The sequence below is a fragment of the Oreochromis aureus genome, linkage group 2 (genome assembly GCF_013358895.1).
Source record: "Oreochromis aureus strain Israel breed Guangdong linkage group 2, ZZ_aureus, whole genome shotgun sequence".
Classification (NCBI taxonomy): Eukaryota; Metazoa; Chordata; class Actinopteri; order Cichliformes; family Cichlidae; genus Oreochromis; species Oreochromis aureus.
In genome coordinates this window covers 24,353,371-24,497,549 of record NC_052943.1, presented here as the reverse complement: position 1 = coordinate 24,497,549, position 144,179 = coordinate 24,353,371, and the positions used below count along the sequence as shown (strand labels likewise).

Here is a 144,179-nt window from a genome sequence, read left to right as displayed (position 1 = left end):
CCTTGTATTTTAGCCAAGCTTTGGATATCTAAAAGCAATTACGCTGCGCAGCGAAGACAAAGAGAATGTATGGTGATGGTCAACATTTACAGCATTAACGCTGCCCCCACATCTCATCATTATCCCAGAACAATCTAAGGCTCAATAAAATGCAAATTAAAATCTCTGCAGTTCTCTCTTTGGAAGATTTATACATTAAAGTGCAGCAATAAAAGGAATCTGCTGAGGTTTAAGGTCATGTTGAAAGAGTGTAGAGTAATGGAATATAGAATGAGCAGGATCGCTGATTAAATTAGCTGGGCACTATACTGTGTGGTATCAGGTGTTTTAATCAGCTTAGAGGGCTATGTGTGACTGTGATTTACACAGTTCACATATGTATGATTTACTGCTGTACCGAGCTCATCTTTACTCATTAGAGAGAGATTTTCGTTCCTTTCTGCACATTTCTCTAAAAGAAACAAGGGAAGTGCTGACTGCTTTTGGAAAGCAATCATTTTCCAGAGAGCTCGTTTAACAAGCATAAAAATAGGAAATTGTTTTTATAATATCACTAATCTCCTCTAGTGAGCCAACTTTTTAAAAACGTATCTTTGATCCACCTTCAAAACCTTTTGCAACTGCGCACCTCTCTCCCCCCTACCCTGGCCTTTGAGGAGCAATGCTTTCTTACTCTCGCATTTAATCCAATTCATTACTGTGGGCCCCCCTTGGTACACTCAGCTGTCAGGGGAGACAAAAGCCCCCTGCCAAATATGGATGCGTTTTTGTTCCCTTGGATTTGTGCTGCCCTCCCCTGGGGATATTGCACCCCCATTTCCACACTGCACACATACAAAGATACACTCACAGCCCCCTCCACCATCACCCCTCTTTCAGGACGGGTGAAAAAATACCTGCGGCTGTTCATTGTGTCACCTTTTCCATGGATGGAAATGGCATTCAGGAAGGATGGAACTGAGCACAGTCACAGTGGAGAGCATATTCTTCTGGGGGTCATGTTAATTGAATGTAGAAAAAAATCCACTATGCTCAGTTGAGAGTAGAGATCTACAGGGAAGATATTAACTATTGGTCAATGATTATTGGATGCAGTTGAGTATGGAGGCTGTCTATTATGCTGGCAGAATGTTTTTTAATTTTTCATATTTAATTTTGTAAATGTCTGATTTTGTGTGTGAGACTTGCACAGCTTCATACACAGACATTTTGAAATAATGCTAATAATAAGTATTACTTTAAAATGTTTGGATATTCAAAGCCAATCCCATTTACTGAAAAATATATTTATTTATACTGTTCCGTATTTGCTTTACCCAGTACCTTTTGAAAGAAGAATAACTGCATTGTATTATGTTAACTAGCATACATTCACGTCACCTGTTTTCATTGTTTTATGCTGTTTAAACATGAACAAAAACGTTCATTTACGGGTGCATACTTTTATTTTTCCTTGTAGCACTTCAGATGCATTAATGTTCAAGAAATATGTATGTGTAATACTGCAGCCTACATAGCCCTGCCACCTCTTTTCACTCTGTGGAAAGCCCCTTTGCAATGAATGTTTAGCTGCCCCAGTCAATATAAGGCTAAAACACATACTGTAACAGAGTCTATATAGGCATAGCCCTCTAAGAGCTGTCAGCTAGGAACAAAACCCTGAAGTTCAACTGTATAGGTTGAACCAAAATTGGACTAACAATGTAATCACAATGAGGAGGTACTCCTGCAGATGTAACTATGCTACACAATGAACAATGTTTATGTGTGATCCTACCATTTCTGTAATTTGGTGCATTGTGACCATGTATCTTTGATGTGCATCAGCAGTAAAGACTAAAAAATGGCAATTTACCGATTGCATAATAGTACAAAAGGCAGCAAGAAAAGACAGTAGGCTGACATTTAAAGCTGTTTTACAGAATTAGATTTAGCAGAAGAAACATTTTAAAAATGGTGGACCTCAAACTGCTGCTCATCCTTTGTTTGAGTGTCTTAACTGCTAGACTTGTTGTTTTACATTTTGAGAAGGAGAAACAAACAATAAGCTTTACTGTTGGTAAGTTTTATTACATATATTAATATGTAAGATATTCAAAATAAGATATATACAAAATCTAATTAAAAAAACCCTGCATATCTTATATACTCTATATCAGGACTCTACATCTATCTGTAATTACAAATTATTTGTTTAAATATTCACATCATTACATAGAATACTACTGTGAGTGTCAATTACTTACAGAGTACTGAATGAGCAAACAAGTTGGGGATTTTGAACAGAGCTCATGAAGCTGTCTCTGATGGAGTTGTTTGTTAGAGAGCTTGTGTTTACCTTTTAGGTTTTGATTAATCTCTTTCTCTGTTACAAAAGAGGCAGCATCTGAGACGACGGTTTTTAATTTTCGTACACCGTGAGAGTTATGTTGTGCATCGAAATGGAGTACTTTAGTACTTTGTGATTTGATGTTGCCTAGTGAAGTTTTTTGCATGCAGATAAACAAATACCTTTTCAAAAATGCAACACAAAAGCAGCACCTGGATCCCTTTCTAGTTTTCTTAATGAAACTCCCTCTAAAAGCAACACATCATTTGTCCACAAGAGTCTCTTCAACAATTTGCTGTCAGTCATGGCCCTTGAGTTAGTTCTCTGCTGCTGCTCTGCTACCAATTACCTAGCATGAGTGATAGGCGGTAGTGTGGAGGGCTTGGGCATACACCAGGGTCACTAAGGCTAGGTCTCAATTAACACACTACATATGGGATCTGCCATGGCCCTTATCTCGTATTTATAGCATAACACAGAGACAAACAGAGAGCACTGTCAAGAAGCAAGACCCACAGGGTCAGCTGGTGTTGCTGCTTTATATTTGCAGCTGCTGCCCGGGGATGAAAAAGAAAAAGGAAACTTGACAGAAAAGTTTAAATTGAAAATGAAGCTTTTACAGCATGCACCTGCAGTTCAGTTTCTTTCTGTGTACAGCAGCCGCACAAACAGGTGACTTTCTTGACACAGAAAATATGTTCTTTCAATATCCTTGTGCTTGTGTTTTCAACTTCATCTTTCATCTAATAAAGAACTTCAGCTATATCAGATTATCCTTTTTTCTATACTATACCTAGTTACATAATATACAGAGTTAAATGTATGTAACTCTACGTAGCATGCAGCATTTTGATTTACTTATAGTAAACAACAGATGTGTAGGCTGATATTAAACTAAATATGGCAATGTCTCCCCCTGAATAATCTTCCTCCTGCACACGAGCTTCAACGTAATGAACTTCAACATATTAAAAATTGCAATCCGTGTGCTAATGGCCATGGCATTTTTGTCTCGCTTCATTATGGAGATTTAATGCAGACAGCAGAGCTTTCAAATCACTTTTCATGACAACCAAAATGCAATCAAAGCTTGCATTAAGACCTTCATTAGGTGAGTCTTAAGACATTGTGGGATACAATTTGCATCTTAAATATAAGCAGTAACAGCTAAAAACACACAGCATGCATGCAGATTTGGTATAATTATAATAGATTCTGTCTCACGGAATGTCCACATATTTTAATGGTCGCTGGATTTGACAAGAAGAGCTACATATCTACATAGCAATGCGAACAGTATGAAAAACAAGGTCAAGCCCTATATTTCACTATGCAGTGATGCACTGATCCTAAATACATTGTGAATAATAAACAGAGTGCTTTACAATGAGTGTTTGATAGGAATCACACAGCTCAAGCACATTTTCACAATTTCCTTTCAAGAATTACCAAAGAACAACACATGACAGCTTCATGTGCTGAATGGCCAGTGCGCATTAGCACATAATGTCAAAAAGCAGTGACATTTACAGAAAGGAAAACAGAGACAATGACTCTCTTTTATATGCTAACAGTCTCCTGCAGCTTGCTGCACTCTTCCTAGACATTTTCACCTCTCTGCAGTCCTTAGCTGAAGGATCATAAAAATATTGCTTCTATAGTCATCATCTAAATATTTAACTATTACCTGACAATGATGAGTGGTGGAATTTTTTAGAATCATTCTTTCGTAAAGGTAACAATAAAACATTATGAAAACACCTCACTACACATAAAATCAAAAGTAAAAGTTCTTGTTCTGCAGAAAGATATTCACAATTGGTGTTTTATGGATTAATATTACTGTTGCTGATGTTTAAGGTTGAGCTCATTTACTTTATATTCTGGTTAATCTACAATAATACATCATGTTCTATAAAATATGTTTGTAGTGTGGCTGTCCTGTGGATATATGTTATCTCTAAAAGCTGTTAACCAGCCCAGAAGCACAAGCCTACAGCCTCTTTTAAAAATGTATATTAAAAACACATATAAATATGAAAGTGGCATATTAGGAGAACAGCTGGTTACATTGCCTACCACGCTGGTCTTTCATAGGTGTCTTATCAGACGACGAATTTATCCACAATGCCCATGGACAACCAACCAGAAAAAAGCTCATGGCCTCTAAGCTTCACAAAAATAAAAGAATTTGACAAGCTAAAGTCATTGTTATATTTGATCTTAAAGGAGAGCAATTCTGTTTACTTTGGTATGAATTAATTGCTATCAATTTCTAGAATTTACTAGCCAAGCACTGTTTGTCTTGCTTGCCTTGACAGAACACCACTCGCAGAAAGCTTATAGGATATGTGAAGGATATGTGAAAAGTCCAGTCTCTCTCCCTCTTTGGCATACATGCATTTAGTCAAGACATCATCACATTTTAACACACTATATACCCTTTAGGGCCTTTTTCAGTCTCAGACCAAACATGACATTGACTGTATTAGTTAATGAGCATGGACACAAATTGCCCCCTTTCTTTTATGACAAATTGAAGCTGTGCATTTCATTGGAGGTATTTTTCATACATGTTTTGAGCCATATATAAAAGGTTGCTAACATTTTCACAGAAAATGACCTACTGAAACATTTCGTAATCACTGTACTTTAACCAAGTCTATGATCTTTCCAAAAACAAGTTATTGTATCTATTATAACTAAATAGTAAATGACAACCAAAGTAAACCTCAAGTGTGCAGAGTGACCTTGTGTGAGATTCATATTGTAGTCTAATGATATGGCAAGTTTAACTTACCGTAACTTATAGCACTGCCACCTCCTCCTGCTTCCACATGTGGCATTTGCTGGCCAGGCAAATTGTAAGCTATGTCATTTATGTCCATGACCATTAATGAAAAGATGATACATGACATGATTCGTGATTCCTTTTAGTTTTGAGTTTTGCTCTTTATTTCTTTTGAGAATTAGGTTGTGTGTATTGTTCATATTCCTGTGCTTTATTTATTTCACCTCCTCTCTGTTTGTATGAGTCTTTTTAGGTTCTAGGTTATTCTTTGTTATTTTTGCTCTCTGTGTGCCTGGCTTACTTCATAGAGTTGTTGCTCTAACTTAGTGTTGTATGTTTAGAAGTTTTCAAGTCTTGTTTATTTCTCTTTGACTTCTTTTTTTCTACCTTAGTTCTCTTTTGCTTTTCTTTATACACTGAGTTTTCAATTCTTGTTGGTTTTAGTTATGGATGCGTCTTTCTGTATCTTCTCATCTCTGGCTTCATGTGCAATGCGAGTCTCCTGTGTCACATTCAGTATGTTTTCTTGTTGCTGTTGTTAAGTGTCTGTATTCCTGTCTGTGTCTGTTTCCTTTAGTTACTTCCTGTATTTTACTTTAAAATGTTAAATTTTCTTTCATTTTATTTTCACTTCCTGTGCCTGCTCTCCCTGATTTTCTGATTGTTTTCAGCTGTTCTCATTACTCACCTGTTTTCTCTTAGCCCATGTGCCAGTATATAAATAGCACCAGTCCTCTTTTTTCTTCTTTGTCATGTTGTACTTTTGTAGTCTGCTTACTTGTTTCCTGCTTACTCCCTTAGTGACTTCCTTGTATCCCTAGTGTTCCTGGTAATCCTTGTGATCCGCATTCAGCTGTTTGGTCTGCATTTTTTCACTCTCCAAAATATACCACTGTATCCTATCTTCAATGACTGCATTTTGACAAAAGTTTCCAATACATTCTTTTTAATATATCACAGCTTTAGGGATCTCAGTTTTTGTATGTTATGGGTACGTTTACCCACACAGTTAGTAAAACAATGATCTATGCATGCTGAAGACATTCAAAACAATTCATATTAATTCTGGTAAATTTACATTTGGGGATTTATGACAAACAACAGCTAGGTCATTTAGTTTTTTCATCAAGATACAGGTACAGGAGAAACAGTCAATATTAAGGTCTTCAATAAAATATATCTCTCTGTCAGTATCAGTTACTGAGTGTAGCATTGTTCATATGGCCTCAAGGTACAGTATATTAAAACTTGGAGATCTATAACATCAGAACAATAAAATAGGTTTCAGATAAGGTAAATGGACTGCAATACTTCCATCCCTTCCATCACTTAGGTGTACCTTCTTATTTTGACTGGTATATGATCTTGAACATAAAACACTACACTTCCACCACATTTATTTCTAACCTGTCTGTAATATACTATACCCTTGTATTGCAATCTCAGTATCATCCATAGCGCTGTGATTCAAAAAGATAAATAATATGTAAAGTAATTTCCAAACAGCACAGATTTAATCATTGGCCTTAAAACTACCAAGGGTTTTCTTTGGTCATAAAATGAGCTAAATTCACCTTAATTACAGTGTAATAATTTGGCTTCTCAGGTAAAAGCCAAACTCTTTTCTTCCTCAGTTGTCCTTATTTATGTACACAGTGGCATTTTTTAGATGTCCTCTCACTTTTCTCATGGATTTGATTAGTTTCTTATCCTTGATTGGTTGCTTCAGTATGATTCTTCAGGCTCTTTCTAAGTCTTTTCTAAATTTTCCCAAAGGGCTGATGATACTTTTAAAATATACGCTATGATATACACAGTTGTTACATTGCTTAATTGCCTTTTGGGAAACATGACAACACTCCTGTCAAGTTAGAAGTGTGGCTCATCAGTAACAGGGTATAAAAGGCTACTGACAACAAGTTAGCAGTTGGTGTTAGTATAGGTCACAGATGCCCCATAGACCTACCATGTTGATCTCTGTAAATAAATGTCTGATAAATAAAAATAACAAAAGCCGGTCTGCACCTGTCTCTGCCTGCAATGATTGTAACCTAACTACTCAATGGTCATTTGTCAGAAACTCCCAAATATCTTATTTTTGGTGTATCCTGAAATCTTTAAATCATGCTCAGAGCCCCAAGGACACATTTACCCAAACCCTCTGGAGAGGACAAAGGAGAAAACAGGTGAGAGATTGCCAAAGCATAAATCCACTTGTACTAAAATCAGCACCCTTATTCACAATTATTGCACAAATACATTTAACCACACTTTTTTCCCCCAACCACATGGTATTAAGTTACATTTGTAGCTAATATTGTCGTTTTATCTTACATCTGTCCACCATATACTACTCACGCAGCCAGAACACAGAATCATACAAATTACTGAAATGCTCAATAAGTGTGCCTTTCTCTTGTTTTGTATATATCCCCCTTGATTGTATATATTTCTCATGTTTGTTATTTATTCCTGCTGTCTTGCTATTTATATTTTATTCCTGCACAGTTGGTGTGAAGCATCTAGAATTTCATTGTACATGTACAGCGACAATAAAGAGCTATTCTATTCTATTCTGTTCTATTCTGCTACCCTTACTTACTTATTGAGTTTTGAGTTTAAGATCTGCCAATTTATAGTTTGTAATGTTAAAACAGTTTTTTTCTAAAGTGCAGATTACCAACTAAAGTGTGAATAGGCTGAGAAAAGTGTTCACTGTTACTTAAAACAAAATACAATTTACTCTGAACCAGTAACAAACCATTTCTTTGTTGCATTGCACCGTGATGACCTTCTGTCTACCTGAACACAAAGGAAAGGAAAAAGAGGAGGAAAGGTATTCAGTTTTAAACTGGCTCTGACAGATCTCTTTTCAGAAAGAAGGAAAAGCACTTGCCTGATGAAATGCTGCAAGAGAGAACAGAGCAAAGTGTGTATACGTTTTTATGTTTTAGTTAAAATTGTGTTTTACAAAACATAAAAACTCAGCAAGAGGGGGAAAAAAAAAATGACACTCTTATTTTTCTTAAACAACGCCATAGGAAGTGGAAATAACACAACAGAATCTCCCACTTTCTCTTTATCCTGCCAAAATGCAGCCTAAGAGATTTGATGCATTTAGAGTTGAAAATTTTCACAGAATCATAGAAGTGCTATTGAGGATGCTGTACCTCTGAAGTATAATAGCTACGGATAGCTTTAATGGCACAAAATGCACCACTATGCAATTACGCAGCAAGTGATATACAGACCTGTCAGGAAAATATCCCAAATCAGGTCAGTTTTGCACTCAAGGCAAATGGACAGCTCTGGCCTAGACAAATTTAATCAGTGTCTGATTTACAACCTGTAACCACTTAATGTCCCAGCGCCACATTCACATCATATAGCCATTTGTTTTTCTATCAGACAACTACAATAAATCTATTGAGAGAAGAGGATGGGGATGCATTTCATTCTTTTCCTTTCTGCTCTCAGGTCAAAAAGACAGAAAGAGAGAGCACAGCCTGACATACAGCATCATGATGTGGTGGTCTAAGGACTATTTTTTTTTTTTTTTTTTTAACATTTGATAACTGGCAGTTACCTTGTCTTTGAACATTGGCAGCTAATTTACAGGTAGTGGAATTACAAACTACATAATACATTACCAAAAAAACTGAAATGTCAAATGATGGATTCTAGTCTTTGTAGCAGTGTCCAAAGGTAATAATCAATTTATTAGCTTCTCTTTTTGTTTTACTAACTATAGATGTCATATTTTATCTTACTGGTTAACTTGTGTGTAGCCAGGGGGGGAAGGACACTGCAGTTTTTAATCACACCCCAGATGGCACTGCTACTTTTGGGATACCCCCGTGAGGAACAGTGTAGAGAGAGCACAACATTATTTTGGTATGAGATTAACATGTGCCTTTCAGGGTCCCAGCCTCTCACCCTATGGTAGCTGGAATCGACTTCAGCGTCCGACACATCCCTGATAAACATAAGCAGAAGAGAATGGATAGATCGACGGATGGATTAACTTCATGTGATGTTTCTGAGAATCATGGTTAAATATCCTTTCAAACTGTCGTTTTCAACCAATAAACATTTAGAAAGCTGAATTTGTGCACAGTCTAAGGTTATATTAATGAATGCGACTATATTTGAGTGCTCTACTGCTTACACATATGGAGCTCAAGCTGTTTCTGATGTGTGGTGACTCTTCTCCACTGAGTCAAAAAAGCAACCCTTGAATTTGAATTTCATTTGATAGAAAAAACAAAGTCAAAGGGAGACAAATGTGGCGCCAACCTGCAGAACAGATAGTGAGCAATGATTGTTAGTGCAACAAAGATACTCCTGCCCTGAATGCATTGAGAGCAGGTGCAGGATAGCATAACTGTATGCTCATTTGTACTGAATTCCTCAAACCCTTCAAAATGTTACAGTATAGAGTTTATTAATGACAGACATAATCTTTGGATCACATTTATGGAGTAAAAATATGTCATAAATGTGAATGTCCAAACTTGAGACAACCATGCTGTTGGTAATATGATGAGCAGCCTTTAGGTTCTTCCACTAAAACTGCTTTAGTCTGGAGACCCAGCTCAGTTTGGCACAAAAGCAGAGGTTTGCTCTCTGAGGTTTTAGGTCGGTTGTGAAATGCCAGTGGTTTAGAACTGGACATCCAGAGAGTCATTCAAATATAGCTGTAGTACTGGAATTATTACAAGGCAACACAGCCATAAGGGGGATGGCAACCAAATTTCAGCTCACACCTTGTAAACTTTAAAAAGGTACTATCCTAGCCAAAAGTAAATTTCAGCAGAACAGCATGCTGTTTTTTAAATTTCAGTTTTGCACTAAAATTTGTATTTTGTAATTCTAAACAGAGCCATCTTAACCTATTGATGGTTTACTGTCATCAGTCTAAGCTAATGACAGTGACCAATGACCTGTAGCCTTAAATTAACTGAAAAGAGAACGTCATTTGTTCACTGATCCAACCTTCAGCAGTAAGGTATCTCCTTAAGCTTTGATTACTACAATAACAAAAGTAATTATTTTTTGTGGTTAGTAATTGTTTGAACAATGTGCAAAAACTGTGATTAAATGTTGAAAAGAAGATACAAATTGTGTTCTTGTGAATCCTGCATTATTTGCCAAATCACAGATCACACTGCAGCTTATATTCACAAGTAGGGCCACATCAAGCCAGCATTAACGCGCTCACAGAGACACACACACACCTGGAATCACATCAGTAAACAAAGACCTGGAGGAGAGCCAGCAGCTCCATTGTTTGAGATTTGATCATCTCTGCTACTGCCGCTGTGACCCAAACCCATTCCGTGTCCTAATGAAAAGTCCATTTGGATGGCAAGTAATGTTGCCTCCTCCTCTTATGTGGTCTTATAAAATGAGGTTCTGCACAAGGGGATTGAGAAACACTTGTCCTCTATTTTCAAATAAAATGAAAAAGACCAAAGCGATGCATCAGATTAGACATTCACTGCAGCCATTAGCAGCTGTATGCAGGGGAATCTCAACAGAAACTACTGGAGCAAATGGGTTAGACAGTATTAAAAAAAAATAAATCCAGGTCTCTGGAAGTGAGTTTATTGCATTAGGGATCCACAGAAATAGCCTCAATTCAGGTGTGCCGATCAGAGAAAAATAATAATACAATTTAAATTTGATATTATGGTGTGGCACTACCAAATATCTTTAAAACATGCCTTAGATCACATGGTGCTCTTTCTGCTTCAAGGCTTAATATATCTATGGCTACTACAACAGTAATAGACTCATGGGAAATAAACTCAGCAGGTCCATAACCGTTTCTGCTTCACCCATGGCAGTTTGTTGGAATTACTCTCCATTTTGAAATAGGGTCATTATAGGCTGGTTTTTTGTGGGGCTTGATGGAACATCTGTGGCTTACGTGAGGGTTTTTTTTTTTTTTTTTTACCATTTGCCAGATTTAAAGAATTTAACATTCATTTAATTTGATGATGGCTCATTCTGACTGAATTGCTATTTTAAGATAAAACAGACCTTAAGCTTATTGAAACATATACTAATGATCATTTCTGGCAACATTCACAGGTTTTTAGCTGGTAGTGTCACTTTCAGGATGCTAATGGCAGCAATTTTCTCACATGAACTCTGGACAATGTTAAGAGAATCATTCACTCGCTGTGAATTCGCTGGATAATTGCCTTGGCTATTCTCACATGGGGGTAATCAGACATCACACCGATTCTGAATTAAGGATCTGGCAGGTTAAAAGTAGCTTAATGTCTGATCCAACTGCTGAGTAGTGCCTTTAACAGTTCAGGGCTGCAGTGTGTGCATGAAAGCAGCTTCAGGCTGTCCTTTAATCTGTCCTTTAGGCCCATGCTAAAATACTATAAATAAGACTGCATTTTTTTCATCATGTTCCAAGGAAGATTATTCCTAATGAGTTTGTTAATTCCCAGATTTCTGACTAATATCACCATGAGGCTGGCAGTTTTTCCTTTTTTGAAAGAAGAGATAAAACAAACAAAACAGTGAAAACCAGTCTGTTTTCAGCTGATCTCCTACAATACAATTAAACTCACATTGTTAAGCATTGGAGTGTGGAACAAAAATCCAGTTGTAAATTGCACACATGTTTAAAACAGAGTTTGTAATTCTGTCTTCGTGGTTCAGCACTAACTGACCTCCAGTGCTACAGCATTGGTTTATTCAGTTAGCCAAGGCAAATAACAGTGAAACAATCATAGCAGATTTCACTAATGCAAACAATGTGTGGGTTTAAAAGTAGATCTACTAGAATGTTTTTTAAATTGATTATTACGCCCAGTATCAAAATGCTGTTTTAAGGTTAAATCATTATTTTAGTCTAAAAGAGTTGAGCAGATTTGTTTGCTATCACTATTTACTGATTAACTAATTCTTATAATTTTCTGTGAGTTCTAAGTGATGACTTTTTGATGTGAACTTTGATGTGTAGGATTTCTCTTTTCAGCTAATCACGTTTCTGTTTCATGAAGTATTTATTACAGCTTTTTGAAATTTGGATAAATTAAATGTAAATCCTGAAGCCTTGTGCCATTGTTTCAGGTTTGGTGTGGTTGTTGGCCTCGATCACATTGATTGGTTCTGTTTTTCATCACATCATTTTTAGGGTTACTCTTCATGTCTCATTTCCTTTTTTACAGTAAAGATTAGTTTTCTTTTGGCTCTTGTTTTGATTTTACTTCCTGCCTTTGTTCCTTTCATTCCTTCGTGATTGTCCAGCCTCACTAGTTTCACATGTGTTGGTTTATTTCCACCTGTTCTTTATTTATAAATGTAAACTTGTTCTAGATGAGGGAAAATCTTTTGGTGTTTCATTCTTTCAGTAAATATCTAGAGATTTGAAGAATCAATCCCAAGGTGCATTGAACCTGTCCTGGAGGCATGTAGTGGTCTAATACTCTAAGAGAATTCATCTTTTCCTTTAATTTGTCTTCCACAGAGTATGGAGTATGCACTGTCAGTTTTATATAATCCTCCTTTGAGAACTTTTTAGTGCCTATTCATCTCTCATTTCCCCAGTAACTTATAGATGAATGGATTCACATTTTTCCAGCCCACCTTTTTTGTGTGTATTTTTGTGCTGAAATCAATACACCCTCAGTGAGCTTTAAAAGGTTGATGATGCAGAAACACAATTGATCCATTAATAAAACTGTTGAGCTCAATCCATACTGAGCAAGAGAGTGAACACTGGCCTACTACATGCATTCAAGGATGCGTGCGCACACAAACACACACACACACACACTATAGTCACACAAATTATTTCTTGACCCTGGTGGGCCAAGCAAATGCTTGAATAATACATAAAAGGTCAATGATAATGAGATGTCCCGCCAATGTACACTTATTGAACTAATTGCACTTGTTCCATCTCTTCACCAAGAGTATTCCCCATCCACCTCCCTCATCGACCTTCTCTTAATGTCCCATCTCTTCCTTTCTTTTTCCTTTATAGGCTGAGCCACACAAAAATAGCTGGCCAAAAGCTTCTCGTGTCTTATTCTGATTATATGCTTTTATAATAGTTCATATTCTATAAATGGCATAACAGCGTGAAGACTACCAAAGCAAACTACTAAACATACACAGAAACAAAGCAGTTTTGTCAATTTAAAATCTCCTAATGTAGGCTTATACTAGTGCCAACCTTTACAATATATGCAACTACACTGTTAAAAAAAAACAAATCCTAAAAAAAGAACAGTAATATTCAGGCAGCTGGGGCGCCAAAATACTACCGTAAAATAACAGAAAATAACTTTCTCATAAAAATACGGTTATTTTCAGTAATGAAAATAGAGTTTGTTGCACTAATTTTACATGGGATTCTGCCTTTACCAAGTGCTTTTACACATTAAATTAGGAACATTTTAACGTGATTAAACAATGAAATTACCTATAAACAAGGTCAATGAATGTGGCAATATGAATCATAATACGTAAATGTACAGAAATATACAGTTAACAGTTGGTTTAAATAATAATGGATTGCATGCCCTGGGACAGACTGACAGAGGCAAGGCTGCCACATCGCACCATCGGCCCCTCTGGCCATCACCAGTAGGCGGTAGGTGAAGAGTCTTGACCAAGGACACAACAACCGAGAGTGTCCGAGCCGGGGCTCGAACCGGCAACCTTCTGATCACAAGACGAACTGCCAACTCTTGAGCCACGATCGCCCTAAATAGCAATGATAATAATACTTATGTGATGTAACACAAGCTTATAGGAATCATAAATTCCTATAAATTCCACAAAAATGTGTTTGCATCATCCCCTCGTTCAGATAAAGTGTTGATCACACGCTCACCAAAGCCTGATCGTGGTCAGCCTGAAGCCAGCGCTAAGCAACCATTTCTCTCTCGTGAGGTACGTGAATGCTTCTATTGCCACAAAAAGGGTCATGTCATTGCCTTGCACTAAAAAAAAATAAGACTACACCACCACAACCCAAGGGCGTGGGTTTGATTAAAAACATGTCGCCTCCCAGAAACCAAACATCTCAGAGTGAAATAGATCCTTGTTTCAAACCTTTTATCAGACAGGGTTGTGTTTCTTTAACAGGTGATACTGTTGATGACCAGTCTGTAACAATACGGAGAGACACGGGTGGTTCGCAGTCTATCATTTGAGAGGGTATTTTGCCTTTGTTGAGTCATCCTGTCAGTCAAGTGTTGTGGTCCAGGGTATCGGAATGACTTTTGTGTCTGCACCTTTGCACAATGTTCATATCACTTCCTCTGTTTTCAGTGGAGTTGGTAAGGTCGCTGTCCTCCCCTCGCTGCCCATAAAAGGGGTTGATTTCATCCTCGGGAATGATTTAGCAGGTGGAAAAGTGATGCCTGTACCTGAGATGCTGGATAAGCCTGAAACAGGCTTAGAAGTTAAACAGCAAGAGTATGCTAACATTTTTCCTGCTTGTGTGGTAACTAGATCTCAATCCAAGAAAACTGACTTTGATTTGTCTGACTCTTTCCTCGTTATGAAAGAAGCACCTGATAGTGTTAGACCAGAAGCTATGCTTAAAGATGAGTCTAGAAAGATGTTTTCTCTTCCTCATGCAGACATAAAACTGCCCTCTTCTAGAGAGGAATTTATTGTTGCACAGCATGAAGATGACTCTCTTCTGAAATGCCGTTCTTCTGTACTTACCCAGGAGGAAGCTAAGGTAAAGAAGGTGGCGTACATTGTTGATGAAGGCCTCCTTCTACGTCACTGGGCCTCCTTCTACGTCGCTGGGCTGGTGGAAACTTAGATCCATACTTAAATACAAGGCAGTAACATTGTACCAAGCACCAGAGTTGTCTATACCTCCGGAAAATAGATCCCGGACGAGCCCCCACTTGTGTTACATCTCCTCGAGGGCAGGAGGGAATAACACAACAACTCCGGAAACTCGGTACAGGTGTTAAGAAACAGGTTTAATGGCAGGGCTCTCACAAAATAAATAACCCAAATTCAAACAACAAATGTGGGGGAGAAAGGGACAGTTAGGTTATGCCAAAAAAACCCATCAAAACAACAAAACCAAAACATAGCTGAGCTATTATCCTAGAAAACAAAAACAGAAAGACCCTAAACCTCAACTCAAAACAAGCTCAAAATTTCATGGGTGGCACCAACCTACTTACCTAGTGTTTCTAACAAAAAGACTCTACGTGAGTAAGTGTATGGGGTCCCCAAACTTACCTAGTCCACTTTTACTCCCACCACAACCATCAAACAAAAGAAACACAGCAGAGGAGCTTTACACATGAGCCAAACAATTCAAAGGAGGGAAGAGAGGCCGCACCCAGCCACAGGTGAGTCTCCTTATCAAGGTGTGCACTCCTGGTTTGTCCAATCAGGATTTCCCTCCTCTAATTAGTTGGACATCCCCAGATGGACATCAGCCTGCAGTCTGCGACCTAAGGGAATAGCAAACAAAAGGAGAGGGAAAGAAAACATGCAGCCTGCAGACACGTAACACATGTTATATACTTTTCCATAGCATTACATTTGAATTCAACAGTTCAATCTTTCAAATAACGGACAGATATTTGTGAAATTATGATACATTTCTGAATGTATTTTTACAATCTAAATATGCATATGTACAAAAAAATATAATTAAAAAACAAGTAAATTGTGTTTTACTATATTTACAGTGATGTCATGTTATTTTACATTTGACATGTAAAATCACAGTCTACTTGTGTAAATTTAATGATATTCTAGAAAAACAGTACAAAACTGTAAAATATACAGTAAGATACTTTGACATTACTATTTTTTGGAACAGTGTATAATGATGAATGAGAGTATTTATTTATACCAATCTGATGGTTACTTTTTTGGTGGTGAACATAGCTGTGCATCTTTCTGCTGTGTCTCTGAGAGGTTTAGTTTTAATATGTGCTTCGCAAACATCGACAGTGGTAAACATTGAAATCTTTAATGTATAAAGGTTATAATTAAGTTCATTAAAATGAGGAGGCGTTTTATTGTCTTTGTTTGGCAACTGACAGAAACTGTGGGGGAGGGGAGGGTGTTGACATACAACAAAGGCCCTCAGTGACAAACCAAGGGCATTGTGCTACATTATTCAGTTGCTGCTTAATTAGGCAATTTTCCAAGTAATTAGCAAGGCATTAAACAAGGTAACGTATATAGCTAGCAACCATCAAGGAGATAAGCTTGTTATTTTCAATACTGTGAGGCAGTTTGCTTTCTACCAAATACTGATATTGTAAAACATTGATTTTCTCCCACCTTAATGTATAAAATCCAGATTTTCATTAACTGCAGTAACATTTGCATTTATACAGATTCACAATGTAGTCAAAACAGGTGAGATGATATGTTGACAAAATGCTGTCTGTTTTATATTTCTAAAGAAGAAATATTGCCATCATTTTGGTGAAAATGTCTGATGACATCTTCCCTCGACAAATTTGAATTACAAGCAAGAGATGGACAATGTGTGTTGCTTTTCACTAAGAAAAAAATAAAATCCCAAGCGTAGGAGGTCTTTCAACAGACAAAGTGCATTCTGAGAGGCTTCAGTCCTCTTAAGACACCACACAGTGGGAGGTCTATTTTCTCTCAATCTTCCCTCTCACCACAGGGAAGGTTGAATTCATATGTGTGTGTGCAGTGTATGTGTGTAGGTTAAAGTCTGGGCCAAAGGCGGGTGGCAGAGTCACTTCACATTATCAGATCCCTCTACAGATTATAAGAGAGAACTCAAGTGTTTCCATTCTTCAATCGCTGACACTTATCGAAATGATAGGAAGTAAAGGAACAGGTCACACAGAACTCCTCTTATTGTGGCTTCAATGATCCAGTGCCTACACCAGGTAAAATATTTATCTCAAAGCAAATCTTTCTTTTATTTATTCAGATGAACTTTAAATAAGTTGAAAAAAATGTGTAATAATGTAGTTCATTTTCAAAAGTAAAGTAACAAACCCTAAGACTGTTGTATTCTCTTATTGTAAACTCACTCTAATATCTCAAAAGAGCAGGACAGTCTAAATTTAAGCTTGTGTCACAGCACCATTTCACAACCCCAAGGTGAAGAGTGAGCAGGCTGGTGGTGGCCCGTGAGGCGGGATCACGAGCTATCACAGCGTACCAAATATAGAAGTCACTTGGTCTCAGGAGAGGCCATCAAGACACTCACTCTTCTTTTGCTCTGCCCACTCCAGTTGATGAACCAAGCACAGAGGGCAAAGCTTTTTTTCCCCTCACTGCCTGAGAGGAAACATGGTGTGAATTTAAAAAGCACCCATGTTGATGTTAAGATGAAAATAATCCCATGACCATATTGTAGATGTAGGTTATTTTGGTGCAGGTATAAACCAGCTTGGTTGTGAAATAGATGAGCTAGGCCTAATATTACATATATATAGATAACCTTTGTTTAAACTGACAACTCAAATCTTTGTTGTTATATTTTATCTAAAATATCATCTCCATTTTGCACATTTGCCTTTTGTTGTTCACAGTTAGCTGACAATGACCTGTGTGTATTGTGGCAAGTACGACTCCATCAGAGTAAAACACAGTAGCAGCCAAGCCAGTGCAAAAGATCAGCATAACATCCTCTGAGTAACTTTGACACTCACAGACACTGAACAAGTTTCTGTTTTGAATTTATCCTGGTAAATAGAAGGGCAGAAGTTCCCACCAGTGCAATGTGAAGTGTTTTGCTATGAAGGCTGGGCCTTTGTGCATAGAGCCTGAGGGCAGCAGAACATGACTCTTTTAGGGTTTGATTTATAATTGAAAGCTGTGTTTACATCCGCTCTCCAGCCACCACAGCACAGAGTGCAGTTCATAGCCTGGTGACAGAGGAGACCAGAAAACTGAACCCATTAAAAAGAGAATTTTAGGGGGGGAGTTGGAGGAAGGGGTGTAAGCTGGAGTGGTCATAGAGCCTGGTGTTTACATCTGGCTGTACATCACTATGTACACTAGTGTTACTCTGTAAGCGGGGCAAGGAAATGTTAAATCACTTCTGACAGCTGAGAAATTGACCGCTTCTTGGCTCTTATACTTGTCTTGTGGGAAGTTAGGAGGCTTTCTGTGCTGAGAAGGCGCTGGAAGCTAATAAGTGAGCCCTACACATTGTCTATTTTGTGTAGTTACATGCATAAACATGGCATTTGAGAACACACTGATATGACTGTAATGCTGCCAGTGTCTCAAAAATCCTTCCTAGTATGAAAAAGCCACTATCTCTTTGTGCCTTATGGGCTGTAATGGGAAAAAAAACAGCCAATGTGCAAATATCAACTTAAAAGACTAAAATGGAAAATACAAACGTAGGTTTGCAAATCCACCAATTTGTGACTCTATGGTATCTGCATAAGGCCTAAAAAGTGTTCATGAATTAGGAAGAAAACAAATTTCATTTGTTTGTTATTATTTACAGTGAAGAAAATATATATTTGATCCCTGCTGAATTTCTCAGTTTGTTCACTGACACAAAAATGAACACACTTTCATTTTATATAGTATATTCATTTTAATTGAGAACGACAAAATGTCAACCAAAACTTTAGAAAAAAAAACAGATAAAAAAGGTTATAAAGTGTAAAGTGTTGCATGCCATAGAAAGGCTGCGTGCCAAATTACAGTCAATCATTACAGAAATCCTGATCTCAACTTGTGTATAAACCGAATTTCTTCCTTTCCAACCTGTTCACCAGCAAAGACCAAAACAGCTGTGAAAGGATGTCAGGGTAAAGATTGTAGACCTGCACAAGGCTGGAATGGGTACAAGCCCGTCAGAAAGAAGCTTGGTGAGAAGGTTTCAACTCTTGGTGCGATTATTCGGAAATGGAAGAAATATAAAATGACCATCAATAACCCTCGGTCAACATATTGCCTTATGGGGTGAGGATGATCATGATAATCACAAGGTGCCCCTGCACAAGAAGGCACATATACCGGCCCATCCTAGGTTTGTCAGTGAACATCTAAATGATTCAGGGAAGGCTTGGGAGAAAGTGCTGTGGTCAAATAAAATCAAAATTGAGCTCTTTGGCATCAACTTGACCCGCTGTGTTTAGAGGAAGAGAAATGCTGAGTATGACCCAAAGAACACCATCCCCACAGTCAAGCATAGCAGGGGGAACATTGTGCTTTGGTGCTGTTTTTCTGCTAAGGGTACAGAATTAACTCACCACACTGAGTGGCCAATGAACAGCACATGTATTTAAAATCTTGGACAAGAACCTTCTTCCCTCAACCAGAGCACTAAATGTTGGGTAATGGATGGGTCTTCCAGCATGGCAATGACTCAAAACATACTGCTAAAGCTAAAAAGGAGTGACTAAAGAAGAAGCACATTAAGGTCATGGAGTGGCCTAACCAGTCTCCAGACCTCAGTCCTGTAGAAAATCTGTGGAGGAAGCTGAAGCTTCAAGTTGCCAAGCAGGAGCCAAGAAATCAAAAGGATTTAAAGAGTTTCTGTAATTATGACTGGGCCAAAATCCCCCCTAATATATGTGCAAAACCTGTTGACCAACTACAAGAAACATCTTACCATTGTGGCTGCCAACATGGGTTTCTCCATCAAGTACTGAGTCGTTCTGTAAGTTTGCTAATTTCTCTGGAAGTAAGGAAACTTACAAATTCAGCAGGGGATCATTTCCCCCCATTGTAAAACGCTGCCCTACATTTCTGGTAAATGTTGAGGAAGAAAACAAACGCTGTACCAGAGTTAGAAAACAGAATCCAAACAATATTTGGACACAAACTGAAAACTCCTTGACGAGAATATTTTTACTCACAACCTAAATGTTATTCGTTTCTGAATAAAATACTGCAAATTAGAGATCAATTATTCAGTGTAAATAATAATTGTGGACAATCATTTTCTCAGCGTAGGTGTCAACTTTTATCCAAATGGTATGTTTCAGTTTTTAATTAAAGCAATTATATGATGATACTGATTTAAGGCTAATGTTATATGCTATTTAACTGTTTATGCTGTTGGTTTATATTTATGGAGTTCTCCATAATAGTGATTTTACCAGCTGTAGTGTAAACCAGGATGTTTACAGTCCTAACTATGGCATTAGTGGAGATGATGGGGTTGTACTTTCAGAAAGTCAGTTGCACTATTTAGCATTTCTCATGAATGAATGAATGAATGAATGAATGAATGAATGGGAAATGTATTATTTATCCCATATTTGTAATATGCATTAAACACATTTTGAATTGAGCAGTTGCCTCTAATAGTCACTGTTAAGGACCTGGGTCAAAATCAAAAGGATGTGACATTTATCCCAGGGATGAGTCCAGAGTAAAATGACCGTCAGACATCAGTCTAATGAACAGCTGACATACCTGAAACAACACGGTTTTGTGGTGAAATAGTTCAAATTGGACTTGATCACATCAAGAAGATAACTTGTTTTATCTAGCAAAGCCCAAATGGGACCGACATCAGGCCAAAACTTGCAGTCTACATCAGCAGGGCCTAGCATTCATGGAGGGACTTTCATTTCAGGATGTAAAACTCACCCTAAGACGGCTGTCTTCTGGCTTACAGAGGCTAGAGTTAGCTTGAACTAGTGAACAGTACGATATATAGCACAGCAAAACACTCTCTTCAGTGGATAAACAACAGGGTCTGATCTGACGCGCAAGTTAGATTATTGTTTTTATATTACTTCAACCAATGAAATGTCATTTTTTCAATCCATGGTATTAACAAATGGTTTTCATTTGAGCCACCAATAAATTATTTACTTGTACAAAGTAAAGGTATATACCACTTTCTACAGCACTAACCAAGAGCAATGCAAGGCAAAAGGAAATAACCAGATGTGTGTATTTTTGCAGCATTCATCAAATTTTCAGCTTTGTTGTCAAATATTTATACTTAAGGTATAAAACATGCCGGTCTCTCAGTCAGTGTTTTGGCTGATGGTGTGCCCGAAGCAACAGGATGCTAAATAATAACAATAGTTGTACCCATGTTAGCCAGAGAACATTAAACTGATAAATAATGCACAATAGTAAAGATGAAGAAACATTTATTAATCTGCAGGATGTCAGAGTATCCTGAAAATCTGTGTTTTTCCTTAAAGTCTAAATCACCAAATGCAATCATGATTTTGCCTGTGGTATTAAAAAAAGTATCATCTATGTATGAGGTTGTTAAGTATTAATGAGGCTTGCCCCATTACCTGTTTTGCTCTTTCTAGGTATTAAGAGTGAACAGTTAAACTGGATGGAGCTTAGGGCTTTGGTTTCAACCATTTGGGGTGAGAGGAACACAGATAGCATAATAGTAGTTTCATTCACTGCTCTTCCCCTGACTCTCATTTTCTGTCTCTCTTTAACTGCAGTAAGCTCTCTTCTTATAATTTTACATATTGCGACATTCATTATTCTCTTGTGCAACAGTTGCGACCTACAATCTAGACCCTCCCTGAGGCTGTGGGAAATATTGCATTTAATTAAATCGTTATTGCGCAAATATTATTTATTTATATCAGGCACTAAATTGTCTCTAAACCATGTAATGGCTTTCCAGCTGCGTTGAAAGCCTCAGTAGCACCATTACAGACAAATTCATTAAAGTCCACCTGAGTTCTGCACAGAAGACAAAACACTGAATCCCCTCATCTAAGATGTTTGGTGGAACAGTTAATCTTGATAGACGTTAGAGTCACTTAGCAGAAAAGGGAGGAAAAGATCAGCTTAGTGCATTTTCTGTTGTTTGTTTTCTGCTTAATGTTCACAGAAATTAAGCTTCTCAACAGAGAACATTTGTGTCAAAACACATGAAACAAAAACACTAAACATAAAGTGGATGTATTAATGCCAGGCTTAAATTGCCAATTTAAAGCAAAATAAATATGTATATGTTTACAACAAAATGGGTGGCATTCCCCTTTAAACGCTTTCCATATCAAACACAGTTGAGGGTCTAGGTTGTTATCTTTTTAAGGCAGGAGTGCCACCAAGTGGTAAGTCTGTGCAGTACATCAGATAATGTCTTTTCTTTGTTTCTTTTGTTGAGGCGAGGTGATTGTGTAAGCACCTTAGGGACTTGCTAATGTGCTAAACGATATGAGGTAGTCATTTGTCTTTTGGGGGCTATGATGTGGAAAAGAAATAAATGTAGAGAAGTAATAAGCTTAAAGTAGATAATAAATGCTTCTTATTTCTGACACAAAGGAAACTCTGTAATATCTTTGGAGACTTTGAAATATTGAGAACTGTAGGACAGACTTATAGGATGATTAATATCACCTTTTTATTTATAATAAAGTTTTCTCAAAATTGCAGTTCTTTGCCTTATGAGTCATACTAGGGATTATGAAATATTTAACACTATTAGTTTATATATAGTCCACAAAACTGAAGAATACACCCACATCTTAGCTAAACTTTGCCACTGCAGTCTTCCTTTGTACTTTCCTTACGGTAAAAAACAAATCTCCATCATAAATGGATCCTCTGTTTTGATGCAGTAGGAATCGACACTTCCTCTGATATGATCCAGGATTCCTCTGAGATCATCAGCTCTATGATTCCTCTATTCAACAGCACAGTGCATCCAGATGGGCAGCGGAGCTCCTCTCTCTCCAAGGCCAGCAGGTCTGAAAAATGGTAAATGGCCTGTATTTGTATAGCGCTTTACTTAGTCCCTATGGACTCCAAAGCGCTTTACACTACATTCAGTCATCCACCCATTCACACACACATTCACACACTGGTGATGGCAAGCTACATTGTAGGCACAGCTGCCCTGGGGCGCACTGACAGAGGCGAGGCTGCCGGACACTAGTGCCACCGAGCCCTCTGACCACCATGAATAGGCAACGGGTGAAGTGTCTTGCCCAAGGACACAACGACCGAGACTGTCGGAGCCGGGGCTCGAACCGGCAACCTTCCGGTTCTGCTGGAGATCGTCTTCGATTAGCACCAGATTAATGCCATCACTGGTACCTTGATAAGACTCAAGGAAAGAATTTAATGCTGGGATGTGAGATGCCAAAACCTGGAACTGAGGAGGTTTGGAAAAATGAGTAATAAAGAGTTATTTTTAGAGATATTTTAGTTATATTCTGGTTTAGAGTCCTTACTGTACCTGAGAGTGCTTGAAGCCAGCCACCAGGATGATTTCCTCTCCAAGATCTGCTGTGACTTGGTCCAGCTCTTCTGACATCAGTCTGCCTCCAGGGGGCAACAGACAAAGCAGATGGACAGAGCTGTAGCCACATTGCATTCCCAGCTCCAGCACCCACAAGCATCCACAGGAACAACAAGCTTTATTTTCTTTGCACACACCAGGGAGCATAGCTGACATTTTGGAACATTTTGACATTGTGGAATGTAGAACAGTATGCACCCAATAAAGAAGTTAGATTACATTACAATAACTTATATTAATGAATATAAAATACAAAATGTATTAAATAATAAATTAAGGGAATGACTGCTAAACCAAAGGTAGGTACCTGCTGCCATTTCAGCCAAACTTGCTTTTTAGCTAAATATAGTAATTGCAGACTAATAATATTTATAAATGAAAGAAAATTAAATAAATGAAATGATTTCAAGCAAGTTCATAATTTACCATTGCATTGCTAAATGCTCAGTGTTCAAGGAAAGGTGTTATATTTCTGACTTTTGTGGAAAAAGCACAAGCAAGTTGGGTAAAATTGCAAGATGTTGTGGTATGAAATGCTCTGCAAAAGCAACATAGTTTGTAGAAACTGATCCTAATGACAGCTACTTTGATTGTTTTCCTCTGACAGAAGTGGAAAATATCCAAAAGCATTTAAAAAAAGAAATATTTTCCAGAAGTCTTACAAGAAAAGGCAATGGGCCCCACGGGGTCTTGATGTCATTATCATGAAGTCAATGTCTGATTATCAGAATCAGAATCAGCATACTTTATTAATCCCTAAGGAAATTATGTGGGTTACAGTTGCTCCAGTATAAATAACAATACCAGAAACAGACTAGACTATTTAACAATACAATATGTTACAGATTTAAGAAATTTAAGAAATATGCACAATATATACAAATCGCTCAATAATAAATATTACAGATTGAAAGAGGTGATTATAAATAAATATCAAGAATGTTGACAGGAATATTACAGAGTCGAAAAGAATGTGTGCAAAAGGATGTAACTATTAAGGCGTTTACAGTGTGTTAGATGGAGGGGTTGTACAGGGAGATGGCCACAGGCAGGAATGATTTCCTGTGTCGTTCAATGGTGCTTTTTGGTAATCTCAGTCTCTCACTGAACGTGCTCCTGTGGCTAACCAGCATGTCACGAAGTGGGTGGGAGGTATTGTCCAACATTGTCTTAATCTTGGCCACCATCCTCCTCTCAACACCACCTTAAGGGAGTCCAGCTCCATCCCCACAACACTAATGGCTTTATGGATTCGTTTATTGACTCTGTTGGCGTCTGCAACCCTCAACCTGCTCCCCCAGCATGCAACAGCATAGAGAATAGCACTGGCCACAACAGATTCATGGAAAATCCCGAGCATTACACCATGAGACTGAAAACACAGATAGCCTAAATCCACAAAAGGCCTGTAGCAAGTTTTATAAGAGTCTTGGAAAACCTACCTACCAGAAACTTCCAGAAAAAGGGGAACTGTGGCAAAGAGAAAAGTTGCTGCTTTAAAGGGAAATAGTGGCCACACTAAATCTTGATTTAGTTCTTTCCTGTAGAATATATGTAATTATTCAGAATTGTGTACAATCCACACTTATGTCTCTTCATAATGAATTACTAAAGGTTGTTTTTAAATTGTGTTTGAGCTTTACCACTTCTTAAACTCCCATTTCTAATGCAGCACCATGCCCAAAACAGGTGTCATGCATTATGTATCCCATGTGCACTCACTGTACAAGTGAAACACTTTCTAATTTAATGCACTATCAAGGTAAGTGTTTCTAATGCTTACCAATCTGTGAACCAATGCAGAGAGACTGATGTGTCTCAGCATAAAGGTCAGAGGTCTCCAAGACACTGTCAACTTTGCCATGGGTGCAATTAGAGAACACAAAGGCGTGTGTGCTCTTGACACACGCTCCCCCTCCCACCAACCTCAGTGCCCAGGCCAATGCTCGATGGCACAGGATAGAAACTTTACCACGATAATGGCTGGACACCATGAAGATGGTGGGAAGCAGTGGCACCAAAAGAGCAATCAACCACATGTGATCAGCTGTTGTAAAAAGCCTTCAAATCTGTGGGTCAAAAAGCTGTTATTCAATTTTTTTTTCAAAATGACCTTTGCTTTTAGTTTCATTGAGTGTAGTTTTGATAACAAATTTGGTTTTTTGGGGTTTTTTTTTTTTTTATTATGGTCCTTATTAAATCACAGCTCTTACTCTTGCCATATTACTTTATGGGGGGGAAAAACAACTTTTGTCTTGCATTGCTCCTGGCTAGGGATGTAGAAAGCAATCATCTCTCACCCCAATTCAGCCTACATTCTTTATCCATTATATTTAATGATAACCATTATCACATCCATAAACATGTGATGTCCTGTTTTTTAGTTCAGTTTTGAAAGTCCTTGAAACTATTAACGCAGCTAATATATAATGGGTGAAATAGCATTTTAAGCAATGAAATAAAACCCATTTCTTCATACAAAATGAGAAAAAAAATAGTATTATTTGGTAGATCTATGTCCGTACACTCACCTTGACTGTTCCACTTCAAAGTTGAAGTGCTTCGGCTACCTGTATAGGATACCTTGTGGACGCCTCCCTGGTCAAGTTTTTCAGGCTTGGGACACACACAGAGACACGCTGCTGGATAGAGTATGTACGTTTGTATTTATATGTATGTACTATTATACACGCTCTCTGGTTTGTAAAACCATTCCGGGATAATACCCCCAGGGAAAGCCGAAGACAGGAAGGTCTTGGCACCTCTGCTTACCCTCCTGGATAACGGATAGAAAACTGATGAATGAATGGATATAGCAGTATTCGCCAAATTTCAATATTGCTCGTCCAGGATCAGAGTCCGTCCTGTCAAACACTGGTGCTCTTCTTGTGGAAGTCAACATAAACGGATCACTTTTTTTTTCTCTCTTGCAAATTCTCTGTATGATTAAAGTCCGAAAGACAACAACACTGTTTGCTGGCATCCAGGAAGCAGGTGTGGCGAGTGCACCTACACTACAAAAAGAACATTGTCCCTGTCAGCACCACTGCGTTTTTCCACAAGAGGTCAGCAGAGATGAAGGTTAAGAATGCCAGCAATCATTTGGAAAAAGAGTCTGTAGGGCTTTGAAAAGTTTGAAGGGGCGTCGTCGAACTGACATGTCTCAAAGTATACAAGGCATGGGATGCGACTCCAAATGTTTTTGTGTGGAATCTGCCATTTGATGAATAAATAATTTCCCGATGGGTATTTCACTCATTGCTGGTTGTTTTGGCTCCAGGTGGACAGCTGGTGAGATGCCAAATTCAAGCTGGACACTCACCAGATTGCAAAATATTTTCCTAAGGGTCAAGGACGATCCTGCTTATGTTTTAGTGTCAGCCAGTGAATATTTGGTAGTACTGAGCAGTTACAACTTCCAATACAAACACTGATATGGCAGAAGTAGAACTGCCTTAAGGAAGATTCTGACAAATAGATAAAATAGGTGAAAAGAGAATAACCCAACAGTTGCAAAAGCGTGGAAACATTGCTGAACTTTCTTTTACTTATATTTACAAAAGTGTTTTTTTTTAAGACTAACACAAGTCTCAGAAGTCTGTAACAGAATTAAACTGATAAATATAAAGACATTATATCATAGAGCCTGTAGAGTTTTGTTAATGGATGAGCATCTGGAGTTTAATGTTGGCCCTCAGTTTCAGGCGCCTTTGCTCGAAATCTGTGCACTTCCTCTTTTCTAAGTTGCCCCATATAATGAAAGTGGGTGTGAGATCCCCAGCGTGCTGCTGCCCTCGTTGGCTGCCGGTGAAGCGGCGCTGCTCTGTGTATTTTTGGCCGTTGGAGCTAATCATACTGCAGTGTGCAAGTCCATCAGTCCAGCGGAATCAAGCTGACCTAGAACTGCCGGATTATAACCGGAAGCAAAGCATAGTGCCATCAAAATAAGAGCAAACACAACATACCAGAGTGGATGGAAGCCTGTAACCATGGAGATGACCAGCTCTAGAAAGAAATGAAACATACTTGACAACATATTGTTGAACCATTAATCCTATCAAAATGAAACATTGTATCATCATGTTTATTTGATGTGTAAATCATACATAAGTAAATAAATATGCACTTTTTGTGTTTGCATTGCCAGAATAATGATTAATGTTCAGTTCTGATTGTCATTATGTTCAGCTTAAGAAAGAGGACTGCCACTTTTTTTTAAACTTCATTTAATTTAAAAAGCTGGATTAGTCTTTGATGAATCAGTCAATGTAACTGGATATTTATCTTTGAGAAACACATGCTACCTTACCCTGTATGACTGTAGTGTAGCACTGAACTCTGTCAGCTAATGGTGGGATGTAGAAATTATGACTGAACAGTTACAGGGCAGGCATGAACAGAGTTTTCCCTTTAAGCCTGGTTAAAAGTGAGATATTTTTCAATCATATCAGTTTTTCATTACTCTCAGAAACAATGTTCATTTTCCTGCAGCATTGAAAAGAAGTAGGGTTGGAGTATAAATAAATAATTCTAATAGCGATAAATGATGCAATTTTAAGGTGGGCTTTACTCAGTTCACTGGGCTGTATCATTATTTTTGCTAAATTTGAATTTCCTGGTCCTCCACTTTTATTCTGAGATCTCCCACCGGAAGTCCTGTGTTGGACGACTCTCTCTGACTTGGAAGCTGGTTGTTTGCCCACAGGCTCTCAACAGGAGCGATACGGGAGCAGCAACTGGTTTGTCCGTCTTACCGGTGCTGCTGCTACAGCACCTTCTACAGTCGGGGGGAAACAGACTGGCCGACCCATTTGACGACCAGTTTCGGTGGAATAACGCTGCACCAAGCTGCTTTCACACATTTCTGCAGGCTTTGATACTTGGAGGGCACAGCTTCTTCGCCAATGGCAAGTCCGGTTGCAGACATAGGACAGTCTCATCAGCATCACCCCGTGAACGAGTCGGCCGCACAGTCCGCGTTTCTGGAGGCGCAGAAATGGATAGAGGTGAGTCACGGAGTGCCAGCAGCAAGCCCAAACGCTGTGTCACCTCCCCACCACTTTCCTTCCTTTTCGCGCAGGTGTTTCGCTGTCATCGCATGGCCCTAGTTACTGGTTTGTACCTGCAGCGTCTGCCCCTTTAAAAGGCAGTTTATTTTATTGCTTCGTCACCTGTTGAAAGGTGACAGTAATTTGACTGAGATCCTAAAAACACATCGTCACTGTGTTCCTGTGAAGTCCCCGGGATGGGTTAGAGTTTCCTCGCAGTTGTGCATATTATGTCAATATGGGCTGTTTAAATTATTATTATATTAACCATTTTCAGTACATATGAGTTAAGATAATTGTCCTCAAAATAAAAATAAAAAAAAGATATTCCCTTCCTATCTGCAATAATACAGAATTCTTCCAAGTGACACAGGCTATTTTTGTGCGCATTTCACCAGACCTTCCTAAATGTTGAAGAAGGCTTTCAGTTGTTTTTGGTGAGGGCCAGTGTACAGTAGCTTTGGTCGCTATGAGGCCTGGTGCGTGTTTGGCTGCAAACAATGAATGCATCATGTGGAATGGATTTTTGCCTCATTGCGAGCCCGGTGAACAATAATCACACAAACGAGGTTTTGTTCTGGGAGAATTTCAATCACGACACTTGCCTGCCCCCATTGCATTTGACTTTGTCATCATGCAGTGAGCTGTCCTCCTGTCAGACTTCAAAACACTGATGACTGGGTGATTATAATTTGCATGTTGGTGGAGTGCAGGCGTGACTTTGTGTGTTTCCATAAAGGGATAACAGTTCGTAGTGGCACAGCGCTTTTTCTAAAGTTTGTGATTCAGGGTAGCAGGGGTGTAAACTGGGATTACGGGGCCTCTGTAGAAAGCCCCCCACACACACACCAGCTCCACCTCCTCCTCCTCCTCCTCCACCACCACCACCACCAACAAGCTCTTACACAATTCTATATTTAACTCATTTTTACTATAAACAGATGCACTCTCTTCAGTGTGTCTTATATCATTTTGATAACAACCAGACTTTAATCAATCATCACCTCTTTAAACAGTTAAATGATGAAAATCTCTTAAACAATTATAAAAGTTTTTGACCATTTTGTATCCAGTGTAGGTGTTTTACTTAGATTTCTAAAGTTATACTTCTTTTCCTTCCACAGAAAACAGAAAGAGGGAGAGGAATAGTTACTTTGTAAAACATTATGAAGTAACACTTAGCTCCAGCCTGTTTAGGAGATTGTGTTTGTATTCTGTGACAGGCATAACTACTTAATTTACTTTGAAATTACCTCATGTTTAATATGAATCTCATGGTGATTTATTTATAGCTTGCTAGCTCACTTCAAACCAGGATAATGTGCGACACATGGGCAGGTTTTAGTGCATCAACATGGAGCACTGTATTAGTATACCAGTTCCATTTTTTTGTCAGTGTTGATGATATGATTTGTGATTTTCTTTTCCTTTTTAAACATATTTCTGTCCAAAGAGCATCAATGTTTTTGTTGTTTGTTTTTTGGAATGATCACATCAGTTTCTTAAAGCACCTTCATGTTGGTCCATCATTGTCCTTGTGGTCCATAATACTAGATTTAAATGTCACATTAACAAACAATGAAAAACTACACACAAAACAGCACAAAAGTTAGTGGTAATGTTTCTCATAGTAAACAGGAAGTAGTATGAAGTGAAACTTCCTTTTTTAATACTTCTGTGCTTGTTGGTATTTTAATACACTGACTAACCTGCGTATGTCATTGACTTCATTAAAAGTGACAGATCCTCTTTAAGAGTGTCAGGCACCATTACAGGCCTATTTAGTAGCTCCAAAGTCCTCAGAGGCTCATATCACATCTTTAAAAAGCCACTACTGACCTAGAATTTCCGAGGCGGGTCAGGGGCAAAAGCTGAAAAGGTGAGAGTGAAGTGACACCACTCCTGCATTTTTTCTCTTTCACCCTTTCCCCATGGGGACTGATTATCCACATACACCTGTGACAGTCCTTAAGTAACCTCAAGGAACAAGTGACCACTCACTAGATCCAAAGTGAAAACAGCAACACAAAACCTCGGTCCAGATCTGAATAACTGCACATATTCAACTGCTGTGCCCTATATAATGTCCGGGCCTGAGGCTAGAGGTTGTAAAAAAAGGTTCTCTCTTTGACATGACATGTCAGTTAGAGATTTAAAAAAACAAAACAAAGGGACTGTTAAGACCTGTGGGTTTTTCTTCTTGTTTTTGTTTTGTGCACCTTTGCAACCACTCACCTTTGTTTGGAAACTAAGCTTTTGCTTTTTTATACTTATTTTTGTATATATACACTACCAGTCAAAAGGTTGGACACATCTTCTCATTTAATGGTTTTTCTTTATTTTCATGACTATTTACATTGTAGATTGTCACTGAAGGCATCGAAACTATAAATGAACACATGTAGAATTATGTAGTAAACAAGTGTGAAATAGCTTGGAGCTTGTGGGGATAGGTTAATTGGATAATCCAAATTGCCACTAGGTGTGAATGTGCGAGTGAATGTGAGTGTGAATGGTTGTCTGTCCCTGTGTGTTGGCCCTGCGACAGACTGGCGACCTGTCCAGGGTGTACCCCGCCTCTCGCCCTATGACAGCTGGGACAGGCTCCAGCGCCCCCCGCGACCCTGAAAAGGATAAGCGGAAGCGAATGGATGGATGGATGGACAAGTGTGAAATAACTCAAACATGTTTTATATTTTAGATTCTTCAAAAGACCACCCTTTGATTACTGCTTTGTACACTCTTGGCATTATCTCGATGAGCTTCAAGAGGTAGTCATCTGAAATGGTTTTCCAACAATCTTGAAGGAGTTCCCAGAGATCACAAGCACTTGTTCTGCGATTCCATCTCATACCAAACCATCTCGCTTAGGTTTAAGTCAGGTGACTGTGGAGGCTAGGCCATCTAGTGCAGTACTCCATCACTTTCCTTGTTGGTGAAATAGCCCTTACACATCCTGGAGGTGTTTTTGGGGTCATTGTCCTGTTTGAAAAATAAATGATGGGTCCAACGATGAAGGCCCGATTCCCACAGTCTCCTCTGAACAGTTGATGTACACATGTGTCTGATACTGGAACTCTGTTTGGAATTTATCTGGGCTCTGATCTGAGGTTAACTTGTGGTTTCTGAGGCTGGTGACTCGGATGAATTTGTCTTGGTCTTCCTTTTCTGGGGCAGTCCTCATGTTAGCCAGTTTCGTCATAGCGCTTGATGGTTTTTATGACTGCACTTGGAGACAAATTCAAAGTTTTTGGAATTTTCCGGACTGACTGACCTTCAGTTCTTAAAGTAATGATGGACTGTCATTTCTTTTTACTTAGCTGATTGATTCTTGCCATAATATGAATTCTAACAGGTGTCAAATAGGGACGTCAGCTGTGTTCCAACCTGACTTCTGCACAACACAACTGATAGTCCCATTAAGAAGGCATGAAATTCCACCAGTAAACCCTGTTTAACAATGCCATTCAGTGTTGGAACAGATGATACAGACTTGTTTTGCAGATCTCTTAATTTCCTCCTTGTACTATTTTAGGTCCAAATATTTAGAGTGATATACATTTATTTATTTTCTTATGTTGTAGAGCAGCTGATATTTAAGTGTGATTTGTTTTAGCCAGTGAGATTAATTTAAAATCTTTGCACTAGATAAGCATACAGAGGTCCTTGAAACTGCTGTTGAATACCAGATTTATGCCTCTGTGTCAGGCTGTTCTGCCAGTCCCACCATAAATGCATTAACAGTAAACTGATTTATAGTTCAGTGTTGGGTTTTACTCTGTTGATTGCTGATGCACCACCATAACCATGTCTTGCACTTATTGCGTACTTAAATTAATTCTTCCTGCATGTTGTGACACGGGAGGGCTTGCACTGACAATTACTTTGCTAGATAGAAACAAAACAGTCTTGTAGCAAAAGAAAAGGAATCAAATGTAATACATTAAAATATTTACTTTGGGTGTTCATTAAAGAATATACAATTTGTGTTAGAAAATGTTTTAAGGGAAGATTAATGAATCCTCATGTTGTCACATGTTTTCTTGAGTTCACGCTCAACTATCTCAAACAGCAGTAGCGACATGCCTGAATAAACATGAGCAGACTCAGCTGAACAATCATATTTGAAGTGTTTTCCACATAGTTTATATATATGTATATATATATATATATATATATATATATATATATATATATATATATATATATATATATATATATATATATATATATATATGTAGTATTAACATATTTTTGAGGACGTGAATTTCAAAATTCAATGTACTGAAGTATATTTTTCAATCACAGTTTAGCTCAAAGGCAATGTTTAACTGGGAGAGAGGCATAATTTTGATTTTTTTTTTTTTTTTTTTTCAAAGCAGCAAATCTGTATTGTTCAATTTTAATGCGTCTTCAATGAAGTCCTATCAGATGGCATCCAAGAGTAAAAATCCAACATCTTAAAGAAGCATTCACACCTGCACTCATTGTTTCCTTGAAAGTGGCAGCCTCTCACCATCTGTCAGTAACACCGCTGCCAGTAATGGTGTTTAGGCTTCTCTGAACTTCAGAAGACTGACTAGCCCTTTGATGAAGGCGAAAGCTTTCAGTTGGTTAAATTGATTGATTTCTGTCATATAGCCACAGGCTGTTTTTGTGAATGTAGCCCCAATGATATTATCTGACTGGGTCTTTTTCTCAGAGGCCTCTTTTTGGTTTGATTAATTTGCTTCCTTGTTAACAGTGTTTGAGGAGTACTTTGTTTTGAATTTGCCAGCAGCAAAGTGTAACTATGAGTGAATACCAGAGTTGGGTAATTCCATCACTCTCCTTATGTTTGAAGACAAACATTCAGCTGATAAATGAACATGAAGAGTGTCCACTGGAACAATTTGAGAGAAAAAAGTTTAAATTATACAGCCAAAAAGTTGCCAAGGAAAGTAAGCTTACTTTGGCAGATGGAGTGTAATAAGATATCCTGTCAGTTAAAAAACAATCCAAGTGCTTTAGATTATCTCACTGATGCTTTTTTTGTGGTGGTGGATGGTTTTTCTTGAGGTGTTAGACACAGATTACTGTGAATTTTTTACTATCTAAACTGGCAATTACCCCTCATCACCTGAGAGCTTGTCTTGTACTGTTTAGCGCAAACTATATGATTTAAAACCTGCATAAACTGGAAAAACAGCTGGGTCTGCATATTTGCAGAACTTGGAAGGCCAACATGGACTTTACATTGACATTTACACTCACCAGGCACTTTAGTTAGGTACACCTTGCCAGTACTGGGTTGGAACCTCATTTGCCTTCAGAACTGCTTTAATTCCTCATGGCATAGATTCAACACAGTGCTGGAAACATTCCTGAGAGTTTGTGATCATATTGACATGGTAAAATCATGCATTTTTGATGATCTAAAACTGGTTTCCAATCATCAAACCACATATTCCTGGATTCTGGATACAGCCATCAGAACACATGTACATTCTCAGGTAGGCTGTAGTTTTTAATTAGTGCTCATTGGATAACAGTGGGCGCAAAGTCTGCCAAGAAAATATCTCCCATATATTGATTCAAGGCTGGATGGTTCCATGGTTTCATATTGTTTACACCAAATTCTGAACCTGCCATCCAAATGTCACAGCAGAAAGTGAGATTCAACAGACGGGCAACATTTTTCCAATCATTTATTATCCCGTTTTCATGAGTCCTTATGAATTGTGGCCTCAGTTTTGTATCCACAGTTGACAGGAATGGCCCCTGGTGCTTTCGCCCATCTGCTACAGCAGTAGATTTGACATGTTGTTGCTTCACAGATGCTCTTCTGAGTACCTTGGTTGTAACAAGTGGTTATTTGATTAATGTTGCCTTCCTATTAGCTCAAATAGCTAGGATTTTTCACCCAGAGAACTGCTACTCATTGGATATTTTTCAGCAGGTTGTCTTGACCATGTCTACTTGCATAAATTCACTAAGTAACTGCCATGTCATTGGCTGATTAGATATATGCATGTGGTGTTACTAATGAAGTGCATGTTGGGTATTTTTCCAAGCACTTGTCTCAACTTGTTTAGAGTCTCTTCTCTCTTGTCTACTGCCTAAGTCATAACATGTTTAAGCAGTTGAGAATAATAAAATTCCATTGTGAAATGGAATTGGGAAAATGATATCATCTGTATGTCAAGGGTTGATACCATGCCAGTGATACTACTGGGTCAGACAAATCAGCAGTCTAATCAATGTCCTCGGAACATCTTTACAGTATAGATATTACTATCAGTGGAGATTTAATCCTAACTAACTAGCTGCAGTATGTATCTGCAGTGGTATTTTACCTCGGAACTTGGATAAAAGTGGGGGTTTTGTTTTTGTTTTTTAATGCATTCATTGTTAAAACATATATCCATATTCAATAAACCTGCACAAAATTGCAAAATATCATTCAGCTAGAACAAGTATCTATGGTGGTGTTCTTTGAAATGATAACGAAAGATTTTGCAAAGGCATGATAAGTCCTGTGCAAAGGTTCAATGGAAGACATCCAATACAGACTAGACTGCAAACATGTTTACATGGTGACTGATTGACAACGAGAGCCAAACTAATCCTACTGGAATGGGATGCCGTATATCAAGTTAAAATGTCAAACGGGACCAGACTTGATGACAGCTCTTGGTGTTTGCTACGGAAAAGTTGAGTTAAACAGCAAGGAAAACATGAAACAAGAAAGTGGAGGGGGAAAAAGAGCGTAATAATTGTTAAAGAGTTTTAAATACTGATGATCATGCCCTCTGAGAACGGTCTCTACACACTTCTTAAGATGCCTAATTTGCTATGAGGAGCATTAAAATTTGCAGAAGATTATTTTTAGACTATGATGGTGAATAAAAAACATTTAGCTTGTAAGACTGTGAAAGATTTGAATGAAATTCTGAGTACTCTGTGGAACAAAACAGCCAACAGGCGTTTTTAAAGTGAACCAAATTAATGTTTATCCCATGCAATAAAATGAAGGAGCCTATGTTGATAGATGTCAGAGACAGCCACCATGATATAAGAATGTTTACCAGAGCAGCATGACTTTTTTGTAGACCCAAAGAAATGGCTTCTGTTGAGTTATACAGTATCTTAATAAAGTAATCAATGGAACATCTTAAATTTGGGCATAGTCTTACTGCATCTCTTACACCTTTTCCATTGATGCAGTGCTGCTGCAAACGTCCTGTCTGGAAGTAGTTCAATATATTGCCACGAAAGAAATCTGGTACTGGTGCCAAAGGTGGCACCACAAAATTGCTCAGCCCAAAGTTGGAAATTAACCCCTTATTTGCAGATACAGCTGGCCATGATTATTTTGCCACTGAACATCAACATGTCCTTGTAACACTACATAATCAACAGGTTTTAGGACTGATTATTAAATGTGGGCCTGATCTCAAAAGGAACCAAGGCAGAAGCTTAGTTGCAGTGCTGGCACAGACTGATAGAAGAGAGGCAGTTGAGAGCTATTTAAGACTGATGCATATTGAAGTTCCAGTTGTTATTCATCATTATTTAGATTTCGTTGTAGTTGTCTTTGCAGTCTGGATTAGCCACTTCAGAGTGTTTTGTGTTTTTTGCTATACAAACACTGTTGATAGGTACACATGGAGAAGCCATCATTGTCTTTCATAGTGACAAAAAGCTCTTAAGTCACACTCTCTCAAAAATACCCTTCAGTGTTACACAATGCTCTGATTACAATCACAGAATTTCTGTCTGAACTATAAGATGGAAATCCTTTGAATCTAGCCTCCCAGAGGCTGTTGGCATTTTTAGGCATTTTGATCCAAGTATCTTCTGTCTGTGGCCCCAGGCTGTTTTGAAAAGCTGCCTGACAAAGGTCTGTACTCTCCTGTATCATTCCATGATGTCATTCCCAGTTTGTGGTCATTGTCATTCTTTCCTGCAAAACAGACTGAGATGTGTTTAGTTTTCTTGTCACTTTTTTGCAGTACCTGCCATGCATTACTATGACTACAAGCTATGCAGGAATGTAATTTTGGAAGGAAGTATTCTGTTAGAGAAGGATTTAGGCTATATTGAGGAAGTACCTTTCATCACTTGCCTTAAGGATATGACAGTCTACCACATGACCTCTATGCTAACTGTAAAGCTTGAATGATGAGGCGTCATTTCAGGAGGAGAATAAAATTAAAGCAACGGTTTAACTTCTGTCTTGTCTATGATTACTGATTATGATTTTCTTAGTACATTTTATCAAATTGGAAAAAACAACAAACTTTGAGTTATGGCCTTTCAATTAAACGTAAGGAAATTAAAGTAAAGACCATTCTATTATAGGCCAGCAGTTTTTACAGACAGATTCCCAAGTGGAAACAGTGGAAGGTTATATCCTTTTGACATGGAGTAAAAGGTCTAGGTGAAGCATGCACAAGGCATGCATACATACAGCCTTTTCAAGATGCTAGTCACTGTCTTCTAGGGGTGGGCGGTATAAACGGTATACGGTAGAAACAATATAAATTTGGCCAACGGTAGAGATTTTGACTCTACCGCGATAGCGCATGTTGATGGTGTCATCAAGCTACGCCTGTTTTGGTCGAAAGCATTGCAGCGGCTGCAAACAGTATCATCTGCAAATTATGCCGAGCAACAGTAATAGCAAAGAGACGAAGCGCTTTTGGAATATGGGGAAAGCCAAAAACTGCGCTTCCTCCACTTCCGTACCATTGATTCATTAATGCTGAATTCTCTCGCAGCTGCTCTATTCCCATGTTGTTGCAGTATATTAATGACTAACTTCGTATTGTGGATGGATTATCTCAGTTGGTCTCCTGACTGAAGTTTGGTCCGTTTATAGCATCCTGCCATGCAATTGCATTTGTCCCTAACCACCAGAAACCCTCATGTTAACTTTTATCAGGTGGAAAAAAGTTAGCGTTCATCCTTCAGCTTCACTGTGCTAATGTTATGCTAATGTAGCTGTTTTGCTGGCAATCACGTAGCACATCATTATATACCAACTAGTCCAACTTCAGTAACCCTACAAACGTCACTGCTGTTTAGTTTTCTCTCTTCATTTGTGTTGGAAGTGACAGCAGAGCTGTACGTTTAAATTTTTTCAGAAATCTCTGTCAGAACATGGCATATCATGTTTAGGTGGAAACTAGCGAGCTAACTTCCTGCTAACTTCTAACTCCGTTGAATGTAATAAATTCTGTTTTCATGGATGCCTGGATGTTAAACTTAATTGTTACACCTGGTAAAGCAGCAACGCTGATCATTTTTATTAAAAATGAAAGAATTTAGACAGTTTTTAACTCTCAGTGATGCTGCAGTGTTTGTTTGACTTTGGGACCCAGGTTACTCCGTGAGGCTCCTGACTACGGCAGCCGTAATGCTCCGGCAATCCATCAAGCAGCCCGCCTTCATAGCTTACCAAAGTCGTGATAAAACATTTTTTGACCGATTTCTGCGCGCCGTGTACTACATAAAATCGGTTCGAGGTCAGTAAGCACAGCCAGAATTCATACATAAGGCACACTGTCGATTTTTGAGAAAATTAAAGGATTTTAAGTGTGCCTTATAGTGTGTAAAATACGTTATACAGAAGAAAAGAATATATCGCGATATATATCGTTACCGCACATGCTTCAAATTATACCGTGATATGGATTTTAGGCCATATTGCCCAGCCCTACTGTCATCACACATAAGTTTTTACTTAACAAACTTAACGAAAAACCTGCTGTTTTGAACAATTTTTCGAGAAACTATCAGGGCAGAGTAAATCAAGATATAGAAGAAAAGTCAACCAAGTCTTTGTTACATGAAGTAGTTGCATGAACATTTTCAGAATTCTTGTTAAGGTGGTTTTAATAATCATTTAGGGGCATTACTGCTTATGGTTCAATCTCCAGGTCTTCCAGTGCATTTGTTGAAGTGTTGTTGGGCAGAAAAAAATGCTGTACAAATGGGTGAATACTGCTTGTAGTATAAAGTGCTTTAAACTGTCAAAAAGACACTGCCTACACTGCTTACAGAGAAGCATTAGAAATGCGACTGATTAAGCTAGTCACAACATAATTAACATGCAGCAATGAGCTATCGCTGTTACTACTCCCATACAAGATTGGATTCTGTAGTGTTGACAGTTTAATGCAGTCGCTTCAGTCACTGACACAAATGAGAAATCCCTGACGGTAAGATGCTAATCGATCTCTAATCCTGTGGTTATGATCTTCTTAACCACAGCCAAAGCCTTCTGAGAGCTGGTGTGTTGACATGGTGACATTAGTGAAAGAGGAAGTAGCAGGAATTACACATTTGAAAGCAGTTGACTGATGGCCTTTCCATTCACACTTATGAATGGAAAGGTGTATCTTTTGACTATAGTGTTTTCAGATATAATCACTAGTTTTCATGTGGATTTGTGCAGTGTATATCCATAAGTATGGACTGTTAGCAAAAACATGTGTACTGGTAAACAAAAATCCAGATGGTAATGAAATTATAATGTTCTCAGCAAATGCCTGTCAGTCTGGGTACAGATGGGTCTTTATAAACACATGCACGTTTAGAGTGGGAGGTGATCACATGATGGTTTACTCAACTAGATGACAGATTAACCCCCTTTCCACTTCAGTGTGTCTGAATCCCTGTATATTTGTGCTAAAAGTGGCTACGCATGCTGAGGTTTCAGGTTAGCTGAAAGCCAGACACTGCCATATTAATCAAATAAACTTGGGTAGGACATCAAGAATATGTAGGCTGTTTGATATCTACTGATTCAGGGCCAAGAGGATTGTTATTCCTCTGCTGTTGGACTCCATGCTACCCCCCCTTGGCTTAGTCATGATAACAGCTGGAGGACGCATCATACAAACATGCTTCTGCAGCCACAACTCAACTAGTTTTTCTTCTTTGTTGGTATAATAATCATTTTCTTTCGCATGTATTACTTCTGTCAATTCAATTTTGTTTGTTTTGTTTTTGTTCTTTTGATTTTTTTCCCCCCCCACAAGTGGATACTACTTTTTTAAAAAAAAAATTTTATCTTAACATTATGGATAATTTTCCATTCTCATATGGACTTCCATAAATTTCCATAGTGGATATTTAAGGCTGTATCTACCAGAGCAGACTTAAACAAGAAACGTGCTGATGTGATGCAGAGAGGTTCAGCTTATCTATTAAAATCTGCAGGTACTTCATTTGCACAGCCAAATATATTCAAATAATGTCAGTCGTTGCACTTGGTGAAAGCACCATTATCCAGTTTGGCCAATAGCAACTTATATTTACTCAGTGTCTTTATAGGTTCTCAGGCATCAAAGTTATAACGACTGAATGACTTTTTGGTTTGTGAAGATGTTTCACAGGTAAATCTGTGTGTGTTAATCATAAAAGTGTAATTCTGTTTAATGGTTGATGGTTTTTCATGGTGGACACTGACATGTATCGCTCCTTTGTCAAGCCCGCTGTTCCTGTCCCCCGTTCAAAATTTGAACAGGAGTGTCCTTGAAAGAGGGTATTTTAGGTGCAGATTTACAGCTTGTTGAGCTGGCTCTGCTCTGTTCAATTCAATTCAATTTTATTTATACAGCGCCAAATAAGAACAACAGTCGCCTCAAGGTGCTGTTGTTCCATGTATCTGTGTAGTGTTTGTTGTTTTTTGGTATTTTACTTGGTGTACCCTTTAGTAGTTATTTTAGCTTATTTTTTTTCAAGCGTTAATAGTTAGTGGGTCATCTAAGAAATACTTTTTCTTACAGAATGACAAGTTAGGTTTAGGAATCAGCTTCTTGGCTCTTAATGGGGGAAAACACTAAATTTGTTTTAGTTCTTAGAATATTTTAATATGTCAAAGTGTTTCAAGACCTCTTTAACCTTTGTTACATTCACATTTGATGAGACTGTCTTATGACCTGGTCACTGTCCAACTTAATGCCAGAATTATGTAATGCACTGTCCATCTATCCAGGGTGTGCTCATCTCCTCACTAGATACTGTATATTCTAGCGGAGATATTAGTCCCCTGCAACCTATAATGAAGTGCATATTAATTAAAATTGGTTAGAATTATTTGACAGCCATCTAGAATCCAGCAATGAGAATATCTGCTGCTACTTTTGGATGTCTTTGACTTTCTGTGTATGTTTATTTTGCCTGATGGGGCATGTCTGCCTATGACAAGGTGAACATACTCATCTTGTTCAGCTGTCAGCGCTGTGTGTTCATGCACTGAAAGGGAAAGGAGGAGAGATCAAGGCAGCCTGGCACTTAAACTGCAGTGTGACACACACATACACATTCACAGACAATAAGGACCACTGTGAAGAAGTGACAGCCGGCTGTGTGCCAGGGCTGAACAACCACCCTCTGCAGGGAAGCTGTTGGTAACTGTTGTTACTTACCACACTTACTCTGACAAGAAACATAACTGACAGATAATAACAGCATCTTACTGTGAACATCAAGCACTTTAGAGTATACTTAAAGTATCTAGAGTCCCCTAATAGAGACTGACATTAGAAAGCCAGTAATCATAGCTTTCACCATCCCTATAACACATTTCCAGTGTGTTCTTGTATAAGTCCCCATTTTCACTCAAATTTCTATTCTATTTTGGTAGGGTGCAGCATCTGCTGTTGCGTGACCTACCAAGAAAGTTGGATTGTGGCAAGTACAAAGTCAGACACTCAGCACCCTGATGAAGTGTTAAGTCTGAACTCTCTAAAAACACTTAATGTTCATCGTAGAAGGATTGTGAGTTTTCATGAGTAACATAAAAGCCAAGCAGACAGAGAAACTTTCCTTTTTGGTCTTTGCACTAGTTTCCAGGAGACAGCTAGCTGAATGTAAGAATAGACAGCTGCTCGTTCCAAAAAATGTTCAGTTATCTTTGATTGGTCAGCTCCACAGCCTGGGCGGGCATGCTTTAATATTCCACATCAGCCTTGCCAATTTTGTTGTTTGGACTGATGAGTCACAGCCCTTTTTTTAAACTTTCTTTTTTCTCTAAGAAAGGCCAAATTCAAAATGAAACTGCAAAAGAACATTTTGATCATTGTTCAGCTCTGTACTTGTGCATGGCTGACATTTATGATCAACATCAAGTACGGGAACCGTAAAACATTTTTATTAATATTTTTAAAGGAAAAGGAAAACCACTCGAAGGCACTCTTTAAGTAGATACTTTTATGCAGTTGTCTTGTAATTTGCTACTTCCTCATGAAACCCACAGCTAGATTAATAATTTTCTTTTTAATACCCCATAAAATGAAAACATTTCAAGTTTACTTCAAGGTTTTGCTTTTCTTCTCATTAAATGTGAGATGAAGTTCAAAGATGACAGTGATCTGTGCAGCCGTGCAAAAGTATAGTCTGTCAAATTATTCAGGTTAATTTAAAATATTCAGCACTTGCTTTGTGTAGCAGGGGAGAACAAAGTTACATGTGAAATTTGGCCTGTACAGACAGTACTGCCATCACTACTGCTCAGAAAGGATCTGCAATATATTTTACTTATTATGAGATATTCCCAAAGCTCTCACAGATCAAAGAGTCACAAGCTTGTCCTCTAATCGTTATCTATAATTACAGGCCATACCTCTTTCATGCAATCTCCCATTGCTCTATTGATTGCCCTTATTCACAGGCAAAGTGGGTCACTTTGCATGCATCCGTTTAACTCAAATTTATTTACTGCTCTGTTGATTTCTGACATGGCCTTAGACTGGCAAACATTTGCAAATGTTCAACACTCTTCAAGAGATACTTGTAAATATCTCTCTTTGGGTCATGTGCTGACCTCGCTCAACATCTTCTGGAACCTACTGAGTGCTGTACGAATGCAGATTTGTTGTGCAATAGGCAGCTTTCAAGGCTATAATAAAACTAAAATAAAACATGTTAATTAATATTAAGGCTTTACAAGAATTGTTACCAGGATTTCTTTCTGTATGCAGTAATTGGAACTATTAGATAGATCAGGTAGAATGATGTTTCTGCACTGTCCAGGGATGTTTCTAATTGGGTCATGCAGGCTGAGCTGGTTTCCTAGTTTTCTTAGTTGAGGCGCTGGGGAGCTGGACTCTTTCTGACTATCAAGGGAGCAAGTGCGACCTGTGCTGCATGGCTGACTGACAGTCACAGTCACATAGGAACAGTTTGAGGCTGCTTTATATAAAAAGACTATGCTCAAGTTCCCTTCCTTTTGCTTTAAGCTTGCTCTGTTTTAATGTACATGATTGGCTGAAGATCATGCCTTGGCTTGTCACAGCAGTGTTGGTTGGGCAGCGCTATGAATTTGGTCTGAACGAAATAATCCAATAATTATTGGTTGGATATTAAATAGCAGCAACCTTGGTGTGGCAAGGTGATTAACTATAGAGGTTGGTGGCTCCATAACCTTTACTCTAAAAATACTGCAATTATGATAAATTTTGTCCTTTATGGGATGGCCATAGATCAGAGTGGGTGGTCTGTTTATCGCAGAGCTGGTGGTTTGATTCCCGGCCTTGTTTTTTTTCTTTTCTTATTTTTTTTTTTTTTTTTAACCAACCTGCTGGAGCTTAATTCAGGTGACATGGTGAGCGATAAGACGCACTCATAGACTCTGTATGAGAATGATGGCCAAGCGCTTTGAAGCTGCATCCACAGGTAACACTCGGCTTGAGGTTTCACAGTTGGACGCCACTAACCAATTGGTTATGGTGGCTGCTTTTGTCTGTGGGCAGACTACAAGTTCATCATGACAGGTCTTACATAGAGAGACAATTTCAAATATAGACATAATTAGCAGTAACCTTACTAGCATGGTGGCTCCAGAGTACAGTGGTTTACGCATTTGCCTGACAAGTGAAAGATTTGCTAATTTTTATTCTGGGAGGAGATGCAGATGCCTTGGGGGGGTTGTGTCAGGAAGGGCACCCAGCATAAAAATCCCACTGTGGCAATGTCTCATGAATAAGGGAGCAGGTCACCGCTACCTTATACCACAGTGTAACACAAATATACTTAAAACCATCTCAGTTATTAGGTCACCTAACTTTGACTGGGGTCATTTAGATACATTTTTTTTCTATGATTGTTTAATTTTACACATGTTCTTGCTTTTCTATTCATTTATTCATTTTGTTTGTTTATTTTTGTATAACAATAAGTCATTATTTGGTTATCGGTGCCTTGGCACACAACACTGATTGTGATTAGTGTTTAAGGACCGTAGTTTGAGTTTCACTCTGTGAATAGGTTTTATAGGTTAACTGCAAACAAATCTACTTTATGGGATTAATAAAGTTATCTGAATCTGAAACAGTTTAAGGTAGTTTTTAATTAACATTACTTGCATGTATTTGGACTATGGGAGGAAACCACAGCACCCAGGAAACCCACTGAAACCAACATGCTTGAGAACCTTTTTCATGTGAGGTGTCAGTGCTAATAACAGCAGCACCAGGCTTCCCCAGATTATTAAAATGGTAAATGTTTTAATGACTAAACATCAACATGCTAGCATTGCCCCTTTGAACAACTTACAGCTAAAACAACTAAATGTTAGACAGAGTTGACATTTAAATTTTAACTAGAGTTAATATTTAGTTGTTTTAGGTAGTTGCTGATGTTATTCAGTTTTAATTCAGCATAAAAGTTATGGAATTCTTGAATCAACTAGAATCATCTGCTTCAGTCTCTTATAAAACATCTTCCTGTTGTTTAAAGCGAAAGGTAAAACTGTTAGTCTTGTTTCACTGCAGGGATCAAGATGACTCAGGTTCACCATGAATGGAGGCTTTTAATACTGAGTGGGATGGTTTTCATTGTCTCCCACACAGTGTTGTACACATGACTCCGTTCCCACTCACCCCAACATTCCTAAACCCCTCAGTCCCCATCCCATTCAGACTCCAGCGTACACACACACACACACACATACACACACACACACACACTATTACACACATATTGGTAACCCCCCAACAACAATGCATGCTGTCACCAAACTCTGGAAAGTGACACAATTGTGCCTCAGCTGACTGGCATTTGTCTGAACTAGCCTGCATGATGCAGCATGTCAGTGTGTTTCTGCTATATCAGTGAATGTCGTTTAGTCTATAAAAGATCTTTCTGTGTAGTTACAGTCTACATAAGTTGATTTAGATTTCTCACTTGAAGGGTTAAATGCCTGGTTAGAAATTCTTGCAGCTACATCTGCTAACAACTAATTGTGGAAATTTCTCTTTGCTCAGCGCCACTATTAAATGACTCCTAAACAATATTCCTTTTATAACAGTCTTTGTAGTGGAATTTTTTTTCAGTTGTTCTTGTTTTCCCATACTTTCAGGTCCAAGAAGTTGTATGGGAGAGGCACAACCTTCAGTTTATAGCAGAAGAACATAATGCTTGCTAGATAACATCAGTTTGTATCCCTCAGTGCAAACATTAAGTGACTGATTATTTGGTTTTCAGTTCAACCTATTAACATATATTTGCATTAGAATAAGTGTCTTAAGTCTAAGTCTTCCATTTTCTCATTTTTTTAATATTTGCTTTTCTGTTGGATTTGAATGAAAAGCTGTGTTTGTCAGCTCCTGAGACAGCGAGAGGCGTCCTGGTGGTGAATTTGAAACATCTGTTGATTTACACGTAGTCTTAGAGAAATAAATACAACTGGGGAATATTTGGCTGGCTGTCTGTGTAAATATAGATCCTCACTTCTCAGTTTGTGTTGAGAAATTGGAATTTATTGGAAGATTGAAAACTCTAGGTGGTCCAGCTAATAGTGGCATATTGTGGTGATTTCCTTTCACCCATTTGGATCTCATCACAGAGCATGAAGTTTAATTGGCAAGATGAGAACCAGGGCCACACAAATATACTGTCAGCAGATGTTACTGTAACTAGCTGTAACAGTCTGGCAAATTATTCTAATAGCGTCTCTTGCACCTACATTAATAGATGCATAGTCATTCTTCTCTTAAGCAGGGAAGATGAAACTGTGAGCTACTGTGCTATGACTAAGTGCTGTAAACAAATCTTGAAATTAGTTATCACATTTTATAAAATCAAACAATGTTTTACACAAACATGGCAAAACCTATATGCTGATCATGAATTTGTGTACATCTGCTTAATTACAGCAGTTGACTACAAAAAAAGAAAACCAATCCTAAACTCTGTCAGTTGCCTGTTGTTAGTAGCTGATTGGCACTGCCACTGGCAGGGTAAAAAGTTCAGATTTCTCCTGGGCCCAGCCACGCTGAAAATACAAGCAGTCACTGTAGTGAAGGGGATAAAAGTTTGCGCTAGATGGCATATGTTTAGCTTGTACAGTAGGAGCCCTGTTTTCTCTGACTGCAGCAGGTCAGCCTCTGTGTAACGACAGCAGCAGGCAGAGGAGCTGGAGCAAAGCCAGCCCTTCAATTCAGGGAGCCTGTTTGTTACAAGTTGGCAACAATTTAATTTTGGCAGGGTATTGACTGTACCCAAGCTTGGCAAAGGCAAGCTCTGCAAGAAAACATTGTATATGAAGCCCTCGTTCAACTGACCAGATACTGTAACTCCCTCTATATTGGCCTCCAATCTACCCTTCTCCGCAGACTGCAGCTTGTTCAAAATGCGGCGGCACGCCTCTTAACTGGAACTGGCAGGTTTGATTCTGTCACCCCTATCCTCGCTGACCTGCATTGGCTTCCCATCAAATATTGATTTTAAAATTCTATAGCTTACCTATAAAATTATAAATAACATTGCTCCCAGCTATCTTGTTGAACTTCTCAGCTTGTACACTCCTAGGAGAGCACTGAGATCAACGGGCCAACTGCTCTTAGTGCAACCTAGGTCACGGCTGAAGACCAGAGGTGATCGCGCTTTTGCCATAGCTGCACCCAAACTCTGGAATAATCTTCCTACTGCCATCTGAATCGGTTCAATCTTTTAAATCGCGGTTGAAAACCCATTTATTCAATCTAGCCTAGTTAGTGTCTTTATCCTGCAAATGTTCTTTTATATAGTTTTAATCATTTTATTCTATTTTATTGCTGAATAATCTCTTAGTCGAGTTGTGTTTGTATTTTCTTTTACATATTTTCACTGCGCTGCGGCTAATTAGTGCTCTCCACCTGTTGGTGTATTTATTCCATGTTAATGTTTCTTTCTCTAAATTATTGTATTACTGTAAAGCACTTTGGTGTACCACTGGTTTTAAATGTGCTATACAAATAAAGTTGTATTTTATTGTATTGTATTCACATACACACTGATATCAATTAAACTGACTAAATCACTACCAGACTGCTAAAACATCTCTTATATAACTAGACCGGTGCGTTCACTGTTGTTCTACAGGATAAATTGGCATTGTGACATTTAAAAAAAAATATATTATTCAAAGCCAAATAGCACCCTTACAATAGGTGATACTTTTATACAACTGGTATAAATACTGTTTGTATAATAATGTTTGTTACTTAAAATCTGCAATATTTTAGAGACCAACATTCAAGAATATGACTGAGTGTGTATATATATTTCAAATGAGCTACATTAGGAACTAACAGTGATTGTAGGCTGGGGTATTTTGCTACTCTTTCATGTCACCTTTTAGAAACCAACTAACACACTGCTCATTTAGTTTGATCTAGTGCAACAATCATTATGCCTGCAGTGGAGTAGCTTAGCTTACAGTACCGGTCTTGAGTGATGTTATCCCCATCAGCTTGCTTGTAACAGAGGATAAACTCTAATCTTGACTAATCTAGCCAGCTGCACCTCCCTTCTTTGGGAGCAAGCTTGACAGCTCCCCCCACATGGCTTTAGACCAACTTTGACACCATCATTATATGAAAACAAGAAGCTTATCTGCATGTGGTGCAGTGTGATGTTGTGAACTGAGTTATTAAATGAAATCTTTATCCTAGATTTGTTTTTCTCTGATAGATCTATAGCTCTGAGTGCAGGGGATATTGACTCATGATACTCTATGATATAAGCAAACTGTCAAGATCATATGTTACTTGCCTTTGAAACCATTTCCCCCAGGGCAGCACAGGGCAAAGATGCTTTAAACTTAATATTCATTTTCACAGCATGTACTTCAGAGCTCCGTTCCATGTTAGTCCTACTACAGCAGGAGTAGGAACAACCAGACCTGTCACCAGTCCATACAGTATCAGATTGCTGACAGTATGCAGGCTTGTGTATAAACAGTAAGTAATACAAGCTCTATGTAATAGAGTGTGGGCTGTCGGTTTACATGATCATTTCATGGAAAATTCCTTTAAAGAAGTATTTACTTATAGGTTATTTGAGCATTTTAAGAGTTTACCTCCTAATTACAAATTACTTTTTTTCTCTTTTTTTTAAATATACAATATGGCACCAGAGTGCTATCACAGAAATTTCTCATTTTTTGTTTCTTTATTTTATTTTTATTGACATTTGACCTTGTAGAAGATGTTCGCCCACACAGAATGATAGGTAGGCTCGTAGTTTTCTGCTTAGGGACTCTCGGTTCTTGGTTTGCAATTGTTACACCAGCTTTTGAACAGTTCAAACCTTTGACAATGAAATGATGGCTCCTCTAACTGTTGTCAGCATTTCCACTGGTAGATTGCTCCATTACATCACAACAATTACCTGAAGAGAGCAGCATTTCTACTCCACATTGTGCCCATCAGTTCTGGGAATCTGTCAATGAGTCACACAGCTTCTTCTTTTCTCCAAGCATAATATTTGTCTGTGATCTGGCACAAACATCTACATTTTCTTAAAACACATGATTTCCATATCTTGTAATACTACAGATTTTAAGCTTTGTTTACCACAGTGTAGAAACCGACTCACACAATAATATGCACTTATATACTTATTATGTACAAAAAACTGTTATAGTCTTTTGTTTGCTCCTTTTTTCTTTTTCTTTTGAGGGACTGCCTCACCCACAGCTCAACATAACTTAACTTTAGTAATTTACTCAAATGCGGCTGAGCTGGTCATCCAGTTCATGGAATGACTATAGTCCCAAAAAGATAAATCTGAGATGTGTTGTCTCCAGCATTTTGTCTGTCTGTATTATATCAACAGCGTAATTGACCCATATAAGACTATTCTTTCTTTTTTTGCTATTTTTTGCTATTTTTGATATTTAAGAGAACATTACAGCCACAATGCTGTCAGCCCTGCTGCTTTGAAAAAAGAATTTTGGAAGTATAGTCCATTATTTTGCTCTTTGAACACTACTGTATTGGTCCAGGGATTCTTTCTTAAAAAACACCCTGAACCCCTGGGGAGAGGTACAATGGCAGGATTTCTGTGCATTTTGGGAAAGGAAAGCTTGGCTTCAGTGTTTCATTTTCCTAGTGGAAGCTCACTGCTAACTTGGAATGACAAACGCCAATGTTCCCTAGGGTGAAAAAAAGCGCTTAGCTTTGGGAATCTGTCAGGGAACAAGGATTCCAATACCTTCCAGTTACCTATTGAAAATTTGATTTCTTGACATGGGAGAGTGGGTGGCATTTGTGAATTTTGTAGTCTTTGATGCTTTGTGTAAAGTGCTCATCTGTGTTTGGGTAGTCTTAGAGGGTGAAGGCTTATATTTAGCTGGATACATTTTTATTTTTATGAGTGTAGTTCAACATTCAAAATGAATTTTCAAGTTGTATTAAAGGGGCCCTGTTAGAATCATATCATCATATAGATCTGGATTTTTAGATCTGCTAAAAATGGCATTGGATGATTCACAGTTTAAATTCTTATTTGTGCAGCCTCTTAGTTAAGACTGTCTGAAACAGCCATTTTTTAGCTCCCTTCCTTGTAAGCCGACTTTCTTTTATTTGGTTGCCCATTATAAACAGAAGGTTTGAAAAGCAGATGTGTGGGACTTCAGAGCGGGTGGAAAAAAAAAGCTGTCTCAAAACAAGTGTGTAGTCTGAAGCCTGTGGTTGTGGCTCATAGCAATTTCTTAACTATATGTTTACATTAATTTTTTAAGCTTTTGGTCATGTTTAACTCAAACATTATAGTGTTTCATCATAATTACACTGTTGAACAAAGCGTGTCTCAAACATCCAACAGCAGAAGTCACAGTAAACAGGCTGATTAGCTCCTACTGTGATCTCGTGTTGACACAGTGTTTGTTCAGTTCTTCTGAGGACAGAGCTTAATAATGAGACTAAAGAAGAGCATGTTGAGACATGCAAACAACTTTAACCAGAATCTACTTCTAAAATAGAAATTTAGAAGTGTTTTGGTTTGCCTTGGCTGTGATACAGGCCTCCTTCTCTTAAATATTAAAGCATGAAGATGAATCTAATCATTAGCTTCTTACTTGTTTCTAGCAGTAAGATCTGTTGCCTGGATACTGTCTGAAGGATGGTGCTTTTAATGTGCATTCTGCAAAATTTTGGTTTCCATTTTGACATTTTTTGTCATAATGTCTTTACTTAAAGCTTAAGACCTATTTTCATAGGGTTATTATTAGCTTGGACATTAGGTTTTTTAAGATCAGTACATGTCTCTGATATTAGGTATTCACCATCTGCATAACCAGTTTGATTAAAGCCTTTATTAAATTAAAACTGTACAAGCTCTGAATCATACTCCCAGTAACAAGTTTTTTGTGTTATCTTGTTGTGGTTTCTGTACTTGCTAATTAAAAATATAGAGAAAACAGAACTAGGAGTTAACTTACAAAACTTGCTAACATAATGAAGGATCTCATTATGTTAGGACCAGTAATGCATCTAAACTATTTTAAAGTGTTTTAGGTCTTTACTACGCTGTCTTTGTACATTTAACCACTGAGTCAAGTCTTTCAGTAGCTACTGGAGATGTGTTTACTTGGTAGCTTAAATGGCCCTCTGTTTCAATAAAAGCACCTATTAAAACCTGTTCGATCTAACACTGGCGTCAAGATGTCCATCCAGCTAGACCAAGACCAAAGTGGCTGTCTGTTTTACTACAGCTTAGATGTTTCTGTCATTCACAGGAAAACTGTAGCAGGCAGGATATTGGAGACTAGGAGAGGCCCCTGTAAAAGCCTGAGCGCTTACAAAGCTTAGGTCAGAGGGCCAGTATAGACACGGAGGTTCTTTGTTTCTGATCTTACAGAGCGGTGGGGAGCAGTCAGTAAAATTCAGCTAGGTATGGTATGCATGGTATGGTAAGGCATGGCTCTGCATGAGATGGTTAATGTTTAACCTCAGTAACCACCATTATTGGGTTGTTTTTTTTATCTGTATTGTATCCAGAGTACTTGGCCTTAAAAAGGCTAGACTATAGCTCAAAGGTCATATCACTCTTGTCACTCATTGTGAGCAACTTTGTGGTGTTTGTGTCGAACAAACTGGAACTCCATTTCTTCATTTTTTTTCCCCTTCACAAAGTCCTCTTTTATAAATTAATTCACCCTTTCGCTTGCTGTGTCTAACCTTACTCAACATGTGTGTAACATGATCTGGGTTAGTAGAATGGGGATTTGTAGCAGCTAAATTGAAGAGCCAGAATCTGTGCCACTGAGAGGAATTCAAAAGCCCCTAGAGTATTTCCTGAGTAGAGGGGGGTTTGAAGGTTTATTCTCACTCATGCTCATCCCATCAAGCCAGTTTTGGGGTGGCAGTTAAGGGTTTGTATGCCCCTGTCCTACCCAAAAGGCTAAATGCAAACATAGAAATATATTAAATTCTCAATTGTAGTTATAAAAAAAATCAAAAGCAGATTTCACATTCATAAGTTTGTACCTAACAAAGATACATTGTTTTAAGACAAAAAAAGACTTATAACCCCCTCTTATCTTGTGAGCAGCCTTGCAAAAGTAGTAAATAGGCCTCTACTGCTGTCAGTGTTTTTTGTTCTCCCAAGCATTTTAACGCCACAGTTGAACAAATATTTGCGAGTCAATATACAGATATCAAATGTCAGTTATAGCACCCACACCTGTGTTGTTCTCTAAGGACCTCGTTGTGGGACCAGTATTTTGCGGTAATGTGTGTGTCATCTCTTTAATAAGTGCATTAAAGTGAGTCTGCTTGCCCTCAGTTGAGACATTTCTCTTTGCAGCAACACTGTAAACTTGTAGGATTGATATTAGAGCTTTACTTTAATAGTCCTACCAATTCAATTAAGGCTGTGTTTCATTATAAAGCTCTAACCTATGGTAACATGTGAATTTCCAAGTTATAGCCTTAACGGTGACATATTTCGCTTCATGGATGTGTTGGTAAAGAATTTTGACTGATTTCTTTACAATTCAGCATTAACTCTGGTCTCACCTTGTTCAGTTATGTGTGAGGGGCTTTAGACAAATCATCCATAAATGTATACTATATGTTCTTTAAGTGTCGGCTCAAATGGATCACTCTAACGTCTTTCATTCAAAAGTGTTGTTGCATTAGTCTGCCTATTGCCCACTACACTACTGTGAACACAATTAAATATTGATTTAGGAATTAGGGCTGTTCGATATAACGATATATATCGGATGACGATATAAAAACGTCTATCGTTTCATTTTACGCTATCGTTTGTTTTGTGGTGTCGCAAAATAAACTGTTTACGGCAATATTTCATTATTTTGATGGTCACTGTAGTGGCTATATTAATTTCCTAAAGTTCTCTCTTTCTCTTATATTTAATATAACCACACTACAGACGGACAAGCGCTTGTTTTTATGCGTTGTCGTTAGCAACAACGATGGTAAAACCACCTCGTGTCCGCTTGTTTATTTTCCACATAAACCTTTCACAATAAAGCTCAAGATCCTGTTGAGACTTTTCAAAATAAACTGAATCACGTGAAAGATGCAGAGTATTTACGGATGAGAAGCAAAAAAGCCGTCAGGTGCTAAAAAATAAACCTTAGACTCAAACGTTAGAACAGGCTTTTCCCCGCAGCACGCTGTGTAATAAATACTCACAAAGAAAACGGCGGCCGTTACAACCTATGTCTAAAAATGTATTGTTTCATGCATCAGTTAAAACACTCAACTCCAGGTACGCGACGCCCAGCTGGAAACACTTCACGCAAGTCGAGCTGCCCGAGATTCACAGAATTTACAGAAAATGTTACATTTTTGTGATTTATATCGTTATCGGACGATAGATGTCTTAATATCGGGATATGAGATTTTGGTCATATCGCACAGCCCTATTAGGAAGTGTCACACAACCATTCCATCACTATTCCTGTTTAAACACACTCGCCACATGCACCTTTCTGAAGCTGGCAACCAACCCAAAAATATCAGCATCACCTTGCAGCTAAAACAGGACATTTTAATCAACTTAAACCTGCCTGTCATCTCATAATATACCTCACCTTGGACTCTACTCCACGTTTCCTTCGTCCATTTTAGTGCCCTCTTCTTTTCTGTCTTTTACCCTGACAATTGCCAAGTCATTCCCAGGACAAAAACATCTTCCCCTCATGTGGACTCAAAGACCCACCAAGCATAGAAGAGTATTGGAGGAGAAAACACTGGAGGGAGTTGGGGTGGAAGTGAGCATCTTTGGGGGGCCAGGAGTTCAGTTAATCCACAACCCAAACATTGTTCCATCATCTAATCTGGGTGGAAATGGGACGGACTGGCTGGAATACTAACATTTAGCTCACAGCGCTGCCATTTTACTTGCAGGAAATTTGGCATGTTTAATCAGAGGGGGCTTATCCAGAGTTGAGGGAAAAGGGAGGCATAAAGAAGAGAACTGGGCATTGGAATTCAGACAGTTAAAGCTCTTAGGAAAACATGTTTGGAAGAGAGCTGTCTCCTCTGCTCTAATGCAAGGTGTATAGTTTAAATGTATGTTATACTGCCATAGTCTAAAGGGTTAGCAGAGTAACAAACTAAATAGATTTTTAGGTATTTTAAACACTGTAGCACTTTGAAAAGCCCCCTTGTTGTTATTCACAGCTAAATATGCAATAGCACTGGGCATGCCTGAGTAGAAAAGGAACTGTCTTGTGTGTAAATGGTGTGTGGGAGTGTGTGGCACACTTGGTAAGCTGTTTTTGCCTCATTGAGTAATAATCACAATGAGAGAGATTCATTTGTAAAAAGAAAACTTTTGATGTTGTAGGTTGGGGTTCAATGGAACAATTTTTACAAACCTAATAAATACAACATATTTTGTTTGCATTCCTCCTGCTCTTCCTGCTTGTTCAAAGCCATGTTTGAATAGTTAATCCAGAATACAAATAAAACAAAAAACATATCAAGTAAAGAAAGTATGTTAACCATCAAATATCTAGCTATCTAGCACCTATTTTCTTCTGCTGCTGTTACAATCAAATTTCCCTAATTAAAGGATTATTCTATTCTATTCTATTCTATAGCATAATTGTTTTCTGCTCTCTTGGTTGGAAAGAGAGCAGAAACACTGGAGAAACTGCAGAATAAATATTCTGCAGTTTCTCCAGTGTTGTGTAGTACTTCAGCCCTTACTTTAACATAATATGGTAGCTAAAGTTCTTTTTTTCTTTCTTTCCTTCTTTCTTTCTTTGTTTTTTTTTTCATGTTAAATGCCAATGCTTTATTCTTGAGATGTTTGAAATTTGACCTTCTTGTTTAGTGTCAAGCTTCATCAAAAGATATGTTTATGTGAATGCTGAGACATCTTTTCATCTAGCATTTAATCTTTCATGTGAAAGGAAATAACAAAGAACGGCTTTTACGCCCAAATTTAAAGAACTAACAAAAACATAGCAGCGAGTTTTCTCCTTGCTCATGTCCCAATGGGATTCATGGGTTAACATGCTTAGTTTTATATAATAATGGCTGTTGAATTTAAAAAAGATCCATATAAAAAATAGCATACTACTTTTTAATGTCATTGGTTATTAAATGAATAAACCTGTGCTTTCATACACCGTTGTTTACACCATTGAGGGGTATTAAATGAACAGCTGCATTGGCGTTGTCCACATTTCTATCATAATCCATGAAAAATATTAGAAATTTAAAGGGAAAATCTTACTTAATGTACCTTTCTAAAATGTGATGACAAAGCGTATACTGTTCAAGAGGCCACAGCTTGCATGGTTTCCAGTTGACATCATGAGTTTAACTCCCAATGATATCTACTAACACCATATATTGGATGCAGGGAAGGCTAACTTGGATGACATGTGCAACTAGTAAATAAAAGTAGCTAAGTAGCTAATAGTTTTCAATAGAATACTCCCTTAACAAGGTAGCGGCACCAGATTAAATGTTAGTTTAAACTGTGAACTTAACTTTGTTAATATTGTGCTATATGTGTCACCTCTCTCATGAGTGGGATTTGATTCATTGCTCTGTTGAAGTGAGATGCAAAAGTTGAGCCAAGTGTGGAAAACTTGCTACACTCAAAGTTCACCTACTTGTCTTTGGGAATTACTGTCACAGGGTGTTTAGCTGAATGTGACAGATTTGGTGTGTGCGACTGTGTCTGTCTGTCTTTTTCCTGCTAATTGAAAGCAGGTGACAAGCGGTTGGGCTTACTTGCATGCTTGTATGCAAGGGTGAAAAGGAGAGGTGGTTACTATTAAAATTTACAGTCGTGTTGGGCAGTGTCTGAAGAGTAGAAAATGAGTTGTATTACCAGTAACATAGCAGCATCAGCAACATGGGGCACTCAGCACTCAGGTACAGTTAAAAAAAAAAAAAAAAAAAAAAAAAAAAAAAAAGGTCATAAGAAGAGAAAACCTTTCAACTTAAAAGCTGTTTTAACTTTGAGTGAGAGAGTCACTTTCTGCTCACTAAAAACCAAAGGAAAAAAATCAGGAAGACAGAAAAAAGCCTGATTGCATTTAGAAAGAACCAAACAGGACATTCAAGCCCTCTGTAACGTTTTATATTCTGACATTTCAATTATGATATCTTAAAACTAGGGCCTCCAGTTAACTGACTTCCGTGTGTCCAGCACTAACGTATCTCCATAAAAAACAGAATAATTGCAGTCTTTAAAGAGCTGCTGTGTTTGTACAGTGATGACTAACAAATGTTAATATCAAAAACCTCTGTCATAATGTAATCAGGATTATAAACCCTTTTTTTAATCCGTGTCATATTACAATTCATAACAATAAGACATATCTATCACCTTTTAAATGAGTCAGCACTTTGCATGTGCAGTTTTATGAAAGTTATCCTCTATGCAGTCCTGTGAAAAACTAAGTACACCCTATGATTCATTAGCAGCAATAATGTGAATTACTTACTTTATCGGTATCTCACATTGTTGGCCCTCTCTTCCTTATATCATCGCTTATCTTCATTGAGGTTTGCCGGCAATAATGTATGCACAGCTGCCTTAAGGGCCCACCACAGCCTTTCAGTTAGGTTGAGGTCTGGACTTTGACTGGGCTTTTGCGTCCCTTTGGCTAACAAAAGATCTGAATCATTCTGTTTTAGATTTGGTGTTTGTGGTAGGATCGTGCTGTATGACACAGTCTCAGACAAGCTTTAGTTATCAGACATATGGCCTTTAGATTTAACTCTAGAATTCTTATACATAGACGGTCAACTTGGTAACTTCAAGCTGCCCTGGTCCTGTGGCTGAAAAATAAGCCAAAATCATCGCCCCTTCACCACTGTGCTTGAAAGGTACAGTATGAGTTGTTTGTGCTAATATGCTGTGTCGGACCTTTCACCAAAGATTGTCCTTTGCATTATGTCTCCTTCTCCATGACTGGTATATCTCCTTTGTCCAAAAGAAAAGAGAGAGGTTTTATTCATCACAGATTACTTTGTAAGCTTAAGCCATGCTGCCATCTTCATTTTAGAGAGAAGAGGCTTTCTCCTGGCAGTCCTTCCAAACAGTCCACACTTGTTCAGTCTTTTTGTAATTGCACTTATTGTACTCAAGAAATTCAAAATTAAACATGCTAACAGCGATGTGGCTCTTGGGTTTTCTTCAGTACATTTTTGTCAATCCTTGACCTCTATATATTTTTGGTTTCATGTACAGTTTCAGTCTTTGGTAGTTAATTTTTATTGTTTTGTTTCTCCATTTGCGTTAAAACATAAAAATGCTCCTCAATAAACTATATTATAACTGTAGCTATAGCTCCACCACAAGAAATTGTCTTTCTAGGGTTCAATGTAAGCTTTCATTTTACTGTTTCCACTTTAGCATGAGATTGACCACATTTTTTTTTTTTTAACCAACTAGAGTTGCATTTAAATATTTATCTGGACCAGGATTGCTCTTTGAGTGTCGGTTGACAGCTCCAGTCTAACAGGTTAATGTGATGAAACTTCTCAGAGAAAAGCAATGTGTCTTGCTGAGTAGGAGCAGTACATGACTAAGCATGGGTTTTGTAGGTTTCCCACGCCAGATGACTCTCACAGGATCCACCATGTGCCTGGAAACATTTGTGCTTTTTGGACTGACATGTGACAGTAATGCTGAGAGTATTTGTGTTTTAAAAGGAAATCTATTGCATACTAGGGGTGGGGGGATTGGGAAAAAATACAGAGTAATGTTGCAATATTTTATGTGGTGATGTTTTATCGATACAGGGACACCAAATATTGAATATTTCCATCTATCCATCCATCCATCCATCCATCCATCCATCCATCCATCCATCCATCCATCCATCCACTTCCACTTATCCAATTCAGGGTATTGATATTTTAATAAATAAATCTACCTAATATTATCTCATCATGCTGAGATAATATTAGGTGAGCAGACTGACATTGAATTGACTCAACTGAAAAACCATCAGTGGACACTTAGCTTGACAAAGCTACCTTCCAGTTCAGGCCAAACTAAAGGCACATTTGCATAAGTAAAAATAGGACGGCAACCTCCTTGCATTTATAAACTCTATCTTATAACAATGTTTATGGCAGGTTTTAGTGCCAGTGTTGGTATTCTTAACAATATAATTTTGCAACAAAAAAAATAACTGAGGTGATATGAATTTCTTATTGGATACAACCAATACTGACAAAGTTTAACTTTTAAAGGATAGAATGTGAAAAAAGGTGATAACTCAGCAAAATGTTTTTATTTCATATTATGGGTGAAGTATTGTGATATTATCATGTTGTGGTGTGTCTGGTGATTCCTACCACTTTCGAAACTATTCTGTTTAACTGGTCTGTTTCTGTTTTTTTTCCTTCTCTTGAACTGCACACTTTATTTATGCCTTCCTTTCCCTCTTTATTGTGCTCTGCATGACTGTAAATCAACATAATTCATTGCTGCTGCCTACAGCGTGTGGTACTAAGGTCTTGCATAACATGCTGTCCCACACAAAATTATTTTCTGTTTTATCTTTGAGTTTGAAAATTAAGTGATGTTTTGTACCTAAATGCTTTCCTTCTGACAGCAGTCTTTATTGCATTTGTTCAGGGTGGTCTTTTGAAGATGTATGCATTCACAAGTTTTACTCTATGAAAACGTACTCATCTATCAGATAAACTGAGCATTCCAGCTCTATGATTGAACTGTTGCACTACAGTGCTGATTCCCTATAATACCATGCCAATTAGTTTCTATTAACTGTCATTACTTGCTAATACCTGTTTCATAACACCCTTTTGTTCATTGTCTCCAGGCTGGGCAGCAGCACTACTGCGGTTCCAGCTTGGCTCAATTGACTTAAAAACTTTAGTTGCTTCCTCAAAGCCATTTGTCTTAACTCCTGCCAAAAAGAAGGAAAAAAAACTTGGGTGTTTGCATCCTGTAAACACGTGTTGACATCAAATACATGTACAGGGGGATGTTCTTCGTACCTCGCTTACTACATCCAAGATCAAATGACACATCCAAGATCAAATCATCGCGCTAACCGTGAGCTCGCTAATCCGGTTGTCCGAACGCACCTGTTGTTGACGATTAGTATAGCTGGCTGAAGTAATCTGAGATCACTGGGTGGCTTAAAAGGGGCTACGCATCGATAGTAGAAACATTGATCGGCAACCCTGTGATTGGTCGGCGAAGATGTCGAAGGAGCGCGCGCAGTATCTCACGGCAGCAGACCAAGAACTCTTGATTGAGGGATATCAGGAGTTTCAGAGTTTAATTAAAACGCAGGGGAACACTGCAAAGGCTGCAAAAGCAAGGAGAGAGGGCTGGCAGAAAGTTGCTGACAAATTAAACTCGTAAGTGATCCATGATATTACATTATATCATGTGATATTATTTCATTCCACATTATATTATATTACATCATATCCTCTTTCACATTAGAGCCACAACAGATAAGATGGCGCCGGTGAGGTCGGCTGCCGTCACGACTGCTCCGACCACCTTTTCTTCGTTTTTGTTTTTTAAGTTAGTTTTCAGCGTTCTTACATCGTCAAATTCATCACCATTGGGTACATTAGGTATAACAGTGACACTCTTGTTTCTATTGGTATACAATGTACTCACAATTCAAGTTTTAACTCCGGATCCGAGCTGGCCGAGTGAGATCTTGAGGAGAACAAAGGGCGCGACGCCAAGCGGCGGCGGCCTCGAGGGAAGCGAGCCGGCGTCAGGAACAGGCTGAGAGCTCGTGCACACCGCACACCTCTGCCTAGCATCCTGCTCGCCAACGTCCAGTCACTGGAGAACAAGCTTGATGACCTCAGGGCCAGGATAAAGTTCCAGAGAGACATTCGGGACTGCAATCTCCTCTGCTTCACCGAGACATGGCTGAACCCAGCGGTGCCGGACCACGCCATCCAGCCGGCCGAGTTCTTCTCGGTTCACCGCATGGACAGGACACGGACTCGGGAAGTCAAGGGAGGCGGCGTGTGTTTAATGGTGAACAACAATTGGTGCAACAGCGCCGAACGTTGTTCCTCTCACACGCCCTGCACACCAAATCTGGAACTACTGTCCATCATGTGTCGTCCCTTTTATCTACCTCGAGAGTTTACATCGGTCATTATAAGTGCCGCTTTATATACCACCACAAGCGGACACGGACACTGCCTTATGCGAGTTGCATGAGGCTCTCACCGGCATCAGACACAACACCGGGCGCCGCGCTTATTGTGACGGGGACTTCAATAGTGCCAACCTCAAACGCGCAGCGCGAACTTTCACCAACATATCACCTGCCCCACCAGAGGTGAAAGGACACTGGACCACTGCTACACTACGGTCAAGGACGGCTACAAGGCACAATCTCGCCCTCCGTTTGGCAAATCCGATCATGCCGCCATCTTCCTCATGCCAAAATACAAACAAAGGCTGAAACAGGAAGTTCGGTTCAGAGGAAGGTCGCGCGCTGGACGGACCAATCGGTGGCCGCGTTACAGGACGCACTCGACGACGCAGACTGGGACATGTTCAGGAACAGCTCCGATGATGACGCCAACGTGTTTACGGAAGCGGTGGTGGGATTCATCGGGAAACTAGCGGATGATACCGTGGAGACAAAGACCATCACAACGCTTTCCCAACCAGAAGCCGTGGGTGGATAAAACCATCCGCGACGCTCTGAGATCCCGCACCGCTGCCTACAACACGGGACTCGCGACGGGGACATGGACCCGTACAAAGCCGCGTCTTATGACGTGCGGAAGGTGGTGAAAGAGGCGGCAGCAGCGCTACGGGAGGAAACTAGAGTCACAACTCCAACAGAGTGACTCTAGGAGCCTGTGGCGGGATTAAGGACAATAACGGACTATAAAGCACCAACAACCGGTTTGACGAAACGCGGACGGGACTCTGGCAGACGAGCTGAACACTTTCTATGCTCGCTTGAGGCTGCAGCTAAGGACTACAACGATGCTAGCGCTAGCGGCGCTAACGGCTGCAGACAGGAAGATACTGCCAACACCGGAAACGTGCTCGTCATCTCTGAGCATGACGTGAGGAGAGCCTTCAAGAGAGTGAACACCAGGAAAGCAGCAGGACCAGACGGCATCCCAGGTCGTATCCTCAGGGACTGCGCGCATACCAGCTAGCACCTGTGTTCACTGAGATATTCAACATCTCTTTATCTCAGTCGGTGATCCCCACATGCTTCAAGGAGTCCATCATTGTTCCTGTCCCGAAGAAACCCCACCCTGCTTCTCTCAATGACTATCGCCTGTAGCCCTCACCTCAGTAGTGATGAAGTGCTTTGAACGCCTGGTCAGAGACTTCATCATTTCTTCACTACCAGACACACTGGACCCACTACAGTTCGCCATCGTCCAAATCGTTCCACAGACGATGCCATCTCTCATCTCCTCCACACATCACTCACTCACCTGGACACTAGAAGGGGAATTATGTTAAAATGCTCTTCATCGACTACAGCTCTGCATTTAATACCATAATCCCTCCACACTCACCACCAAACTGGAGCACCTGGGACTCAGCTCATCTATGTGTCAGTGGATCTCCAACTTCCTAACTGGCAGACCACAGGCAGTAAGGATGGGCGGACATGTCTCAGCCTCCACCACTCTCAGCACTGGAGCCCCCAGGGGTGTGTTCTGAGCCCCTGCTGTACTCTTTGTACACATATGACTGTGTGGCCACTACCAGCTCCACCACCATCATCAAGTTTGCTGACGACACACCGTCGTGGTGGGCCTTATCTCTGATAACAACGAGACGGCCTACTTGAAGGAGGTTAGGAATCTGGAGACCTGGTGCCAGAGGAACAACCTCCTTCTAAACGTCAGTAAAACAAAGGAGTTGATAGTGGACTTCAGTACTAAGCAGGAGAGGAACTACCAGACCCCGTCATCAACGAGTGCCCAGTGGAGAGAGTGGACAGCTTCAAATACCTCGGAGTTCACATCACGCAGGACCTGTCATGGTCCTGTCACATCAACACCATAGTGAAAAAAGGCCCGACAGCGTCTCTCCACCTCAGACGCTGAGAGACTTCCGACTGCCCTCCAAGGTGCTCAGGAACTTTTACACGTGCACCATAGAGAGCATCCTGACGGAAACATCTTAACCTGGTTCGGGAACAGCACCATGCAGGACAGACGAGCTCTACAGAGGGTTGTGCGATCAGCTGAGCGCACCATCCGCCTCCGAGCTCCCTGACCTGCACTCAATCTACAGCAGGCGGTGCTGGACCAAGGCCAGGAAGATCGTGAAGGACCTCAGCCATCCCAACAACGGACTGTTCTCTCTGTTGAGGTCAGGAAAGCGATTCCGCTCCCTGAAGACCAACACAGAGAGACAGGAGGAGCTTCTTCCCGCAGGCGATACGGTCTCTCAATCATCACACCACCACATAGAACGGACCCACATATATGGTTCTTACACACACACACTGGACAGTCTGGACTTTGTTTACACTTAATCACTTTAAGCATATTTGCACTGCACAAGACACCTACAATGTGGTTTGCACAACACTGGACATTATATTTCTCCATTTCCATTTAATACTTGTAAAATGCTGCTGTTATTGTATATATATTTATATTTCTTCATACATTCTTATATATTTCTATACTGTGTATTGTGTATTTTGCTGTACAGTTATTTTATTTTAAACTTTAATTCATATATATTTTATCTTATTCCTTCCCAGCTAAATTTACCCTTCATTCTAATTTGTGTTGTACAGTTATTTTATTTTCAACAAATTCATATATATATTTTATTTTATTCCTTCCTAGTTAAATTTACCCTTTTTAATTTTCATATTTATTTCCTATCTTATTCATAGCCCTTTCTTTTTTCCTTAGGTCACGAGCAGTTGTGTAAGCATTTCACTGCATATCGTACTGTGTATGACTGTGTATGTGACAAATAAAAATTTGAATTTGAATTTGACCCACTAGAACATGGGAAAAAGTAAAAGTGAAATATAAGAATATTCTACAGAATGGTAATATTTATCACTTATATTGCTTTTAGTCTATGACAAGAGACCCTGGAATAATCTGTTTGTTTATAACAGCAACCAAGAAAAGGGCAGAGCAAATAAAGACAGGTGGTGGTCCTGCACCCCCTCGTCACACCCCTTTTTGTACTGTGACATTTATTGACATTGTGGGTTTTATGTGTGTAGTTTGAATAACACTCCATCACTTTTACCTGTTCCCATGCAAGGGTGACTGAAGCATGCACAGTAAGTCGGGAGTAAGTATATACAGTACAGTAAGTATATATATATATATATATATATATATATATATATATATATATATATATATATATATATATATATATATTTGAGAGAGAGAGAGAGAGAGAGAGAGAGAGAGAGAGAGAAAGTAAATAATAACCTCACGGAGAATCGATATCTCTCTATGAGCACACCGTCGCGCCAAGCTAAAGGATCCCGTCTATCCCGCAATATACGCTAAATTCTGTAAACTCTCCTTATCAATCTTGCACCTTCCTTGCTCGCGTAGAAAACGGACAGGACATGGCTGCGACAGACTTCCCAAATCCACCTTCGCTCTTATAGCCGTGGTCTCTCATCTTGATTGCACGTAGTAATTTACTATTACTACTCTAAAATATGAATTACATCTGACATGATCTACTACATGTAATAGAATGATTAATAGTACATTTCCCTTTTTTCGGAAATGACCTGTATGTATCTGTATGAAATCAATAAAAGAATCAAATACATTATCTTTAGTTACATTGATAATATTTATTTATGGTAAAACAGTGGCGAAATATCGCTCTTGCTTTCATATAACTGCAGCGGACATACCTGAGAGGCCGCGATCTAATCCTGTTTACATAAAGTAAACCTGCTCCCGAGCAGGCTTACTTTTACGGCTCTGTTGCTATGACAGCAAGCCCCAGATGAGCTTCGGAGAACCGAACGATCCAAGATCACGCCAAATCGTCAACATTCAAATCCGGCTAACTTGCTTAGCGAGGTACGAAGAACAGGCCCCTGGTTTGTAGAAGCCTGAATGCTTTTTGATGTGTTGTCCAATAGGGGTCCATGAATCTCTGTGTTTGTGTCGGTTGATAAACTTTGTTAGTCACTGGCATTTAGGGCTAGATTGTGTGAACATGCTTGTTTGATCATCCCTCTGGCTGTTTTTGCTCTGCAAACTGGATCTGCTGGTGATGCTGTCTCCAGATCAGTCTAACATGGAGAAAGGCTGGATGTGCTGATGATTGTTGTGATTTAATGGGGAGCTGCCATGTCAACTTCAGAGGCATGATCCAATATTATCCCAAATCTTATAAAACCTCTGCCAACTCATAGAAACCTCATGATGCGTGCTAAAAATTAGGCATGGGGCTCAAAGATGGACAAGCTATTCTCTTTTCCAGATTCACATTGGCCCCAAATACCTTAAGTACCTCAGTTTGCTAACTGGAAATTAGACTTTGTTACAGGATTTGGAGCTCATTCTTACACTGAAAAATGATGGTTTCTAGCAAATCCCTAATGATATGTTGATAAATAGATTTTCTTTCCATACTTTGAAGTTCAAGTTTTATGTGACATTCTCTTAAATACAACAGATTGTTTTTCTAGATAATATTTTATGTAGTTGTAATCTCTTGTGTTAGAAGCTATTCCAAAATGTCTTTTATGTGGGATAAAAGATGTTCCAACTGTCATCTAACTGTTGGCTCAATGCGAAAGACATGTTTTTTTGTTTGAAAGTATGAAGTTCAGATGAAAAAAATCAACATTATTATTCATCAAATTTTAACGATTAAAAAAACTCACATATTGTGCTCCATTGGATAAACAGTGCACAAAAAATATACAAATGCTGACTTGTCTTTTTTGACATAAATAAAAGTGCTTATAGAGAAATTAACCTAGCTTGCTCAGATCAACCCCATCCCCAGATCAACTTCCCAGTTCCTGTTATTTCTCCCATTTATACAAACGCCAGCACACTGTGCACAGAGCGAAGGCTCTGTAGTCACAATGAAGGATCCCCGTGGTGGTGGCAGTGGTGTCAGGCACTGAAAAGGTCTGGATGACTAATCGTAGGTAGATACCACTCCTTACCTTTGGCTGAACTTGTTGAGGCTCCATAAGTTGGGGGAACCCCCGGCCAGAGAGGCTCCTCTTATGAACAGCCATGTGTTCGTAATTTCACTCCTTTTTCACTTATTTGTTTATTTTTTGGGGGGGGGTTTTGTCTTCTGAAATCTACTTTTTTTTTTTTATCAAGTCCTTTATTTTCAAAAAAGCCAAAGGCCAGATTTAATCTTTTTATGATACTAAAAACTTGGCAGTTTATGCTCCATTTCTGTGCCAGGATGGTGTTTTGTCTTGTCCTGGAACAGTTGATTTAGATTCTCCAGTACTGAACTGAGTGGTTTTATTGTTCTGTCGCTTGCTTTGAAAAGACACTAGACTTCACAAATCACGCAGCAGAATTATTGTTTATTTCTGTTCCTCCCGCACTTCTTAGTGAATGGTTACATACTCTTGCCTTTGTTCTGTTAATCAGAAGCATTTACAGATTAGGCCGTCTTGCCCAGTTGAATTAACAAGATTATTGGCCCTAGGCCAGAAGACGTATTTACATGTGTTCTTGGACCTGAACACATAGTGTTGGATTCCACCAGGATTATGCAACACACTTAAGACAACATCCTGTGAAGCAGAATGTGTTTGACTACAAAGCAGGCATGTGGTTATAAAGCAGTCTGTGGGTTGGAAGCACATGTCTCTGTTTATGTTCACCAGCCCCTGAGCTAGCAGCTTTCAGCTCTTTAACAGGCCGATCACACTTTGCCCAAGGGTCTTGATGTAAGTAATGTTTTACTTTCACAAGTCACAAAAAACAGCTTCTCTGTAAACCTTGAGTTATTACTTGATAATTTGGGACAGGTAGTGGTCCAAAGCAAGGCCTCGGAGATTACTGCAAAGGCTTTGTTTTCATTGGATGGCAGTCACAGTGGAAGGATTGCAGTAATCTGGTTCAGACGGGGAGCCAACACTGATAGAGTCATAGACTCAATGGTTTGATGGAAGGCTCTTTGATATAGCTGTTGTTTTGACTGCCGTTCCTAGTTTTTCATTTTTCTTGGCGATATTTTTTTTAGTAAATTGTTTTGAAATTGTGGTCCACCGTCAGATATGATTTAACTGTGGAGGAGACTCCTAACTTCACATGTTTTCTCTCTCAGAACATGAAAGCAAAGTCTCCTGGGAGTTTCCATGCTAGACCTTCATTGGGTATTCATTTTCAGAAATCATCAAAGTAAAAAATAGATTCACACACACCAATGTTCCCTCAGGGATACTTGATTTGGCAAAAGTTTGACTCTGCAAGCTTCATTCATGCATTTCCAAACCGACAGGGACTTCTTTTATCTGTTGATGTAAGAATAATAGTAATGGGTGCTCTAGACATGAATCCATGAGAATGACTTTGGTCTGGACACATGAAGGGCTTCTGAAGGAAAAGGAAGCGAAAAGAAGGAAAGTAAAGCCAATCAACAACGTTCGATTGTGTGTGAAACAATGTGGGCGACATTCCACTGAAAACAACAAAGGCAACACATTCCTCGTTTTAATTGAATACCCTCGTATGACCCTGAAGGGGTTAGAAAACACATTCATATCCAGAAGCTTCCAGGTCTTTACAGCTTTGTCTTTGCGTTGACAGCTTTTAAATTCTAAATGTTCTCATCGGAATATTTGTTTTTGTGATCAGGAAATAGTTTTTGTGGTATTACTCTTTCCATTATAGCTGCTGTGAGTAGTGTTTTTGTTGAAATCTTTATTGCCCACTTTAAATTATCTTTTGTAGATTTCTGTGTTCTTAACAATTAACCTGCAGGTAATAATATTTTAATAGCTGAGGCAACAGAGATGCAAAAACACACAGGTAGCTAGCCCCTTATTATAAATACTGATTTTTACTTTTAATATCACAACTGGTATGCCCATTATCAACTAGTATTTTACCTTTCCTCACAAAAATGAAATATGTCCATTTGATTTTGTATTTTGCTCAAATGGTATAGTCAAACTAAGAATTCCTTTGGGTCACAGAGGAGTTAGGAGTGTCTTCTAACAATGGCACTTATTAGAGCCACAGATGTGCATGAATCAAAGTCCTTGGCTTTGTGCAGACACTGCCAAACTGAAAAGCAGGATAATGAGGATACCAAATCCTTTACATATTCTACAGGTCAGAAAGTTCTGTAGCCAGAAGTCAAACATGTAATTGATATTGATGTGCATGAACCCCAAAAGGCAATATATTAATTGATTTACCCTTGGAGACACTGGCTTCCACCAAGGAGTTTTGACCTACTGAAGGCCAATAAAATGAAATGTGGGATTTATTGGATTTGGCAAAAAAGCTTAAAATTCGTGTACAGTTCTAAACATTTTTTCATTGTTTCTTTTTTTCATGAAATTATGATAGTCGCTGTGTATTCCACTGAAACCATAAAATACCACCTGTAAGGACAATATAAGTCAGAATAGAAAGTTCTTTATTTTATTTTAAAGAATAATGGCCTGCGTTGTTTTTGTCTGTCTAGTCCACTGACCATGAAATGTTGCTGTCTTGAACCAAACCAGGGAATGCTATTTTTAATGTGCTGAAACCTGGGATTGCTATTCAGTAACGCTAATCCCCTGGGAAGGATAATCTCTCATGCACAACACTACAGTATGTTACGAAGTATTGTAAGAGCTGGAAATGTCATTCTCAACTGTATAAAGGATGAAAATGCCATTAGCTAATAGTGGGATCGTTTAGCTGTCCTCTGGTTGTAAAATCTCTCACAAAAGAATCTTTTGTGTTATAAAATATTTATTTGGTGTGTTTTTGGAATAGATTTAATCTTACTGTTTAAGTTAAGCGTGAACACGAAGAGCCAAGACAATTTTCTGACAAGGTAACTTTACCCTGAATCAAAGTGAATCCAACTACTACTGGCAGTCAATGAAGAAAATGTTGTACATCGATAGTCGTCTGCTTGACTAAACCAATTAACACTTGGGGACTTATTTGATTTATTCCTGAGTTAGATGTGACCATTCTAAACACTCTAATTTCTGTAAATTTTATAACAGATAATAATAAATATTGGAAACGGGGAGAAATGGCTAGCCTGGCTCTCTATAGAGGTAACAAAATGCATGTAGGAGGATCACAGAACCTCATTCTATAACATGTTGTGTCTTGTTTCCAACTGCAAGACCATTTATGGGATTGTTATCGCAGTGTGCGTGTGTGCGGGCATCTCATTATGACACAGTGTGGTCCTAGACACATCTATGCACACCAGTGCATAAACACACAGGTGCACACTGGTTGCTCTTTATGTCTGTCTGTGCATTTGTTGGCAGTTTTTGTCAATGCATCAACATCATAACTGTGTAAGATGGATTGGTAAAACTGTACATCTGTGCAAATTAAGTTTAAAGATAATGAGATCCAACCCATTAACACTATTGTGGGGTGCCATTTTCCCACATTTTCTTTTTATTTGTTTGTTATTTGTAAGAAAAAAATGCAAATACAAGTCTGCATATTGCACATCAGCTATTGCACAGGTTAATCATATAAAATCTAATTAACTCTTTATTGGCTGCTTGCAGATTAAGTTTAAGATAAATTTAAGTAAAGTTTTCCCTGTGTCTCACTTACACAACTTACACAAGAGCAATTACACTTTTAAAGTGTAATTGTTAGAATTGTTTTATAAACCTAAGCAAGTAGATGTTAGTGACTAATCCTAAAAAGCGAGTAAAAACAACATCAAACAGTGAGTGGGGGAGAAAAAGTAAAATCAAGGTCCAAATTTTGGTCTCCTGGCACATAATCCTGCAGCTTACACACCCCTACCCTGCATTGTATGTCCGTAAAGAGTGTCTCAACACAACACATGTTTTAGAAAAAAAGTTTAACTCTTAGAATAGACCTTTGTCCGATTCATGTTTAATTCAAGAAATATTAGTTCTTTGTGCAGAGCAGGTCTGTTACAGTGTGGGTTTGTGAACCATCTGTTTGCACTGTAAGGCAGACTTTTAGGCCTCACACTCAGGCTTCACTCATTGCTTTTGTGCTGTCAACACCAGACACACAATGGCCTGTTCATAAGTGCTGCTGCAGTATGGAATAGTGGCAGTGAATAGCTAAATGTCAGCAAAGTGAAAAATTCTCTGCCACTTTCCTTTCACTGCTTATCTCTTTATCTGCCTCTCCCGAAGACCAAACATCACGCCTCTCGTAGAAATGAGGCCTACTGTCGGCCCACTCATTGACACACAGCAGTCCATTTCTTTTGTAAGAGGTCCAGGTTCCCAAACTAGCCAAGAAGCTGACAGAAAGATCCAGCCAGGCCAGATACTCTACATCTCCACGCTTTTTCTTTTTCCCACAGCTGTGCAAATAAATGTGAAAGAAATTGTCAGGAAATTTAATCTTGTAATTGTTTTGGCTTTTAAAAGAGCAGTCCAAAGAGGTCTCCTCATTTTACGCCAAATGTCTGCCAGCGTTTGTGGGAATAAATAGATTTTAAGTAGGCTTGGTCCTAAAAGTCTCGCAACAGCAGATTTTTGGAGTAGGAGGTAATTATTTCAACACTGGAGTTGCACTAAAGATTGTATTTTATAAGATTGCTTGTATTTTATCTATTTGTCTGTCTGTGCAAAATGCATGTATGTGTTTGTCATTGACCAGTTTTACACATAAAAGTAGCTCAAAAAGCTTAAGAGCTTTAAAATAATAAAGTAATTCAGGAAGCCTTGTTGACACCAGAATTTCTTGCAGTAAGGAACAACCATCACTTCTCACAGTAATTGAAATAAAATGTCACAACATCTGAGATTCATACATATGTGATGCAATATTTGTCCAAGTAAATGCATGTTTTATGCTGTACAGTAGTCGTGAACATGCAAGCTGGCAGCTTTTCTTCCTCAGAGGGTCTGACCAACTATTACCCGATAAATCCCCTGTCCCACCACATTAGCCTGCCAGAGCCACTTGGCTGGGATGACTGCAGCTTATGTCAAGCTTGTTAGCGTTTAGCGTTGTTGACTTGAGAGGGACTTGATATATGTCCGAGAAGTCTTTGTGCACCTCTCCACACAATCTATACAGTTCAAAGACAGATTTAAAAGGTGTGCTGATAAGTGTTGTTTCTTGGTTTTCAGCAGTAAAGGCCACTAAACAAAACAGAATTTTTGGTACAATTTTTTTCATTCTTAATGGGGTTTTTTTTTTTTAACCTGAAGCCCTCTTTACATGTTATATGTTGCTAACTCAGTTCTTTTACTCCCATCTGCAGGCTGTGACAGGAAGATGTTTTGGTGACAAGGATTTCAGAGGAGGTTTGGAGAATGGAATACTACTGTGCGAGTAAGTTGTGACTATGTTTGTTTTTGTTGTTGTTTTGTTTTTTTCTCATCATCTAGTATCTAGTAGCAGAATGTAACACATCTCTTGCATGTGCGTTTATTAATCTTGAATAGTTTTCAATGATTAGTCATCTTACCAATTCATTGTAATGTTTTTGTAATTTAATTGTACATATGCTATTTGGTCTTATACTTATAGTGGCACTATATTTGTTTCAGTATCATAATGCTCTGGTTGGTTATATGAACTTCAAAGAGGAATACAGTGTAAACCTAAAATAACGACACACTATTTAAAGTGAATAGAAAGAACATTAGCAGTCAAGCAGGTTTTTGTTTCAAGTACTTTGAAGTGTGGTCCAGTGATCAGAAAGACTGACGTCCGGTTCAATTGTCCTCTAGTTTGACTCTTGAACTCGTATACCCACTCATATTGAGTCGAGGTGCTGAAACGAGACTGAAAACACTCACATGCACTTGCACTTTCCTCTTTCATGTTCCTGTTGCTGCCAGTGTTGCACAAACCCAGCGTTTGTGCTGTCTTTATTGTGAATACAGATATCAGAGCCAATTTACCAGTGTGCCCACTGGTTTGGGGATTCCTGGGAAATCATGGACTATTTAGTGCAGTAGTACTGTAAGGCTCAAAAATAAAAGCCTAACATTGCTTTCTAAGTGACTGACAAAAGGGGGGAAAATTAAAACCAAGTAAATAAAGACTAATTTAGCCATCTGTGCTGGATTAAAAGTGGCAATGCAAGTATTACTATGGCACCATAAGATTACCGTATTAAGTCCTGAGATAAAGTGACAGATGCTGTCGGAGAAATGGAAAGTCATGCAATGTCTCAGATAATCTTGTGAGTAAATGGCTACAGATTGACTGTAGCCACTGTGGCAGATTGATTACAGGCTGGGGATCATTTAAACAGTGCATTTATAGAGGTCATTGGCAAGAGCTGCGATCAAAATTGTGAGTCCTTGGTTACTGGAGCATATGACATCCTCTTGGCCCCAAAACTGCACAACCAGTCAAGTAATTCATTTACATATAATTCAGGTAGAGAAGAGAACTGATTGAATCACACAGTTTAAATGCTTTCCAACCTCTTCCTCATTTTCCTGATATTCAAAGAATTAGGAAATGTCCCTGTACACACTCATAAGATTATGTGTTTATGCGTCTAGATTTCTTTTGACTGTGCTTTTGTTTTGATAATAGAGGACACGTCTCTCACAGTTCAACCACATTAATGGCTGAAAGTGAAAGTGGGCCTCCTTTCCCAGCATATAAGTTTGAATAATTCCATTAAAGTCGGGGTGGGATTTGAAAACCATTTCCCTCAAAAAATGTTTGTAAACAAAGTCATACAATTTTAAAAAGCAGACAAACATTAACATTCCAGGCAATTTTCAGAGTAAATAAAAAAATATTGTGTTCTCTGATGCCATTACTCATTCTCCCCACCTACACATCTTAATATACTGGCATGTAGGACTGAGAACTGCCTTCTCCTGGGGTCGTTCAGAATTATTTTTGGAAATGTACAGTGTAGCAGGAAATCTCCAACTTAAGTAGGAGTACATGAGGCATGCTGAGGGAAAGAGTTCACCAAAAAGGTAAATTACAGCACTTCATCTCAAAATACCTGCTGAAATACTATGAACACCATAAGACTGTTGATATCTAATACCTCATATCCAAGGGCGGATTTTTCCTTTATAGAGGAGAATCATTACAGCGCTTCCTCTGATGAAAACGCGCACAAAAGATGAAACTGGAGACAGAGAAAGAGGCGGGAATGCTGAAACTGCTTGTTCATGGCTGATAAGCGGGCAGAGTTTGAGGAATGCAATGTACTGTACACTTCCCGCCAAAAAGTCTTTGCATCTGCGTGGGTCTGATGAGAGATGACAGCACCAAGACAAACCTACTCATGTGTGCTTCCCTGTGATATAACATTTACTGGAACTAGTTAACAGATCCCAGTGGGTGAAAGGAGCAGAAACGATTCTCCATTGTGATATAGGATGCGTCGTTATAGACGTCCCAGACGCCACAGGGGAGTTTCAGAAATGTTTCTTTATCCCTTTAGATTCCCCTTTCTTTTCTCTGTAGAGACACCCAGAGTTTAAACCTATTCATGTGTTTTGCCTGCAGTTATTTCATTCTGCTCTAGCCAGGTTTCAACTTTGAAATGCATGCTTTGAAGTATTGAAGTCAGCTTGTCATTAAAAGAAGTTTTAAAGCCACAACTCTTCTGTTTTTTATGCGTCTTTTGTCAGGTTGCTGAGCTCAATTAGACCTGGACTTGTGAAGAAAATCAACAGACTTCCAACACCAATTGCTGGCCTAGTAAGTGTTTTGCAATCATTCTTTAGACTGATTTACAGCATTTTAACCAAAACTGAAGACAAGAAAATGCTTTTCTTCAGTATTTTAACCATTTTATTGCTTGCTCCTTTTTTCTTTCATTGTTACACTGTCAAACTGTGATTCAAAGCTGTCTGATATCAAAACTTGCTGTCATATTCAAAGTCTTTAGACTACAGGCCACATATAATTATACATTCATACATCACTTTTCTTTTCCATATGTTTCAAGATCTTTATCTTCCCCTCATCCTCAGGCATTGTTAGAATCACCAGTCAGCTTAATATACATTTCTTTGAATTGTAGGAGGAAGCTGGGGTAGGCCACAGTTACCACTAAACACTCTGCCACCCACTTTGCTGATTAAAGTAAAGATATGAAACTAAATTTTCCGTAAAATAACAGCTTGTAAGAAAATGGCTTTTCTTCTATTCATCTCCCACCCCCTCTCCCTCTCACCAGTGACTGTTGTGTCATTGTGGAATTTGGGTGAGCTGATACAATCTCCCAGGAAAAAATGTGTTGTTAAGTGTGCCTTTCAAAAGTTGCTGAGTAGCAGTAGTAGTAGAATTCAGTATCCTAAAGTTATGGATGTGAATTGTAAAAATAAACCAAACTTAAGTGAAGATGTTAGATGAAGTGTATGTTACATTAAGTTGTCTCTTTGGTTTGTATTAAGATGGTGATTATGTTTGTTCATGTGGTGCACAACAGCCAAAGTGTGCATTAGCAGTCGCGTGTGACACTTAGCACTTAACAGCTTAATTATTGTACAGTTCTGCAGTGAACCAGATAATCTTGAGAGCCCTTGGCTATGAAATATACTGGATCACTGCAGGAACACGAAAAAATCTACTTGAGGATTTTATATGTCCCAAAGTCATTTACAGCCTCAACATTAGTCTTAGTTAGGTTCATCGAAACCAAAAGGATTTTTCAAAGATGTAGATGATAGAAACCTATTCCTGCTCTCAAAAAAATGGAAGTTGTTCATTGTTGTCTGTGGTTTTACTGAAGAATCCCAGTTTGGGTCTTGCTTTGAATGAGAGTCTGTGAATTGAAGTTGATCCGGACACTGATACTTTCCAGCTGAGTACAGTGCAATACAGTAGAGTTCTTTCATAACGACCTTAGACCTTAATCTGGATGAAGTGGCCTTTCAGGACCAGCACTCGCATGTAAACATAGTCACAGTGAAAGTTGATAGCATGTACTTCCATCTCTCTTCCCTACATGAATTGCTTGTCAGTGTATAACTTCAAGCTGTCTTTGTATTTTTTTTCCATATTCACGTTTAATTTAACAGTTTTTTTTTTTGTAAACATAGAACACCAAGAGGTGAAAAAAAAAAGTGATGATTAAAACCATATTTTATTACAGTCATTCTGAAAATGCATATGACTTATTTTGATCCTTTGGCAAATGTCACTGTATTTAAGAAATAGCCAGTCTATTCTTGTATTGATAAGAAAACAACTCATCCTTTGCCCTTTTTTGTGTCATTGTGAATGCTTTGCATCATCAGTTATTTCACGATACTTTACACTGGTGTGCTTTAGCAAAGAAAACTACTCTGGCAGAATGTTTCCTTAATAACATGGATTTTCTTAATTAAATGTGATGATTGTCTATGATAGCAGTTCAGAACAGAAGTTCTGGTACTTCAGCAACAAAAAATATGTAGTTATTTACATCACAGATGAGGCATGGAGGCTGTGGTTGGGGCGGAATGGCTGTTCTTGTCTCACTGTGTCACTAATAGCTGCCATTGAGTGCTCTGACTTTTAAAGAGCGTCGGATAATTACACTGCCTTCACTATATGTTTTCTACCATAAAGTAATAGGTGATGGACTCTTCAAACCTCTGTACTTGGATCATTGTTGCATTATTTCAGCTGAGTGGATATATTTTATCCACTCATTTTTTTTTCAGGGTCCAAAGATGCTTTTCTGCTGAGCATTAAACCAACAGTATCTGATGATGGAGTTTTTACTTTTCATTTCCTCATTTCCTGAACAGGGGAAAAAAACTGTAACACAAGGGATATTATAAATGCTCATTTCATGGACTCCACTTCATGGCTGAGTTTCTGTGGCTCCTAAACACTTCCACTTTGCAATAACATAACTCATAGTTTATTGTGGAATACTTAGAAGAAGGAGTTTTGATAGCAGGCTCTAATTGACACTGTTTGTAGTCCCATTGCTTGTAGCAATTGGCTGAGGCCTGTCTCTGTGAAGAGTTAGCATGTTTTTCCTTTGCTTACATGGGCTTCCTCTGGCTTCCTCCCACAGTACTGTTGGCTACTAGTGTCCACTATTGGCTGCTCCATGTCCGAAAGTTATAAATAAAAAGAAATCTAATTAGCCTCAGGTGTAGACACTTAAAGGTCAAAAAACACCGCACAAACATTACTAATATAGCTCAAAGGGACAATGAGTAATCCATTGACTACCTGTTTATACTAGTAGCTAGAGGATAATGTATAATAAAAGTTGAAACAAGAAAACAAAAAACGCGGCTGGATGTATATGTTCTGAATAAAGGGACCCGTTATACTTACAAAGTTTCATAGCTTTTAAGTTCCTGTGGCCTTGCAGTGATTTTTCTTCCTCTTGGCTTTGATTAGTGAGGTGAGAAATACATAAACAAGGGGTCTGCTGTTATCTGGACCATCGTAATAAAACACAGCCTACTCCCCCTTCCTCTTCCTGTTTGGGGGCTAATGCGAAAACGAGTCTCTGTGGAGTTTAGGCTGTTTTATAATCACAGCAGCTACCTCAGTGTTTTGGCAGGTCGAGCTGTATAGGTCAGTGTTCGCTGGCTGTGGCAGATTCTTATCCCAGGCATCTCTGGGTTGACTGGCATGCTCATGTCTTATAGTGTGTTAATAAACATGCAACGGTGATCTCCTGGCAAGATGAGTAGTGGTAATTAATTAATATGAATAGTAGTAATGAATCTGCTTGAACAGGTGTTTCATTAGACATGACATTTATTCGATCAAGTTTTTTATATTATTTTTAATAATGCAAGTGGAAAAAAAACAACACTGGTATTTTATATAAATGCCTTCCAATTTGAACTTTACATATTTTGCATACTAATTTTAACAATTCTTTCACTCATTTTTGAAAAAAATATAAACCTGTATGCTGTCAACTCAAAATGTCGTCTTGATCAAGCTGAAGACTTTCTTTTTTCAGTTTGAAGCAAAATTAATTATCCTGTTGTCAACCTGATTCACCACTGCAGTAAATATTGAGACATATTAAACTTTGCAGCGTTAGAATAATTTATATGACTGATAGCTCTGAAAAATGTATTTTATATTAGGATATTTAAGGCGATCTTGAGTATGGGTGGCTTACCAAGTCTTTTGCAGTGTTTTTCTTGGAAGGGACAAAAACAATTGAGAGCAAGTCTTGTTACCAGTTTTCTGTTCACCCTGTCCAACATCAGGCCTTAAACTCTGATCCGTTTCCCTGAGAAAGTTGTTGTTCTAATTAAGATATTAATCAAATTCCAGTGAAGGTCAAGTCCGAAGAAATCCAAACATATGAAAGTAATTTGACCTTTACGTCTCGGAATATGTGACCAATGTGTTAGCTAAAGAACATACGTTCTGATGTTTGTAAAATTAATTTACCTTCCATTCTAATTCATGCTAATTTCACCACAATGCTGAGTTTTTGAGAATGGACAGAGTGGACAGGGCCTCTATTTCTGAGTCTACCTCCAGACTTCAAATCCTTCTTCAAACACATTCAGCTGTCAGTCATTTCTTTGCGGTCGACGCCCAGTTTCCAGTGGCAATGACCTGCAAATCAGCACAAAGTTATGCTCCCTTCCTTAAAAACACTCACACACTCTTTCTAAATACCCACTAAATTACCCTTTTATCTATCATGTTAGTTGCTAACAAATGAGCCGGATTAATCCCCTTTTGTTATTGTTATTTAGTCTGGTTCCAGACTACATGATATGGCAACTAAACAGAGAAAAATGTGGGATGAAACTGCTTAATTGGAAACAAGATTAAGTTCCTCTTTCACACTACCATATCCCCTGCCGCCCCAGACTATAGATGGATGGGCTATAGATAGATAATTGACAAAGTAGGACACGGTTTATAGAAATACTGTGTATGTATGTGTCTGTATTTATCACCCAGGTAAATTTTTTTAATTGCATTTTTCTGTAACCAAAACACTTCACATGCAGCTGAAATGTGTGTCACTTTGTGTTATGCACAACATTCAAGTCACAAATCTCCAGTTTACTTGCCAAGTGGGAGTACCATAAGCAGTGCTTGCAGCAGCAGTGATCTTTCCTTACAGGTTAACACACACCTGTGAAAAATGTGATTATGCATTCCTCTAGTCAAAGTGTCATTCAGCAGTTTAGGGTGATACAGCCTATAAAAATAACGCATAACTGCTGTGATTTTCTGAGCTGTCTTTTTTCCATCCTGTTTGTGACTTCCTGTCACAGAGCAAGAGAGCTCTCTGCTCTGGCTGCAGTTCTGTAAAAACATCGCAGAACCAACTGTTAACCTGAATGTACATGTGTAAAATGTTGATAGTTATAATTATAATTATTTTAGCCATTTACTTTCTATGCTGCCAACTTGCAAGCACAGCAACATCTAGTCAAGTAGTTGTACACTTCCCTTGTTTGCATTGCTTTTTGTGTCTATTCAACAGTTTATCTTTAAGAATGATTAAGAAGGTTGAGTGTGATTTACTTGAGTTGGATAATGCAATCATTGTTTATTCAGCTCAGCTTATCATATCTAAATCTAGCAAAGGATATTACAATGTTTATCATTGTTAATTATTGTTAAGGTGATTATTAATCATATTAATGTATAATTCTTGGTTCTTTTTTTAAAGATCTGTATTGTATTTGGTCTCATATTCAGCTTTCTGCAATTTCAGATGTTAGGCAACAGCTAAAAGTAGACTCATTATGTCTGGTTAAAGATATTGTTTGAGGCTAAGATCCAACTGTTTTTCGATCAAGTGTTTTTATCAAGTTTTTCGTGGGAAAAATAAACCATGTTTCCTTCACTGTGTTTCATCAGTATTATGCCAAGGCTTCTTTGTTTGATTATCATGTTCTTGGAGTATGTTTCACAAAAATTCTAATCCTCCTCCTTTGTGAGTTGTTTTTGGGCCATATTTGAATCTGTTTACTTGGATACTTGGACAAAAAGTTAGGGAGTCCCTGGGCCCACCTAAGGATGATTCCTTGTTCCAAGTGTTAACTCATTTCTAGTATCTGGAAAACAAATACTGGTATTAATCGAATGCAGCTGATGTGAAAAACCTTTCTTTTGAAGTTTAATATGACCATGATCAGCTTAATCCTGCGGTAGGTGTGTCATTTCAGAAGTGAAATTTCTCAAAAAGACCTTGCTGGTCTTGTCAGACAGATAGCGTAAGTGTGTATATTTTTGGGTGGGGTTGCCTCACCAGGAGAGCAGAGATGGCACTGTCCCAAAAACACAGGAAGCTGCAGGGTGGATTTGGAAGGGGTAGTTTGCTAGAGTTGGAAAAGGATCGTGAGAACAAGTGCATGCAAGTGTGCATGTTTGTCATTCTACCCATGCATGTTTTTTTTTTAATTTTACACTTGGTAGTGTGCACATATAAATAACACTCCCAGTTTTATGTGTCTCAATATTCCAAAAACAGTTTATTTAAAGCAGCATTTTGTGCAAGCGTGTGTATACAAGCACAGTGTGTTTGTGTTTGGCAGTGAGAGGGAGAGAGTGTGTTTGGGACAATTGGGGTGGAGAGGAAATGGTGACACCCTGAGAGAGAAAGGGAGAAAAGGGTTTAGGTTGTGGCCCTCTGAAAGACTGAGAGACACAGAAACAAAGAGAGAGGGAGAACCTGGGAACTGGAGAGGAGAGCCTGGCTCAGGTTGCGTCCAACAAAGAGTTTGTCAGAGAGCAAAGGAGAGCGAGGGAGAAGGACTAAGACGATGGGCAGAGTAAAACATTGAAGAGAGAAGGAAGGAAGGATTCAAGAAGAAGCCGATAAACAAGAAGCAGGAAATATTTGAACAGAGGAACCTGTCAAGAGCGAAAGCTGGAGTAATCTGAGAGATGAGATGTACGAAAGCTGGGCACAAAACCTGATGGTGTCACATTTCTGTTGAGCAGGTATCCTGATTTTTATGGCCCGAGTGCTTGTTTGTGTGTGTTTCTGTGCAGGAAAGAGAATATCTGGTCATTTCAGTTTGTTTGGCTGACAGAGACCTTGAAAATGTTTGTGGGACAGGGTTCATGTGGGATAATTTAAGAGAATGTTGACATTTTCTCTTTCTTCAGTCTATTTAATCGAAAAGAAAATATAACATTGCGGGGGGATTACTATGCCAATGAAAATAAATGAAGTAGACATACTCAGGAGGGCTAGAACTGTGTCGACAGAATCACTTTTAGCAGTTCACATTGGTTTGTATATTCATTCTCTTTATTTTCAGATTCATTTGATGAAATAATGAGCAACGCAACATGGTGATTTAAACGTTTAAGTCAATGACGTCGTGACTCGCACGTTTCGAGTAGTTCAGTGTATATTCATTGTTAAATGATATGTTCCTTCTTGCAGAGTTTGCATTTAGAATAGAGTAATAGAATAATAAAATTCTGCAATTATAATAGAAAGTGTATATTAGTTGAGATCTTGTATGGTTTATCTGATGTAGCTTTTCTTTCTGTCTCCGAGTATTTATCGTAATGAAATTGTGCTTGCGCTCTACACAGGACAACCTCAGTGTGTTTTTGCGTGGCTGTGAGGAGTTAGGACTGAAGGGCTCCCAGCTCTTTGACCCTGGAGACCTGCAGGACACATCAACACGCCCCACAGCCAAGTAAGACTCGACCACTTGAGTTATGTTCCACGGATAATATCTACCATTTGAACAAGTTGAGTCCTGCAGAGTTGACTGTGTAGATTTTACCATATATACTGTATGTATAAAAGTCTAATGTGATGCTTTCCAGATGGTAGAACATAGATACATAGATGATAAAAAAAAAAGAGCGTGAAAGTTAGTTGATCAATTTTAAGTAGTTTGCTTAGTTTGTGAATGTCTTGGAATTTACTGTTTTGTGTTCTCTGTTTGTTGACACTGTTACTGTGACATTGTCACTTATGGAAAGGAAACAATTTGGAATTGAACTTGCAATTGGAAACAATTTAAAAAAAACTTACTAATGTAAGCTGTACATTATTTATAACTTTGACATTTATTTACACAAGACTCTAACCTTTATCTCAAAACAGTGAGGGTGCTGTTCTTTCATAGTAAAGTGAAGCTTTGGTGAATCGAATTTCCCTAAATGTTTCTCTGCTTCAGAAGATAAATATCTCCACGTTTACCTTTGGATAGAGCTGGGCGATAGAACGATAACAATATGTATTGCGAAATAACTTTTTCTCGATAGAAAAATGAAACTATTGCGATAGACCTCATCTCTCTCTCTTCCTGTCTTAAAAAAAAAGAACAGCCAATCCAAATTAAGTAGTGCATAGCCGAACCAATCACAGCCGCAGCGTCACGTCACGTGACTTGTTACGTACAGCACAAGTGCCAAGCCGCACATGTGTATTTGTTTGGGAAGCAGCCAGCCGCGGTGCCAGCCGGTTAATGGAGAAAATGAGTTTGCCCGCTAGAGAAAAATCAACCGAGAGCTTGGGTGACCAGGTTACCGAAGAGAACACAGTGACGGTTCCAATGCCGGAGAGATTGTCGAAAGGAAGGGCCAGAGAAGTTCCGTAGACTAAAAGCGCTAATTTGTCATCGAAAACAACCAGGAGAATCCCTGCGAAGCAACAACAGTCAATTGAGTCGGCTTTCTCCAGCATCTTACCATATGACAAAAAAGCTAAGAGACATAGTGACATAACGAATGCCATAGCCTACCGTCTTGCTAAAGACATGCTACCAATAAACACGGTCGAAAATGAAGGATTCAAGCAGCTAATTGAGGTAATAGCTAAGCTATACAACAAGGAGAGATTGAGAATTTCCTTTTAGTTCTCAGTTTATTTGATATTGACAAAAGTTAGTCAATTTTGTCTGTTCTTCTGTAAAACAAACTAAGATTTATTTTTAGAATTAATATTTTGTTTCTAAGTGGAATTGACAATTTAGTGGTCTGTTTTATTTGTTCTATTTTGAAACTTAAACGCTTTAGCGGCTACCTTTTGTGTAGTTTGCAATATTTGCCTTTATTTATCTGAAACTGAAGTCTCATGTTCTTTAAGTACATCTGCCCTGTTGAACTTATTATGGGAAATAAATATTTAAATCAAAACAAGCTGCTGATTATTTCACATTTTACTTGTGAGCAACGGCACATTTAAATCTTACAAATATAGTTATTTGGCTTATATCGTGATATATATCGTTATCGCCTGAAATGAAAAAAACATATCGTAATATGAAAAAATCTTATATCGCCCAGCTCTACCTTTGGAGATATTTTTTTCTGTGTTGTTATACGACAGTTGTTTAAACTTTTTTTTTTTAATTATTCTTATCAGATCATTAATTGAGGTTTATATTTTCAAACTAAAGACAAAAAAACAGTATTTCCTAAAGTTCTGTGTTGGAAATCCTCTATATCACTAGATGGTGATGGTGAACACTTTGAGCCTGCTTGTCTCAAACACTGGTTGTGCATTTCTTTGTCTCACTTTGTCAGTAACCCGTCTGTCATTCTCTGCATCAGACAATCAAGCAGTTCACTGAAACACAAATAAGTAGACGGGAGTCAATGCAAGTTTGCATGAGCCTGTGCCAGTGAAGCAACAATGACATATCTGTGAGACACAATTGGTCTCTGTCCAAATAAAACACAAGGGTGTGCATCACACACTGAACCATGACTTCTACTTTGTTGCTTGGTAACAAAGCCAACTGCATCTAGCTTTTCATACTGTATATGTGTTTGTGTGAATATGTGGGTGTTTCAGTGTCTTTGGCATGCACTGTCTGCTGGCTGTGTATTTCCAAGGTTTCATTCACAGAAGGGTTTTAAAGGTACTTCTGGAGATGGGGCAATGCATCTCTATCTTTTTTGCATCTATGTTTATTTATTCTTGATTTGGCATGTGCACATATCTACAAGTATAACAATTTAGTTGAAGTTAAGAAATGTTGGAGCTAAAATTGCCAATCAAGATAGTTGGGGTTGTTAGATGAAGAGGGACATTTAATTGTGTCATTTTCATAACTCTGTTGACAACTGGTTTTGAATGATGTGGTTAAAAAGAAACATGTATGTATATATCGAAACAAAGAACAGGGGCCCAGGATAGAGCCTTGGGTAACAACACAATTAAATTGGGCAACTCATTAACATTCATATAGTGAGCCTGTACCTAATATGCCACAGGGTGATTTTTTTTTTTTTCTCTTTATCTCATTGATTGTTTAATAGCATCTCGAAAAACATGCAGGCAGTAGTATATTAAAATGATGCAATCTGGATTCATCTTTACTCAATACACCATGGCTTCTATTGACATGTAAAAATGGAACTTTGCTTTCATTGTTCAAGTAGTCCTGTGCTTCATCTGGTGCTTATGTAACCCTCTCACATATAGAAGGTTATTTCCTACACCTTTATTCTTCTAGAAAACTTTGGAGAGCTACTGCTCAGACAAACAGACTGTAGTGCACTATAAGCTGAGGAATAGAATGTCTACTGTTTGTGATGATGGTCATGGCTCATTTTCCGGAATAAAGCAATGGTTTGCCAGGTAGTGGAGATGAGAGGAGATGACAGCTGTGTTTCTGTTCAGCAGTCGAGTGGATTTCACCGAAAATTTTGAAATGCTATAAATAATTAAATCCCTAGTTCAGTTGCATTATCGGTAAATATACTGATTATGGCTAAGTTAATGTCACTGGCAGTAATTATAGAAACCATTTAATGCTTTCATCAAATATAAATAAACATTAAATCATAAGCAGAAAGACTAATGTTACTATCATCACATAGCATAGAGCTAATGAAGGGAATGGTTATGTCTAACCAAAAAATCATAGTGATATAATAGTGTCATAATAAATTATGACTTTCAAAGCCAGATTCTAATATTTTGTAAAATCTAATCACTTGATAGGATTTTTTTTCAGAAATAACTATCTAGCCAATTTGTAAAGGTGTTTTAAAATGTTTTTGTAGCTATAAGTTACTTTATATCAACTTTTATAAATATTGCTATTGATATTGATATTGAACTACTGTATATACACATGCTTAATACACACTTGACATATGTAAGAGAAAAGAATAAGCGACAATATCATTACTAGATCACTAATACATTATCTTTTTGTATCCTTTTCATTAAATACATTTTTTTTTCATTTAAATAACAAAGACAAACATGCAGGAAAAAATGCAAGAATATGACAGCTGTTACATTTAGCTTGGGCCTCTTAATATGATCTAATACCTTGTGGAATGTGTATTTGTCCTTGGATTGTGCGCCTACGAGCTAACAGCAGAGAAAAGGTACTTGTCTCCATGTTTATTTAGTCAACTGACAGAATGAGAGGATGATGAGGGAGGGGTTGCTGTTCATGCTCTCAAGCTTATTTCACCTTTCTCTTCTCCACCTTTATTTGTTTCTCATGTACCTGCTGCCAGTCAAAGCCCAACTTGCATGTTGAATGAGTTGGCCTAAGTTAAGCCGAGTCTCAGGATGTGATGTATGAATTATTGCATAAAATAGTTGTTGTGTTCTGTACCTGTAGCATGGAAATCCCCACATAAGAAAATACTGTGCATAAATACAAGATAAGCTGTTTAGTGTCCTTGTTTATCTTTTCTTTTTGAATCCCTAGAAGTGCAGTATATATATATATATATATATATATAGTAAGGACATGTTAAGCTGAGAGCCTTCATAAAGAGGTTTACGAAGGCACCAAATCAAAAAACAAAATGCTGTGTGCATTTACACATCAAACAAATGGGTTGATTCAGCAGTCTTTGGAGTCTTGGGAAATACACTTTAAATGAAAACAAATATTCTACATGAAAAGATAAAGCCACGCAAACATCTCTGGTTGAACTCCTCTACATATGCCTATAAGCAGCCCAGATAATTCTAGTCTAATTCGTGTTTATATCTTGGCTCTACATGGTTTCCTGGTATCCATCCCACCCATGATGCTTTTCTTTCCAAATTCTTAATTTTAAAAAACTGTAACATTTAAGGCAAATATGAGTTGCCCATAATTAATTGTTTTTAAGTTGACCTTTTATTCATTTTTTAAATATCTGTATGGACAATATAAACTATTGTGAAATAACATTATGCAGATATACATTAGTTATTTTTTTTATTGACCGCGACCAACTCGCTTGGCTACCACTATAGCACGTGTCTCTTCTATCTACTAAAAAAGTATTTCTCTTTGTGAATTCTAGAGTTACCATTTTAAAATTCAGTGTTTCCTTACTTTCTATTTCAGCAGTTACTCAGTTGCTAAGACTGTTAATAAAAAGTTTTGCCAAAACTGTTAGCTCTCTGTGCGTGGGCTACAGTCACTGCAGATTCTTGTATTTCACAAAGTTTAGTTTTTTCTGCTGTTTCACTTAGATATGTGGGAGATGGCACATCTTGAAGTTGTCTGCTGTTATCTTTATGTAAGGCACCTCACTGAATAGAACCAGAAGTCTCACTACCTCCTCTGTCTGTCTCTCTCTCTGTGTTTCATTCTCCAGGGGAAGTGACGGCAGTCGAAAGCTCAAGAATGTAAGTGATACTGTCGGATTACAGTGGGATAATTTGTTTGTGTGCTAAATATATGTTTGGAAAGAAAGTGTTATTCTGGCCCTGTGTTTCTCTTTTTGCTTTCACTATCCATGATTTCAATGGCGCTTACTAATCCGTAATCCACCTCTGTGTCTTCCTGTTAAAAAGTTGATCCTCTTTTCTATGTTCTTGTCCTTGGGGCTGGGGTTCCTTCTCTATATTGTAGGGCATTTACCTTTATATAAACCTCTACCTTTATATGAGGCAATTGTTACTATGAAATAGTGTTAAACATCTAGTTTATATTCTGTCTGTATTAACCTTTCTATTTTAGCCTATTTATGTGCATCTGTTCATGCATCTTACTTTGTTTGTTTTAGATGTTATGTTGGTTTTTCATATTTTGTGCTTAGTCTTTTCTTTCATCTTCTAAGTCAAATATTTCTGCATATTCTGTGAGTCTAGATTTGATTTCATGCGTCTTTATTCTTGCCCCTCTTACAGTCTTTTAATTATTTAGAGGCCCTTTATAGTCACTGTCTGCTCAAATCAGCACCTCCCTATCCTTTTTCTAATAATGCTGCTTTAAGAAGTAGAACACATAATGCTGGCCCTGCCTACTCTGCAGTCAAAGCAGTTCTACTCGCGCTCTCTCTCTCTCTATGTCTCTCTGTCCTCCCCTCCTCTCTCTGTGATGCTGCTGTGCACTGTACAAGTTAATGTGTCGAGCTGCAGCACTGGTCAGGCCTGTTAGCTCATTTAGCTGACTAAACATGTGGACTCCAGCATTTGCAGCGGTGGCAAATGGCTAAAATACTCCCGGCAGCCAACACTTTTGCAAGGAACCGTCTGCTGTGATGTGCTGTAGATTCAGGACTAAGGACTAGGATTTGACAGCAGCTGTCTCTGCAACACATCAAATATTGAGAGGTGAAGAAACTGCATCGAGAGGAATTTGCTGATGTGATGACAAAGGTGTTGTTTAGCAAACAGCAGATGGGACGTTACCATTTTTAAAAAAGGTATGCCTGGATAAGATACTGCTGAATCTGCTGTGCTCATGAGACTGTTATTTAGCAGGTAAAAGTGTGAAGAAGAAGGCCTGAATATGCAGAGTGATGACTGTTAGATATAGAAAACAAAATCTGTATCTGTATGCATGTCTGCATGCACTGGATAGTGCTGAGGTCCTGACATCATAGGTGGATTTTTGGCTTCGTTCATGACCCTGCAGTGCGTGACTTTAAGTGTGTTTGCACATGAACCAAAAAGGTGAATGTTGTTTTCCAGTGGAACTTCCTTGACAGGTCTGTCCACGTGTGCACTGACAGGCAGCTGCTGAAATTGACAAGGCAAAGCAAGTGTGACGCTATGCATCATTCTGCTGTCGGGTCGTTTATTTTCATTCCCGACTGTCGAAACTCCGCTGACATGTACTTGCCTTTGAAATTCTTTAAGAATGCTCTTCGTTAAGTATTGGTTGGTTTAGTGCTGCATGTGTAAATCATGCAGACAGAGTTTTGGAATGTGATTGTGGAGTTTGGGATCGATAAGGGTGTGTTTACAGCACAATAGTAAGCAAGTGAAACACATTTGGTGCTGACCCAGTTCCAGTGGGAGTTGGCATGAATCTGCTATTGTGGTGACACAGAAACTCCATATTCTGCTGCTGAGAGAGCTACAGTATGCAGCTAATGAAGTTTAACCTCAGCAGCTGCATTGTCACAGCTTCACCTCTGTAGTGTCAGGATATTAAATAAAAAATCTCGAATGGTTCTGAAAATATGGCTTATGAAACTAAAATTGTATAATAGTTAGAGTCAATGATTGATCGATGGAACTGTCCCCAGTTGCAGCTCAATGATGTTTCACCCTTTAATAAGGCTAAAATTTCAACTTATCTTCATCATCCAACACAGCTTCACATAAAAGGTCTCATTTAGCTTTGTGCTTATTCTGATCAGCAGACTGGTTCTTTTGCACTCCCTCCAACTGTGTTTGAATGGCAGAAGTTGTTTACACTGACAGTATGACTGAAATAAACACATTAAGCCTTGCTGAGCTTTCTTATCAAAGCGCTCCCTGTGGACAGCTCGTTGACATGGACACAGTAAATATAGCTGGGAGCTCTTTGCCAACAGTGTTAAAGGTGCAGCTCTGTGTGATTTCCCTTTGGCCGGAGTCGGTGTGTAAATTTTGCATTTTAGACATTTAGCTGACAAAAGAACTTCAGTTCGTCGGTTCCTCAACCACAGTCAGTTACTTTGGGGCATTTGTTACAAGCAGTGATGCCAAAACAAAAGTAGAGGCTCTTTCAGCTGCTCATTCAGCTGCTGTTAATGTGTTTCAGAGAGTTAAGAATGACCGGGTAACTGATATACCCAGCACTAAGCTAGCTAACAGGCAATTATAAATCACTGTGACCACAGAAAGGTGGCTATGTGTCAGCAAGAGAAGTGCATGTGACCAGTTTCGGTGTCTGAACAGTGCCTCAGTGTTGTTGTGTTTCTTCCAGCTGCATTTGCTAACTTATCACTTCTTTGGAAGACGCTGGGCTGCAATTACCAGGAAACCAGCTGGCACGGTTTTCAAAAAGGGAAAAGTGAAAGCAGGAGAGTGGGTGTTTTGTTGTAGTTTTTTCTTTGTTTTTTTCTCTTTCCTTCAATGCATCCAACATTATTTATAGCTATGTGACTGCTTTGCTGCATGAACATACCATAGATACACCTGTGTAGTATATTTTGAGTTGACAGGCTAATGAACAGTGTGAATCCAGGGTATCATTTTGAAGACTTGGGATGCCAGTGGCCTGTGAGGCTGCTGCCCAGACTGCTTTTTCTCTGCTAGTGATTTCTTAATATGATTAGGATTTGAAAACTAATTTTTAATGTTTTATTTTTCTAAATTAATAAGTTTAATATTGTTGGACTGTACAATTTGTTTAAGGCGATTTAAGGCTGACTGGAATTAAGACAGAGTGCTTTGAGTTGGCATTGAAATAGGATCAAGTAGCTCTTTAGTTTTAAAAGGTTAATTTGTTTCATGCTTTTCTTTTATTGGAAAGATCAGCTGATATTTTTTCATGATTTTTGACTGCATTTCTTCTTTTCTTCAGGTTTTAATTACTATCTACTGGTTGGGTCGTGCTGCCAATAGCTGTACATCCTACAACGGGCCCACATTGGACCTGAAAGAGTTTGAGGGCCTGCTGTCACAGATGCGAAAGGTTGGATAGCTCATGTTTATGCCAACGATAAAAATATAATGGAAATCTCAAGTACATGGATAATATAGTCAGCACTTGCTTTTTCCCCCATTATATCTCTCTTAGTAACCAGAGCTGTAAAGTGTAATAGGTAGGGGGACCATTTGCTATATTAAAAATTTGATCCCTGCAGTAATTCATTTCTACAGCCAAAGTGACCTGAGGCATGACACACAGCTTCTGCAGAATCGCTTATTTTGGAACTGAGATTCACTAAATGTGTGTTTGTTCGCTGTACTGACATTTCTGAGAAAACACCTTTCACCCGAGATCCAGTTAAGAAAATTGAATTTAACCTAGCTTTTACCTTTTTAATGACCCAAGAAGAAGGAGAAAAGTTAGAAATGGCAAACCCTCAAGACACATGCATGCATGCACACTCTGTGACAGTCATTCGTAGCCATGATGTCAGTTCTGTGCAATTTATTCCACTATGTGACGTCCTTTTGCTATTCTGTAAAACTGGGAAATTGCTGCCAATTCAGCAAAATTACTTTCCCAGATGTTCACACGTTGCAGACGGACAAAACAAAGCCATAACTCCATAAAGCAAAAAAAACTTTGATAAAATGAAGGAAAGCTCATCATGTGCAGGTGCATGAAATTCCAGAGTGACTATGCACTTCCCACCACACCTCCAACAGTTACTAAATGGAAGCTGGACCTTACAAAAACTGATGATTGAAAAGCACTAAGCAGGTAAATGTGAGCTCAGCTGCACTCTTATTTACTTTTTGTAAAAAGCTTAGTTTAAGTGCTTGTGTTAAAGGGTGAGTTACGAGGGAGATGCATATTTTCTTACTTAACTGGTATAGTGGTATATAAGTTATGATATAGTGGTTTAAATTGTGTATAAGTGAAAGAAACAAATCACACATGACTTCTGCTGCTGTAGAGCCTGTTTTAGAAGCATAACAAAGACATTTACCAGAGTTTGGGAGTTGCATAACAGATGGTAGAGGGGTCAGGGGCAGGAAGTCTTTTGGTAGACAGGAAAGGCCTTTCCCCACCTTCCATTAGCTGCGACAACACATTAAAGCTGTGGACAGAGAAAGGGAGGGGTCACTAAGGTGAAGAGAAAATGATGAAGAGTGATGTAGGCAGAAGAAGAGAGAGGTTATTGGAAAAGTAGATTTGGGCAGAGTGGAGACTTGCAGCATGACGGCTGTAGTGGACACGAAGCTGAGGCCAAACAACACAAGTTTGGGGGACTTCAGTGACGACTGATGGAATATGCAGCGAAAAGTCCTAATTAATTTTAGGGTGCTTGATTACTTTCATTACTCTCCACCATTTGTTACCTCTCTTTTTTTGTGCTCATGCATTTTGTAAAATGTGTGTATGCATTCTTAGGAGACAGAAGAGGCAGAGAGCCCTAAACGCAGCATCCGGGACAGTGGCTACATTGACTGCTGGGACTCTGAGCGCAGCGACTCTCTCTCTCCGCCACGCCACGGGCGCGAGGATTCATTCGACAGCCTGGACTCCTTCGGCTCACGCTCAAGACAAACCCCGTCACCAGACGTCCTGGTCGCCCGCGGCAGCAGTGATGGTAGTAAAAAAATCTAGTTTATACACTCTTTGATTCACACTTTTGATTTGAACTGCTAGTTTTAGTTGACTGTGAAAGGGTGGTTACACTGGCCACCCTTTAAATCACAATTTGCAGGTTAAATATGTTCAGTAGCCATTGTGTTGTTTTAGCAATAGCTATTCTTCCTGCGGGTGAGAAGTAAGTCTTTGTGCAGGTTGGGCAAGGTGCACAGATGCAACGTATAGATAAATGAGGTTTATTGTGCTTTGAATGCTACTGTATGAAGGCTTGTTGTTCTGGCTGTGTTTTTGCAGGACAACGCCCAGTTCAAGTCAAAGGCTGTTTGAAGGAATAACATGATTAATCTGTACTGTTTTGAAGTCAAGTTATGGCTCTTGTTATATTTAAGCCATGGTAATATACATTGTAAAAGGAATTCAGTAGTGGCTGTGCTCAGTACTGGAGGGAAGGGGATTGTGGTCTGTCTGTTAACTCTCTTACACCAAGGGCTACAATTGCACCACATTAAAGCTCTCTGTGTACTTCACCTTATCTGACGTCAATCTGCAGTGTCAAAAAACATCCTAGAGTCTAGTTTCAATAACAAATCCACATTTGTTTTTGTTTCAAACACATTTCAGTTATGTAATATTAGCATATGCTCCAACAAGCAGGTGATGTAACACCAAAGGCATTTCATTTATTCATCTTTTTGGAAGGGAAAATTCTGAATTTATGAAAAAGATGAAATTGGCAAGGCAGCAACAGCCACACAGCTTCTGTTTTGTCCTTTTTTTGTTCAGAAATTTGGAAAAGCGCTTCTTGTTACAGTACAAATTAGAGCCTGTCTTCATGAAAAAGGAAGCAGGGAGACTTTAAACTGTAGTTAAAACAGTGAAACACTTAAACCCTGCTTATTCAGGGAAAGCTCTATGAAATCTTGGTCCTTAATTCCCCTAAAAATGCACAATGCAGTAGATTTATTTTATAACTCTATTTCTTTATTAACTCTGTTGCTTATCTAGTTAAATGCAGTATGAATGAAAATTGCCTCAACTATCATACTTGTCCCAGCTCGCAGTCTTAAGGTGTTTTGTACCTTTCCTCATACCATTGCCATCTGCACAAAAGTATCTCTGTGCTTGATGTTTGAACCTGTTGTCCTTAGTTACGGCTTTTTGATGCCTTTCTTTAAGTGTGCACTCAGATGAGTGACAGCACCAAAGACTAAGGAAGGTATGAGATATCTCAATACAGTATGTGAGACAAAGAAGAGGAAGAGTTGTGGTTTCATGAAGGAGCTTTCAGTGGTTTTGATCTGACACTTGACTGATATGTCAAGGATTATGAAACCAACAGCTTTTGGTTTTGAGAACAGAAGACATGGTTTCTTATGATTTTATGTCTATATGTAAAAATATGGTCTTTGTAAATATTTGGAAGGTACCAAATACAGATTAAATATGTATACCTTTTTAAATTTGTCACAGTAATTTCTGTCTTTGTCTCTAGATTTCCCTCAACGTGTTTACATTGCTTTGTTGTTTATTACGAAAAAAAGCTTACTACTGTATATGTGCAGTTTAAGACATCCGACATGGTAGCATGGCACTTGCAAGACCAACATAAACTGCAAAACCTTTGAAGTGGCTTTGTGCTGATGTCAGAAATCGAGTTCAAAATACATTTTGGTCTCACATGAGTGTTTTATAATGCCAAACTGGCCACATGCTTTCATTGAAAGCTGCTAATTGCTAGACTGTTTGCGGATTTGACGGTATTAAATTTTAATAGTGGACTATAAAAAAGATTACAGCGTTCGTCACACAGTGTGATGTACTTCTCATTGCTGAGCTGAATGTGGGAAAAAGCTGAGGAAAACTGGGGAAAAGCATCCTGTCTGATAATGTTTTTGTTTTGAGGGAAGTGCAAAAGGAAACTGTTGTCCCTTGTTGTCATCAACAGTCAAACTATAGTGCTTTAGGGAAAAATCCGCAATGTATCCTGTTTTTTAAAAGTGTTTACGTTATTGTTGTAGATAAGTACCTTTCATTTTTGGTTGTAGAAACAATATTCGCTTTTTTAAAAAAGTGCTAGGATGATGGTATCCAAAACATCCTAAATATGGGCCAAAGAAGAGTTGAAAGAGTTAAGAGAACCAGGCAAATGTTTATTGTTGTTGTCTCTCTACTCATGTTTGCTAATAAAGGTAGGCAAGATATCACTATACAGGGTGACCCAAAAGTCACTATATACTTTTAATAGATCCCTAAAAGTTCCACAGGAAACTGCTACTTTCTCTTCATGCTTGAAGTGGGAATTAAACATACAATAAGCAACACCAGCCTGACAACCCCCAAATCTGACAATAACTCAAGTTTTTCCGGCAGTGACCCAAAATTAGCTTTTCAAGGGTATTCCACTATTACGCATAAAGAAACTTGATGGAATAAATGGGCTCTGTGTTCTTAATAATAGCCTCGGGTGACCAGAATGCAAAGCTGCCACAAACATTCTTTCAACCTCTCTTGTTTATACTACAGAAGCATTACCTAATCAATTTTTCCACCGACACATGTAACCCACAGCTGATTAGTCACACTGTCAAACTGCTGACACCTACATATGATCCAAAGGTTGAAAAGAACGAAGAGAGTTGATAGCTGATGAAAAATGAGGAGGCAGATTGGAGTTTAGCATATTTATTAATCCTGGTTATCAAAATATCAGTGATCAAATGAGACCCACAGGTACAAACTAGATATTTTTAACCCAGGAATCTTTGAGTACATCTAGGACAAAAGAAAGCTTTTGTTAACATCCATACAAACTTGACTCCAGCAGGTTTTCCCTGCCCTGACCTTTAGACAAAGCCCTTTCTCTGTTCAGCACTGAAAACTGACTTCACCCTGACAGAAATTAGGAAGTTTGATTCAATCGAGAAATTCAATATTGGCAATGCCCTTTTGTTTGGGCTATGTGTGGAGATGGATACGGTTTTGATAAATGAGGCACTTTTGTGGGCTTCTATAGTAAAATTGTCCTTCTCACTTTCTCTGTTTACAGGGCAGCGCCCACTGCTAGTCGAAAGCTGTTTAAAAGAATGATTGAATGATGTAATTGAGATAGTTTTAAAGGTCTTGTAGAAAATAGTGTCTGGAAACTATATGTTTTCAGACTCCTGGCTTCGTACATAATCAATGAAAAATCATAAACTGACAGCATAGCTTTTTTTTTTTCAATCTGCCACATAAACAGTTTATGATTGTAAGAATGATATTGTCTGTATTCAAACTTGGAATCTTTTTTTTATTTGTGTTTGAATTTTAATTTGCATAGAAGTGAAAATGGACATCTTATATAAAGGCAACAACTGTTAATTTTAACAAAACTAAAATGTAGAGTGTAACTAACGCTTGTACGGACAGGTATAGCTGGGGACCCGGCAGCTCAGTAGTCATTCCTGTTGTACTTCTTTGAAGTTCTCTTGAAGGCTTGTGCCTCGGATGCCTGCATAGTTGGTGCATTATAATGTAAAGTCTCAGCAGTCACAAGTGTACGGACATCCACATGGACACTCGCACTCACCATCTGATGATAAAAATCACTCAGACAATAGCGGACTCACCGATGAATATAACAAAGCTGACGTTTGTTCACATTCATTGGATGTCTTGGTATGGACCAGAAGTTCTTCAGAACCCGTAATAATGATGTATTTTAATCAGCAACTGATGTGCTTCCATGCACTGGAAATAACACATAGTACTTATTAGTTACTTACTTACTACTATTGGTATTAATAGTAGTACATTTGTGTTATTTCTTCTAGTTTTTCTTTTTGCATTGTACAGTTATAATAAATACTATTTCTAGTTAGAAACACATTGTTGAATTGATCATTTCTCACTTTGTTCTTACATTTTGTCTTTTCATACTTGGTGTTTTGGACATTCGTTAAAACTTTTCAGTTACTGCGATCGTTATTGAACTAGACTTTGTAACTTTTTCTTTCGTAATGTAGTATAAGTAGATGATGATGATGACTGTTGATGTCACTGTATTTTTCTAAAACCTTGGTACACTATGGACCTGACCCATGATAAATTTTCTCTCAAGCTTCACTATTACCATATGTGCAGAGGGAGCACATCATCCTGTAAAAACATATGTTGTTCCTTAAAGAAGGATCGACTTGGATGGTAGAGTCACTCATGTTTCCATTGCATGGGTTAAGAGCCATAATTGAACCCTTCGTTGTTAGAAGTGCAGATTTCTCAAGGTCTTTTTTTGGACCTTGATCTGTCGATCTTTGAAACCACATAAAAAGCCTATTGATAGAAAAAGAAGCTTTTCACAAGTTCAAATGTGACAGCTGCTTCCACGTGTATGTCCACAAAACTAAGGGAAGATTTTATGACTTAGATCTGGTTAAAATTCTGGGTTTGTACTCTGAAAATATATACATTGAGTCATAAATTCATAGGTCATAGCCTGAGTACACATGCACTCAAAGGGAGGGGACAGTAGCACATGTGCTGAGCATCTTTGAGAGGAATTTTTAGCGGCCTTGAATAAAGCAAGGCTGCAGTTATCTGTTTGCTGCAGGTTTTAACATATCTAGGCTATGGTTTGCAAAAAATTGCCAATTAATGGTGGATGTGACTGGTATATCTTTAGTAAATCACTGGAACTGTAAACATGTGACCCGCTGAACGAGACTGAGTTTCATTTCTTTCTTCTATATGTTCTTAGAGGATCACAGTTGGCCATCGCACAGAAGAATTTAAGACCCCAAGTAGGGAAAGTCCTTAAGCAATGAACTTCTGCAAAGCCAGGTGTTACCACTGATATTACAAAGCTAACAATATGTTTAAAATCTGATTCAGACAGACACGGAGTAAATTCTTCCTAACTGCGGGCTAAAATTTAGTCAACACAAGCTGCACAATACAAATTTAGTGATGATTTATGTCACCTGCTTTGTTTCATAAAAACAGGCTTGCATCTGATTTATGCTCAGTGGCAGGAATGCACTGCATATAATAACACTATAAGACCGCTGTCATTTTGTTGTGCATATATGATGTAACAGTTTAAAAAGATATTCTGTAAGTTTAAAGAGATCAATCTGGGCTTTCTGCCACAAGACTCCTCAATCAACAGTTTCTCCTCTGAACTTATTTTTGGGTTTAATCTCTTATGTCTCCCTCTTGTTCTCCCTCTGTCTCTCTCTGGCAATGACTCAGCAAGCTACACTTTTCTTGCTGTGTAGGATACTTAAAATTAAGTCATTTTTTTTTTATCATTTTTTGAACACATTGCAATCGAAAAGGTGCTTTAATATAACACATACTTGTGTTTACATGATTTGTCACAAGTGTAAATGTGCTTAGAACTGTAGAGTATATCTGAGTCTCTGATTACTTCTACCACACTTTAAGTTTAGCTTATTTTTTCTCAGCATTAAGGTAAAGGAAATCAGTATGAGCAGGTAGTGTTGTTCCTGCCGTTTTGCTTAATTTCAGAACTTTTAATCAGCGTTTCTGTCATATTATATCAAGACTTATGGTATCATACCATGACCAAAAACAGTGGCTATGTTTTTCTCATTCAAAATACTGTTTGAGGTGTAAATCATAGTGTGATTTACACCTCAAAGACACATTGCTGTGTAGTCTCTAAAGACACACAGTGCATATATAACATGTAGTATAAGTCTGTTTCTTCCATATGGGTTAAAAAATACCATTTTGATGACAAATGTGTCCTCTGATGCCAGTGAACACTTATTTCCACCTCTGTTCGTGTCATTAGGCCGTGGCAGCGACTCGGAGTCTGACGGCGCTCCTCACCGGAAGATGCCAGACGTTCGTAAGGATGACATGTTGGCACGACGGACGTCTGTCAGCGAGCCACGAACCGCCGTACCCTTTAACCAGTACCTGCCCAACAAGAGCAACCAGAGTGGATATCTGCCAACGCCACTACGCAAAAAGAGCAACGACAAAGAGGAGGGAGGACGCAAGAGCTGGAGTACCGCCACTTCACCTGTAGGGGGTGACAGACCTCTTAGGTGAGTGTAACACTAGAGAGTGCTTTTGTGACCTTGCTATCAAAAAGGAATTTAGTTTAGCCTAACTGAAAATATCATATAATATTATATGTATGGAATACTGAGAAGGTGTCTGTTGTTTGTGTGTAGAACTTATAACAACATATGTGTCAATATATAGAATTGTTGTTAAGTTGGGCACAATCCAAAATAAGAAACAAAGAAGTCTAATAGCTTAATGAACAGATTATCAGGGGGGCAGGTTACACCACTGTGGCTTGACACGGATTGGTGCAGATAAACCCTTTTAAAGCTTGTTTAAAAAGTTCTGGCTGAAAGCGCACAGTTCTGTGTGCAGATGGAAGATGTTTGACTGCCCAGAAATCCTGTTAAAACGGGGTTTTTTTTATTAAATAAGCCTGAAGATGATGGCTGAGATTAGTAGATATGGATGTAGACCATGAAATAATTTAAAGTAACTGATAAAACTGATCAGTGTGAGACACTGGATTGTGTGTGTTTGTGTGTTTTGGGGTTTTTTTGTTTTTTTTACAGTAACTGGCAAGAGTAGGTGTTATGTCAAATTGCATATGTCTGTAATAAAACCTCTTAGCTTTTGATTATTTTTCTAGTATTGTACAGATGGGAGTGGCTAATGGAGGCCAGATGTGGGTTTTCATTGGCTCTAATTCTGACTGAAGCAAATGTCTGAAGCAGATTTAAGACAAAAGGTCTTTTTGGAATAGTCTGGCATGTCACCATGCAAATTTCATCACAAGTTTCACATTTCCGCTTGCTCAGCGGATTCCTTGATGTGCTTTGATTATCTCAAGTAGCATCGGACGTTGCTTGTTTGCAGCATGTCTGTTTGCTATTGACTAGATTGAGTTTGGTGTTTAGGGACGTATACTTGTGGCAAAAATAAGAATCGCAATTATTTTGGTCAGTATTTTGATTACTTAACATGATAATGACTTTGTAGAAGAAAAATAATCTTTATTTGTTGTTCCTTGCTGGACTCCTGGAAAGTACATTTCTTCCAAACAGCTGAATTGGTTTTATTTTTCTCGAAAATCAAAGTTTTCATTTCTGTTATCTTGGCTCAACTCAACTGAACCTGCCACAGCTTGCTTGGATTCAGAGTAGGACCCAAATGTACTGCTGCAAAGGAAAGAGGATTTATAGCAATTTATAAGAGTGGTGTTGGGCTGTGTTTCATACATGTATATATTTCATTTAGCTGCAATGACAGGAATCTCCAGGAGATTATATGTATTTAATTAAAATTTTGAATTCTATCTACCCAACAATGTTTGCATTTTTACAGCAGCTCCTTGACTTGTTAGATATACTCTTGGAAAGTGTGTTGAGCTTGTGTGTATCACCCAATTGGTGATTTCCCTAAATTTCATCCATCAAAGCTTACATATTGATTTTGCATTTATTCTTTTCCTTTTTCCCTCTTTCTCCATCTCTTCACTTCACCTCTTATTATTTTATGTCATGGTGTGTCCTTCACTCTTTCTTTCCCCAACCCTCACCACATCTGTTTGTGCTTCATGTCTTATGACCATCATGTTGTGATTATCCTCATGTGACTAATTTTACTCCCAATGTGATTACATATTCCTCTCCTGTGTGTGTGTTGCATGAATGGGTGATGCCTCAGTCTAAATGAGGTCTGTAGCTTAGACATCCCTCCTGGAGAATCCCCTAGTCCGCCCCCCACCCTGCCTCTTAAACCCTGTACACAGATTCAAAAGGAGAACCACATTAAAAAGGACAAGCAGGAAGGGAGGCAGTCTGCATCTCCGCCTTGCATTGAGATCCAAACAGCAGGCAAAAGAAGGAGAAGTGAGCCTCTGCCCAGTAGTCTCCCCCAGCCCCAAGCAGAGCCCCCAAGAGAGACTGTAATTCATCTGATGGTCACCTCTGAACAAAGGTCTTAACCTTCACTCATATTTCCTCAATACCAGATATCAACATCCCCATTCCTTTTTGTAATTAGTAGGTTTTTTTATGTTTTTATGTTTTTATTTGAGCCATCAAGTTTATTTTTGTGCTTTTATATGTTGTTTCTCTGATTTTTTTTATTTTTTTATTTTATTTTTTTTTAATTCTTTTAAATGTGTAAAGTCTTTAGGTGGCTGCAGAGAGCTCTGTGTAGTGTCACTAGAGACAGCTAAGGTGGGGGGTGGAGGTCAAAAAAAGTAAATAAAGTAAAATTACCACACCACTATCCATATCTGCCTTAAGCTAACAGCTCCAAGTTAAATGAAAAACTAATAGCATGACACTGTTGTTATTCTAGACTCCAGTTTGATAATAATATATCAAGCTGACAGTATTTGGATTTGTTTGGTGTCAGAATAGGCATTTTGGGTGGGAGCACAATAACTGTATGGATTTTCTGTCTAATTTGACAGAAATGTATACATTTTCTGTAAAAATCTGACCATTTGATTGACATTTATCCACGCTATGTTTGGAAAATCAATCACCAAATTAGCAAAATTGAAACAGTTCTGCCTAAAACCTCCTTGCGAATGCCAACAATTGGTTTTTGCAGGAAGAAACTTTGTTGAGAGCCCTTGGTAGAAGAGTTTAGTGCTCAGTGTGTAGAGATCTCTTTTATTGTTGGTCATGAGTGGAGTCAGCAGTAATATTTCAGGTGAACTTTTGTTTTTGAAAAGTTCACGTATTCCACATCAAGTGGTATCTTGCCATGTTTCTTGTGAAAGTTTTAATATATCTGACTCTAATCCTCTTGAATGCCACAGAAAACACAGAAAAATTGACCTTGATTATTTCAGCTGTAGCGTATCTGTCCAAAACCAATGTTCGCGATAGTCAGGATACTCAACAAACATCTCTAAGAACAGTTTTCTTCAGGACCGTTTCCTTGGTAGAAAACTCTTGTCATTTTTCCAGCTGGTGTTTAATTTTGCTTTTTGGCATTGCTTTTATCAGATCATCTTTTCCACTGCTGCTTTTATCCAGTCTTGGGTAACAGTAAGTTAGCAAGAGGGTCACTTCTTATTTAAACCAGTTTCAGACACACTGTAATGCACTTGCAGCCTTTTGCTTATAGAATTTCAGAAAGTCTGTACGCAGCAGGACAACCCAAAGTCTCAAATCATAGATTTGGTGTCAGGAAACAAGGTGAGGATTATGAGCTGTCAAAGAACAATGCCATTGTATATTTTACAGCTCACACAAATCCAGTGTGATTGCAGTGTTCCTTGAAAAATGTCAGTTTAGGTCTGTTATGTAATTTCGCAGTCCAGCCTTATCCGGTGTTATTTCCTAGTCAAGCCGACGTTTCGTTCACAGTGCTGTTGGAGAGTCACGACTCCAGTTTCCAGTGTTGTCTTCTGCCACAGATGTTGTGACATTGATTGAATATTGAGAATGTTAAGGGAGTGAATCCTCAATAGAAATCTGATGGTTGTCCAAGACAAAGGGGATTTGTAGGATATTTGATATGGAGTTCCCCATCTTGCATATTTCCTGAATAAAGCCAAGGCTAGAATTTTTTTTTTTTTTTTTTTTTTTTTTTTTGCAATTTCAGCTAATTGGTTTTTGCAGTGTTGACACATCCTTTTTAAGAACTTTTGCTGCCTCACTCAATTAGTTGAGTAGAGCAGATACCCAGTGCCATTTTTAGCAGTTTTTTGTAGTTTGTGCAGTAATAACCAAATGTGTTTAACATCTAAAGTATTAGAAATCTGTTGTGCTCTATGCTTGATTGAAAAAAATCTGAATTTTGACAAAGTGAAAGAGAGAACAAAAGAAACAAGTGGTTGCTTTCCAGTTATATCACATTATTTCTCTCACATCTGCAATCATATGCTAGGAACAAAGCTGCATGCACAACTGAAACATGGACTCAAATAAATATATATTGTGTATATATAATATGCATGCACACAAGAATGTGCTGTATGTGTCCACACACAAACAAACATTCACAGAGAACATGAACATTCGACCCACCCTCAGGATGTAAGGAAATGAGGCCTTCTTCCTTCCCTGACCCTGAGCAGGCTGGGACTGAAGCCTGGCCTTTTCACTGCCGGCAGCTGGCCAGTCTCTCCCTCCCTACCATGTATTCTGGGAATTTACAGTCCAATAATAAGCCTCCCAGAAAGTAGCTGTTCATCACAGGATGACAAACAGCAGACTGTTCTGTGAATTTTGCTTTGACTTTGTCTGCTCTGAAGGAATTTGTGACCATGCGCTATTTTCATAGATTTATGTCTTTTTGAAAAAAACTAGGCTTCTCCAGAGGAATGCTGTCTTATGATGTAGGATAATAACCAGGCAGCAAAACGTTTTAGTTTGCTTTGCTTTCTGCAGTACTCCAGCTCGCTCGTGCTCAGAGGAATTCTTCCACCATTCGTCGACTCTAGCAGCAAATGCCACGGCCGCCTCCGTGTTTCGAACGAGCCCCATCAACACAGCTGGGAAGCATTCACCTGTGACACACCAGGAGGATGTCGCAATGAGGAAAGGAGTTGCTGGTTCTCTGGTAGCTGCAGATGCAAAAGGAGATGATAAACAGGCTTGTCAAATGCCGACCTCACCCAAATGTATCGTCACCCTGAGTCCGTCTAGCTTCCTTCCTGTGCCCACTGCCATGGCAACCGCATCAACAGAAACGACGGATACGTGCCAACAGAAGGGAAAGCCACAGACTGAAAGGGATGATCCACATGAAGGCACGTCTTGGGTGGACAGCAGTCTTCCAGCAAAGTGAGCTCACTCCAACAGCTACACTGTTATTTAATGAAACTTTGCTGCATTAAGCTAAAACGGCTTAATTCACTTCAAAGTGAAGGGATCTTCTATTTCCATGATCCCTTTGAATTTTCTATATCAGCATGTGATCTTGACCTGAGACTGCAGTGCTTCTTTGTGAATGATGAACGTCATTATCTGAAGACTGCATGACCTTTTTTTTTACCTGTTTTACATGAATGCAAATAGATAGTGCCAGCTAAAATCTGTTGTTGAAAAGGGCTGCATGGAAAGTCTGAAAAGTTGACTTTTGTTATCCTTGCTTTTTTGTTTCTGATCAACTTGGGAAAATAGAAACATTTGAGAATGTGCTTTTTGATTAACTGTGCATGACTTTAGTTGGCAGCTTTTGAGCTGTTCAGGGATTTCAAATTAGGAAACAACTTCAGTGCATTCTGAAGTAAATTTGATCCAGTTTGAACCAAAATCGATGAGTAATTCTTCAGTCTATATCTTTGAATCCAAATCTAGATTGGCCCAACTACTCTTAAGCAATCACACAATGGTAGTTCAAGTGTGCCAATAAAATTCTATAGTAAAGCTGGCTTTAAAGGATATTCCCAGCCACACATCTATCTACCCCAAAACATATGGCAAATAGATGTTTTACTACGACATACCATATGACAAATACCATTTTTAGCAAACAATCTGTCTGGTCTTGATTTAGTCTTTTTTTTCATCCTGTGAGATTCAAACCACAGGCCACACTTTCTCTCACACCCCTCCAACATCACAGAGACAGCTCTGTATGAAGACCTTTGTGGTTAAGGCCAAACCTACAAGTGGTGGTCACAGACACAAAGACAGCCGCATCCTTGATGTTACCCTTGTGCTGTCTAATAAAACATGCATGTGCTTTTTTTTTTTTTTTTTTTTTTTAAATAGTTTAGTGTCAACTGCATTCTAAGATCATGCCCATATAATGTGTTTTTTTTTTTTTTTTATGTTTTTATTTTATGCCAGCCCTGCTTTTAGTTCTGCAGTAAATTTGTGTTCAGTTGTGTTCTGGTTAAGACTGCCCCCTTGTGTCCGGCTTCAGCTTTGTCATTTAACCTAGGAGCTAACATAACACAAAATCACCACACACATTTATTTCAAGCATTAGTAATCAAATTAAGCTGGTGCGTAGTCATAAATTAACTCATTATCAGCTGCAAACATGGCTTTTTAATATTTGCACGCGTGGATGAGATGTTTCTCTCTTCAGAGTGTAGTGTTCATTTGTGATTGTGCTTTCTCTCCATGCTTTCTGACTTCTGTAGATACAGCCACACAGATAGTGTGTCAGATGATCCACAGTAAGTTGTCTTTTTACCACTCACAGGCTCAGCTGCCCTGCACTGCTCTGCAATACAAAATACAGCTGGCTCAATAAGTCATTAAATCATTTGTTCATTGTTGGAAATAGGTCATGGAAGCGGGAAATCTGCCAGAAATTGAAGGAATTTAGAAAAATGTCGCCACTGACAGCAATTTATATTTATAAAAGTTCTATTTTTCCCTTATTAATTTCATATTGACAATCTTGTGTTAAAAAACAAAACAAAACACTGCATTATGGTGTCTTTTAACCAACATATGCTCTTGCCAGGGTACGGATCATGTGAAGTGGCCCATAGAACCTCAAACTTTACTGGAATTGATACCCTAATGTCATAAATCATTCCTTTAATTCATCTTTTGGGGCAATTTTGACATGACATGTTAAACACCACATAATCTAAAGAAGTATGGAATAGAACCAAAATGTTTTCTGCAATGACAGTAATTTATCTGATTTCTGTTTTCGTGGAGGTATTAATGGGAATCAGTGCAGCCAGCCAGTGCTGATGTATGACAGCATTTGTTACAAGGCGATCTTATGTGATGACTTTTTTCTGCATGGAAAACATAAATGTCTCACAAATAAGCAGATTTTCCTGCTTGCAGTTAAATGATTTGTGGTGGACATTTTTGGCTGTGTGCTTCAACAGTGTCAAACAGTGTCCCTGGCTCTTAGGCTTATCATAAAAAATATGGCTTCAATAAACCTAGTGCTTTTTTGCCTTTGCCTGGCAACAATCCATTTCTCTCAAATTTATTCAAAGTGCCTGCTGCCAAGGATGTGGAGAGGACTTGCTAAACTCATCCTCAGTGCTTCTGCGAGCCAGCTGCATGTGTCATGTAAAGCAGCCATTTCTACCAGCCTGCCAACACCCAGTCATTTTAATCCCATACACAACAGCTAAAAGTGCAGCATGATGACAGGGGATGGCTTAAGTGCAGTTGCCCCATGGTGTGAAAACACTCTCCTGCTGCAATGTTCTTTAATGCACACACTGCTCAGTGAGATCCAAAAAGCATTTGTGAGTGAGTACCATCCAAGTGCCACTCTTTTGTAACTTTTGTAACTGTAAGCCAAGCAATACTTTTTATGTGCTGGCAGCAGGTCAATTTTCAAAGTACTAAAAATAGGCAGGTACTAGGGATGGGTATTGATAAGATTTTCACGATTCCGATTCCATTTTCCATTCTGTTTAACGATTCGATTCTTTATCGATTCTCTTATCGATTCTTATTTTTAAAAAAGGGAGAACACTAAGGTCGATTAGCTTAGAACTTTGTTTTATATCTTCTCTTTGAACAAGATAGAAATTTAGGAGTAACATGGCCTTACAAACCCAACAGTGAGCTCTTAAGAGATCCACAGCCTACGGCTCTTCAATGGGGTGTCACAGGGTCCCCAGGAAAAAAATGTAAATGTAAAATAATAAAATAAATATTCTTCTGTAGCAATAACAAATGTAGCAATTACACAAGCATATCCAGTAATGTCCCTGCCTACAATTAAACACATTCACTTACCGAAAATCGGGGGCATCTGCTGTGACAAATGGGTGCAAGCCTTTGACCACAAGCTTAGTCACTGCTCGGTGACATTCGTCTATCCTCGCCTGAAAGGAGACGCTAACGGTAGACTGCAGCGAGAACTGCCAGCATCTGAGCCAGCCAGACTCTGTCTCTCTCATCATGGTCACCTAAATGCAGCGCACAGTAATGGCAGGTTTTGTAATAAGGCAGATCGCGCTAACATAATATGCACTGTTAGTTGATTATTTACCTGCCGTATTAACGGGAGAGGACGTGCAAACGTTACCGCTGCTGCTGGGTTGAGATTCACGAGTCCGGAGCGGAATTAAAAACACGACATTCATTTAAGGTCATCGCGTGTTTTGTGAGCAAATGCTTTTGCATATTCGTAGTGTTTCCTCCTTTATATGAAATATCTACTTTGCAAGTATTGCAAGTTGCCCCGTTGTCATCCGTTCTCGTAAAGTATAACCAAACTTTTGAGCGTTTGAGCCGCTTAGGCGCCTTGCCAGGTAAATGACGCTCCGCAACGTGGTGACGTCATTCGGGGTGACTGGAATCGATAAGGGAATCGTTTGCAAAAATGGCAAACAATTCCAAGGAATTGAAACAGTGGGAACCGGTTCTCAACAAGAACCGGGTTTCAATACCCATCCCTAGCAGGTACTATATTCATATAGTTAAGACAGTTGTCATTGCTCTTAGGCTTTCTAATTCTGTGATGAACATGCATTGTTGCTGCATGCCTCTAACAATAAAGCTGTACTTTCTGTCTCATCTGTAATGTAAAACTGTTTCACCATTGCAGAACAAATGTAAAGAGAAATGTAAACTGTCTTTAATGAGTCAATGATTGTATGAACATCATACTGATTGTTGCATCTGATAAACTCACATTGAAACTGATATTAAATGTATTTAAATGTGTTTTGAAACGGTATGGAATCCATCAAAAGAGCAAAGAGGCAGAAATTTTTGTTTGATCTTCTGAGGGAACGATGGGCTGGATAAAATCTTAGTACTTACTAAGTGAGCATGAGGTTTCCTTTAAAAACATGTTTCCCTGGAGCAATGATTTTATTTTTGGTATCTCTCTGAGACACTGGCACCAGTTTATTTACCTTTCCTCATTATGATAAATTGACGTAGTTTGTGAATGATGTGGTTTGTTTGATACATTCTGTTTGGACTGTTCCATGGTATACATGGTGAAGCTAATTTTCAGTGTTTATTTGACATTAACCATTTCGGTGGCTCCGGTAGTATAGTGGATTACACGCTCGCCTTATAAGCAAAGAAAAATCTCAGTTTTACGGGAAGAGAGAGAAATCCCTTTTGGGTTGCTTCAGGAAGGGCATCTGGTGTAAAAAGAAATCTGTCAGATCAAACGTGTAGGGCCTACTTGCTATGGTGACCTCTTATGATTAAGTGAGCAGCCAAAAGTAGCTTTTATTCAACATTAAACGTGTTACTACTTCAAAGTTGCATTGAAAGTATAGAATATGTTAAAGCTGTTTTTATATATATATATATATATATATATATATATATATATATATATATATATATATATATATATATATATATATATATAAATTGTGTTCCAGTGACAAAAGAAAACCCCATTACAGTAGTAGTACATCATGTACTATAGAGTCACTAGTAGTATAGCTAATAAGCCCAATTTGATTTAAATAATTACTGCCTGTTTTTTCCCCTTGCCCCCAGGAGTGTGAGTATGATCGACATGCGTGGTGAGGAAGAAGCCGCGTTACAGCCGCACAGTCAGGTGCGTCATGAGCGGATGCATAACCAGTACAACAAAATGAAGGAAGAGGACGACCACTGGCAGGATGTGAGTGTCTCAGGCATTAGGTCGCTCACTCTATATCTTTGGGTCTTTATTTTATGGGACTGACATTTATTTGTATGCAATTTTGTCACATCTTTGCATTACTTTCATTATTTCTTTTTAACTGCTATAGTTTTACTGCCTGTGGCCTGTTATACAAGCTCCTTCTAAAGCAATTTTAGCTGTGCCCCAGTAAAATAACAGGGAGCTCAAAGTGCTGCTGAACCAGGACATACTTTGAATCTATCTGTATGGGTGTCAGGACCTGGCCCGATGGAAAAGTCGGAGGAGGAGTATTTCCCAGGACCTGATCAAAAAGGAGGAGGAAAGGAAGATGATGGAGCGCCTGATGTCAGGAGACACCTATACCTCTCAGAGGAGAAGAAGCATCAAGACCTATAGGGAGATAGTAGAGGACAAGTAAGTTACATCCACAACAACCTACTGAGAACTGCTTTAATGAGTGTTCCACAGAAAGCCAATAGCTCTTTGCGCAGTATGATATCAGAAGTCAAGAAAAAATGGGTCATTCTCAAAGAAGATAATTTTATGTCCCCTGTCATTGCTGTCAGCGGGCACAAAGGTGAATGCAGCTCCTCCTGGAGTTCACTTTAAATAGGTCTCCTTCAGAAAATAAAAGGAAGAGCAGATTGTGCAAGTGATTGTGAAAGGACTAGAAGAAACTGATCATTTGCAGTGAAGCAAAAAAAAGGTTTCTTGAGTTTGATAGCAACCAGTCACTCTTTGGTAACAATTACAACTGATTTCTGTATCTGTCTTTTTAGACAAAGCTTGACTATAGCAAGAGTAGGTTCAAATAATAGTTAAATCAACTACTTTACCTCTCTTATGCTTTCTCTTCTTTCTAAGGGAGCGTCGTGAGGAGGAGCTACGGCAGGCATATAGGAAAGCCAAAACTCCTGAGGAGGCGACTGCCATTCTCCAACGTTACGCCCAGCGATTCTCCATAAGCGAAGCAGTCCTCGAACGCCTGCAGCTGCCAAAGTTGTTGGACCGCAGCATATCCGCTGACCCCTCCTTCCCCACCTCACCTTTCCCGCTCTCCCTCTCCCTGTCAGCCTCTCCCACGACACCAGACCCTTTCGATTCTGACTTCAACGGGCCCATGAGGTATCTGCGCCAGCAGTCTGCCCCAACTCCAAAGTTTACTTCTACATTTGAGGCACGAATCGAGGAGTTTCCCAAAGAACCGTCCTCACACCAGCGGTCTCAGATACGCTCTCGTTCCTCTGAACCGCCATCAACCCGAGCCCTGTCACCCAAACCGGTGCCTTTGCTGATGCCCAAGCCTTATTTCCAGGCCCGACCTGCAGGAGGTGAAACTTGGAACAACAAGGTAAGACTGACTCAGGCAAGGAGGTCAGATATTGACTTACCTAGATATATCTGAATGTGAGAACACAGATGTCAGATCCAGTATATTTTTTTCATTACATCACAATGAAAACATTTAAGATTAAGGCCTAAGATAACAAGAATTAAAATGTTCATAGTAGTCTATGAACAATATGAACAATATCAGGAGAATCAGTCCAAGACATTGGCCGATGTTACCCTCTCTCACACGTAGGGCACAGCAGGAAATAATCCCATTCATGTGTGATCTGTTCTCACTATTAGATATACCCAGTTTGGTTTAGGCTAGGATGCTGCCTGGGTATAGAATGAAGAAGGAAGTACATATGACACCCACTTTCTTAGTGTCTTTTCATCGAACATGTACATGAACATATTGGACTATGACTATGCACTAAGCAGCTGATGATCCAGCTGCTTTGAACATTTGCCTTCAGGTATTGTCACAGGAAACTTCAGGGCTGCTGTGGATATACAGTATGGTGCTTCTTGTTCAGGTTGTGTACACAGTGATTCTAAAGCTTTATTCCTATATACAAAAAAGAAGATAAGATCTTGTTAGTCTAACGGTGATTAAGGCCTTGACCATTTCAAATGTGGTTACTTGCAAGTGTCGGTTTCCCTCCTTGTGGGTAAATTCCTCTCCGGGTCTCTTGGCATTTACATTAGAATACCACAGAACTGCCATGGTGATGAGCCGGCGGGTTTGTAGGAAAATGTAAGACATCCCCTCCCTGAAGAAGCATGTAATGTTTCAATTTAGCTAGAAGTACTCTCAACGGGATCCATTTCCTTTTCTTCTAGAAAAGAAATTGCAAATGGGAATTTTCATGATGAGATCTTATGTTTTGGTGTGGAGAAGAGGGAGGGTAAGATTATTATCAGACCAAATGGAACAAAGCACTTTTCTGGAATTCCTTGTCAGGAGTCTGAGCAAAGCCTGGGTTTCAATGGAGCCCTCTGTTCCCTATTCACTTAAGAAGTTGACAAGTAGGACCCTCTCAATGTGAAGTGGGCTCCCGGCGGACAAAGAGAGCCCACACAGGCTGCAAGGAGAGGGATGAGAAGGTGGAGGCAGAGGGGGGCAGACTGAGCCTGCATTCACCCATCTTTACCACTGTGTCTTAAGTTACCGCTCACTAGGAGCTCTTCGCACATATATTAGTGCCTCTTGTTCATAGAGGGCAGTGTGGTCTTGTGAGCTGGATGAATAGCTAATTACTAACTGAGAAGAGAGGTTCATAATGACCACAAATGAGGCCACTGGGTTTTTTGGCGTGATTTATTTTACATTTTTATTTGCAGTCAGTGTTGTTCAGGATTTCTATATTTATCCATGTAATGAATGAAGAATAAATTGGACAATAAGTGCCTTCTTATCTACAAATTATTGGTTCAATACTGTAATCTTACCTTGAAATTGCATATGTTATGATTTAGAGCAAAATAAATAAAATTGAATGGTATAGCCATATCTTTCAGCTTGCTTTCTTAACATTAATGCACCTTGAAGCCACTTATTAAAAAGCAAAGGGTATAAATAGTACACACAGAAAATTAAACATTAAACCTTTTCTGTTTTTACCTAGGTGGATGGTTTGCTGCGAGTAAATGGTGACGTTGGAAGTGACGATGTTCCCACCACACCTGAGAGTCAAGGGAGGGACTCGCCTCCTCATTTTCAGGCATCCCCTTCCCAAAGCAAAAACAGCACTGTAGATGGTGCTGCAGATGCTCCCTCGTCAGAAACCTCACTCCGTCAGAGTACCCACGCCTCTTCTAGGGAGGGAAGTCCAGTGTCAACAAAGGCAAAGGAGACACAAGATGTTACAGAGATAGCTTCTGAGGACACTCAGGAGGTCCAGGAGGAGAAAGTCACTGAGTCAACACCGCCCAGCCGCCCCACCTCACTCCCATCAGTGAGAATTCTGATCTTTTATAGTTATTTACATATTTTTGTCTTTTAAAGAAGCATGGTTAGTGGGTATTTTACTCCAAGCCCGGTTTTCTGGGTGCAGAGTATTTTGCTTCTCTCAATAATGCCGTATATTCAATACTAGCCCTGTAATCGGTTCCTTGCCATGCATTATATCATTGCATCTTGCAGTGATTTTGCCCAAATTTAGTTGAGATTGAACTCTTAAAGTCTGAAATCTCATGTTTCATTTGTACTTCTTACACAATATAGGCCCTTTGATCTGCAGAATTTAGTTTAGCATTCAGAAAGAAATCCATATGTGACCCCTACAGGAGCTGCAGAAGCCACAGGAAAGCTTTGGAAAGACTGGAGACCAGACAGCAGCTGCTTCAGAGGAAGAAAAGCCAAATGGTATAGCTCATCAAAACCCACCTGCAGGTGGTATGCTGCTATGCTGACACCTTGTGGTTACTTTTACAACAAACACGTGTTACTGAAGTTCATTCAGCACTGTGCAAATATATTAGTAGATTTTAAACTTCTTGTATGTCTGTTTTCAGAAGCCCAGCAAGAACAAGAAATGCCCAAACCATCTAGTGAAGACCTCTCTAATCTTGTCCAGTCTGGGGTTGATATACAGTCATATCAGCCAGTAGGTGATATCAAAACTCAAATCATCAGCCATCTGTCTAGTAGATGTCTAGTGGATAACATGCACATATGCACTCATAACACAGTTCCACCCCCCCCAATCCAAGGACTTTCCTTGTAAAGATATAACACCATTTATTTATTTATTTTTCCCGATTTGTATATTTTTACATTTTAAATTTTGAATACTGTTCATATGTGTATATAGTGCTGCAGACCTGTGCACCTCATCCCCCTTTCTTTTCCCACATATCTGCACTGTGTAGGAGATGCTCTGTATCTCATTGTACATGCGTATACTGACAATAAAAGGCATTCTATTCTATAATCTCAAATCTACCTGCAGGCCAGTGATCCCTGTTCCCAGGAGCTCTTACAGAAATCAGAGATGGCATCAAGCTCAGCTCCACCAGGATCATCTGGTTATCACCAGCAATGGGAAACAAAAGCAGGTATGTACATGTTTAACACCCAGACATCTGGTTTATTTACCATATTTATTGTTTTCTATGCTTGATCAGCAGATCCCTGTTGGTGCCTGTCTTTCTTTTTGCGTTTTAATATGACACTCTGCTTTTCTGCTATGATTAAAGGGGCATTCAAAGGTTTGCGATCAGGATGAGACTTGTTTAGCAAGAACAAAGCCTCGCCTCACTTTTCGTATCGCTGTAGTATATTCCATTTTATTTCATAAAGGAGATGGACATGCAGTCCAACAAAACATCAATCAAAAAAAAAAATCTGCCTTGCTTTGTTTTTTTCCTATTTGTTTTTATTGATAATTTGTCTACGGTAACCAAACTGGAATAAATTTTTATGTGGGGAAAAAGTGTTACTCTTTAAGGGGTTTTTTAAAAATTTTATTTTTGGTTTCTTATACCAGTTTTCCAGTTTCCACTTATCAGTCCTACAGTATCACAGGAGGAATGCTGCGATCTGCACCCTCTCCACCTCCTGGTTTTGACATCTATCCCTTATTGTTTCCTCCTTTCCTTCCCTTTCTCCCCTAATTCCCTCTTTTCCTTCCACCTGCACATTTTTTTTTTTATTTCGCTATAGAGCTTGCAAACAGTGTCAGGTCTTCGCTGGCAACCAGCAGCCCTAAATTACGCTGGGAGTTCTTCGCTCCGCAAGGTAAACTCCCTCCACTCGTGGCGATCACATTTCCACCCTTGAGTGCTGGTGCACAGGGCTTCCCTGCCGTTTCTCCAAGGGCTAGACCACTGACCCATCTCTTGTTTATTCCTTCATTTCCAGTGTTTTTGTGAACAAACAGTGATGTTTTCTGTGTTTTAAATGTGTTTTGAAGTTTCTCATTCTTAATACTACTGGCTCATCAGTGTCTTGTTATTGTAAAAGATGTTCTCATCATGTTAGGATGCTTTACAGAAGATCTTAATGAGAAGAAGTCACCTTTGACAATGTATCAAAAGAAGATTACACACATTCTTGACCTGCTTAACTTTTAGTTTCATGCTTGCCTCAGTGTGCTTCACATTGTGGGGGCTTTTCCACCAAAAGCTCTAACATCTGGTCTGTATTAGAGCTCTATTAAAGTTGTGATTAGCCTTAATCAGTACCCACTGCAGTGGGAAAGCCAGATGTTGGGTAGGGGAGAAATATATTCTCACAGAACTGTAGTTAAAGCCTGTAACTAACAGAAATGTATTTAATTGTGTAAGGTTTATCTGTTGTTTTAATCATTTGAACATTTGACTGTTATTTATAAGTTGTCGTGGACTCCTTTTGCATAGCAGTCTTTCTACATAAACAAGTGTGAATTTCAAAAAAAAATAATGTTCTTGGCCTACAGCTGTTTTCCACACACGTGTTAACCCTACAAAACCTGACCTAGTAAGAGGCAAAGTTTCAATTTATATCAAAATTCATCTAACTACAAAGACAAAATAAAACCTTTGAACCTTTGACAAATTATTAATTTACTGACTATGATTGTAGCTCTTGGTGGACTCAGCTCTGTCTTTGTTTTCTTTCATCCCCATTTTACTCCTCAGGTTGTGAAATCAGCACTTGGTGTGTTGTCTTTTCCTCAATATCAGAGTGGCTTAGTTTGATCCCCTGTATCCAAATGTCTCATTTGCTTTAACCGCTGTTTCCTTTCTCTGCAGAAGAGGCCGAAAAGGATCTCCGTGGAAATGTGAGTAAATTCCCAAAAACCCTTTTTACTGCTTCTCATCTGGCTTATCCCCTCCTGCAGTACCACGGGTACAACAGTAGTTTAACTTAATGTTGTAAAAGTAAAATTATCCGGAAGGGAGGGAATATACAAAATACAACAGGTAAGAGTGAAAAAAGGTGTTTTAGACTTTAACAGAAACGCAAAGCAAGAAAACCAATAATATGAGTGCATGTGAATCTTTCAGTTTTATTATTCAATGCTCACATATTGTCATATTTTAGGTGCCTCAGCTAATTATTATAGGACACACAAAGCTGTTTATGTAGCATGCCAGATAATGATGCTCTAGTCGATGGCTGAGACTGCTTTTTTTTTTAATTTCATTTAAGCTCATCTATCTCTTTCTCTGTCTCTTCTCTCCTTAGTAGGAGTCCTTTGGCTAGCATTGGAGTAGTGCTGTTGTGGTAGACCAACTATTTCTGTCTCCTCCCTTCTCTTCTTCTACTTTTTTTTGTGGTGGATGTGTGTGCACTTTGGTGTTGATCTGTGCGTGAATGGGTTGTGGTTGGATGTGAATGTGTGCATGGATATTTGTATATGGTGATATGTGTGTGTGGGTGTGTGTGTGTTGGGGTCTATCAGGTGTCAGTTCCGGTGTTACCCCAGGCCAAGCGGGGAGACCGCTGGTCTTGGGACCCGGATGAGGAGCGAAAGCGTCAGGAAAGGTGGCAGCAAGAGCAGGAGCGCATGCTGCAGGTACACAGTATACCCAAAAGAGTGAAGCATGGTGCATGAGGCTGCAAAGTTAGGGGTTAGATTTCTTATAGAGAACAACACACCTACAGTGTGCTATAATGACATATATTGGGTTTTAGCAGCACAAACCAGTTTTGTGGAAAGACAGGCAGGTTGTGGTCAGTCTCGGCCCTCGAGGATTTAATTGTGAGGCCTCAGACTCATTGCTACAAATGAGGTGATTTAAAAAAAAAATTAAAAAAATTGCAGCGAGTGTGGAAAGCAGGTGTTATTACTGAATTTTGCTATTAAAGATTATTTTTAATGTAATTTTCTGGAAAGCTTTTTTTTGTAACTGGAACTAAACATGAATCCAGACCACGCTGCTGCACAGCTGCACAGTCACTGACTTGCTCCGCTTACAGTCGGATGTATTAACCACATTTCATTGCTGCTCGCAAAGCTTGCCTCCATATTTGTTTTGTATTGAACACATCCTCCTGTAAGGGCAAACTCACCCCCACCCCCCCCAAGCTGCGTCTGTGCACACTTTAACCATTAGGTGGCGATTTTGTGCAGTGGAAGAACCTCTGTTTTGGTTTTATTCCCTCACTGTCTCCATCTCAAGCCACAGACAGAGGCAAGGACTCTGTCCAAAGCTGCTGCTGTTGCTGCTGCCCAAGTCACCCTCTCTCTCCTCGATTTATAACAAGTGCATCTCAAGTCCACACACTTGTCAACATTTAATGGAGTTGCAGTGTCCATTATTTATCAAGCTCATCTACGGTGTTATCTTGAAAAAAGATGAAGCAGTGATCAATTTTTTTTCCCTTCTTTCCAGTTGTTGCAGGATGGTTTGAGATGAGATGCGCTGAAATGGATGAATGTTTGGTGCATCAGTGTACTCATTACTTCCTTCTAGCCTCCCTGTGTCTGTGTTGTCTTGATCTGCTCTCTGTCTTGCTTAAATTTCCTCTTTTTGAATATCTGATCTTTAAATGTTGCCTTCTTTTTGGGGTTCTTACACAAGTCTAAAAGGTTAAAAAGGTAATCTGAGAAAATACCTTTGTGTTTTTTCTGCCTTTATTGGATATAGGCAGTTATAAACCATACTCCAAACTCAAGAACATTTAAGTGGAGTTTTGAAAATTGTGTAGGAACCCACTGTTTGAGAGCTTCTGCATGATATGCTTTCTGCTTTTGTCTGCACTGCCTGCTTTTGGTCTCCTTTTGTTTGCTTTTTATTCCTAACAAGCAGATATAAAATCTGAACACGTTTTTAGGCATAACAGTGGATAGGAAGCGAAATTTCCCTTCACATATGTCTATACATCAACATTCATATAATTAAAGTGCATAATGAGGGTATTCTGCATGAAAATCTTGTAGCGTGTGCCCGTTATTGCAGCTCTCTGCCTTCTTGGACCAAGTTAAAACATTATCACAAGCAGAGAATTTTTAGCATTTGGTTGGTCGTTGGAAAAGTCTCTCAGTACTCTGTTGATGTCGGATATGTCTGCGCATTGTCTTTGTTTTCCAACTGCAGACAGTTTAGTCTTCCTCTTTGCTGTGCTGCATGTCATGTGTTGTGTTGCCATGGTAACAGGAGAAGTACCAGCGTGAGCAGGAGAAACTGAAGGAGGAGTGGGAGAAAGCACAGAAGGAGGTGGCAGAGGAGGAGAGGAAGTACCACGAGGAGGTGTGTGGGGGTGTTTTTTGCTTGACAGCACCTGTGATGGGTTTTTCTGCCTAACAATATCAACTGAACTGTAATATGTGTGTGTGAATTTATGGTTTAAAATTAATCTATGTTCATATTACAACAGGAGCGTCGGATACTGGAGGAAACCGTGACGCCTCTGACGCCCCACTCTTCCGCCCTGCCCTCCCCCAGTCGAGGTGAACTCTCCTCCATCTCAGCTGATCCTCAGGACACTATCGTTCGTTCTCTGGCTGACTGGGAACGTAAACAGGAACTGCTGGAGAGGCAGTCGGTGAATAGCGCATTGATCATAATATGAGCTGTGTACTGTCGCACTGTATAAATTCACCCTCATATGAACAGTGGCCAGAACCCCTGCATGTGACATGTTTTTTGTTTTGTTTTGTTAATAAAGTGTTTTCATTTGCTTTTGGAGTAGCTCTACAAATGCTAACATTATGATGACATTATGATGCATGCACAAAATTACATTATTAAATTTGGGCTTGATCATATGTGGCTGTAAACATGCCACAACCACATAGAGAGCATTTCATTGGATTTTAATAGCATATGCAATAAGTAGAAAAGGCTAAGAAAAAACTCTGATAGTCTATCATGCATACCACACTAAGTTTGCAAGCTTATGTAATTTAATTAGTCTGTGGAGCTTTCTAAATTAAAGACATATCAGTACAACAGACAATACTTGTTAGAAGGTTCAGTTCCTTATGAGTTGCTGTCTATTCATTGGGATTATTGCTAAATTCATTACTTTTAACTGGCTCAAGTTATTTTTGAAAGTCACTTAAGAGGACATTGAGGCTGTTCAGCTAACAATTTGCTGTTTTTTACTTGCTGACACAGAGGGAGAGCACAGAGAGCGTGGATCTGAAACGGAGAGAAAATGACCGGACTAGTGACATCAGCACCGCTGATGACAGCATGAAAACAGGCAGAAGGTTAGTTAAGGTGTCTCCATTGAGTAAATGTTCCATTGTTTTTCAAATAATAAATTCTTAATCCACAGTAGCACTTAATGAGGCTTAAATGTTAAAATACTGCTCTATATTTGGTCATGCATAGGAGGGCTTTCTTTGTTTTGTTTTTTGCAGATGAGTTAAAAGGTTCAGTTTTAAATTGAGAGCCACTTTTGATTTTGATACTTTAGGTAAAGGTAAATCAGCTTAGAAGAGAACTGCTCTCAGGTTAAAATGATGAACTACTAAATGATAAAATGAGATCAGTGAGACTGATCGGCCTGTTTCTGTGTGATGAAACAAATCCTGCAGCCTATGGCCATGACAGTATTTTGTTTTGTGTCTTTGTCTGAATTCTGTGTATTTTTGACAGTTGACCAATCATTTCAACACATTTCTCCCTCTGCTGTCATCAGCTCAATGAGTCAGAGCAGCAGTCAGGCGGAGAAATTTGGTCACAGCCTACAGAATGGCCAAAAGCTTCCTCCAGTGCTGGCCAAGTCTTCAACTCCAGTCAAGAAACAACAAGAACTCCCAGCAGACGGCAGCAAACCTCCAGGAGGACGAAGGTGTGTGAGAGAGAACAAGGCTTCAGTGTAGCTTCTGCCACAGTTCCTGAATATTATTCACTAATAACTTCCATTTGTTTTCCTCTTCTAAATAGAGGTGGGTTAGAAGCATGCATGCACATTAATGCAGTTTCTTTTCCTGACACATATAGTCTCCAAATATACCATGTGTTCATGCTGCAGTGTGATTCTTTAACATTATTTTATTCTCTCATGTCCATTGTGTTTAGTTTAAAAAAAAAATATGAAATTTTCCGCTTTTTAAAATATATATATATATGTATTATCTATGTTATAAATGCATATTTTAAATAATCACACCAGAAACCAGCAGGTTTCTATTGTGTTGGAGTAAAAGCTCCTGTTAAGCTGTTTGGCCACCAGGTGGCATCTTATACCTGCATTTTGCTTCATAGTCTTCCAGCACTTGAAGCAGCGTTATTGTTTGCCATGACCGAAGTGTTATAAACCTTATCAGGAGAATCATATACTATAGTAACACATAACAATACATTTTAATGGATGAAGTAATGCTTGATCTATCCAAACATCACTGAGCAGATCTGACTGTTGTTCTGTCTTGGATTGGCTTGTGTCTGACTCTGACAGCCAATAGTGTCGCTGTAACTGCGAGTCATCGTCATGTTGCATGTTGCTGTCCATTTCCAGGAGTGGCCCTATTGATAATAACATGGGCCGCAGCTCATCAAAAAACCCTGCAGCATGCCCACCATCCTCTGACGCACTGCCTCCAGCACCCAACAGGTATTGCATCACAAATGGCCCACATGGAGGAAAGGGAGCTTGTGATTCATTTCTGCATTGTCATTTTCTGCTTTGCTGCTTGCATTTCTCCACCCAGCTCATAACATGTACCAGCAGCATTTACCCTCTAACCTGTATGGAATTTGAATAGAACCAAAGAATGGTGGAGTCGAGGAGAAGTAGCAGTTTATTCATTAATTTTATGTAGTTTTGTTTTTTATGTTTCATCGTCGTGCAATGAACACATTCACATAAACTGCACCAAATGATCCATTATCCAGCTTTAAGAAATTAGTTTTTCTTTCAGTTAACATGTTTTTAAAATGCAATTAACAGCACGCAGAGGAGACCAAAAGAATACATGTATACCATGATGTCAGCAAACAGTCTCTGCTGAACATCAGTGAAAGCACAAGACAGCACGTACATGAATCTCTGCCACAGATAACTGCCTGCAGAATCTATAGGGAATGAATAAGACTTCTGGCTTTCTGGTTTCTGTTTGCAGTTTTATTGGCAAATCGTGTTTGAGCAGGCTTAAGTTACACACAGGTGAGCAGTCCTTGTAGAGATCAAAAGAGGGGATGCATTTGCTGAAAACACATCTACTGTCTGATGATGATGTTATTTTTTCAAATGTGTTTCCATTCAAAGACAGTGACTGATAGAAGGAACAGAGAGTCTGGATCTCTTGGCTACACCAAAACCCCTGAAATATTAGCTTTTCCCCAGGAGCTAAGTCAGCATACTAGTCGTTGAATTTTCAATATTTTAAATATACAGACTCACAAGTTAGCAGGGGTCAAAAAGAGCACCACAAAACATAAGAGTGGAATATACTTCACTACCACACTTTCTTCACCCTTTGATTGAAATAAAGATAGAATCTGGTCTTCTGATGAGGATATTTATGCTTTGAGAATTATTATTTCTTTCTGTCTTTTCTAATTTTCCAGAATGAAAACAACATTAAAAAATAAACTGGTTATTAACTGGTTCCTTTTTTATTGTCAAAGTAGCTTAACTGGTGATAATTAAACAGATGAGTGTTTAATATTGGTGATTTTCCTTCTATTCATCTTCCTACTTCTCTCTCTCTCCTATAGGTCTGTCAGTGGGAAGAAGCTATGTTCCAGCTGTGGTCAGCCATTAGGGAAAGGGGCCGCCATGATCATAGAGACCCTCAGCCTCTATTTCCACATCCACTGTTTTAAGGTTGATGAAAGAGAGAGTGCTCTTGTTTGTCATTCTCTGTTTTGTGTATTATCCAGATTAGATTAGATAAAATGAACAGCAGTGTTAAAAGATAAGAGTGGTTAAATTATTGTTGTTTTTGTTCATTTTTTACTTCAGACAATAGTCTACAAATATTTCAGGTCAGGTCAAGTGCAAACGATTTTTAAATCATCAAACACGTGTAAGAGTGTCAGTTGAATCGATGAGGCTCTACAAGGCTTTGCTTCAAACACTGCCTGGTTACCTCTGCTCTTTGATTACATGTATGTACAGCACTTACAATGACAGGTCACAGGACATTTTAAAATTAGTTGTATCCAGTATTCAGCCTGAACTTGGAAAAGGACAGCCTGTATAAATAAAGGATTTAATAATAATCAATCACCCATCTGTATGTGATCTGTCTTTAAAAGTGTCCACCTTTAGTAGAAATAATTGGTTTGAGGCTCAGTACCAAAGAAAGGGTTTGAAAGCCAAACAGATTTAATGAAGTCTTTCATGGGATTTGTTGACTCTTAGAAACACTTAGGGGAACACCAGGCTTCTCCTTTAAGATACAACAGTTGGTAATAACATTTGCAATTTCCTTCTGTCTCTCTCTTCAGTGTGGAGTGTGTAAAGGACAGTTAGGTGACACAACCACAGGGACGGATGTCCGAATAAGAAACGGCCTCCTCAACTGCCACCAGTGCTACATCCGCTCCCGCTGTGAGTCCTGCTGAACCCTCTCCTGTGTCTTCCTCCACTGTCTCCCCCTACATTATATCTATGTATCCCTGGGAGAATGGAACATTCCCAAGGAATGTTTACATCTGTGGTCAGGGTGTACAGAAGAAATAAACCACCATAAATAACTAAAAATAACCAGAAATAAATAACTCTCTGTTTACATCACCCTCACAAAACAGAAAGTTTAATCTTTGTATAAAATTAGAAAAAAAAGGGAAGGTATTCTTCTGCCTTATTGTTTGCTAATGTTGGCCATATGTCTTATTTTCAATGATGAATAAATGCAGATTTTAATAATGTGAGCAGCAGCAGTAAATACGGCTCTCATGAACCAGGTAGAAAAACAAACCAAATTTATTTTGATTTATTGTTTTCAAAGTAAACTTGACACTATTTTCTGCTAAAACTTTTCAGTGTGTTTCAAAACTTAGACTCTTTATTGCAGCCTAACTGTGAGGCTGATAGGACAAGTGTATTTAATATGAAAATCCTCACCAGCGCAGCTTAATATAAGTGCGCCAGATGCAGTGAAGCTGAAACGGGCAGAAGGAGGAAATGGGGGTGTTGCACTCAGAAGAGAAAGACAGTAACTTTCTGTCCCTTTCACCTTTACTGCACAACAGCAAAACTTTTTAAAACAACACAGCTCGTGTTTCAGTAACCTCTCAACAGTCGTTATCATTCGGGGATCAGTAAACCGCAAAATCAAATCAGAGCCTCTATCAGAAGACTCCTGAGTCTTTATCTCAAATTAAGAAGGTCTTCTTTCATTAAAGCTCCATGTCCTTGAACATTAAGTCCCAGAAAAACAATTGTGGTTTATAAAAATTGTCAATTTGATTCTCTTTCCCCTCTTTTCCTTTCCTATCAAGCTGCCGGACAGCCAACCACATTGTGACGCTCGACTGACAAACACAAGGTTCAAAGGAAGAACCCCCCCATCCCTGTTTTAACCTGATTATCTGCAAATCACGTCCTTCGCAGCGTGTCAGAATCTTTGCATCCTCTGCAGTTCGATAACCATTCAAGATTCATCATGTGGCCCAAATGTGGAAAAAAAAATCTTCATATGTGTGTCATCTGATGCATGAGTGAAATCTGGATTTGATTGGTCCTCATGCCACCACAGACTGTGTTTCATCACGCAGCAGCGAGAAAAAAAAGACTGCTCTGAGGCGGCAGCCATGTTGAAAAGAAAACACATCTGCAGATGCTTCAAACACAGGTAGACTATGTTGATGCCCTGTACTGTCTGAATCAACACACAAAAAGCAAACAAGGTGTTCAAAATGTGAATTATTGCCAGTATATTATATCACTTTTTATCATTTAAGAGAGATTTTCTTAATTTGGAGGGATAAGCATCCAAAAACTGGAAAGAATATAGGTTATGTGGTAAGGCAGCTAGGCAGACAGAGACCCTAGGTTTAATCCGAAACACATTAATAAATATATCCTCCTTCAATTAAGTGATAAATTAAAGCAAACAGATATAGAAAGTGCAATAAAGGTGACTATTTAGACTCAAATACAATATAGAGCAAGCCACTATTTTTTTATCCTTTGGCCCTTGCAGTGACCTCCAATGTCTCTTTTTCTGTACAGAATAAAATTAGCTTCGAGTATAAAGACATAGTATGGATGTAGGTTCATCATTAGGGCAATAACAGGACTTAAAAGCTGGTTTTGTGCTTTTGGGTCACAGCAGGTTGTTCCTCTTCCAATCTATCAGCTTGGAAAGTCAAGACTTCAATGTGCCTTAGGAAAGCAAGGTGATGCAGGAAAAAACACCAGCTGTATGGTGGTGTTTTATTTCTCCTTTATTTTATGTTGTTTTTATTTTATTTTTTGGAGGGATCTGGCCAAATTTTAAACTGCAGACAAGAAGGCTGCAGCCCTCCCTCACATCACACTTTATTTTAGTTGATAAGTACTGTTTATTTTCACTCAAATTTGATTTCATAATTCCCCCACCTCCCTTCCTCTGTGGTTTGCAGTGCTATAAAAAATGCAAAGACTGGAATAAAATGAAATAAAGCGTGTGATGTCTACTTGGTAAAAGACAGAGTATGTATACTGCAGGGGAAAATTTCATTTAATTTGAATGTTTTATTCTAGAGTGATATAGACTTCTCTATGCTTTTAATTGAGGTAATTTTGATAATGGCTCAATGATAGAATTCATTTATACATTGAAAATTAAAAAAAAAAAAATCATTAATACACGTTATTACTAGGTAAAGAGCAAAAATACTATAAACATATACCAGCAGCAACTGCACCTGTGCAATATTTGGTTGGATGAAAACTAAAGATTTGTGGCGCTGGCTGCACATTTTCAGTCACTTGCTTCTTTTTTAAGGTGTATGAGAAGAGCTCTTCCTGTTATGTGTTGTGGATGTAATGAAAAAAAGTGCACGTTTAAGCCTAAAACCAAATGATTTGCTGTATGAAAGCAAACTAGCAAACAGCCTCCTTTTTCTCCTCCTGAACTGTGTCCTATAGCCAAGCTTCCCCTCCGGGGTCATCTCTTTGATCTACAGTATTTTTAAACTTCTGTTATGATTGTGTATTTTTTTTTTCTTCATTTAGTTAACGAATAATTCTCAAGCCGAGTCTCTTATAGCGGGATCTTTGAGACGGAGCTCTATATTCAGACGGTCTTCTTATCGCAGGATAGTTGGGGAATGGAACCTTTTACGTCTGTTCTGTATTTATTGTAATATTCACCTGAGCACTATGCGAAATATAGATTAATTTGATGTTTAAATGCGTTTGCATTTATAGCATACTGTATGTTTATAAATAAAATGTTATACATTAACGCCCTGCTTCTGTCTGGTCTTTTTGCAATAAAAATACAGAAGAAAAGTAAATAAATGCTTTAAAAATTTACATTTAGTAAGATGCAAGTTTGTTAAAAGTGTCACAAAGCGAAACTCCTCAGGTTTGGAATCATGAATAAACGGACAAATATTATGCTCAGTCATTTCACCTGTAATCACAGCGTATTATTATTATTTTATTTTATTTTTGTCCTTTTTATGTGTCGTGTGACTCCAAGAACAAAAAGGCTGACCGTAACCAATTTTCGAGTGTTATTTAAAGATTTACATAGAAATTGTTTAAAATGTTCAAAATGTGGCTTCCTATTGATGAACTATCAAATAATATCATAGCCCAGTGAGAGTAGAAATCTCTTTTTTTTTCCATGTGCGTTTTTATGACAGCACCATAAATTTCTACTGATAAAACACAAAACAACCGTCTGTAGCCTAATGATGTTTTCAGCTGATACTAAAATAATACTGAAGTTGGGTCAGAATAAACCGAGAATAACGACTCCGAACATTTATTTGGCCTTAAATTCAAAGATGTGCCTATTAAGGTCCTGATTTTTTGATTAGAGTGCCTTTTTATGTTTGACTTCATAAAGATTGAGTCTAAATTAAAACATTTACCTCGATGGAGTCTCTGGCTTATACATGAAACGAATTCTGTGTTCAACAAACGGATCTCTGTATTATTTTTGATCTCACCTAAAATCTGGTAGCAATTAATCTCAAATTGTGCCTTGAGTCAGAAAACTGGACTCGACGGATTTTTTTTTAATAGAAGAAAAAGTGTCAGCCAGTTTGTTTAACTCCTTATTTACCATCTTAAAAATAAACCTGATTTGAGTTTCATTTCTTAAAAAATAATTAATTTTTGTCTTTTAGTGTAGTCTAATTTCAAGTTCGTATACAATATTTCCCCCGAATTTAAACATTGCCTTCAAATAAGAGTTAGTTTCTTGTAGAAAGATTCTGGGGTTTTTTTGTTTGTTTGTTTGTTTGTTTGTTTGTTTTAAAGAAACATCCTGATTTCACAAATCAAACTAAAGGCCGGATTACTTTCCCCCATTCTTGTTTTTTCCCCAAAAGTCAATCGGAAAGAACGAATTCTGAAACGTCGCGGTGCTGTCCGTGGTGCTGAAATCATCGCCCTTTTCAAACCCCCGAGACAAAATATGGTTTTTCAAAATTGTTCAAGAATCGTATACTACAAAAAGAATAATAACCAATAATTTCCACGATTTCTTTCCCAAAGAAAAACATGACAAAAACAATATGGACTATTATTTTTTTTTTATCATCAACAATCATTTCAATGGTACACCTGGAAAACTATGTGCACATGTAGAAATATTTCCTTCTTAAATATAAGCATTCATTACCTACATATAAATAACTTTCAGATCCTGGACAAAACATGTTACATAATGCTCACAAAATGGGAGGGAAATCATTGTAAAATCAGACAAAGAGACAACATGCAAATTATATAGAAATAAATACAATGTTTGCATCCATTCCCCTTTTTTACCCAAAATAAATTCTTCCGAGGGAATTTTGTAAAACATCAAAAAGACTTGTATGATCGATCTACGAGGGAGTATGGCCTATGGTTCAACTATAGGAGACAATAATACGTATTAACACTATACAATTTTGAGCCACAAAAACATTGCCGTAGAAAGACACACAAAACATACAGATTTCCTGTCAGAGGTGAACATTGCAGTAAGTTTGTGCCTTTTTTCTTGAGGAAATAATTGTGTTTATATCGATAATTTAAAGAAACTAAACTCTCAGCAGCCTTAGAAACCAAAACACAGCTGTAAGAGGCCACTTCCACACAGCAGGTTGTGTCTGCAGAGAACAAAACAGCAAAATGCGTCAGCGTCTTGTTGGATATTGGTTCATACCATATGTTTGTGGAAAGCATCCTCAGTCGTGGAGATTCAACGTCTCTGAACGAAACAAAGCATCTGATGAACACTGACATTTAATGTGACTAAACGAGGCTCCTTTGCTCACTGATGGCACTACGCGTTTCCAGCGCGGCGACGTTTGTTTATGCTCCAAATCTGAACAAAAAATATTCATCTTAACAAGTCAATTGATCCGATTTTAAGTATTTATTTCAAGCTTAATGTGTTTTTAATTAATGCATGAATAATGGATGTTTAGATAACATTGGTGAACGTAGAAAAAAAGACCTTTTCTGTCTTATTTCTCAGTGTATTTCGTCCCGAGACATGCTTGAAAAGATTTTACACAACTTGCACTTGTTTGAAGAAAATAACTTTTTCTTTTCTTTTTTTTAATTATAAGACGATCTGACTTGTCAAGATGGATATGTTTGCCGCAAACTGCCAACTGGCCACAAGAAACGACGCAAGGCGTAAAATTAAAAGAACAGTAGTAATCTTTTTTTTTCCTAACTGCTTTTTGTTGTCCTTAAGTCAGTCTTGGGCGATTGCTTTTCAGTCTCCAGAGAAGGAGGAAACGTATCTCTCTTCCCCTGTTCTGCTTCTCTTTTCCCGATGTGAAGCTTCATTAGAACATGCTGGTCTTTACTAACGTAGCTTTGGCTCCGTTCTGTCTTTGCAAAGACGACAGTACGCTGGCGAAGGGCCCGCCCAATGAGTCCGGGATAGAGGTGATGGTCCCCGGTGCGGTGGCCCAGCCTTGGCTTGGTGCTGTCACTCCCATGCCGGTGGACACGGAGGTCTTCACTTGGTCCGCTTGTCCGTTCCCGGTGGTGTTGACTTGGCCTGCAGTAGGACTCGGTCCGCCGCAGTTGGAGGTGGGCACGGGGTTCGGGCCCGGTCCTCCTGTGCTGTCAGGGTCGGTGGTTTTGGTCTCTTTGCTGTCTTCATCTCTCGAATCGGACTTCTTTCCAGAACTGGACTTGGCAGCAGCTGCAGCCGCTGCTGCAGCCCGCTCCTGCTTGCGGAATTTGGCACGTCGGTTTTGGAACCATACCTGTTTAGTTGTGAAAAGGTGGAAGTAGAAACGTTAAGCGATCGTGACTTAAATTTCTAGAAGACTGACAAAACAAAGCGCGACAGAAAAGTTGGTTCTCTAAATAAGTTTAGTCATATAAAGACGTTTTAATATCTGAAAGCCTCTAAAGAAAGGCGTTGTCTATTTTGCCAATGTGTACACAGCAGTAGTACTCAGTACTTCACATTGTGAAAGCAGTTCAACTTTTACTTAAAATCTAGTGATAATGATTGATTAGACCCAGTATTTTGAAATATTTCTCATTTGCATCCACCAGTGCGTAACTGTGAGTAAAGGGAGCCAGTGGTTATGTACCTGCACTCTGGCTTCAGTCAGATCGATTTTGAGTGCCAGCTCCTCTCTAGTGTAGATATCCGGGTAGTGTGTTTCAGCAAAAACCCGCTCCAGCTCCTTCAGCTGTGCGCTGGTGAAAGTGGTCCGGATGCGCCTCTGCTTTCTCTTCTCGTTCAGTCCGCCGTGATCCGTGAAGAGTTTGTATGGAACTGTAAATGAAATGTCATGGTTACACGTGCAGTGGTCTTATCGGTGCAGTAATAGGGAGATATGAGGGTGTGTAAATGTGATGTTGTCAAATGGAAGTAAATTCAAATTCAATATTTTGTATAAAATCCGGTTAAGGACGCTGGGCTAAAGCTTCCAATTGTATTATGCCTTTGATTACCTTTGAATTAGTTCAGAACTGATAACGTTGCAGACCTGTGATGGGGTTAATTGTAATGTTAAACTAATTGTTCTCCTCAGATTGAGGCTCAAGTTTGAAAACTTGTCATAATGTTCCCATCCGCCCCGCTTGTTGCTACTGTAACTCCAATTCGGTGTCAATAATGAGCTTTAGTCTTTGGTTATCTAATTATTTTCGAAGCTTTATGTCTCATCGCAAAGTAAATAAATTATGCCTATCATTTTGGCAGCTTAAGATAATTCTGTTGGCGGTTTTGGGTGTGACTGGGATAGTATAACCCCGTAACCGAATTACCGCTTGCCTGCAATCGCTTCTAACGTGATAAATTCTTTCATTTGTGTAAGCAAATTTCGTTTGGTAAATACTAAACACATTTCCATTTTCAAATGCAATCAAGGCGTCCTATAATACACCGGGTTGAGGCTCTGGAGCCGCTGCTTACCTGCGGCGTACGGGCTGCTCTGGTGGTCCCGCAGGGTCCCCAGACTGCAGGACCCCGGCGTGAGAGACGGACAGCCGGAGGTGGCCCCAAAAGTGGTCCTGATGGGATTGTACTGAAACCCACTGGCTTGACTGCACGAACTGAAGTCCGCATAGGCCGATGCCAAGCTCGAAGTGTCCATCCCGGCCATACATGACTCGTAGGCAGAGGAATTTAGGTAAGAATACTCCATTTTATACATTTGAGAAGGCTCGGTAGAGTTAGAAAGCTGCACTTCCCTGGAAAAAATGTCAAACAAAAGCACCCAAAAAATGGGTTTGAAAGAAAAAAATAATAAAAACAAAAATGAGGAGGACGCGCGGTCTGAGTTTGGGGGGAAAGATGACTTGTTTGGTTTGAACTGGTTGGAAAAAAAGGCTGGACGGTGGGTAGATGTTCACTGCTCAGCGCCTGCTCCAAAACTGGCCTCCTTTATAGGAACCTAGCCCTGTTTTATGAAAAGCCCCCTAAGAGCCGCCTAGCCCGAGGTCTCTAGAGCATATAGTCCTCATAATAAACTTGGCTCTTTCCGCTTGGACAATAGCAAAGCGTTTGGTCTTATTGCTAGCGCTTTTTTACATGACAATAACTCATCAGTCTATTGGGCTGGCACTGGGGGCCCGGGCTGTCCAACCTCCCTATCATTGATCCCCTGCATCTCTAATTAGAATTTAATACCTCGCCATTACGCACCCCTCCTCCACCACCGCCGCCGCCGCCCACCCCTCTACCCATCCACCCCACTCCTCTCCAACCACCATCTTGCCCTTTAATTCAATCACACCACTTGGAAATAATGAAAGTTGGGTGACGATTCTCCCTGATCCAATTTTCTCCAAGCTTTTAAGCCTTTTAAGCGACCGTATACCTTGGGCAGGATTTCACATAGTATTCCCCCTCTACCTCTTCTTTCTGCCCGTCTGCTCCGACTATTTTCACTGATCCTGACTCTGGTCTTCTGCAGTGAAGCCAAACGTGTCGGCTTTTATCTCTTATAACCATCTATATTTTTATTGGGGCTAAACAATTTGTTTCAAAAGCACCTGGTTTAATTTGTTTAATTACTTGTTTGTATCAGCTTTAGAGAAGAAAAAAAACCCCGAAATATGCATTCATGTGAATGATTTTATATCAGTGGATGATTTTTAAACTGAATGTGTGCTACCTACACGCAGTATCGCCTGTCTGGATTTCTTCGGGTTTTATTTAACACGAAACTCTTAGACATAGCTCGATTTTAAGTATCATTTGTGGTTCACGACTTTGTTGCTGTTATTAAGGAGGGAGGTAGAAAGAAAGGTAGAAATTGTCTCTATGGACTCAAAGCCCAACGTGTTGGAATTTATGTGCGGTAATAAAGGTATTTTCCGGCTTCGATTTCATACTAAATTTTGCCTTTTCTGCCAACATTTTTCCAAATCTTTTCCTGCTCAGCTGCAGTATAATCTCCCCGAAACTTCCGGGTGTATTTTTATGATTCAAATGAGTTTGTAATTGTCTTTATTACTTTCATTATTCCGTTTATTTGGCAAATAACATCTTTCTAATGAAAGTAACGAACTGGCGAGGCAGTCATCGGACCTCTTAGGCTCACAATATTGGCTGAGTGGTTAATTTGGTTTGTGTAATAAGGTGAACCATTTTGTATGGCGCTTACACTCTCGATGTGTTTCTTCTTCTTCTTTTTTTTCCACTGGACCGAGTTCAAGTCCTCTGTTGAAGCAGCCAGCTTTCCCTTTCAAATGATCGAAACACAAAAAGAAGAAAAAGCAATTACGGTGCATTTATTAAATTTAGCACATAAGTGTTTGATTATTGAATTTATTATTCTGTTCATGCTTGGGTGATTGATATGAGTAGTGGCCCTACATCGAAGTGTTACAATAATATTCCTATAATAATCTGAGGATAAAATGATCAATAGAGTATATTAGTATTTTCTATTATTATTATTATTATTATCTTGAGGCTATCAGCTTGGACATTACATATTACAAAATTTTGTCTTAAAACCTATAAAACATCATCATAAGATTTTTATGGACTCTTGTAACTGTAGTACCTCGGAGATATTTGATTTTGTCATAATATTGAGTTTTATATACAATAATTTTATAGGCTGATATAAAAACAATGTAGAGGTTTACTGGAAAAATGCTAGCAGGTCAATATCTGAAGACACTCATAAAGATTTCATATTCTAAATAGCTGCATAGCTAAATAAACTAAATTAAAATAAATGACCTATATCTATATATTCCTGTAGACTGTGCACCATTTATACCTCCATGACATAAAATATACGATTTTTTTTTAAAATTGTTGCCTTTTAGTGAAAATATTGACTTGCTTTGTTATTTAAACTGAAACAGAGGAGAATATGAAGCTGAATGTGGCACCGAACACAACAAGGTGCAGCTCCCGCTAAATAAAAAAATAGAAAACCTGCTTGCATTCTGCCATCAATTATTTTTCTCCACAATTGCTGACGTGTTGCAGTGTGTTTCTCCCTTTTCTTCCGTGTGTACATTGTCTTCCCAGGGATCAATGAGAACAGAAAAAAGTTAATTCTTTCTTGACACAACCCGGTCCCTATTATGTAAATGTTTTCTTTTTTTATTTTCTCTTTCTACACACGAGCTGGGACCCAAAAGTTGTACCAAATGGTTAATTTGATTATTGAAACCAAAGAGCCAAATGGTTCACCGTCCTCCCTCCACGCGTCTGGCAGCGAGAAAAGAAACCATCTCTGGGAATTAATCTAATAACGCTCAAAGAAACGAGAAGTCTTTTCTGATATTTCGCCGAGGCAAATACAATTATAGCTTTTAGCCATCGGTTTCTTTCACTGAAGCTGCTCTTTATTCTTGTGGTCTATAGTCCCTCCGCCATAGACCAGCTATTGAAACGCCTCCTTTTTTATAGTTTCAACATCTTTTAATTCTTTCAGCTGGTTCGGCTGGCACCCAAAGCCGCAGTTTGATTTTGTTTTGATGTGAGAATATAAAATCTGAAAGGGGAAAATCTGCAATGTGAGCTGACTTCAGTGACTTTTTAAAGATTTTGCAAGATGCAAAAGGTGCAATCACCTTTATGTGGATGCACAGGGTCTGTTGGCTGCAGGTTGAAACACTCTCCATACAAAGCACCTTTTCCAAACACAGTCAGTGAGGAAGAAACAGTGATTTACACTAACATAATTGTCCTTTAATTCGTAATTACGGTGCAAATAAAAGGCCTCAACCATATGTATTCACTTAAATAAATCAGGAAAACGCGATGTGTGCAAGACCTTAAATTCCCTTGGCAAGTGCCGGACAATAGCAGGGATATGGGAGGAACTCCTCTCCATTTAGTGCACACTATCGTTGCTCAGCAATATAGGAATGCGGGTCGACAGGAGGGACAAAAAGAGGAACAAAATGCCATTGTCTCTGGATGGATTGGATGGATCCACTCCCCTGAAAAGGCAAAGTAACAGAGGAGGATAAAGAGAGAGAGAGAGAAAGATGGGAGGGTCCCGCTGTCACATTTCACCTACAATGTCTCACTCCTCCGCCCGAGGAAATCCTACGCTTATCAAAACGGTTATTAATAAGGCCGCGTGTTGCAGGGGAGGGGCTCTGGAGCAGATAAAAAATTCATTTTGGGGACGATCTCTCATGGCAATTTAGTCTGATGTCTCAATTTGACGGGATGGATAGAAGGTCTCGCTCTAGTTGCAAAATGCGTGAAAAATATCTGAGAAAAACGATTACAAGATGAGAAAGGGGGCTTTGCTACATCTTTACACTAATAATTCGTGTTATTATTAATGGTCGGCAATTATAATATTCTGTAATAAATCACATTCATGTTAGATATTTTGTCTAGGTGTACTTCGTTTTCACCATGTAAAACTGAACATCGCAAAATATGTTAACTCAAAAGGACGGTTGGGGTGGGGTGGGGGAATCAAACATCAGACTTTAAGGTGTTCCAGGCTGGTGCGTAAAAGGCGCATCGCGTTTCCAAGCGCACAGATGGAAAGTGACATCTGGGGAAGAGGCAAAATTAAATTAGAAGCTGGTGTCTTTCTCCATGTCTGCAGAAAAAAGCGTTCAGCCAGCACAAAAGACGCCAGGGATGCAGCCTGCTGCGAGCACGCTCAGTCCCGTGTTGTTGTTTGTGTATTTTGTATTTTTATGGGGAAAATATTATGTGCCTTTACAGCTTGTTAAAAGCTATGAAATAAAATCACCAGAGGTCACGGTGATCGTCAGATACAGTAAAGGAGAGGAAGGGAGGGGGGAAAAAATCAACTTAGCGCCATTTCATCTCGCCTTTATGGGTTTATAATGATCACGTAATAAATTGTGAATGTAACTGTTTTGATTTCGTGGACTACAGGTTGTGTTGTGTGTAATTTTTCCATCTTACTTTATGTTAACTGTCTTCCAGATGCTGCAGCCAGCTCCAGCAGAGCACAGCTCGTCTCCTCTGGCCTCTCTGGCCCCTCTGAGCCTTTATCTGCTCTTCCCAAGTGACCAAGAGACCAGCCAGTGGATTAACATAAAAATCTTATTCCAGTGGATAAGATTAGGAAACATATTACCCTCAAACGCGGCCTTGGCACGGGCGAGAGCCAGGCAAGGAATCAATTACTAAATTACTCCAACCTCTAAGTCGACATTAACGCAGAGAAATGCCATCGACCGGTCCTGAAATAAGATTTCGCAAAGATGTGATCATTAAATCTCTTGCCAGTGTTCAAGAATTTGATTCATAAAATCGTCTGAAATGAGATGGAATTAAATTCTTATCGGAGCTCTTGTCATCGTTTCATCCCGCGCTGTTTAACGTTGGTCAATGGCCTTCATGAGATTTTCCCTGTAAATAAACTTCGTAATTGAATCCGCCTCTCCACGACACATTGTTTGGTTGTTATTAATTTATTGCAGCCATGCAGGCGGACGGATGGGGTATGCAGGCCGGAGTCAGGCTTAGATGGTCCCAGATAAATGTTTTAAGTCACAGACGCCGAACCAACGTAGTGATTTAGACTCAGTTAAACTGCAACAAGCTTTTTTGGGGAGGGGGGCAATCTGAAAAATCATCTGTCATTTTTTTTCTGGCCTCCTGCTCCCCCTCCCTCCCTCCCCCCCAGTGGGGTCAAAGCATATTTTATTTAGCATAGTCTACTGGCATTAACCCCCTTCCAACCCCCGCATTAGCAATTGACAATTATTAGCCTGAGCCTCATAAATCAGCTGCGTGACCCGTTATTATTGTTGAATTGAATAGCTGTTGGGGAAGTGAGGGTCAGTGTCATTAACTTGCCTCCCCTCTCACCCTCCGCACCCACCCCTCCTCTATCCTACACCACCCTCGGGCCCCCTGAAGGCATTTGGCTCTCTATACAAGGACCTGCTGGCTAATAATGCCGTGTGGTCGGCCTAAAAGCTTAATCACACATGCATTAAGCAGCAGACAGGGGCCTTTTGTGCGCACGTAGGTTTACTGGAATTAAGCGATTAATGGTCATCTGAGCGGCAGGCGACAAGGCGGCGCATCGAGGATGATGGAGCGGTTTTTAATGTCAAAAAAGGGAAGAGAGAAGGAGCGGAGGCGGCAGGGTGAAAGGAAGGAAAGAGGGAGGGAGGGCTGGGCAGCAATTACAGTAGGCCGTGTCTCCCAATCCATCATAAAACGTCAAGGTCATTGTGAGTTATATTGATTATTAGACTATACAACGCTTTGTAATGTTTATTACACACCCCTGCTTCGACATTACAATATGCAAAAATGCCGCATGTAAACACCTGCTATCAATTTCTAAAGCTGCTCATTTGTTTAGCCTCGTGCCCCGTTCTCAATTTCATATTCTTTTGATGCGCTGAGACTAAACACGTGGCCCCATTTGTACATTAGACTCTTTATTTTGCCCCCAGACTCCATCTGCATAAACCACCAGGCAGCTCATATGAATTATTATTTCCATATAGTCAAAAGAGTCCCAATAAGAGACAATAACCCTGCATGCACAAAAACAGGTCTTCTGAAATCTATTGTTTCTTGTACATCTGAGGTCACTAATGTTAATGAACTTATCAATATCACAAGCTGTCAGGGTGCTTATAGTGTTACTGCTGTAACAAAACTTCAGTGTTGCTCACAAACATTTTGTAAGACAGATTAAATAACCATTTATTTAAGCTTATTTACAGCCATCACCTGATCATACAGATGATTTGAGGTAGTTTTAGTGTGCATGTGTGTTTGACTGAAATCTGAACAGCTTCAGTCTACCCCTATTAACAACTAATGAACACCATATACCCCCACAGTCATGTAGGTTAAACTAATATGGCTACTTTACAATTCATTCATACACAAGCAGCATTTAGGGCCTCTTCTGGACATCAAATTCAACTGTTTTGCATCTGAAAGTTTATTACTGCAAAGTAAAACAGTCTAAATCTACCATGGCTGGTGTTTCTAAGCAAGTTTCTCTCCACTTTTACCACTGAGATGAGGTACTATATAGTTTTAATTTTACAAATTCCTTTTTTGTTTTGAAGTTTTAAAACAAAAGCTTAGAAATAATAATAAAACAAATAGATCTAAACCTATATGCAAAGAAAGCTAAACATAACAGCAGAAATATTGAAGAAGCGGTGCTTAGTTGTTTATTTCCACATTTTTTTATAATTACTTAGTTGAAGAAGTTTACCACACGGGGTGGACATTACAGTAGCTCCCATTAGTATCACCCATAATAAAGATGGTATCATGATATAGCAGTTTTATAATTCTCAATACATGAAAATCTATTATGATAAATAAGGAGTAGGATCATATCACTTTAGTTAATTAGCGCTCTAATTTATTTTCCATTGTCATCCCCTCCATCACTCATTTTCCTGCTGTGAGCTACTTCTTCACTAGAAGTTACTTAACTTCAGTTCACTTTAGATTTAGATTAGATAACCACCCTATCTATTTTCCACTAAAGCAGTTCCAGTACCCAAATATTTGTTCCATGCTTTTCCATTGATACACAGTGGCGAAAAGCTGGCACTGGCATGGCTAGCACAAAATTGCCAGGCCCAAATTTGAAGTCACTGTTTTCAGTGGCTTTAAAAGGTGAAACAACAAGAAACTCACCAATGGAGATGCATTCTGCAGATTCAGCATCTGCACCACATAATATACTGCTTGTGCTTCATAATAGGTAGTAGAACAGTACAGTACAATCGTGACTGATAAGTTAAACTGTCTTTGTTTAGAGCATTTGGCTACAGCTTATTGATAAGATATTGAGAGAAGAAGTGAATAAAATCTATTTTAATTAACCATGGCACCATTTTAAATGATTTGCTTGTTTGTTTTTTGTTGATTTGACATGTTTCAGTCTAGCACTTACTACTCCAACTGCTGTTTGTGCATTACTTTGAATATTTTAATGGTATTGAGTCCCACATCCAATTTGTGAAGCTCTATTTGGCAGCGTTTCCTCATAAAAAAAGTTGTTAGTGAATTAATTGTTGAATACCAGATGGATGCTAAATTAAACAAACCTTTGTTTCTTCCCAAACAAAATGTATAGCTGTGTTTTTTGTACGTGCATCTTGGTAAGTGCATGGTATTTGATATTTTATAATCAGTTAATAAGTAATGATTAGCGCATTCATTTGCATGCTAGAAAATCATTTTATAAGATAACTGTGACGAGTCTTTCATGCGTAAATCCAGAGTTCATGTTGAATCACATCCATCTTTGAACAGCAAGATCCTGATACCATCATCTCTCTTCTCTCCAGCAGCAACCTCAAATTTACTAAACTGTACAAGAGGAAGTCAACTTCCTCGAAATTCATGCACACTTTGTCACCACTGCTCATCTTCGATGAAGCCATCCGTATTGATGGGAGAGGGTGATTTATATTGCCATGACTACCATCCAATGGCAGCACTTGTTGATCAATCAAAGCTAATTTGATTGGATGGAATCCTTAAAGAACAGCCAGATGGGAGCCATCAGAGTCAGTCTGTCCACTGCAGACTCTGATTCACTTCCTGTTCCCAGAAGGCCACTGTCTGGGCTCTGAAGGATGATGCTGCACTACAGAGCTGGAAGACAAAGATTCGGCATTCTGGCTGAAATCAATAGATGCGGATGGCAAATTGGTCGGTAAACAAAAAGGGTGCTTTGATTTATAATGTTTTCTAATGTTTTCACAGAGGCTCTTGTTAGTGGGCTTCATCATTAGAGCCCATATCAAGTCACTAGAAGATACAGGCATAATTTTTTATGTATTTTTCATAATATGAACAAATCAAAAGAACACAACAATGATTTGATCATTATGATATGTTCTCTGTAGCCAAAATCTTGTTCATTTGTTTTGTCAATTTAAAAATATTGCAAAGCCGCCCTGTTGCTTCATTAGGATGGATAGATACGGTGTTTAGAGTCTGTCCAACATTCCCGCTTCTGGAAATAGTAAAGCACAAAATGCGTATTGATCAGCATTTGAAACTAGTCCATAGCAAATGCACTATTTACTCCAGCTTGACTAATAATGATGCCTGATCATTTTAAGAAATGCTTCAGCCTTTTTAAAAACACATTTTTCACCCACTTACTGTTGATGCTTTTGCAATTTTCATGAAATTTTCTCAGAGAAAAAAACAAAACAAATAACACCAACTTTATTTTTTAAATGACTTTCAGCAGCAGGGATGGTTTTGTTGTTGTTTGTTTGTTGGCAAAGAACATGAAGTGGGTAAGAAAAATGTAAAGGGGCTTCATGAAAAAACGGTCGAATATATGACTTTGTATGGAACAACAAGTCTTCGAAATAAATATATACTGCCTGAGACAATCCATAGATTGTCCAGGAATAACACGCTATAATACACTCAACAGCCACTTTGTGAGTTCAGCTACACCTGTTCAATCAGACATGGCATTATCTTAGACATGGTCAAGATAACCTACTAAGGTTCAGAGCATCAGTATGGGGATAATTTTAGTGACTTTGAATGTGGAATGTTGTTGCCAGATAAGTTTGTCTGAGTCTTTCAGAAACTGCTGACCAACTGGGGCTGTCCTATACAAACATCTCCCAGGTTTACAGAGAATGATTAAAAGATAAGAACAGGAAACTAATTCACATGTGCTCATCACCACTGGACAACAGAAGACTGGAAAAACCTTGCTTGGTCTGATGAGTCTTGAGTTTTGCTGTAACATCTGAATGAAGGGATCCAAATTTGGTGTAAACAACATGAAACAGTTCAGGCTGAGGGTGGTGTAATGGCATTAGGGAAAAATTTTTGTGGCAGATTTTGGACTCCTTAGTACCAACTGAGCATGCATTAACCCTTTAACACAAACTGTATTATATATGATACATATTCTTGTGGATTTATAAGAACATCTGCATCATCACTGTGATTTTTTTTTACCCCAAAAAGCTTTAAAAAATGGCACAATGCATTTTACGCAATCAATTGCACAAAAATGCCAGATATAGTAAAATTTACACAAATGAAAACTGCTAATTGATCGTATTCTTTCTTTTTCCTTCTTTTTTTGTAATTTAAGGCACCATATTATGAAGGTATCATAGTGATAGAGAAGTCTAGGCTCTCTGTGAGACTACTGCAGCACTGCTTTTGGAAAATGATTACATTGTCATGTTTAGCAAGTACTGGGACCTCAATAATCATAGTGCCGTAGGAGTCGTGTCAAAGCCCAGTATAAGATAAATAAGAGTTATTCTGAATGGGTAATGATGCAAAGCTACACCAGTTCAAGAATAAACACAGGGAGCTAGAAGTGAGCTGGAAATGATCCACTTTACTTTTGAAGTGACAAAGTTCATGTTAAGAGGCAGGTAGCATGTCAGAATTTGACCAGATGGCTGGAATTTGAATATTTTTTTTACTGTCATTAGCTGTTCTTTCATTTGTATTTAGATTTAAGGCACCAAAACTATTTAGTTAGAGTTGGAGACACATTACTGGTTTGAAATAGACACCTTTGCAACACAAGACACATCTCAGAAAGCTAATTTTTAATATTAGGGTGATGACAACAGCTCTCATTTTACATGAACTTAGTAACACAGCCCCCTACTGTTTGCTTTACTTTAATACATAACTAGGCTGTAATAATAGCTTTCCCATGTGATCTTTGGGGCCATATTATGAAGGTATGATAGAGATAGAGAAGTCTAGGCTCTCTGTGAGACTACTGCAGCACTGCTTTTGGAAAATCATTACATTGTCATGTTTACCAAGTACTGGGACCTAATGATCATAGTGCCTGCTAAATACAGGTGCTGTGATTTTAATTTTTTTTTCAAATATAATCAAGTACTGAAAAAAGAAATCATATAGTCAAATGTCAAAGTTACTTATTTAAAAGCATGTTGAGAATATGTGAATATATTTGTACCCAATTTCATGAAAAAATATTCAATAGATGCAAAGAAATTTTACCCCAGCTACAGACAATCTGGCGATGTCCCATAGGTAGAGACATTAGAGTATACATTTCAAAATGATAATAATTTGTAGGGACTATCCATTATTTTTGGAGCCAGTGGTGAGTAAAGACCTCCTGTGATGTGCAAGAGAGGGAACACAGTTTCCAAAATGAAATCTTGAAACCACTGGCTATTGTCATACGGTGATGTATTATTATTATTATTATTAGATTTAAAAATGTATCTACATTTGTAAACAATGCCCAGCACAGAAGAGAAAGTCTTGAATAAGGTATCCTGTGTCTACACCTTATACCCCAAACTACTGGTTGTTCTCCAGTAGTTTGGTCTATAGTCTCAACTATAGTTGAAATGCATCAGGTAAAGGGATCACTAATGTCAGTAGGCCTGTAAAACGTTTTAGACAATCTACAGTTTTTATTCTAGACTAAAGTGGTAGATCAACCCAAACTACAAGGCTAAAAATGTATATGTTAGCTGAGTAAAAACAGAGTGCCATGATACACCTTTGAGCTTCCTTCCTCTCTGCAGTATATTATTTCTGTGCAGTGCATCTTCCCTCCTCTGCCTCCCCTTTGGTAGCTTGACGTGACAAATAGCTGGATCTGCACTTTTCTGCAGCAAAACCAACATGCCCCTCATCATCGCTGGGTGCAAATTTGATCAGAACACACCCAGAATCCCCTGGCTGCCTGATGATGAATTGGCATATTAGGAACGATGTTTATGCATCAGCCCAGCGCTCTCTGGCAAATGACAGTAAATTGCCTCTCAGACAAATCTCTGGTCTGGGATTCCACTGACTGGCGATGAATTGAGCCTTCTTCCTGGATCCCATGGGTTCCAGGAAACCTTGTCAAAGAGAGCAGATGATGACTCCTCTTTAATCAGCTGGGGTTTGCAGATAGTTTACAGTGAAATTAGAGCTTTTCAGCTCATTTGGTGAAAACAAAGGTGAGATTAGACACAAATAAACTGCACAGTAGCTCTGAGATAAATAAAGATCGATGCAGAGCATCACTGAAAACAACCATCTTTTTTCTACATGGTATTGTGATCAGATTTTTTGTATGTTTTGGCATTTTATAGAAATGAATATGACATCAAGCAAACCTTAATATAAAAAAGTACCAGAGGAAGAACATCAATTTACCCTTATTGCTTTGAGGGATTTGAGAAAAGCTACATTCATCAACAAATTACTATTACTGTATATTTACCTTTTAATGCACTCTGTCAGTTGTAATGCCCCATTGATGGAGTGAGCTTGGGAAGTCAGGAGTTGAACTTGGCTGTTCATATAGCTTTTATATGAATTAACGTCACTGTAAGCTGGTCTAGCTTGGCCTGGTCCAGGTCCAGATTGAAGCCACAGAATGAAAACCAATAGCCCTGGGCTGATATAGAGTAGCAGTGAGAAGACAGAGGGAACCGTAAGAAGAGCAATAAAGCTAATGTGATCAAAGAAAATGGCTCTCTGAATAGAGGTGGAATGAAAGCCATACCCCTGAAATCTGGGTTTGCAGGCCCTGGTAGAGGTGACAGCATGATGAAGTTTCTATTGGATTTTCTGAGAGCAGAAGCAAAGTAGCCCTAAACCACTACTACTCATGTGTTGGATATGAAATTGATAGGCAATATGTGTTCATGAGGTAAATTGCATTGGCAGACTTGCTGAGATAGGCTTATATATGAATAACATCCCAAACACTGGCAAAGTTGACACAAACTTTAACTGAATTTCTTAATGGTTCGTGGAAGCATTCGAAGGTCAGTTAAAAAGCAGGTTTCACTAGTTTTAGTTGAGGGTTGTTAATGTTGTTTTTCATGCTCTGTTATAAACGTGGAAAGAAAATCTGTGGACATGTTCTCCGTGCTTCTCAGAGGGGAATAAGTACAAAGTACATAAGTACAAAAATAGCCACTTGTTTTAACCAAAGGATGCAGAAGAGCATCTCTGATTGCACAACCTTGAAGCAGAAGACCTACAGCATCAGAAGACCACTCTGGGGCCCACTCCTGTTGGGTAATAACAGGAAATTTAGGCTACAAATTGTATGGACTCTACAAAATTTGACAATAGAAGACTGGAAAAATGTTCCTTATTCTTTTAGGTTCAATCCAGTGCTAGCAAGGTCTAACTAATCAAGTTTAGATGGATTTTAACTTTCTCCGTTTACTTCCAGTCTTTACTTTAAGCTAATCTCAATATTCTGCATGAATTCTCAGGTAGAATTCAGATCACAGTTGTAAGTCTTAACAACTAAAACAATCCTGGGTGGGCTTTTATGGAGGTTTAAGTTTACGTCTTGCATCAATAAAAATAACGTTTTTTAGGAAAGCTATGGAGTCTATTCATTCTTTTTTGGCAACCATTTATATATTAGGTGGGGTGGACTCCAGAAAAGGTTCAAACATTTGATTAAAAATGTATCATGGTGGATTTTAGCCACAACTTACAGTCTTTTTCTAAACCTAACGAAGCAGTTTAGGTGTATAAACCTAAATTCATGCAATGGTCACCCAGTGGTTACAAACGTCAGTCTCCTAGATGAAAGTTCTCTTTGGACCGTATCTGTCCCTCAACATTTCTGCTTGCTTTCAATGAGGACTTTGTTGCTTTTTAGACTACCTCAACTGACTGTCCATCCTAATGAGGCACGAGCAAATCTGCAAACTAATATTTGCTGTTTTGGGCACCACTGGCAATCGACCTACTCTGCTGTGTAGGTGAAAGGACTTCCAAATTCTCATGAAAATATCTGGCCTTGTTTGCTCAGTACTGCCAACATTATAGCCATAAATGTGTTTACCATGTCTTCAACAAAGCCAATCAGTCAGCAAACCAAGGCCACTCCTACAGGCATTTATTAGCATGACTGAAATGACTTTGCTGGTTGTGTTTGCATTGATGTACAATTTGACGCGGAATTAAATCAAGTAACCAAGTTGATGCATGTTGTGATTTGGTTAGGGTAACTCAGCTAATCTCATATTCTTATTATGACACACCCAGTTCATACAGCTGGTTTATTATGATAACACACTTTATTTTCAGAGTAAAGCAAGACTCAATTATATGAAATAAGTGACAGACAGAAGCATTTAAAGTACCAGCCTCAATTTATTTTGCTACAAATGAAATGCTGCTCAGTTAAAGACAGAAACATATCGCTTTATTATATTTAATGAACTATTTTAGATGGTATATATTGTAATTGAATAAAGTCTCTTGTTAAGTGGTTTACTGCAGAGGTATGTCCATATAAGCAAATTAACCTGAATATTACATTTATCTGAATCTTTGACACCTTTTGATTACTGCTTTTAATACTTTATGATTAAAAGAGCTAATTGGTATTTCCTATCCAATCCTATCCTGTCAGCCAGAGAGTGTTGAGGTCTGTTTAAAAGCAATCACAAAATGCCCACCCGTTTGATACCAGCGTTTGTCCGCCCTCTCCTTCCCCTGCCTGCGTTTGCAGGTTTGCATTTGAATCAGTGGGCTGGTGGGGGCCCGAGCGCTCGGCCACGTGGACCAGATTGATGTCATTGTCTCGGCACACTGACCTTTGCTGTAATACCCACGGCAGACATCACAAACTCTCACATCAATTTAGCCCAATTGGATGTGGCATGTCTTGGCTAACTCAATTTGTGGAGAAATGCACCTGTCTCTGCCTTCCCTCCCTATAGATTTACTCAAGGGGAGGGGGTGGTATTGCAGGGAAGAGAAAGGGAGAGTGAGGGGAGGGTTTTGGAGTGGAGTTGGCCGCTGATCCGCTGCACCCTTCCACCCTCATCCGACCCTCACCCTCCAAAACATTCACCCACATGCATATAAACACCATACACCAACTTTTCCCTTCTTCTCTTTCTCTCAGCTCTTTTCCCTCTGCCATACTTTGCAGACGTAGCGCCTCTGCAGCAGCACACACCCTGAACAGTTTGTGTGTGTGTATTTTCCAAGGTCTGGGCAGAGTGTCTGGGAGGAGCAGAAGGAGAGCCATTAGCCCAGTGGTAATCAGATTAGAACGACGTTAAAGGGGGATGTGAATTTAAACAGCCAGCAGAGAGAAGAAGAGGAAAAGTTGGAGGTGTTATTAAGGTTGTTCATTACTCATATGCTCTCAGTGTGTGTGTGTAGCATACGTTTACGTTTGGTCTGCAAGGTCACTTTTATATGCAGCATATGTGGATTTGAGCAGCTGTGCATTATGTCTGTGTTCAGCAAAGCATACTAGTTTTTCTTTCTTGTGTGTTTAAGAGGACGCATTTGAGTTTTAGAGTTATTGTTACCTTTAGAGTGAAATTTTGGGAAATGCACATCCTATAAAACTGTTTCAAGGTCAAAACTTCACAATCAGGTTTAAGTTAAGGTTAGGATAGTGGTTAGGAATTTATTTGGGATGGGTACGGTTAGAGCGAGGGGCTCAGGAAGGCATTCTATCGGTGAGGGTCCTCAGAAAGATGGATGTACAAACATGTGTGTATCTGTGTGATTATGAGTGTGTGTTTGTTTTATGCAAAGTGCGCAAGCTGTCAGAGATGAGTAATACGTGTTGGGATCTGAGCATTAGGTAATGAGCTCCATGCTGTGAGGTGAGGCATGAACCCTCCATCTGCACTGATAGTGCTTACTTGTAAACATGCAACAACACACGTTTGTTTTACTATCCTTGTAAGGACCTGTAGTCTTGTACTTTCCCTGATCCTGAGCAAAACTGAAGTCCTAAGTAATATTTTACTTTCCTGAAAAAATAAACAGATTGTGCATGGAAATATAAAGAATAGAGGAAAGAGACAGAGCATTTCACAGCATCTGCTGTCATTTGTTTGAGTTTGAAGCTATTAGTCAAATAGACTTTGGGATGATGTAGGTAAACATGCATGTGAAGAGCAAAAAAAGGGTGCAAATTTGATTAAACAAAACCTCAAAAATACCAGCTATCATCTGATGAGGATTTAGCAAGTTAGCATTTTATTTTCCAAACAATATTTAGTCGAGTCAACAGGAAGTCTCAATGTAATGTGAAAGGCAGTACTTGTAGATATATCTATAACAGCTGTGCAGTTTTTAGGCCTTTGATTTGGTTACATACTGTACAACTGACCCTCTTATTAAACCCATTTTCATAAACAGCAAAAAGAACCCCAAAAAACAAATGGTTATTTCTTATTACAATAATAATAAGAAGAAGAAGAAGAAGAAATAACCATTTGTTCAACGTATTCTGCAGTTTATTCTTTGGTATCCAATGTTCCAGTCAAGAAAGCACTGCTATTTGATGATGTACAAAGTAAATGACTTTAGATCAGGATGATGGATGTGTAGCATTTTAGACTTTCATTCATAAGACTGAGGCTTGCACCACAGTCTGCATTTTTATTTACTGTGACCACAGTTTTTCTCTAAACCTTATCAAACTGTAATTCGCATTTTAGATACTGCTGTTACCAATATTTGTTAAATTTTTGTCCCTTAACAGTCTTTATATTGCACAATGCTCCACTATCACCTTTCATGCCTAGTTATAAGTTTGTGAGGGCTGCACGACTGTCAGCTTGTTTTAAAAAATCTAATGTCACCAAAGGACAAAAGTTAATTCTTACAGTTTTATCAAAGATCTTGTTGTTTTGTTAAAATATATACATATTTCTGCTCTCATGGAAACATTCTTCCCATCATTCAATGACACAGTACATTTACACCATAACAACATTTCTCCAAAACAATCAATTTCAAGCACATTCTACTAAAATATTTTGCAACACCATTAAACCTCGGCATGCATGAGTGAACATGTACACCCACAAATGGATGTTGAGATAACATTCTTAGGCTTTATAGATTTTCCCTGCAGTGGCATTGACAGGTGAGTCAATAAGCCAGCAGGGTAAAGACGAGCCTAACCTTACTATTCACTTAACATTGACTTACGTGGAATCTCCTGGAAAACACAGCGAAAAGAGCACCGAGTTCCACAATACCAAGATACCCCAGCATATTATACTGTTAGTGGTTTTCAAGTGATGAGTGTCAAAGTATTTACCGTTTCACCATGATTAATAGTGCTCCTATTACATCAATAGTTAATTTGTATAAAGGGTTTGCATACATATGTGTTGGAATAAATGGATCCAAGCCAAAAAATGTAAATCTTTTTTAATAAGTGGTAACAAACTATACAGAAAACCGATGTTGAAAATGATGGCTGATATAGAGTCACTATGCAGTTTATACTTAATTATCCGTCATGTTTTCTGTAATGCTCTTTAATACTTTTGCTGGTAATTAAATGATAAAACAAAACTGTGTCCTGGTAATTAAAGACTTTATGAGGAAACTGCTTCTTTCTTAAGTTAAAATGCACAGTCAAGTCTTTTTTTTAGTAATTTTTCTGTCTAATAGAGTATTGTGATTATGGTTTTAACCCTTTAAAACCCAAACCACGAAATAACTGCCAGAAATCTTTAAGTTTTGATAATGGAGTGTTTGTTCAACCTTTAGAAAAAAAATATAAAAATATATCAAATTTTAATCTCCATATATGAGTTTTAATTTGTATCACATTTGCTACATTAGCCATATTTTTGCAATTTAGTCATTGCAAATGTGTCATGCAATTTATAACATTTTTTGAGGGTAAAAAAAAGTCACGCTGATCATGTAGAAGTCTCACAACTCACAAAACTCACAAAAAGATATTTATCAAATATGATACACTTGGCTTTAAAAGGTTAAGGGGCCAGTGTGACTCCCACCAATTTCACACTGTGACTGTCCAAGAATTGATTTGACATAATAATACATTAACCAGCCAAAAAGGTCCTTTAGCTGCTCAGTTAATTAGGGATCAAGACCATTTATCAATTTATTACTAATATCTAAAATTAGAACTCTTGCATAATGCAAACCTCTATGAATTTATAATGCATTTATTGCATTTAATGCATTATTACTGAGTATGGTATTATCAAATAATTTTATTTAAACAGAGTACTGACATAATTGTAGCTTTCATCAAACAAGAATAAGAACTTCATGCTTTTTAATAAAACAAACACATTTTAAAGCAGCAACATCATTTACCATATTAATTTCTTTATATTTGTATGACATTAAAGTGACAGTGGTTAAGATGACCACCCAGCGGTTTTATGTAGTTGTAATACAGTTGGTGGGACTGTCCAAAAATGGTGTTGTGCTGCATTGCATCACTTCTGTTTTCCTCATAACCTAGCAACTGCACTCAAGACAGCACATGGAGCAAGAAAACAAGTAATAACTATCTTCACTGAAGAGGTAAAGTAAAATTATCATGTGGGTTTTATTTATAATTACAGTTCCTAAAATGTTGTTTCCTCTGAACAAGTAGTTAGAGCTACTACCACATCACAGTGGAAAGGGAAAAATGTTCATAAAGAAAGCACACATTCCTGTAGTCTAAAAGGAAGACATTACATCAGAATTATTTAGTATGTGAGGAAATGTCTGTCTAAATGATTGTATTACTAAAATCTAATATAATCCAGTGGTGTTCATGTATCCACCATGCCAGCTAAGGATAACCACTGATATCAATCAAGATAAATCACTAGCGCTATCCAGTAGGCTGGTGGCAGGGATAAAAGAAACATTAATAGGTTATCGATCTAAGCTGTTAAATGCAAATAAAATTTCTTCAAAATTTGGAAAAATACAAACAAAACTCATTTGCTAACTGCAGGTTTACCAGACACATCCTAGCCAATCAGAAACCGATATTTTTGTTGCCATGGTATGCTGCCTCAAAAATTATTTCATTTTGATAACATAAAGATGTTTTATTGCTCAGATATGAGCTCATAAGGCTTTGAATTACTGTTCTATACAGAGCAGGTGATGTTACAGTATAAATCCTGTGTTCGCTGATGTCCTGTGTTGAAGTGGAAACTATTGCAACATGTGCACTTAAATTGAAGCACATTTTTAAAGTAAGTAAAATAAAATGTCAGAAGAAACTTACATCACTTACACAATTCCTGAGTGATCTGTTTCCCCTTCTTTGACACTTTAATCTGATGAGTAGATGTGCATATTTTTGTGTAGGCAATGAATAAGAGTTTCCTCTCACTTCACATAAGCTGTCCTTGAATTAAAAAAAAAAATTCTTGCCACAACACAGACAGTTTCATACTGTGGTGCAAAGAAGAAATCACTCTCCAACACAATAATGGGATAGAAAAGGAGAATCTGATTCTGTTGACTAAAACTTCTTACAGCTGTTTCAAGCCTGCAGGGGCGGTGTTTAATGCTTGAATCCATCACTTAACGCAGCAGGTTTATCCTTCGTCCAACATTCTTTAAAGGATGACAAGAAAGGCATTCTGGGAAATGTAGGAAATCGCCAACTGAAGGAGAATGACCCAAAATAGGGCATGAAAAAGTAAATTATAAAAAATTATAAAAATGCCTGAACATAACAGATTTATAATATCTTATAACCAGTCTCAGCACACCTTAGTTTTTGTTTTTGTTTTTTTTATTTGTGAAGCACATGATTAGTTAACTTTCACACAAAGTCACCTAATCACAAAACAAACATATCTTTTCCCTCCTTTTCCCAGCCAAAGGTCCAGTCAGTGACCTATTCCAGCCAGGCTGCACAGAGTGACCCCCACTGCCCCCTCACACCAACACCACGACCTGTCCCTTTGCCCTGCTCCCCACCCAAATGCTGAGGCATCACTGCTCCTGAACACACAGTCCTGTAGCACCCCCTGACCCCGCGCTGTCCCCCATTATAGAGCAGTCAGAAAGCTTTTAGGGGCTCCGGTAACGCTGAAAGATTGATGGCGTAAAATGAGGTGGAGGAGGGGGAAAGAGCAGGTGGTTAAGAAGAGAATGTCCTGCTTAATGGGTTGCCAGGAATGTAATTCAATAATTATGAAAAGTGACTCAGGAGAGCTGGCTAGATGGATGGATGGCTGGATGGCTACTGAGGGAAACAGGGAGGCCACCAGCCCTCTGCACATGCCTCAGCATCCTCAGCCTCCTGGTCCAGCACAAAACAGGTGAGGTTTATTTGTCAGCCACATAGCTTTGACTTAAAGGAAACACAAATTCAACCAGGGCAACCCCCATTATCCCAAAGACATGTTGTATTTTTTGAATATAAATTAAATTCTTCCACTTGGATCATCAGAGAGAAAGACGAACACCTACATTCAAAATATCAGGCTTAATTTGAAAAAGAAAAAACAGAGCTATGTATATTGAGGATGAATTAATTACAACTTTGAAGTTACATTTCACCCAGAAGCATCCAGTAATAGATGCTACAAAGGGTGGATGCAATCTAAACATTATGTTAGCTGATGATACAGCCTGCAGACTAGATTAATTTGCCTTTTGTCTGTTCAAAATTAGATTAAAATACATCAAAATATGTGTAGGTAAATGCCCTCATTCTGAAAACAGTTCATTTACAAATATTTTACTATATTATTTGATCATATTAATTGATACTAATGTATAAAATTGTTTCAGTTAGTAAAGCATGCTTTTTTTAACCTATAATAATTTATCACTTTTTTGGTTTATTATATTTTTAATTAACTATCATTTGCATTTTACCCCAAACCAAGAAAGAAATCAATGGAGTCAAGTCAAAACATAAGGACAACATTCAAAGGTATTCAGGTAAGCTCCATTAAACCCTCAAACTGCAGCCATGGT

The 144,179-nt window shown here is 38.7% G+C and overlaps 2 protein-coding genes across 9 annotated transcripts; one reads left to right on the top strand and one right to left on the bottom strand.

Annotated features, from left to right (window-relative positions):
• Nucleotides 1–28,022: 28,022 nt before the first annotated feature.
• LOC116322817 (LIM and calponin homology domains-containing protein 1) lies at nt 28,023–119,768 on the top strand. 8 transcript variants are annotated; one of them, XM_039621197.1, is made up of 27 exons: nt 28,023–28,349; nt 69,543–69,613; nt 71,899–71,968; nt 78,767–78,873; nt 83,753–83,783; nt 86,899–87,009; nt 88,402–88,600; nt 94,400–94,658; nt 98,997–99,392; nt 104,019–104,145; nt 104,405–104,562; nt 105,013–105,499; nt 107,109–107,438; nt 107,770–107,848; nt 107,998–108,089; nt 108,435–108,540; nt 109,148–109,222; nt 110,218–110,246; nt 110,871–110,984; nt 112,570–112,662; nt 112,790–112,957; nt 113,533–113,627; nt 114,062–114,214; nt 114,884–114,979; nt 116,086–116,194; nt 116,821–116,923; nt 117,817–119,768. In XM_039621197.1, exons 1-27 carry the CDS (start codon nt 28,248–28,250, stop codon nt 117,840–117,842), a joined length of 3,786 nt encoding a protein of 1,261 aa, XP_039477131.1. In that variant the 5' UTR covers nt 28,023–28,247; the 3' UTR covers nt 117,843–119,768. The 8 variants fall into 8 exon arrangements, with proteins under 8 accessions (XP_039477131.1, XP_039477142.1, XP_039477135.1 ...); XM_039621208.1 differs by lacking the exon at nt 98,997–99,392 and adding an exon at nt 96,307–96,579; XM_039621201.1 differs by lacking the exon at nt 109,148–109,222 and having other exon boundaries at nt 28,024–28,349.
• A 1,284-nt stretch (nt 119,769–121,052) lies between these two features.
• On the bottom strand, nt 121,053–124,364 carry phox2bb (paired like homeobox 2Bb). The gene is made up of 3 exons (XM_031743000.2): nt 123,921–124,364; nt 123,091–123,278; nt 121,053–122,754 (listed from the first exon to the last, which is right to left on the bottom strand). The coding sequence occupies exons 1-3, from the start codon at nt 124,159–124,161 to the stop codon at nt 122,326–122,328; spliced, it is 858 nt and encodes a 285-aa protein (XP_031598860.1). The 5' UTR covers nt 124,162–124,364; the 3' UTR covers nt 121,053–122,325.
• Nucleotides 124,365–144,179: the final 19,815 nt, after the last annotated feature.

Coding starts and splice junctions, on each gene's coding strand:
- phox2bb (XM_031743000.2), bottom strand. CDS start 124,161: ATGTATAAAATGGAGTATTCTTACCTAAATTCCTCTGCCTACGAGTCA. Junction 123,279..123,920: donor GAGCAGCCCGTACGCCGCAG/GTAAGCAGCGGC, acceptor TTTCATTTACAG/TTCCATACAAACTCTTCACG. Junction 122,755..123,090: donor TGACTGAAGCCAGAGTGCAG/GTACATAACCAC, acceptor ACAACTAAACAG/GTATGGTTCCAAAACCGACG.
- LOC116322817 (XM_039621197.1), top strand. CDS start 28,248: ATGGCAAGTCCGGTTGCAGACATAGGACAGTCTCATCAGCATCACCCC. Junction 78,874..83,752: donor TCAACACGCCCCACAGCCAA/GTAAGACTCGAC, acceptor TTCATTCTCCAG/GGGAAGTGACGGCAGTCGAA. Junction 113,628..114,061: donor AGCATGAAAACAGGCAGAAG/GTTAGTTAAGGT, acceptor TGCTGTCATCAG/CTCAATGAGTCAGAGCAGCA.